Raw genomic sequence first — 121,699 nt, forward strand, 5'->3', positions numbered from 1 at the left:
ATTAAGGAAACAATCCCATACACTATTGCAAACAAAAATAATAAAATACCTAGGAATAAACCTACCTAAGGAGGTAAAAGACCAGTACTCAGCAAACTATAAGACACTGATGAAAGAAATCAAAGATGACACAGACAGATGGAGAGATATACCATGTTCTCAGATTGGAAGAATCAATATTGTGAAAATGACTATACTACCCAAAGCAATCTACAGATTCAATACAATCCCTATCATATTACCAATGGCATTTTTTACAAAACTAGAACAAAAAAATCCTAAAATTTGTATGGAGACACGAAAGACCCCAAATAGCCAAAGCAATCTTTTTTTTTTAACATCTTTATTGGAGTATAATTGCTTTACATTGTTGTGTTAGTTTCTGCCGTATATCAAAGTGAATCAGCAATATGTATACATATATCCCCATATCCCCTCCCTCTTGCGTCTCCCTCCCACCTTCCCTATCCCACCCCTCTAGGTGGTCACAAAGCACTGAGCTCTGTGTGCTATGCTAGCCAAGCAATCTTGAGGGGAAAAAAATGGAGCTGGAGGAATCAGACTCTCTGACTTCAGACTATACTACAAAGCTACAGTAATCAAGACAATATGGGACTGGCAGAAAAACCGAAATATAGATCAATGGAACAGGATAGAAAGCCCAGAGATAAACCCACGCACATATGGTCACCTTACTTCTGATAAAGGAGGCAAGAATATACAATGGAGAAGAGACAGCCTCTTCAATAAGTGGTGCTCGGAAAACTGGACAGCTACACGTAAAAGAATGAAATTAGAACACTCCCTAACACCATACACAAAAATAAACTCAAAATGGATTAAAGACCTAAATGTTAAGACTGGACACTATAAAACTCTTAGAGGAAAACATAGGAAGAACACTCTTTGACATAAATCACAGCAAGATCTTTTTGGACCCACCTCCTAGCATAATGGAAATAAAAACAAAAATAAAGGGGACCTAATGAAACTTAAAAGCTTTTGCACAGCCAAGGAAACTATAAACAACACGGAATACCAACCCTCAGAATGGGAGAAAATATTTGCAAACGAATCAACAAAGGATTAATCTCCAAAATATATAAACAGCTCACGCAGCTCAATATTAAATAAAACAAACAACCCAATCCAAAAATGGGGCAGAAGACCTAAATAGACATTTCTCCAAAGAAGACATACAGATGGCCAAGAGGCACATGAAAAGCTGCTCAACATCACTAATTATTAGAGAAATGCAAATCAAAACTACAATGAGGTATCACCTCACACCAGTTAGAATGGGCATCATCAGAAAATCTACAAACAACAAATGCTGGAGAGGGTGTGGAGAAAAGGGAAGCCTCTTGCACTGTTGGTGGGAATATAAATTGATAAGAGCCACTATGGAGAATAGTATGGAGGTTCCTTAAAAAACTAAAGATAGAATACCATATGACCCAGCAATCCCACTACTGGGCAGACACCCAGAGAAAACCATAATTCAAAAAGATACACGCACCCCAATGTTCATTGCAGCACTGTTTACAATAGCTAGGTCATAGAAGCAACCTAAATGCCCATCGACAGACGAATGGATAAAGAAGATGTGGTACATATGTACAATGGAATATTCCTTGGCCATAAAAAGGAACAAAGTTGGGTCATTTGTAGAGACGTGGATGGACCTAGAGACTGCGATAGTGAAGTTAAGTCAGAAAGAGAAAAACAAATATCATATATTAACACATGTATGTGGTATCTAGAAAAATGGTACAGATGAACCGGTTTGCAAGGCACAGAGACACAGATGTAGAGACCAAACATATGGACACCAAGGGGGGAAGTAGAGGGTGGGTGGTGGTGGGATGAATTGGGAGATTGGGATTGACATATATACACTAATGTGTATGTATAAAATGTATTTTTTTATATCTAATATGTATAAAATAGATAACTAGTAAGAACCTGCTGTATAAAAAAATAAAATTCAGGGGCTTCCCTGGCGGCTCAGTGGTTGAGAGTCTGCCTGCCGATGCAGGGGACATGCGTTCGTGCCCCGGTCCGGGAAGATCCCACATGCCGCGGAGCGGCTGGGCTCATGAGCCATGGCTACTGAGCCTGCGCGTCTGAAGCCTGTGCTCCGCAACGGGAGAGGCCACAGCAGTGAGACGCCCACATACCGCAAGGAAAAAAAAAATTCAAAGATAAAAAAATTTTTAAAAAGCCTGTTGAGTTGTCCTCTGGTTGTACCTCTGAGCACAGATATCTCCCCTGGTACTTGGTGCTAACATTCTTGCCTGCTGGCTCCTCTGTTAGTCTGCAGGTACACTGTGATCTGGTTTGTCAGGGTTTACATTCTGGCATCATAAAGATCTCTCATAGTTCCATAAATATCTGCTAGACTGATACATTAGTTCAAATCTGTAAACCAATTCCACTTTGGCTAGCTTTTCATTTTCTTTCATCAAAGCATCTAATTTTTCACATACGTGGCTTCAATGTTAATGGTGGCACAGAACCCTTTTGTTTTAGCAGGACGTAGAGTTAGGGTTATGGCATAAGAGCAAAATATGGCCTGCTGTTCATAAATAAAGTTTTTTTGAAACACAACCATGCTCACTTATTTCTGTATTATCTATACCTGCTTTCATGTCACAATGGCAGAGTTGAGTTGTGACAGACTGTATGGCCTAAAAAGCCTGAAGCAGGGGTCCCTAACCCCCAGGCCGTGGACGCATACCAGTCCTCAGCCTGTTAGGAACCAGGCCCCCCAGGAGGTGAGCAGTGGGCAAGCTTGCAAAGCTTCAACTGCTGCTCTCAATTGCTCGCGTTACCACCTGAACTATCCCCGCCCCGTCCGTGGAAAAACCGTCTTCCATGAAACCAGTCCCTGGTGCCAAAAAGGTTGGGGACCGCTGGCCTAAGGTATTTATTATCTGACCTTTTATGGAAAAGGTTTGCCAATTCCTGCTCCAGAATCAACAGTGTAGTCTGGACTGGATCATGTTTCCATTCTCAGAAAGACAATTTGCCTCAAAAATGTCATGTGGCTCCGTACCTGCAGTAGATAGAATAATGGTCCCCAAAGATGTCCATGTCTGAATCCTCAAAACCCTGGGGATTTACCTTACATGGCAAAAGGGACTTCGCAGATGTGATTAAGGATATTGAGATGGGAGATTATGCAAAGTGGGCCCAGTGTAATTACAAGGATCCTTAATAAGAGTCAGGAGGGTCAGAGTTAAAATGAAGATGATGTGATGACAGAAACAGAGACATCTGAAGATGCTATGCTGCTGGCTTTGAAGATGGAGGAAGGGAACACAAGCCAAGAAACATAGGCAGCTTCTAGAAGTTGGAAAAGGCAAGGAGACAGATTCTCCCCTGAAGTCTCTGTAAATAACCAGCCCTACCAACCTTGACTTTAGCCCAGTGAGACTGATTTCAAACTGCTGACCTCCAGAACCGTAAGACAATAAATTTCTGTTGTTTTAGGCTACTAAATTAGCAGTAATTTGTTAAAGCAGCAATAGCCAACTAATACAATACCATAAGCCCAAGCAGCTCTGATTAAAATTGCCAATATTCTCCAACTGAAGTCAGTTTAGCAATTCATTGATCTTCACTGAATCCCACTGCAGTGTGAATTTGTAGAGGATTATGTTATCTTTAAAGCCCAGCTAGAAATGGTCTCAGTGCTCATGGCTATCACCCCTTCTATCAAATTGCAAAGATCTTATTCAGCTTAATCCTATTTGGAGGCAATCTTTTGATCTCACCTGAGAGGCTGCAGGAAGGTCCTTTGTTCAAATTAGTCACAGTGATTCTGACGACAGGAGGCGGCCATGACAGATCGGTAATCTTTCACTCTCAGCTTCCCTGATCCTGGAGCTGGGGAAGGGCTGCCACGGGGAAGGATTAGAGCTTGACTCCTCTTGAAGTCCCAGGGGACACCCAGGTGGGTGGTGCACAGGCAGTGCCTTGTGACATGGTCCTGCTGAGTCTGCAGACCCCCACGGTCTGCTGCTGAGTCCCACACAACTGCCCGCTACCAATAAATGTTCCCGAATGAACACATTGCTCGCTCCTACCACCACATCACAACTTACCTCTGGGAAAGCATTACCTGCTCCTTCAGGGTCACCTCTGAGTGGTACTAAGGAATAGATATTCCTATGCAGCTTGCAAAGCCTGCAATTTGTTGTAGAAAACTCCCTTATTGATACTCACAAAACACTACTATCGATCTTCACTAACAATCACAGTGGGCTGGATGAAACAAAGCAGCACAAACTGGAGATTGGAGATGATCATCCCTGCTCTGTGGCACTGAATGTCTGCCACACCCAGCCCAGGTGAAACAGTACAAACTTCATCAATATGATGTACTAATAGATGGGAGAGTTTAAAATCCTGAGTTGTGTGTAGCGACCAGAGAGAGAATTTAGAATTAAGTATATGATGCTCAAGGTTTCTCGGTCCTCAGGCCTAAGGTTCTGCAAATGAAACACAATTCAGAGCACACTACTCCTGACCCTGAAACAAAATGCAGAGTTCCAGCTTCACAACTAAGTAAAAGGCTGACATAAAATCCAATCTTTACTAAAACCATGTATTTCTAGAATTCACAGTTCACAAAAAGTTGCAGAATCATCTTATTTGTTCTCACAACAATCTTGAGAGAGAGGTCAGAAATCTACATGTTTCAGATGATGATAGACTCCCACCACCACTCCCTGTTCTCCGAGGACACTTGGGAGAAAGCATAACTGAAGAGCTACTTCCAGGCAGGAAAGGGAGCAAATTCATGACAGGAAGTAAGCAGGCAAACCGGATTTGGAAATTTTCTTCAACATTTCCTTCTGTTGTGCAGGAAACATCTGACACCCTTTCCTTCCTTGGTTTTTGTAATTCCTACTTTTCCAACAGTAGAAAGTTCTACTAAAAATAACTGCCTACACAGGTACTTCTCAAATTTAACACGCACACAAATCACCTGGTAACTTGATGCCGTTGGCCTGGGGTGGGGCCTGCATTTCCAGTAAGCTCCCAGGGTACACGGATGGTGATGCTGCTGGTCTGAAGACCACACTTATAAAATCACCTAGGGACTTCCCTGGTGGTCCAGTGGGTAAGACTCCATGCTCCCAATGCAGGGGGCCTGGGTTCGATCCCTGATCGGGGAACTAGATCCCACATGCATGCCACAACTAGGGAGTCCGCATGCCGCAACTAAGGAGTCCATATGCCGCAACTAAGAGCCCACATGCCACAACTAAACACGTCGCAACAAAGATCCCACGTGCTGCAATTAAGAGCTGGCGCAGCCTAAATAAACAAATATTTTTTAAAAAAAGCATCTAGCAACCACTGTGGAGAACAGTATGGAGAGTTCCTTAAAAAAACTAAAAATAAAGCTACCATATGATCCGGCAATCCCACTCCTGGGCACATATCTGGAAAAGACAAAAACTCTAATTAGAAAAGATACAGGCACCCCAATGTTCACAGCTGCACTATTTACAATAGCCAAGACACAGAAGCAACCTAAGTGTCCACCAACAGATGAATGCATAAAGAAGATGTGGTACAGATATACAATGGAATACTACTCAGCCATAATAAAAAGAATGAAATAATGCCATTTGCAGCAACATGGATGCAACTAGAGATTATCATACTAAGTGAAGTCAAAGACAATTATTGTATGATATCACTTATGTGTGGAATCTTAAAAAATGATACAAATGAACTTATTTACAAAACAGAAATAGACTCAAAGACATAGAAAACAACTTATGGTATACGAAAGGGGAAAATGGAGGAGGGATAAATTGGGAATTTGGAATTAACAGATACACATCACTATATATAAAATAAACAACAGGGACCTACTGTATAGCACAGGGAACTAGAGTCAATATCTTGTAATAACCTATAATGGAAAAGAATCTGAAAAAGAACATATATGTATAACTGAATCACTTTTCTGTATAACCTGAAACACTGTAAATTATACTTCAATAAAAAATAAATTAAAAATAAAGAAAAAGCAAGACCTAGCAGACATCTAGTGTTTACAACAATACTCATCTTTTCATAAACTTGCTACCATCCCAATGACCTCCCCTTTGTTAGGGATTCATCATTTCTTCAATTTCATAATCTTTATAGGATGTTGCTGCTTTTTTCCATTCTCAAGCAATCTTAAGCCTCATCAGTTAACTCTTTCTTAATTAGATTTTTCCGGCCTTCGATCTGTCCTCCCTCCAAATCATCCTGCTATCATTTAGCTTTCCTACAACAAGGAATCCACCTAGGTAAGGAGTTTCTCATGAAATCTAAATTCCTTGACTTGGACCTCGGGGCTCTCCAGTTTATTGTTCACTATGTGCCAGCGTTCTAGCACTGTCCACGTATTAACTCATTCCATCCGTACCACAACCCTGTAAGGCGGACAGTAGTATTTTCTCTACTTTAGATGAGGAAGCTGAAGCACAGGTTAGGTAAGTTGCCAAGGTCACAAAGCTCTTAAGTGTCTGAAGTCAGTCTGGCTCCAGAGCAAGGTGGAAAGGCTCAGCCTGAGGCATAAGTTTAAATTCAGGATCCATCAAAAATTGATGCGACACTTGGGCAAGTCACAATATCACTGGACCCCATCTTCCTACCTCATAAAATGAAAGAGTTGGCCTCACTGGCCTGTTTCTTTCCCACGGAGTCTATTCACCTACGTTTCCTATTCCTTAACAGTATCAGGTGATACTTCTGTCACCCACTGTCTTCAGTGCCACCTCCGCTAGTGCTCCTGCCACTTCTCCCCCTCCCACCCCCTATCTGGCTTGAACTACTGTGTGGACTTGTTAGTTCATCACTAGTGCATCAGTTTCCACATCTGTCATGGCTGGGAAATACTTACCTCTTCAAGATCCCAGCTTTTGTGTTTTGCTAGGATTTTGTCATAGGAAATGGCTTAATGACGAGGCCTGCAACATAGACATATTTTGAGTATACAGTGATTCTGCTGAAATTATATTTGACAAAATGAATTTTTAAAAAATAATTATTTATCTCTGGCTGCGTCTTCATTGCTGCACGCAGGCTCTCTCTAGTTGCGGCGAGCGGGGGCTACTCTTTGTTGTGGTGTGCGGGCTTCTCATTGTGGTGGCTTCTCGTTGCAGAGCACAGGCTCTAGGCGTGCAGGCTTCAGTAGTTGTGGCACACGTGCTCAGTAGTTGTGGCTTGCGGGCTCTAGAGTTCAGGCTCAGTAGTTGTGGCACACGGGCTTAATTGTTCCACTGCATGTGGGATCTCCTGGACCAGGGCTCGAACCCGTATTCTCTGCATTGGCAGGCGGATTCTTAACCACTGCGCCACCTGGGAAGTCCCGACAAAATGAATTTTTGACCTGAGTTTCTTCAGTTAGTCTCTCCCATCTCTTGGGATCTGAGCGTTACTGGATTGTCAAGAAGTTACCCCCAGAAATGTGAGAAGGTTCAGGCTAAACGTGGAGGGAAATCAAGAAAACATACTCATGGCCCTTAGAAATGCTTTTATTTATAAAATAACTACTTAAATATAAACATCTCTAGATACAAACACTATTCACAAGAGACTCTTGCCTTGCTTCCTTCTGACCAACCAGCAGACTCAGGGGGGCCAAGGAGTTCACAGGTGTCTCCCAATTCATCATAACTTTAAGGCAAAGGTGCATTTGGAGGAGCAAGGGCTGTAAGGCTGTTCTTAATTCCCTTTCTTAAAAGACAAAATTCATGGTTTCCTGTTCCAAGGTAGGCTTTCTTGTCTGGGGCAGACCTTAAGAATCAGAGCCCTGCTCAAATAGAAACTTCAGAGAGAGATTCTTAGTGTTAGGATTAGTAAATATCTTCCTGAGGTGGAGGGAGGCACAATCAGGCACTTTAGATTCTGTTTGGCTTAGACCGCGGTCTCTGAAGCACGGGGGCTGATGAAACAGGAAATGCTTATTTCCAAGTCTAGGATAAGCTACTTCTGGGACTGCTTATCCGAATTCAAATAAGACACACGCGTTATGTTTTCTGCATCTGTGGACAGTAGTGTGCTTGGATGAAGAGGAGAGGCATCCAGTCTCCCAGCAGGCTAGACTGGCTTCAGCCCATCGCAGAATGAGTCCCTCTAATGAAATGGCGGGAGCTCTGATCCTGTTCTCCTAGGAGAGTCTATCAGATATTGAGCTTCAGGAGAGAGACCAGGAGACATTATCACGCACAGACCATATAAAGTAGGATGACTGTCAGCAAGGTGTGGAGGATAGCACCTAACGGGAAGAGAACCTCTCAGATGAAGGTTCAAGGAAAAGAAAGACCCTAAGCATTTTTTAAAAGGAGAAAGAAAGTAGTTGAATTTTGCCCAAGCAATCTGGAAGTGCAGTGAAATAAATAAGAAAAGATTACAGGTGGTAGCGTTTTAGGGACCTTTAGAAATAAGGGGTGTGTGTGTGAATGTGTGCCAGACACTGAGGTTTTAAAACACCAGATTTGGTACAAGGTCGACAAACTCCTTGCCACATGCAGAGGCGCAGCCTGAAAGGGCTCCCAGAGAATTCTTTTCATCCAAGTCGGTTTCCAGTCAGTCGATCATGGCGCATGGGGCCACCCCAAACTCAGTATGGCACAACCAACACCAACTTCTTCTAATGCTATAGCACAGCTTCCAGCATATATTGGATACTGGTCTTCTGACTGGAAATTTCTCGTTTCCAAAAGCTGACCCCAGTATTGGCCTCTCTTCTCACGGTCACTGAATCACTTGCAAGCCCCAGGGTCCATTTCAAATTCTAGAAATTCTAGCAAGCATCAAGGTTGACAGCCCAATCAAAGAGAGCAAGACTTATCTTGTGCCCTACTGTGCCATGGTTAAGCCATGCAGGCAGGGCCAGTGTCTCAAGAGCAGGCGCCCTCTCAGTGGACAACAGGACCCTTCAGCAGAAGGAAGCAAAGGCAGCAAGGTTGAATGGGACGCAGAACAGGTTCAGGTGTACTCAGTTTTGCAGATATAATTGGATGGAACATAGCCCTTCTTCCCATTAACTTCGGCTAACCACCATTCTGTATTTCCTGTAACATCTTTAAACTCCAGGATCTTGAGTCTCTGATTGGCTGACACACTCAGCTCATTTGGGTTCCGTGCCTTGAAGGTATAGACAGCAAAATAGACCTGTGTGAGGAAGAGAAAGTGAGTTAGGAAATGGGAAACAGCTTAGAGCAAAGCTGCCCAACAGAACTTCCTGTGGTGATGGGGACCATCTGTATCTGCACCATGCAATATGGCAGCCCTTAGCCACATGGGCCATTGAACACTTGAAATATGCCTAGTGAAATGAAAGAACTTAATTTTAAATTTTGTTTAATTTTACCTAACTTAAATAGCTACATACGGCTTGTGGCTACCCTAATGAACAGGTCAGATTTAAAGAAAACCAAAATTCACATATTTTTACTTTCAGAGTTGCCTTAAAGAGTGAAAGAAGCTGCAGTCAGCATGGAAGATGGATGAGACACAAGGATGCCCTTCCATACCCCTAACACAGAAATTCTGAATTTAAAAAACTTAAAAAAAAACCCAAAACACAACTAACCTCAAAGTGAGAAAGGATGCTCTCTAGGTGCCCATAACAAAGCTATCATGCAAAGCAAGGGTGGTATTCAGTGATCAAAAGGAGAAGTCAGGAGGCCCGCAGGGGCACAGGGATGAATACACACCCGAAGGCTGGGGTTTAGGACCTGCTCAGGAACTGGAGCTTATGACGCTAGAAGTGAGCTCCTTGCACAAAGTCAGAATCTAAGAAAGGGCCATTTCCTCCCTTATCACATCTAGAAAAACTGCCTGCTGGTGGGTCCAGAGCTGGGATGTGCGTCCTGGGCTGTGGTTTGTAACAGAACCACAGAGAGCTCACAGACGATGGTAAGACACACACAGAGACTCACTGCTGCAAGTGAGCAAAGGCAAGAGGCAGGTGGCCAGGGATTCCTCAGCTGTGGATGTGAAAGTGGCTTTAAAATATGTAGGTTTAAAATGTTTAAGATACAAAGACAAGAGCAGGCCATTATGAAAAGAACAGGAAAAACTGAAACAGAGCCAGATTTTTATTTCTGAATTCTAGAAATAAACATATAGTTATTTGAATAAAAAACTAAGTGGACGAGTTAAACAGCAGACTTTATACAATGGAAAAATCAGCACACTGGAAGAGTGGGAAAAGCTTCATGGTACAACCCTGTAAATGCCCCAAGACACAACAGCCTGTGAAGTCAGCCAGGGAAGGGCCCAGAAGGGGTGGAGCTGCCCACTCTTACAGCAGCGAGTTTCCACAAACGCTTTAAGGATTTGTCTGCGAGCCCATCTCCAGGTCACCCCCAGGCCCTGGGAAAGCCTCTGACTCACCCACTCCTGGGAGGGCATCACCTGCATCTGCTCAGGTGCAGTAACCACAGTACCCAGGCCGCACTCACCTGGTTGCCTTCCGCCTCGCTGTTTTCCAGCTGTCCGTTTCTGTCATCCAGAGACAGGGCTGTTCTTGCACATCCTTTTACGAGGTCTCTACCCTGCCCATTTCGCCCTGGCACGGAGTAAGCAGCCATTTCTGGATGCCTGGGGTTTCGGGAGCTCCTCAGAGTGGGAGCAGGCTGCTGAAGGTCTCTGGCAGCGTCTACCGAATCCCAGGGCCCGTGCTGGGAGGGGGAGTCTGGGTCCGAGGGGCATCTGGAAGGGCTGCTCTCTGAGTTCAAGGATGCGCTGAGAGTTCCTTGGTCAAATTCCGTCAGTGAAGATGTGTCTGGAGGCTGTTTCTGGGAAGGCCCTGAGCTAAAGGACACGGCCACACTGCTGGGGTTGAAGGTCAAGGTGCCGCCGCTGTTCTGCCGCCGGGGGAACCTGGGGGAGGAGCTGCTGTGCTCCGACTCGGTGGAGGAGTGGCTGCCCACGGAGGCGTCGGAGTGGCTGCGGCGTGCATTGTAGGGCTTCAGGAAGGAGCTGTACACAAAGCCTTTGGTGACTGCGGGCAGGAAAAACAAACATGAAGAGCTTTTCGTGGGAGGAGGAGGGTGGAGGAAATCAGGAGAGAAGAAACTATGGTTTAAGGTCAATAGTGAGACAAAATAAGATTCCTAGAGACAAACAGAACAGACACCATCCCAGGGCACAATGTGGGTGGTAGAGACAAGATGCTGTGGCCTCCTGCCAGTTCACACCTATTACAACCGCACCACAGGTGAGTGACAAGGGGCTTTGCTGAGAATTAAGAGACAGTAACATAAACAACCACAGACCACATGTCTGAGTGAGCATGAGTAGATGAAGAAAACAGAAGGGCCAGACCATGGGAACAAAGGCTAAGGGGAAGACTTAACTAAGGATGTGTTCAATTGTCCATCGAGTGTGGTAAAAAGGGATTTTAAAAACCATCCTCAGCATGACAGAGGCCCTCGGATATGCCTCCCTGCCCTCTCCAACCACACACTTGAATCTGTCCCTGGTTTAGGAATGAGGTGGGAATCCTGTGGGAACTAGCTGCTTACATTAGTTAGAATACACATCGAACACATGTTCATATCAATAAACTGCCTAAGATGAGGACAGAGAGGGCCCTCAGCTAAAACTTTTAAGCATAGATTAGGGATTGAGATCCCTAATCCATAGGAAAAATTGTTATATTTATTAGGAAAGAATTATCTGTTAAGGCAGGGACCCAGAGTATGTAACCTCGACTTGAGCAAGGGCCATCTCTGTCTTGATCTTCAGAGTGTTTCCTGGACCTAAAAAAAAGGCCAGCCTGCACTTGTTCTATCTGCTGGGCAATGGGGAGGAGTCCCCTGAGCAGATGCCAAGGGGTGGAGGGTCTAAGAGCTGATGCTATGAGCTTCTGGCTACCACTTTACTCACCAGGATTTAGCAGATAAGGAAGAACCCCAAGGACAGGGGGGGCTCAAACATCCTGGATCTTCACTAGGAGTTCATCTGTCTATCAGTGGCTCTCACCTGTCATCACCCTGGGGGCCCCATCCTTCGTCCTTCCTTTCCCACTTCAATCTTTACTATTTTGGGTAGGCAGAGCAGGGGGCTGAGGGAGGAGAAAAAAATCCACACAACACTTTTAAAGAAACTGAGAAATGTTAAAATTTTCAGTTCTTGTGGTATGAACATAGATGTTTATTATAGAGGCCCACAATCCTTTTCTAAAACACTCGGGGCCAGATGTGTTTTGGAATTCAGATTTGGGGATTTAGGAAAGGTAATTAAGTATACTATAGATTTCATGATATACCCAGCAGGGTCTGGGTCAACACCCCATAGTCAAACCCATTCATGTTTCTGTAGCAAAACGTATGCGACTAGTCACACCAAAAGGGAAGAGTAATGATCATAAACAGCCTCACATCATTTGTTCAGGTTTTGTCACCAAATGAGTTCAGATCAGGGCAGGTTTTGGCAAATTAGTTCTGAAAAAAAAACCTCTGATATTTCAAAGCTTTTCAGATTTTGGAATTGTTATTCATTATTCTTCTTTGTACGTTGAAAAAAAAATTCTGTATGCCTTCCCCACCCCCACTCCCAACAGAAAAAAAAGCTGTAAGCTGTTTTTAAAGTCATTCCCTAAATAGTCATGAAGTAAAATTGTTTGTTGGTTGGGGGCAGGGGTAACTCAAAAAGCAAACAACCCCTTCTTAAAGGTTTTAAATCCATATGCTCACAAAACACACCTACAGAACTTGTGGTTCACTCAGGTTAGAATCGAGAGGGCAAAGGACCCTTCAGGCAGGATTCACTGTCTGTAAAGGTAAAGCAAGGCAAGATCTTGCAAGGTAAGTAATGGAGTCTCCTCTGGAATTTTTAAAAAAAACAAAAACAAAATCAAAGACTGGTTTTGTTTCAGTAATGACTTGAGCATTACACTCTCTCGAGATGGAGACAACTTTTAAGGTTGCTTTTCCCTTTAACCGAACACTCTCATATTTTTCTCTGGCCTACCCAGGATTCAGGCACAGCCCAAATCACTCTTTCCTCATTCAGAGTTACAGTAATCTGTCGCCTACTGTTCTTACCTCCATTGTCAATCAGCCAGCGGTTCTGGCTGCCCATGGGGTCCTTTTTCTTAATCACGCCCACCAGGTCACCTTCCAGAAGTGAGACGTCCAGGTCCTGGGCAGCATTGAAGTTCCGTTCTGCTTGGAAGAGCTTTTCAGGGGGATACCTTACCAAGAGGGAGGCCCGGAGTTCTTCCGACTGAAGCATGTAACTTGGCTGAAAGGCAATATAAGAAATACAATCATCAGGCTTCCCTGGTGGCGCAGTGGTTGAGAGTCTGCCTGCCGATGCAGGGGACACAGGTTCGTGCCCCGGTCCCGGAAGATCCCACATGCCGCGGAGCGGCTGGGCCCGTGAGCCGTGGCCACTGAGCCTGCGCGTCCGGAGCCTATGCTCCACAACGGGAGAGGCCACAACAGTGAGAGGCCCGCATAACGCAAAAAAAAAACAAAAAAAGAAATATAATCATCAAAACCCCTTCCTGGCCGTTATCCCAGCAGCTCTATTTAATCCCGTATGCTGTCAGTCTCAGAAGTGGAGGCAATGACAGCCAGCTCCCTACTCCCATCAGATGCCTTTGCGCCTGAGTCAGTCCATGTGGCTACAGGTAAAAACTGTAATCTCTTGGGTCACGTTTTGGTGCCTTTGTAGTAAGAAAATTTAACACACCCTTAGTTTTATATCTGTTATCCTGTAACAAAAATATGTGATTAAAGTGCCACCTAAAGAATCAAAATATCTAAGTAATATGAGTAGGTCTTCTTGTATTTTACTGTATGAATCTAAACAACTGAGACTTTCCTTATCTAGACTTCATATCTATAAAAACAATATTCATAAAAATAAAAAGTAAACGTGATTAAAAAATCTGATTTCCTCTTTTAGATCACATAAATTAATGTCTATGGGATTACATGGGGCAAAAATATTGTAAGCACAGATAAATCAGCAGTCTTTTAGGTTTTTACCCCATATAATCTGGTATATCTTACCGTACTTTTCAGAATATGCAAGAATCGAGTTCAAAAAGAAAATAACTCCAGGTTAAAAAGTGGTCAGCCATTAACTGTTCGGCAGTGTATCAGATAACCACCTTTTCCAATACATGATCAAAAATACGGAGCCTGGCAGAATTAACATACCCTTAAGCCAGTTCCTTTCACTGATCAAAGTACTAATATTAATCCTTTACTAACTCCTTTCATTGTATAGGATAGGATCCAAGAATGCTTTTCAGAGGGCATTTTGAAGTCTGTACCAGGAGGCACACTAGTGGTGCCTAGTGATAGTGAGTGAAGGAATGAATGAGAGCATGATAGATTTGAACTCAATAACCTTTATTCTCCAATTATAATAAAATATTTAAACTCCTATTAAATTGCTCATCTGTAGAGACAGAGCTGAGTCCATCAATATTAATAATGATGATGATAATAGCTTACTTGAATAATGCTAACTAATAATGGTGTCAGGCAACGTCCAAGTGTTTTACATATTTTAACTCATTTGAATCTCAAAACAACTCTATGATGTAGGTATAACTATTATCTGTGCTTTAGACATGAGGAAACCAATGAAGCACTTGCTCAAGGACACAGAGTGAGTCATTGTCAGAATTGGGATCTGAACCCAGGCGGTCTCACTCAGGAGTTCACACCTTAACCACCAGGCCATATGAGCCTCTCCAGTTCCACTCACCAGGCCCAGGAGTGGCTTTCGGGTGGACTGGCGCTCCATAGTTTTCCTCTCAAATGACCTCTTGGTGGCAGGAAGAGACTCTGGGAAGAAGGTGAAAACCTGGAGTTGCTGCAGGACCCTGCTGTGCTCCTCATGGAAGACGGCAATCAGGTTCCCTTCCCTGCTGGTGACTTTGAGTAACTGGAGTCCATGCACAGGGAGACCAGAGACAGAGGAAAGAAGAGAACACACGTGAACGATCCCAAGACTGGCACAGTCTCCTTAAAACTCCTCAAGTGTAAGCCACCAACACCGCAGCCCAGTGCCCACAGCCCAAGCTGGCTGGCTCCTCCGGGATCTCTCAGGGTGGAAAGAGAGCCATTTAAAGGCCACAGGTTCCCCGGCTCCATCAAGGGATCAAGAATTCTGATTCCCGACAGGCCTGACCCAGTGACATACTTAATCTACCTAGTTTAATAATGTCTCTGACAACCTGGCTGTGTATTCCCAGAAAAACTCCAGGAGAACTTGGGATTCTACCTCTCCATGGGGAGGGCGGGCCTCACCGAGAGCAACGGCTTCAGCTGCTCCAGCGCCTGGCGCACGAAGTCACAGTGGGCCTCGGCGTAGCCATGCACACAGTTGCTGAAGAGGCCCTGCGCATACTGATGGAACTTGGGCAGCTCGTCCAGCAGCTGGGCGTTCAGGGCCTCGTAGTTGTTCCGGGCCGACTGCAGCTCCTCCAGGGTCTTCTTGTCCTTCAGCTTCTCTGCCCGTTCTGTACAGTTATAGAAGTCCAGAAGCTTGTCAAAGCGTTTCTGCACCAGCTTGTGGGGCCCCGTGAACATGTTCAGTAACTGATTCAGGGGAGAGATGACCAGCCGCTCTGTCCTCTCCTTCTGTGGGGACGAGAAAGGCATGGCGTTCAGTGTCCCGAATTTGTTATGCTCAAAACTATCTTCAGGTGGATTTTGTTATGTCCTGTACCACCTGCTTTGCTCCTAGTGCACAAGCTAAACCCATGCAGATCCGACACCAGATGTACGCACATATCCTACAAAGCTTCTCAGCTTGTAACTCTTCACCCAACTATTTGCTCACGCCAAACAGTGTGCAAAATAGCTGCATAGTTGATAAATGCTAAACTACATACATGAACATGATGTTTGCATTACAACCCATTTGTGACCATCTGTCTGGTATCACTTGCGTGTATGTGTCTATATATAACTTGAATTTAACTTAATATTTAGTTGTTAAAAATAGAATTACCATATGACCCAACAATCCCACTCCTGGGCATATACCCAAACAAAACCATAATTCAAAAAGATACATGCACCTCTATGTTCACAGCAGCACTATTCACCATAGCCAAGACATGGAAACAACCTAAATGTCTGTTGACAGGTGAATCGATAAAGAAGATGTGGTACATATATACAATGGAATACTACTCAGCCATAAAAAGAACAAAATAATGCCATCTGCAACAACACGGATGCAACCAGAGATTATCATACTAAGTGAAGTAAGTCAGAAAGAAAAAGCAAATAACACATGATACCACTTATACGTGGAATCTAAAATATGACACAGGACTTCCCTGGTGGCGTAGTGGTTAAACAATCTGCCTGCCAATGCAGGGGACATGGGTTCGAGCCCTGGTCTGGGAAGATCCCACATGCCGCGGAGCAACTAAGCCTGCGTGCCACAACTACTGAAGCCCATGCACCTAGAGTCTGTGCTCCACAACAAGAGAAGCCACCCAATGAGAAGCCCATGAACTGCAACAAAGGGTAGCCCCCACTCTCTGCAACTACAGAAAGCACGCGTGCAGCAACAAAGACCCAATGCAGCCAAGAATAAATAAATAAATAAAATATGACACAAATGAACCTATCTATGAAACAGAAACAAAATCAGTGACATAGAGAATACACTGGTGGCTGCCAAGGGGGAAGGAGGTGGGAGAGGCTTGGATTGGGATTGGGGATTAGCAGATGCAAACTGGTATACAGAGAATGGACAAACAATAAGGTCCCTCTGTGTAGCACAGGGAACTATATTCAATATCCTGCAATAAACCATAATGGAGGAGATGCCGCCGTTAGCCCTGCAGCCACCGCGGAGCTGATACTGCTCTGAGCCAGCCAGCCGCCGGGAGTGGGGTGGCGGCGCAAACATGAATGTTGGAGCTGCCCAGAGTGAGGTGAATCCAAATACCCATGTAATGAACAGCCGGGATATGTGGCTGACATATGCTTTGGGAGTTGGCTTGCTTCATATCGTTTTACTCAGTATTCCCTTCTTCAGTGTTCCTGTTGCTTGGACCTTAACAAATGTTATACATAATCTGGGCATGTATGTATTTCTGCATGCAGTAAAAGGAACACCATTTGAAACTCCTGACCAGGGTAAAGCGAGGCTCCTAACTCATTGGGAACAACTGGACTATGGAGTACAGTTTACATCTTCAAGGAAGTTTTTCACAATTTCTCCAATAATTCTATATTTTCTGACAAGTTTCTATATGAAGTATGATCCAACTCACTTCATCTTAAACACAGCTTCTCTCCTGAGTGTGCTAATTCCCAAAATGCCACAGCTACATGGTGTTCGGATCTTTGGAATTAATAAGTATTGAAATGTGTTCTGAAATGAACAAAAATTTTTTACAGCTACTGAGTCTTCCGTAAGGAAGGAGTGGTTAGTAAACTGCACCGTTTCTGTGATAATGTGAAATGAGAGGTAGCTACATTGGAGAGCCAGCTGCTGGTTCTTCAGAGGCTGTTTTGAAGTGCAGATTCTTACAAGAAGATGCCTCTGTTTAATGAATCTGGTATCCTTCTGACGAGGGGCTTTAGTTAAATGGCTATAAAGTAAGGGTGTAGTAGATAAATCCAAGGAAATAAGAGATTTATAAGAAACCAAGTCCAGCTTAGCTTATAATGAATGGGCATTATGTTAGGAGAAGAAAATGTTTAATCATTCAGTCATGGTCAGTTTAAGCAGAGTTACATGTAAACCAGAATCATTTCTTTACAAGTTTATTATAGATTGTTTTTATTACCATGCATATTCCTCTTGTGTTATCTAAGAGGATATATCCCTCTTGTTTTATACAAACCAATTCCTACCTTACGAATGTACTTTTTTGGTTTTGCAGGCTCAACACTGTGTTGATGGATTTATTAAGTTACTGAGTTCAGGAAGGTCCACCTTCACGACTCATGGATGATAGAAGGTAGTCAGGCACCTTAGACGCAGCCTCTGAGGCGGCCTTCTAATTTTGGAACAAAGTGGGTTTTGCTGCCTTTCCAGGTACAAGGCTGCTAAACCAATTAAGAAAATAATTTATTTCTCATAATTAAAGTATATGGTAACTTAGAGTTCTGCTTATTTGGTTGAGCAATCTAATTGTTGAAGTCTGCCATTCTTTAGCGTTGGAAATTTAAAATGGACAACTACATAGCCAACCTGTGATCTGGCAGAAACTGCTTCTCTAGCAATACTATCAGAGTAAATAATGGAGTCTTTTTTTAGCAGGTCTGCAGTAAAAGGTATCTTTCCTTAGTCCTCCTGCTCTCAATCTCCATACTTTGCCCATTAATATTTTGCCTGTCAATGCACGAGTCTTAGTATAGATAACTCAGAATGGTAACTATTTCCAAAGCAGCAACCATATTGAATCCTTGTGACTTAAGAGAAGCTTTCTATAGTTGCTGACATTAATTGCAAGAAATAACTATATTCCACTTTGAGAAGTAAACATGTCAAAAAAAAGTTCTGATATGTGATGAAACTGAAAAACCTAGAACATTTGTAAGCAAAACTGAGTGAAAAGAATTATAATACCAACTTAAAAGTCAATTTGTTTCAAACTGACTTTTGGAGGTAATGATCATTGTTTTGTATTTCAAAAGTATTGAGTTTAGGAATCTAAACTTAGGAATTGAGTTTAGTTGTATGATAATGCCTTTGTATGTTTGTCTTTTCTCATGTATTTTTAAATAACCAGTAATCTATACTTTAATAAATTTTTCTTTGGTGTAAAAAAAAACCATAATGGAAAAGAATATAAAAAAGAATGCATATATATGTGTAACTGAGTCACTCTGCTGTACAGAAGTTAATTAACATAACACTGTAATTTAACTATACATCAATAAGAAATAAATTTTAAAAAGATTTAGTTGTTACATAATCTGGGGTAGAGAAACTTTCACACACCCATCATACCTCTTCTACTCATAACTACTTAGTAATAATCTGTTTTCACTTTTCAAAAGTTTTTGTCTAATTCTTTCTAGAGGGATAGACATAGAGGGCACAATATTGACACAAAAGAACATAAACAGGTGCTTAGTAAATTACTTTTAATAAGATGCTACTGTTAGAATAACCGTATGTTCCCCCAAGTTCCCCCAATGTTTTCTAAAGATGCTTCAAGCATCCAGAGATCTCCAAGAAACTATCAAAGCCCACCCACTTCTACTCAGGAGATATATATAGAATATATATTTAGAATTTCCCAAGCAATTTGGCATTTAGTAGTCTTTACAAAATAGTTTGTGCCATTTCAAAAATCTGTTTGTTACTCTCTTAACTATGCAAAAATATTCCGTTTTAAGTTATTAGTTCTTTAGTTATTTTCTTTTGATCAGTTATCAGTAGTGATACCAGATTAAATTTCCTGGTTTTCCTTTATCCCCTGAAACTGGGCTGATCACAATTATAAAAAAATCTATTTGCAGGGCTTCCCTGGTGGCGCAGCGGTTGAGAGTCCGCCTGCCGATGCAGGGGACATGGGTTCGTGCCCCGGTCCGGGAAGATCCCACATGCTGCGGAGCAGCTCGGCCCGTGAGCCATGGCCCTGAGCCTGTGCATCCGGAGCCTGTGCTCCGCAGCGGGAGAGGCCACAACAGTGAAAGTCCCGCATACCACAAAAAAAAAAAAAATCTGTTTGCATACATGCAGGTCCTATCTGTCCTTTCAGCTGATTGAAAGTCAGGTTCTGAATATAAAATTCTGATATGAACTTAGCTAAAGAACACTAGGATTCCTGGTCCATGGAAGCGTGTCTCTATGGAATTAACTTTTCCATGAGCTGGATGTTAGAGAGAACCCTGGGAAGAGACCCAGCCTGAAAAAAGTGGGCTGAAGAGTCACTTACAAAATTTGTGAAGAGCTGGTCACTGATGTAGCGATGCACCTTCTCGAACTGTTCCAAGTCTCTGTGTCCCTTCTCCATGCACACATCCCACATGCTCACGGCAGCCACCACCTTCACACATGCCGATTCCTGCAGCCAGTTACAAACACAGGTAAGACCAGACAGAACTTCTAGCCTCCATCATTCATCCTAGATAGCAGTTAGCAGTCAGAACCAAACCGACCTGCCCGTCCAAGGGCTGTCACCCATTGCTAGGGAGACAAGCCTTTTAAGAGTTGGGTGCTCAGGTGTATACTTGCTACACATTTAGATAACATGGGGAGAAAATAGCCAATAGGGAGATATCAAAATTAGAGGAATTGTAGGGTAAAGTCCTAAGGCAAGGGAACCATACTTGGTCAAATCTCTCACTTTAAGCCAATGTGTTCCTGGAAAGTCTTATAAGCCCTCAATTTTACTTGATCACATTTTCAAAACATGAATGGAGAGAGTTTGCTATTTAAAAGAAGTGTCGGAAGCACTTCAAATCAGTGGGTATTACTCAATAAATGATAATGACAGGTAACTAGATAAAAAACAAAAAGTTGGATTCCTATATACTAATATAAATTCCAGCTAGATTGACTAATATAAAAAAATAGAATGATAAAAGTACTGGAACATAGGACATCTTTTTAAAATTATCTTGGAATGGAAAAGACCTTTTAAAGTATGACACAGAACTAAGAAACCATAAAAGTTTAGTTAGACTACACAAAAATAAAACTCTTCTACACAGAGAAAACATTTTAAGCAAATTCAAAAGTCAACAAACTGGGGCAGGGGGTATTTGTAAGCCAGCAACTCAGAAGAAGGGCTATTTTCTCCAACATATACAAAGGTATTACCAGTCAATAAGAAAAAGAACAATAAATCAATAAATAAGTGCCCCCAAATATAGACAAATCACAGAAAAAGAAATATAATGATTCAAACATACAAAAATATCCTCAACTTCATTCATAATATAAGAAATGTAAATTCAAACTATATTAAAATAGCAATTTTTACCTTTCTTGCCAGCAAAGATAAGACATTTTGATTTTGATAACACTGTATGTTAGCAAGGGGTGGGGAAACTGTTTCATACATTGCTGGTGGGGAGTTTTCACTGGTATGATATCTATGAAATTTGCATTGCTTTATGATTTGGCTCAGAAAATCTAGTACTCTGGCCTTCAGATATACTCACATAGATCAGAAAAATGATCTACATGCAAGGATATTTCTCGTGCCAATGTTTCTAACTTTTTGCAACAACTTAAACATCCATCGATGGGGACTAGTTAAATTTATTATGGCATGTCCATAACAATTAAATACTATGCAGTTGTAAAAAAGAACAAGGCAGCTCTGTGTGTGCAAATATGGAACGATTTCCAAAATGCAAAACCCAAGGTGCTCAACAGTGCGTGTGTGTGTGTGTCTCTCTCTCCCTCACACACATATCTCTGACAGAAGAATCTGATAGATGTGTCCGCCTCTATAGATGACTAGGAGACAGGGGAGGGGGAGGAGTTATTTTTACTTTATACTTATCCCTTTGGTAGTTTTTGAATTTTGTACCATTTTACTTAAAAAAAAAATAACAATAATGATTTTTAAAAAGCAAAGGATCTCTTTTAAAGGAAATTATTTGTTTCATGGGATGAGATTTTCCTGTGTGAGGGACAGGGGTACATGGTATACTTATATAAACACTATTCTATTAAATCAACAGAGAAATTACGGGTTTTAAGAGAAAGGATTCTAGTCCTGGTTCTGATTTCATGAAGGAAGCACTGCCTGAGGGAAGGAAGACCAGGGCCTGCCTGATCTCCCAAGTTCTTGCAACTCTCTAGGACCTATTCGTGGCTCTAACAACCTTAGAGGCCTATGTACAGTTGTAAATAAATATTATTATTAGGAAGCACACCCCACAGGAACCATTCTCTTACTATTTGATCTTCAAAATGATTTTGACAAAATGAACTGTCACAAGTGCTTCTTCTATAACTGGGTACAGGAGACAGGGGGAAAAGAGGGTGATGAAGCTCGAAAGAGAGGAAGGAAAGAGCTAGGTCCCTTTACTATGAATACAACAGTGCTGATCTTCTGACATTGTTTAACTTTTAAATAACCTGTAAGAGGGCCTTCCCTGGTGGCACAGGGGGGTTAAGACTCCACGCTCCCAACGCACAGGGCCCAGGTTTGATCCCTGGTCAGGGAACTAGATCCCACACTCATGCCACAACTAAGAGTTCGTGAGCCACAACTAAGGAGCCCACGTGTCGCAACTAAGGAGCTGACGAGCCAAAACTTGCTCACCTGCCGCACCTAAGACCTGCTGCAACCAAATAAATAAATAAAACAATAACAGGAGGATATTCGTTCAGTAGTTATATCTGTAAGAATCCCAATAAAAAGTCTGTCATGGCATACTGGTCATTTGAGTCCAGGTTATTCCACATTCATTAAGCAATATGCGGATGAACAGGAGAGCGGATGGAATTATACCATATGTGATTCCTTTTTTTTTTTGGCTGGGATCTTAGTTCCCTGACCAGGGATTGAACCCAGGCCCATAGCAGTGAAAGCACCGAGTCCTAACCACTGAACCACCAGGGAATTCCCCACTGTACATGATTCTAATGAGAGTGATGTCTTTACTCACCCGGATATGCTGGAGGTAGAGAGACAGGTCTCGGATAAAAGATTTGATCAATCTTTCTTGCATTCGGAAGTTTTTCTCTGTTTCTTCAAATACTTCATCTTTAATCTGTTCAAAATAAAAAAGTGCTGTTAGCAAATTGGGACTCTCCCTCAATAGATCTTATTGGCAAAATAAGAACTTTCTTAAAGCATCTTTTGTTTAAATTTTGAGCCTTTGATGTTTCCCTGAATCATACTGAATTGGATTTGACAGAGCTCCTAAGTACACACAGGCCCTCCTGGCTCTAACTGACCCCCTCTGTTCCTGATGGAAACCCTTTGCTGGTCAGGCTGTTTGCTTCACCAGTATTGTTGCCTTGCCTGGTTTGCCCTCCTCTCTCCCTCTGCCAAACCTGCCCCTCTCCTTTAAGACTCAGATTAAATCTCTTGCCAACATGAAACACACTCTCACGGAGCTCCAGTTTTTTTAAGTACCACAGCGTGTAGAGAACAAACTACAAAGCTTAGCAACTGATTCTTTAGCTGGTATTTTCCACCGACTGTATCACATACACATGGTTCAGTGCATGAAGTCTGGAGACTGGATCTACTCTGTTGATAACTGTTTTACAAATCACTCAAACCTCAGACTTTACATTTCCTCATGTGTGACAATATGGTGTTGAACAAGGTGATCTCTGAAATCCCTTCTAGCTTAACATGTCTACAATTTTAATTTTGTCTCCCCAAATAGATTATAGCTCCTTAGGGGTGTCTAAAACCATGATAACTATTACATGGTGACCGATTTGGCCTCCTGATTTGCCTTTATACACACTGTAAGCAGCTCACCAAGGCTCGGATGGAGGGTTGGGTGGATGGATTTAAACGAACAGTAGCTGCAGGGTCCTGTATCCACCAGCTAGCAAACACCAGGGGAGGTACTAAGAGGGGAATCTTGCCAATTCACACCATGCAGGCTGCCCCGTGGAGCCCTGAAAAGCAGCCAAAGACAGGCTGAACCTTCAAGCGCAGGAACCTCACCTGTGGGGCAAAGCCAGTGAGGTGCTTCAGGTGACTGCTAACCCGGTTGGATTTCTTGATGATGGAGTGGATGTTCAGTTTAGAAATTTTCTCCATGAGGCTATCTTCATCACCCTTTCGGTACTTGAGGACTGGGGAGTGAGTCAAATTGGTGAGTGAAGAAAGCCCTCTTCTGAGCATGGACAGACTACAAATGAGACTAACAACCCAAACTAGAGCTAGTGCTTGTTTTCAATGAGCTTATAACTGAGTACGCAAAACGTTAATCCAAATCACCATTTATGGACAGATCAGATACCTGGAGAACAGCAGAGACTGTGCGCAGACTGGAGAAGGTTAGAGACAAGGAAGGAAGGTCGCAGAGGTGTAAGGAACAGAGCCTAAGATTTGGAGTCAAGGAAACCTGAGTTCAGTGCCTGGGTCTGTCATTTCTTCAAGGTGTGGCCTTAGGGAATTCCCTGGTGGTACAGTGGTTAGGACTCTGCACTTGCACTGCCAGGGCCTGGGTTCAATTCCTGGTCAGGGAACTAAAGTCCTGCAAGCCATGGGGTACGGCCAAAAAAAGGTGTGGCCTTAAATAAGCCACTTAACTCCTCTGAGCCCCATTTTCCTTTCCAATAAGATGTAGAAAGTAACAGTACCTGACTTACAAGACCACCTTAAATGGTCTCATATACAAACAAGATATTTATATACAATCGTCTCATAGTGAAATGCTATGCAGGAGTTTTTAATTCATCTATGTGTCATGCATCAGGCACAGTTTGCAGAAAAGCCTGGAAATAAGAGTAAAAGGGTAGCAAGGGAAGGCTGGGTGGTAGCAAAAAGGCACACTTTACTGTTGTAGGAGATTAAGATGACATTACATGAGGAGATATGAACCAAGACAAAGGGCCAGATGGCCAGAGAGCTTTAACATCCACAGCCAACATTAAACACGGGTGTCATGGCTGAAGCGGAAGGGAAAAATGATTTTAGATAAATATGGAGATTAGTGGAGAGACAGGCAAAGAGGCTATATTATAGATTCTTTGAGGATATGAATAATAAATCAGTTTAGCATGGTCACCATGCTATACTCATTGAGTGTTCAAAATCAAAGCCTCAACAAGAGATTTGATGAGACAAAAGAAATGGTTCAGTTTGTTCTATATTATAAAGAAAGAGAGGGTGTCTGGCAACTGACTGCACAGTTCTGTGGGGGAGGGGAGGGGCACAGACCAGAGGCAGGACTGATGGGACCAGGGAGGTGGGCAAACCCGGGTCTTCTGAAAGAACACAACAAAGTTCTAGCTTAAGTGGAAACACTGAAATATCCAACCAGACGTGCGGAGCAAACACACATAAGCATGGACTGAAGAGGACTGCCTTCAATGAGTTGAGAAGGCAATCACTCATGCTTGAAGGAACTCTCCTGATCAGCCATTCTCTAATAGGTCTTTATATCTCTTAGGAAAGACTCATTGCTATAAGCTTTATCACAGGTGCCTTATTTCCAACATGCATGGTTGTGCTTTTATTATGATCACTGTTTTTTTTTCTTTCATTATCTCATTTTCCCCAAATTCTATTACCATTTTTTCATCACAGCCCTATTACCTACCATCTGCTTGTCCACCTCTGGTGAAGTAATTAATTCTTTTGAGAAGGAGAACATTCTCAAGGGTATACCTCCTTTTCAGCAAGTATGCTTTTCTTACCCAGGTCCTTTCGACGTTTATATTCATTAATGTTAACGTTGATTTCCTTGACTGCAAGGACTGCATTGGTTAAAGGCACTTTATCTGGGTGGGACTCGGGGGTGGAATTCAGCAACTCCATCAGCAGCAGTGGGTAGCGCATTACTCTCTGCACTGGTTTGATGAGGAAGGAGCCCAGGTTAATATAATTTGTGCATCCCCTTCAGGAAAAGGAAAAACAGAGACTTCAGTCAACTGTCAGTAACACAGGGCCTACAGGTAGTATTTGTTATTTTCCTAATATAGCTCCGTTCTTTCACCCTACTTCCCAACTTAATTCATTCACATTTACTGGGCACCTAATAAACACCAGGCAGTGTTCTAGATGCTGCGGATTTAGTAGTGACCCAAAAAAGTCCCTGCCCTAGTGGAAAGAGGCAGACAATAATCAAACAAACATTATATGAAGTGTCATTTGGTGGTAAGTGCTACGGAGGAAAATACAGCAAGGCAGGTCTACTTCTAGGTTTCTGTCTATAAAGGAAGAAAATAATGAAACGAGCTTCTGCATCAAGTGGCAAGAACTTACCATTCATTGTACAGGCTCCTACAGGGCAGTGAGCATGAAAAGAAGAAACAACTGATTAAAGAGAATACTGATGCTGATTTTCACATTCCTCTCAGAACACGTTAGTCCAACTAATGCCTATTAGCTGGGCAGACAAAAACCACATGGGACAGAAGGGGAATTGTGAATGTCTATGGTGGCATATCTAGTCTATTAAAAAAAGTCAATAAGCCCTTAACTTCACTTTGACCTACTTAGACATATATTATATCCTTATAGCCTGCCTCCCTAAGACAGGAGACTCTCACCTGATGGTCAAGAACAACTGACTTTATCTTCTTACCTTTTCTCTCATTTGGACCAAACTATCTTCCTGGCAGCTTCTTACCTGAAAATGCTAACTTAATACTTTGTGTGTATAGATAAAAGTGATTTTAATGGATAAAACTACAAGCAGGAAGCTACTTAAGATTTCCATGATACAGAATGGGAAAAGGCAAGTTACATAATAGGACCTACGATAATGTATCACTTATGTTTAAAATATGATAGATCCATAACATAGACATGGGAGTGACTTCCAAAAGGCAGAGCTGAAGAGCTATGATGGAATGAAGTGCTCAAAACTCCTACTTAAGATCTGCCAAGGAGTCCTGAAGATGCTTCTGGATCTTCTCATCCTTCTCATATATTTCCAGCAATGAGATGGCCTCATCATGATTCTGGCAATAAACCTTGTATGTTCCTTCAAGCTCATCTCGGTGATCAAGAAACACCGGTCCTTTGGAATATACACAAACATACAGTGTTTTTTAGTAACTTTCTTCTCAGCATACTAAATGGAAGGTATATAACCAAACTTTAATACCAGATAATCCTATCACAAGAAATGAGAATAAGACTATCCTTCAAATTAATATGATATTTCCATGTAACCGCTTAAAATTCTACTTATTTAAAGCAAAATTTAAGAGAACTATCTCATCCATGTATTTATTTTTCAGAACGCATACACATGCACACGTGCATGCACACACACACAGCTGGTCCCTGAAACAGAGTCCAGTCCCTTTTCTGTCAGGCAGAGTAAGGCATTTGCAAGTACTCTCCGTATAGGCATGTGATCAGAACCTGTAAAGACCCCTCAGCTCTCTAAGCCCCAAATCTCCAGAGGGGTGAAGAGATCCTTCTACGGCAGCAGCTTCCAACCTTTTCTTTGCACATAAATACACAAGACTATGAAGTTTATCATATTAATAAATACATTAATTTATAATATAAATTATATATAAATATATTAATACTATATTATATAAATATAAACCCTCTGAATCTATGATATAATAATATATGTACTTCTTTATAAAGCACTGAATAGCAAAACATAGCGATGAATCTAATAATCACCATAATTTCAAAGTATGATGAGTGACACAAGAGACTGGTATAACGTGTTGTTTCTGGTCATTGCTGGAATTTCGAGATACTGCAACAACTTAATGTGATACGAGCAGGTGACTTCAGTTGGTGACAAAGTCACTGTTCCCTACAGTCATACCTTAAATCAATGCTAAATTTCTGTTATAAATAAAGAAACTTCTATACAAGTTGGTGGAGTACTTGAAATCTACTCATGGACCCCTGGTCTACGCCATTTGGGCATAGGAATAATTCCTAAGCAAACTTCCCCGGAGCAAGTTCATTTAGATCAGCTGCCTGAATGTGCCCATTCCCTGAACTGTTAAAACTGCTCTTCCTCTTGCCCCTCTTCCCTCTGTGTACCTGGTCCTTCCTTCTTCAGCTTGCACTGCTCCCCAAAAGACAACGTCCTCTCATCCTTGAGCTCCTCCCTCAAATTATGACCCTACTTACTGCTTCCCCTATAACTATTTCTCCCAGCCGCTGTGGGCATAAACCCCTTCCCTCAGGGAACCCCATCCGTTTCTCTACAAGGTCACCTCTGTTCCCTCCATGTTGTGTCCTATGGAATTCCCTATTCTCGTGCAGAGCACTTTCTATTTAAATGAAATGTATTTCCTTGATTATAGCTCCTTCCAAAAGAGAGCCTTGACTATGTCCATACAAACCACACTCATGCTGCCGTCCAACTGGCAGCCTTTCTTTGTCTAATCCTGTGACTCAACAGGCACAGGAGTTAAGAGTGGGGCTGCTTCCTTTTGACGTTCAGGGCCACTTTGGAATCCCTGAGCCACCAATGTCTTTATCCAGTTTCACCATCCAGTATTTGCCTGTCTTCGCCCCTTCGTATCCATTCCCCACCAGCACTCCCAGAACCTTCACTCTCACACCGGTTACACTGTACCTCCTCCATTCATGGGTTTTACCCTCCCTAATGGTGACTCTTCTACATCAACTACAAACTAACAAAGCTACAACTTAATTTACAGTGTCTTTCAAATTTGGGTCAAAACCCATGAATGGGTCATGGAATCTACTTTATGGGTATGATCAACACATTTTTGAGGAAATAAAATGGAATAGAAAAGAACAGAAAACATTGAACACAGTAAAAGTAAGCACAGACACACACACACAAACATGTATCCTGGTCATTAGGTAAAATGTATTTCTTTCTGTGGGACATGCTTAAAATAATAAAAAAAAGCCAGTTCCTTAGATATTACTACATATCCAGAGTCTCCTTGTACTTCTTCCTCATCTCAACCTCCTCGTCTTCTAAATCATCCAAGCCCTGAACACCTACCATTCTCTCCTTCCCTGTGGACCCTGTCCTGGCTGTAACTAGAATCCTTCTCCAATCAGGCTTATAAGTTAATTCAATGATGCTTTTTCCAGCATCCTGGATTACCCTGGATTTTCACCAAGTTATCCCCTCACTGTATACTTTTCCATTTTTATTCCTGGATCATAAAAACTGCTTGGAAGGCATACTTTTATTAAAAGGGGAGTTAAGGTGTAGTGCAGAACAGTTTGAATAGTATGCTACTGTTTATATAAATTTTTAAAATGGGGATGGGGGACCAGGGTAGAGAAATATATATGTAATTGCTGTTATGATAAACTATCTCTGGAAGGAGATATAAGAAAACTGGTATCATTAGTTGCTTCTGGTTGAGAAGAGCTGGGTGGCAGGGGACAGATAGAAGAGTTTTCATTAAGCAGTTCTTGGTACCTTTCAAATTTTGTGCCATGTGAATGCATTAAAAATAAGTTACATTTAAAATATACTCAGGGTTTCCCTGGTGGCGCAGTGGTTGAGAGTCCGCCTGCCGATGCAGGGGACATGGGTTCGTGCCCTGGTCCGGGAAGATCCCACATGCCGCGGAGCGGCTGGGCCCGTGAGCCATGGCCGCTGAGCCTGCGCGTCCGGAGCCTGTGCTCCGCAACAGGAGAGGCCACAACAGTGAGAGGCCCGTGTACCGCAAAAACAAACAAACAAACAAACAAAAAACAAATATATATATATAATAATATGTATTATATATGAAAATAAATTAAACGTAAGCAAAATAAAACATTGCTTATGCAATTCATGTCAATCTGCCCTTTGCTAGTGGCTCAGCGAAGCTTTAATTTGCCTTCCCTGACTTCTCAGAACCTTCCCTTATCAGACACTCAAAACCTTGTCCTTTATTAATTCCCCACTGAATGCACTGCTTGGCCTCCTGGTGGACCAAGACTGGAGCCCCCAGGCTGGTGCTCTCATCCAACCTCGGCTTCGCCTATTGCATACCACGGTCACTGCACACTGTCCCTCCTTGTAAAGCTCTGAGCCGGACGGTTCCTAGGCCCTCTCCTCCCCCATCCTCCGCATGCCTTCAGCTCATCTCAGTCGGCTACCTAAATCCTCGGTTGTCTTGGGACAAGAAGGGGAAGGGAAAAACAAAAATAAACAGCTGATATTGTATGGGGGTGAGATTATGGATATTCTGTTTTCATTTCCTCTTTTTACTGTTGTCATAATACACAGGTAATAAAATAAATTGAAAAAATGTTTGATTAATAATTAATTCCTTTCAGATACCAGTTTCTCTCATTTCTTTCATAATTCAAATTAATAACCTACAGATACTTATTTCAAGTGCCTTATGAAATCCTATAAATTGGCTTTTATGCTTTATAGGGTGACCCCTATAAAAATGAGGTCACCATGGCTACCTCTAATCAATGTGTGCTTCTTCTTCCTCAACCTCCCTGACTTCTGACCTCCCCAATTAAACTGAGAGCAGGACCCCAGGCTTCAGTTTCTCTTGCAGCTGTTCTGTACAGGATTTAACAGCCTATGCAGAGATGACAGAAAAGACCTGAGTCTGAATGTTAGTCCCATCAAGTACTAGCCATGTGACCCTGAGCAAATTACTTCCTGCTGTAAGTCTCAGTTTCCAATCTGTAAAGTAAGATTAATAGCAGCTAAACCTCATAGGGTTGTTATAGGCAACAAGTGTGATAAAGCTTGACATACCTTGAAAGGGTGTGTGGAGTACAATAAATACCAGAGAAATGTTAACAAAGTTGCACTATCACCTAACATCCCACAGCCATTCCTGCAGGAGGGCAGAGCCGTGACTGTTCTTATGTCCATTTCTCTCCCAGGTGAGTCAGGTCAACACCACCTAGCCTAAGTCAACATAATGAGCCTACTCCCCTCTCTAGTGATCTGTGTAGGCATACGCATGTGACCCAGCTCTGGCCAATGAGAAACAAAGAGAATTCTGGTGAGGGGGCTCTGGAAAGGCTGCTTACTATTAAACGACACAGGGTCAATTTTTCCTTCTACTAGATGTTGTGATGTGTGTAGTGGAATGGCTAGAACTGTGGTAGCATCTTGTCACTATGATTACAATAACATAGCAAAGTGATAAGATGTCCCCCTCCCACAAGGCACCAGAGCTGGTCTGTATGACCAACAGAATATGGCAGAAGTGATGGTATGTAGTATCTGAGATCAGGTTATAGAAGACACTGGGGGGACTTCCCTGGTGGCACAGTGGTTAAAAATCCTCCTGCCGGGCTTCCCTGGTGGCGCAGTGGTTGAGAGTCTGCCTGCTGATGCAGAGGACACGGGTTCGTGCCCCGGTCCGGGAAGATCCCACATGTCGCAGAGTGGCTGGGCCCGTGAGCCATGGCCGTTGAGCCTGCGCGTCCGGAGCCTGTGCTCCGCAATGGGAGAGGCCACAACAGTGAGAGGCCCGCGTACTGCAAAAAAAAAAAAAAAAAAAATCCTCCTGCCAATGCAGGGGACACGGGTTCAAGCCCTGGTCCAGGAAGATCCCACATGCTGGGGAGCAACTAAGCCTGTGCACCACAACTACTGAGCCTGCGCTCTAGAGCCCGCGAGCCACAACTACTGAAGCCCATAAGCCTAGAGCCCGTGCTCTGCAACAAGAGAAGACACTGCAATGAGAAGCACCCCAACGAAGAGTAGCCCCCGCTCGCCACAACTAGAGAAAGCCCGCACACAGCAATGAAGACTCAACGCAGCCAAAAATAAAGATAAATTAAAAAAAAAAAAAGAAGACACTGGCTCCCATCTTGAGCTTCCTCTTCCTCTTGGATCACTCACTTTGAGGAAAGCCAGCTGCCATGTCCTGAGGTCATGAAGATGGTGAAGAGGCTCACATGACAAGGAACAGAGGCTTGATGAGCTGAGTGAGCTTTTGGAACTGGATCACTGATTGAGCCCCAGATGACAGCAGCCCAGGTAACAGCTTGACTCCAACCTCATGAGAGACCCTGAGCCAGAATCACCTAGCTAAGCCACTCCCAGATTGCTGAACCACAGGAAAGTGACCTAACGGGTTTCTAGTTTTAAGGCACTAAATTTTAGTATAGTTTGTTACACAGCAATAGATAACTAACACAATTCCCTTGTTTATAAGAAATAATTGTTTTTCAAACATTTTGACAATGACCCACATGAATAAATTAAAATCATGACTCAGGGCTTCCCTGGTGGCACAGTGGTTGAGAATCTGCCTGCCAATGTGGGGGACACAGGTTCGAGCCATGGTCCAGGAAGATCCCACATGTCACGGAGCAACTAAGCCCGTGTGCCACAACTACAGAGCCTGCGCTCTAGAGCCTGCAAGCCACAACTGCTGAGCCCACATGCCACAGCTAGTGACACTCACGAGCCTAGAGCCTGTGCTCCACAACAAGAGAAGCCACCGCAATGAGAAGCCTCCGCACCGCAACGAAGAGTAGCCCCTGCTCGCAGCAAGTAGAGAAAGCCCGTGTGCAGCAATGAAGACTCAATGCAGCCAAAAATAAAATAAATTAAAAAAAAAAAATTGTGACTCAGTATACATATACAAAAAATTGGAAAAATGTTTCAAAAAACTATAGTTATTATTTACAGTACATTCTGATATTTTCTATTTTATTTTATTGGAAAAATATATATTGGGTGCTAATCTTTTTTAGAGACCATTCAGTAGTTGTTTTTTTTTATTAATAAGACTATAAATAAAGAAAGGCATCCTTTTTTTTTTTGGCCACATGGCTTGTGGGATTCTTAGTTCCCTGACCAGAGATCGAACCCAGGTGCCCTGAAGTGGAAGCTCAGAGTCCTAACCACTGGACTGCCAGGGAATTCCCAAGAAAGGCAACTTTTTTTTTTTTTTTTTTGCGGTACGCGGGCCTCTCACTGTTGTGGCCTCTCCCGTTGCGGAGCACAGGCTCTGGACACACAGGCTCAGTGGCCATGGCTCACGGGCCCAGCCACTCCACAGCATGTGGGATCTTCCCGGACCGGGGCACGAACCCGTGTCCCCTGCATCGGCAGGCGGACTCTCAACAACTGCGCCACCAGGGAAGCCTGAAAGGCAACTTTTTGAAGATCAATTCTCCACGGCATTTCTACATGACTTGGGACAGCTCTTGTCCCAGATTATATTTCCAAGGATGTTTATATAAACAGAAAGCCTTGGAAGATAGAGATAGATTCTCCTTCCTGGACAGACGGCAGGTTTGTTCCTGACCAGAATAACAATGTCTTCTTCCTGTACAAAGTTGGATGAATCTGCCAGAAGCCTGCTATAATACTGCAGTTTATCTAAGTGTGATTGGTTCCTTAGCTGTAAGATAAACCCACTGTGTTACTGGGTTCTAAACTGATCTCATGACCCACTAACAGGCTGCAGCTGTTGGTCTGAAAAACATCATATCATGTGACAACAAAAATTTCTTCTATTGCAAGCATCCTCTGTCACCTCAAGGTATATAAAAGGAGAAGCAGGGGCCAAATAACCTTCGAACTAAGTAATTAACACTTAATTTTCCTAACAAAACTACTCAGTACCAGCTGGGCCCTTCTTCCCCTGCCTCCTACCTATGAAATTAAAAAAACAAACAAACAAAAAAACCTGCTTCTGAAACAATGGCAGGGGCTCATACCTACGGCATCGCTGATTTCCAGATCAGCCAATAATTGCTTTGAGACCTTAATCACCATCTGCATATTTCCAAAAAGTCCCTCAAAATCAATGTTTGGTATCTGAGAAAGGAAAACAAAACAAAGATGCATAGAAACAAAATTAATGGCATATCATTCACATTAGGAACATCTCTTCAAAGGATGATACAAAAGCTGCTCAAGGTTATCTTCACTCACTCTCACGAAGTTTCCAGAATGGGAACATCTAACATCGCCTTTAGTGTCACCATCTGTCCTTGATCCAACTACTTTCTGCTCCCCCCTCCCCTACTACCATAGTAAAATGACCGTAGAACCAATTTCTATAATTGTACTGGGACACAAATTCCACCCAGTACCCAAAATCAGATGGCATCGTCCACTTCCTAGAGAAGTTCTGTGAGTGACTGCACCAGAAGTCCACACTCAAGCTGAGCCCAAGTGGTCAAGTAACAAGCAATAGGATTGTAAATCCCTGGGATACCAATAACGTTTTTTCCCTATTTTCGGCATCTAAGAGAGTGTCTAGCATACACATATTAGTAAGACTTTCTGGAATAAACCTTATACAATCAGGTGCTACAGCCAGGTAACCCACCATCCCCAGACTTCATTATATTATTGCACAGCCTCCCAGTAAAGTGACAATCCCAGACTCACTGGAACTGTTTTCAGGAGCCACAGAAACAGGAAATGTCCTAGGAATTATTGCAGTAGCTTAATAAGTTAATAATGGACTTGATAAGTGACAGGATGGTGAACGCTTAAGTTGATGACAAATGTAAACTGGGGCCCTTGAATTAAGAGCAGCAAACCCAATACATTTTATTTCAAACCCAATAAATCTTTGTGGTGAAAGCTCCCGTACCCTAATGCATCAGGCTTGGAGAACCACGTTCAAGGCAAAGCTAACTTTCTCCCACAGTTCCCACCTGTGCCTGCTGCAGGGGTACCATGATCCGCTCCATACACATTTCCAGATCCCGAATGTAGTCTCTCTCCGTCTGAAGAAGTTCCTCTATCACCTTGGCTCTCTTCTCCAGCATCCTCTGCTCTGGGCTTTCAGTGGACACAGACCCAGAAGGGGCCACTAGTGCTGAAGACTGGGAGGAGAGGAGTGTCATTTCTAGAAAGGAAAAGAGAACTGGTCAGTAGCTCTGGGTGTAAAAGCAGGCCTCTGCAATAGTTTCAGTTGAAAAGAACACATTCTTTGAGAACCAAAGGTCTCGCAATTGTCAATCATCAGGAAACCTGATCCTCAAGTCAGTTCTAATCACGAAGATGAAGAGCTTAGAAAGCCATCCCTGCAGAAAGAACTTCTCCCATCTGCGATACCATTTCTAGAATCTGTCCTAAAAACAAGTAGCTGGCCCATTTTATGAGGACAAATCAGCGTCTACAACCTCCTTGGGAAAGAGGTTGAAAGAGGTGCTGTTCTTAAAAAGAACTGCTTGGTTAAGAATCTGCCAGCCAATGCAGAGGACATGGGTTCGAGCCCTGGTCCAGGAAGATCCCACATGCTGTGGAGCAACTAAGCCCGTGCACCACAACTACTGAGCCTGTGCTCTAAAGCCTGCAAGCCACAACTACTGAGCCCGCGCGCCACAACTACTGAAGCCTGCGCGCTGCAACAAGAGAAGCCACCACAGTGAGAAGCCCGCACACTGCAATGAAGAGTAGCCCCTTGCCACAACTAGAGAAAGCCCGCGTGCAGCAACCAAGACGCAATGCAGCCATAAATAAATAAATAAATAAAAAGAACTGCTTTCACTTAGTTAGGTATAAAACCCGTTTCATGAACTTAGCAGCAGAAATACCAAGCTGGAAGTTACAAATACTGATACAGCACATTAAAAATAATATTATGGGGAACATAATAATGCCAACTAAGGGAAAGACAAAAATTAGGTAGGAATTATCTGTCTGAGATCTGGGTGACTGTAGGGCCCACCTTATTCCAGTTACTGTGGTGGTGGATTAATATTAGCATGTAATAAAATATGTAAAAACTGTTTAGATTCTCCCTATCATAACATTAATGAAGGGGACTTCCTTGGTGGCTCAGTGGTTAAGAATCCACCTGCCAATGCAGGGGACACGGGTTTGAGCCCTGGTCCGAGAAGATCCCACATGCCGCGGAGCAACTAAGCCTATGGGTCACAACTACTGAGCCTGCGCTCTAGAGCCTGCAAGCCACAACTACTGAGCCCACGTGCCTAGAGCCTGTGCTCCCTAACAAGAGAAGCCACCGCAATGAGAAGCCCGCGCACCGCAACAAAGACCCAACGCAGCCAAAAATAAAAAAATAAAATAAATTTATAAAACAACAACAACAACCAAAAAAACATTAATGAAGACTCACAAGCAAGTTTTGCTACTTCAAATGTCCTGGAAGATACAAATGTCCTATAAGTACGAAGTTCTTTAATAGTATTTTCAATAAAAAAAACCTCTATAGAACCATACCACATGATCTAAGAATGAAAACAAATATGTATTTTGTCATTAGCTTTTACAAATACCTGTTACTTAGATACATATGAGGAGAGAACTATTATCTTATGCATGAGATGGCATTTGTTCATTTAAAATGAATGTTAAATGCTAAAATAAACTGAGAAAATTTCAACAGTGAAGCAATCTCTGCTGTTTACTTCAAATTCCTTAAGATCCACTTTAAAAAATGACAAATTTGGTAAGTAAACATACTAGCAAGTCTGAGTTTGATTACAAGAATATTTTTACCCAGATCTAAGAAGCAAAAACACAAGTGTTCAAACTACTTACGGAAAACTAGGCTTTCACAGCAGATTTTAGTCTCCAAAAACCTTCCCCACTGCTCCTTCTCTAAGAATTTAGGAATTCCAATGTTTAAAAAGTGTAACCCAGATTCTGGCTTCTAAAGACTACTCTTCAGTAAAAGGAACCAGAATTCTTCATGTGGAAAGGGCATGGAGCCAACTTGAAGGAGCTCCCACTGGCCAAATCTGTACAATTTGAGTATCAAAATAACTAAGCACAGCAAAGCATTGTAATCCATTGACTAAAGTAAGAATCCACGAGCTCTTATTGATAGTATATAAGTATATAAATAAATGGGGGAGAAGAGAAAGCTCTTTCTTATGGTAGAATGTCAGCTAATAAATATAGAACAATGGAATTAGAAAAATCAGTATTTTGCAATCATCGGAATAAAATTTGGTTCAGGAACAAACCATCAGTGAATGATTCTGGTGTTGGTGGTAGGGTTTTGATGATGATCGGGATATCTACATAGTTTTGAATTAGTTATTAAAAATTATTTATTACAAAAATGAAAAAGTGACTCTAGAGTGGAGAAGTGGGTTACACCATAACCTAGTAATCAAAATTAACACGACCAATTAGGGACAAATAGACATCATGTGCTACCAAATGTCAGGTCTAGAAGTAACACAATAACCCTATATAGAAAGACAGTCGAAGATGCATAATCTGAAATGAATCTTGAGGAAACGTCAGACAAACCTAGGGGTTTGCATCCTTCAAAATGTCATGTCATAAAAGAGGAAGCCTGAGGAGCAATTCCCAATTAAAGGTAACTGAAGGACTTCCCTGGTAGTCCAGTGGTTAAGACTCCAAGCTTTCACTGCAGGGGGTGTGGATTCCATCCCTGGTTGGGGAACTAAGATCCCACGTGCACATGGTGCAGCCAGGAAAAAAAAAAAAAAAAAGGAAGAAAGAAAGAAGGAAGAAAAGATAACTGAAGAGACGACAAATAAATGCAATGTGTGATCCTGAACTGAATCCTGATCTGGGGAAAAAATTGCTACAAAGGACATTAATAGGACAAGCTGATGAAACTGGAATATAGACTATAGATTGGGTGTATGATTAAACCAATTAAAAATTTCCTGAAATGGACAGCTACACGTAGAAGAATGAAATTTGAACATTCTCTAACACCATATACAAAAATAACTCAAAATGGATTAAAGACCTAAATGTAAGACCAGGTATTATAAAACTCTTAGAGGAAAACACAGGCAGAACACTCTTTGACATAAATTGCAGCAAAATATTTTGGATCCATCTCCTAAAGTAAAGGAAATAAAAGCAAAAATAAATGGGACCTAATTAAACTTAAAAGCTTTCTCACAGCAAAGGAAATCACTGACAAAATGAAAAGACAACCTACTGAAAGGAGAAAATATTTGCAAATGATATGACCGATAAGGGATTAATGTCCAACATATATAAACAGTTCATACAACTTAACATCAAAAAAACAAACAACGCAGGACTTCCCTGGTGATGCAGTGGAGAAGACTCTGCACTCCCAATGCAGGGAGCCTGGGTTCGATCCCTGGTCAGGGAACTAGATCCCACATGCATGCCGCAACAAAGAGTTTGCATGCCACAGCTAAGGAGCCTGCTGGTGCAACCAAATAAATTAATAAATATTAAAAAAACGCTATTTCAAAATGGGCAGAAGAACTGAATAGACATTTTTCCAAAGAGGAAATGTAGATGGCATATGAAAAGATGCTTAACATCACTAATTACAGGGAAATGCAAATCAAAACCACAATGAGATATTAACTCATACTTGTCAGAATGGCTATGATCAAAAAGAACACAAATAACAAATGTTGGCAAAGATGTGGAGAAAAGGGAACCCTCCTACACTGTTGGTGGGAATGTAAACTGGTATAGCCACTGTGTAAAACGGTATGGAGGTTTCTCAAAAAACTAAAAACAGAACTACCATATGACCCACCAATTCCACTCCTGGGTATATATCTGAAAAAAAAAAAAAACACTAATTCAAAAAGATATATGCACCCCAGTGCTCATAGCAGCATTATTTACAATAGCCAAGACATGGAAGCAACCTAAGTGTCCATCAACAGATGAATGGATAAAGAAGATGTGGTGTGTATACATATACACACACACAATGGAATACTACTCAGCCATAAAAAAAGAACAAACCTTTGCCATTTGCAGTAACGCTGATAGACTTGGAGGGAATCACGCAAAGTGAAATAAATCAGACAAAGACAAATACTGTATAATATCATTTATATGTGGAATCTTTTTCTTTGGCCACTCCATGCAGCACATGGGAGCTTAGCTCCCTGACGAGGGATTGAACCTGCGCTCCCTACATTGGAATCTCCAAGTCTTAACCACTGGACTGCCAGGGAAGTCCCTTATATGTGGAATCTAAACAATACAACAAACTAGTGAATATAACAAAAAAGAAGCAGACTCACAGATATAGAGAACAAACTAGTGGTTACCAGTGTGGGCGGGGAGGGGCAATAAGAGGGTGGGGGAGTGGGAGGCACAAACTGCTGGGTATAGCATAGGCTCAAGGATGTACTGTACAACACGGAGTATACAGCCAATATTTTCGAATTACTGTAAATAGAAAGTAACCTTTAAAAATTGTATTAAAAATATTTTTTAAATAAAAAAAATTCCTGAAATGGCACATCTATTGTGGTCATGTATGAAAATATCCATATTACACACTGGCACTTACTAAGGGGCATGATATATGCAACCTAGTCTCAAACAGTAAAGAAAAAAAAGTGTGTGTGTGTGTGTGTGTGTGTAGAGAGAGAGGGGGAGAAAGTAAGCGAGAGAGAAAATGAAAACAAAAATATGGCATAATGTTAAATACTGGCAAATGTGAATAAAGGAGGATCTGTGTACCACTGCAATTTTCTATAAATTTGATATTATTCAAAATAAAACTTAAAGACATAATTAGAAAATTTCTCTTTTTTTGGTAGAATGACAAAATTTCAAGCATAACTCTTATTTCATCAGAAATTAAGTAAATTATGATTAAATTAATTGTAGTGTACAAAAAATTGATTTTCAATGGCCTTATTTTAAATTTTCTTCGTGATTTCAAAGCTACAGAATTTCAGTCTCAAATATGGTTTCAGAAGCTGTAAGTTGAGAAGAGAAATTCACCTTAAACACAGGACTAAAAAGCTCTGGAAAGGGAGAACACTCACTGAATTCCTACCACGTGCTAGGCGCTTTACGTGTTATGGCCCTGAACTCATTTAATATTCACATCAAAACTCTAAAGTAGTATTATTATTCCCATTTAACAGATAAGAAAACCTAGCCTTTGAGAGACTGACCAACTTGTCCCAGCCTATGTAGTGAGTAAATGGCAAGTCTGGAATTTGAATCTAAATATATTTAAATCCAAATCCTGTATTTAAATCCACTTAATCCTGCACTATTCTGCCTCTCTAGCCTGGAATCTCAATTTTAAAAGGTCAGGGCCTATTTGCTTCAAATCTTAAAAATTCCCTGGAAACTATTATCTCTCAAGAATCAAAGTTCTATTAATTATAATACTTGAAAGCATAAAATACCAGCAAGCACTCATCAATTAGAAGTCAGCAACTTACAACCTAAGAGACACAATTAGATTTTTATTTATATTTAAGAAGAGAAAAAGAAATGGTAACAATTCTTCTAAAATATCAGCATGCTATTTTTTCCCTGCAGGTGGATTTATAAATTCTGGAACAGACTTTAAAAAACAAAAAGGAAAACAGTTTAGCTCAATCAAAAATCCCTGTGGGGTGTTTTTGCTAAATTGTAGTTTCCTGGGCACCACCCCTGAGATTGATTCAGCAAATCTGGGTGGATCTGCAGTTTTAACAAAATGCTAGGTGCTTCTGAAGATGCAGGTGACCTCCAGGCTCCACACACACATGAATTAATACTCAAGGATTAAATCAAACTAGGAATACCTGGCTTGAAATAGCTGCAAATGTAAAACTGTTTTTCCATTATTCCAAATATACCCTAGGGGGAAAAAAATGATCAACAATTTTACTATCTGGGACACCAAAGTGAGAGAGCGGGCCCCTCACTCACCCTGAAAGCCTTTGAATCGCGCACTCCCCCACTCTTTAACTGGGGGAACCCTGAGAAAGTCCATTTTCACCTCTGGGCCTCAACGTCCTCATACGTACAATGAGGATAATAATACCTGTTTTGCAGAACTGTTGAGCAAATTAAACAAGGTAATTACTCAACACAAGTTAGTTCTCCCACAACGGGCCAGAAAATGCTACCTGTACCAGGTTAAGGTAAAATGCACCGAGGAGAAATGGTTCAGATACCATAAAGTTCCACTTTTCTATAAGAACAATAAAATCTGGGGATGCGGAAGCACATGGAGGAAACTGAGGCCCAGTACCAGCCTAACAATAAAAGTTGCAGACTAGCCCCACTTTCTTCCTAGGGCGGCCCGGGAGGCGTTAGGAGCTGGGGCTGACTGCACAAACTTACTACTGTGATAAAGCAATTAGGGATGGGTTGTTTTTTTTCTTTTGTCCCACCCCATCCCCTCCCCCGCAAAGTCCCCATTCCACTCCTTCTCAAGATATCCTCACCCCCTCAGGTTAGTGCATGGTCCCAGGCTCATACCTCAGTGTTCCTAGGAAGCGATTCAGTTAACCTGCAGCTTCCCACAACTCTACCAACCACATTCCAAAGCAGAGTTAAAGAGAAAAGCCAAAAGCCGCTCACTCTTCCCTTGCCTCTGAAAGCTGGCTCCGTCTTTGCTGGGGAAAATTTTTGAACCCCAGCGAGGTCCCAAGCGGCACTTGAATGAGGCGGCTAACTGTTCTACCTGCTTTTGTGAGGCTCCAGCAACCCTGGGACGTACCTGCAGCGCCAAAATTCTGGTGCAAATGTTCCCACGGGTGGAAGGGCTGGCAGGCAGAGCAGAATCTTCCCAGAGCTCTGGAATGCTCCACAACCCCCTAAAATCCTTTGAATAGGGTAGGCATTTCCCCCAGGCTTTCCCGTATTTACATATGAATCGTCCCGAGTCCTCCAGGCTATCACAACAGGGCCTGTTCTAAAGGACGGAGCTGGAATCCTCCACTTCCTGGACTGAGATGCAGAAGAGCGGGCCCAGCTCTGCTCAGAGTCAATGCCTTTTCCCTATTAGCTTTCCTTTCCTAGTCCTAAAACAGCCACAACTCCACTTCAGGAATTGTTTTTTTTTAATGTATTTATTTTTGGCTGCGTTGGGTCTTTGTTGCTGCGTGCGGGCTTTCTCTAGTGGCAGTGAGCAGGGGCTCACTCTTCCTTGCACGTGGGATCTTCCCAGACCAGGGCTTGAACCCGTGTCCCGTGCATTGGCAGGTGGATTCTTAACCACTGCGCCACCATGGAAGCCCACTTCAGGAGCTTTTAATCACGAGTTTTATCTCTTTTTCCTACCCCTTGCTACATATTGTGTTTTTTTGGGTACTCTTTTCAGGGAAGCAGTCTTATAAGAGGCAAGGATGTAAAGGGGGCAGCATTTGTCTACTTTTCTGCCCTTAGGACCTCTCATTCGGCAGGCAGTCCCTCTCCCTGGCCAGGCACAGGCCTCACTTTCCGCGCCCCCTCCGCGCTCCCCCCCCACACCCCCCACCCCCCGCACCGGGTCTTGGTACTCTAGGTACCTTACCCTAAAGCCATCAGAATGCATATCTTACCAGGCTGGTCCCAGGACAGCAAGAACAGCACAGAGTAATTCACTGGAATTGGGAGCCATGCTCACAGCTCACAAACATTTACATTTTAAAAGAAAGTGAGGAAAAGAAAGTTGCCGAACAACATGTCATTTTTGTTTAAAAAAAGAAGGTGGAAGAAGAGGAGGAGAGAGAAAAAAAGGAGAGAAAACATGCAAAAACCTCTACATATTTCCATATACACACATATAATATGTAAGTGCACAGAAAAAGGTCTGGGAAGAGAATACACTACACTTCTCAGCGAGTTTTGCCTCAGAGAGGGAACTGGGATTTGGGATAGAAGGATCAATGGGGACTTGAGCTGAATCAGTACTTTTTAATCCCACAAGAATCTATTAATGTATTGCCAGTAATTTAAGACAAACTGTCATGCTAGCCAAGATTCATCTCTACTAGTGAAATTTTAAGCAATCTGAGAGAAGAACTTTTGGTAAAGAGCCATCCCACTGCTACTAGGATGGCACCATTGACTCCTGAGGCTTTACTGGATGGTGCCTAACTCCCGGGTTGTTGCCTCCCTCCACCATCGAATGCAACTCTTTTTAACTTTAAATTTTACCACATATTTATATGGTACTTACTCTATGTGTCAAGCATTGTTCAGGCACTTTACAAATACTGGCTTATTTAACCCTCATCACAATCCTACTATCGTCCCCATCTCACTACTGATGAATGAAGAGAAATTCAATAACTGGCCAAGTATGTGGACGATGTGAGCCCACACTGGCTCCAGAGCCTGCAATTGCTACTCTGCCTCTAGTGCTTTTTCCAGGCAGGCAAATCTTGGGAACTGTGACCTGGAAATCTACTTGTGGGTTTTGGTGACCACCTGGTAGCTAATGATAAAATGATGTGATTTTAAAGCACACTTAACCTCTGTATAGCCACAGGTCACCCACCATTAAGACTGTGAACAATTATGTATTTAATCACATATACATATGTTCACATCATTATAGCTGTAAAACCCTACTCAGTATAACGTAAATAATCCCCCAGACAGAATCAAATCTAGCAGTGTCATACACAGTAAATATTCAATAGTATTCCAGACAATTTATGGCAGAAATTATGTGCAAGTGAAGGGATGTTTATCAGTGCATAAAGAAAATTTAGAAACCACCAAAATTTCTCCCAAAAGGGGCCTGTTAAATAAATTGCTGTGTATCTGCATAACAGAATACTATTACAGCCACTGAGATACAGATTTATATTCATTAATACAGAACACTGTCCCATGTGTGTTGTTAAATGGAAAAAGATTACAAAAGAGTTTGTGAGAGAACTGCAATTTTGTTAAAAAGGGAAAAATATTTTCAATGCACATATTTGAAAATGAAAAAGTCTTGGTGACAAAATTCTGATTTTTTTCTTTTCTTTTCAACTTACTGTATTTTCTAGTTTTCCTCTAGTGAACATATAATATTGACATGACAAATAATGAGGTGGAAAAAAGAACATGTGCTATACAACAAGAATACTCTACTACTCAGTCCTCTCTCAATTACCCTGTTAAATCCCTTTCAAATTCTTTCCTCACTTTTTTATAATCTGAGATTTCTTTCCTGACCTAATCCCTTCAAATTGCTGAAGAAAATGGGTAATAAAACACTTGAAATAACAATCTGCTAGTCTAATAAGAAAAGCAAAAAAAACCCCACCTGCTTAGCAATCTGTCTAGAAAACTCTGAGAGGAAGCGATCTTTGTAAATTTGTTCATATTCCCACCAGGCCAAGCAGGGGATCATTAAGTCCTGGTTTTCCATGTGACCACATCACTCCAGCCAGCCCACCTAGCCCCACCACTTCTTTTCCTTCAGCACCTATGTTACTTGTATTTGGAGAAAGTTTATCCTGCTCAATGTTAAACTTTCAGCACTGTGGTCCCTGACTTTTCTGTAGGACTCATAGCAGACTCTTCCCGGATCACCAGACTTCAGGGAAGGATCTATTATATTTTGGTCCTAAATCTCAACAGTAACTGAAAAAACTTTCCCTGTGCCTTTTGCTCAGTGACTGCCTTGCCTATTGTGGCAAGTAGCCTCCATCCAGCACAATCCCTGCTGGCAGGGTTTCCACCTCGGGAAACCCATTTCCCCCTTCTTCTACCAGACCCTGGCCTCTAAAAGAAGAGCAAACAAGAGTCAAGTGCCCAGAGTACAAGAGTCTGCAACTTCTTATGCTGCCAGGATAGCGAAATTAACACTAGATCCTCTGAAACACCATTTTTGAACACTCACCAAATCCTAGAAAGGTGTGCTGTTAGGGTGCTTAAAACTATGAGGTTATTATTATTGTTGAATCTTTAGGCAGCAGAAGTGAAATAACCAAGAAGGCAAAGATAGTTTTTGTAAAATAATAATTAGAAATAAACCATCACTGTTTAATAAGCAAATTTTGATTACAATCAGCCAATAAAACTTTAGATGAAAACTTTATTTTCAGACACACATCTGATGTTTTATTTACCAGGTCTCTTGAAGGAAGGTATTATTGCTCTCATTTTTCAAATGAGAGCAAAAAGCAATGAAATGATTTGCCTGAGACCACGCAGCTAATAACTATTCGAAACTAGCATCTCAAGCCGGTGCTTTCCATCAAATGTCAAGGCCTGTTCTGGGTTGCATGGCTTTTTGATATGAGTGTGGCTGTTTCCTGCGCTGTATTTCCATTTTTGATAATAACATTACAGTGATGTCTCAAATTTTGCTCATGAACAGGACCCTCTGGTTATTTTTCTGTCCTACTCTAGAAAACCAGATTTTCTTCAGCTTCTATTAGTTTACTTTTTTTTTTATTATTAGTTTACTTTTATTCCTTCCACTTGTTCTCACATGTTATGTATCTTTTAGAACTGTGTACAAAACAAAACAAAAACCAGTTGACCTGAGTTATAATCCCGTTCAAAGTTTTAATTACAAAAATATATGAAAATATTGAATAGAGAGCTACCATGCAGACTGCTAGGAGATGGGGCAAAGTACAGAAAGCTGAAAAGCCCTCTAAAGCTTTCTTCCATCTCAGGCAAGTCATTTCATCTGTCTGGTCCTCAGGAATAGCAAAGCAAGTGGGGTGAAACTAGGTGGTCTCAGACATAAATTCATGAAACAAAACAATAATACAAAATAGAATGAACTTAAGCATTACATATTTTGGTTACATTAATTTAAAAGGGTGAACCCAGGGCTTCCCTGGTGGCGCAGTGCTTAAGAATCCGCCTGCCAATGCAGGGGACACGGGTTCGAGCCCTGGTCTGGGAAGATCCCACATGCCGCGGAGCAACTAAGTCCGTGTGCCACGTCTACTGAGCCTGTGCTCTAGAGCCCGCGTGCCCCAACTACTGAAGCCCACGCACCTAGAGCCTGTGCTCCGCAGCAAGAGAAGCCACCGCAATGATAAGCCCGCACACTACAACAAAGAGTAGCCCCCGCTCATCGCAACTAAAGAAAGACCACGCGCAGCAATTAGGACCCAACACAACCAAAAATAAATAAATAAAATTAAAAAAAAAAAAAAAAAAAAAAGGGTGAACCCAGTCTTTCAAAATAAGGATTCTTTCCAAGTGTGATCCAATATTTTTATGGTAAAATCTGATTAAGCCTAGGATATCAGTTAGTACTATCTTATTTTCTAGCTGAAACCTGGGGAAAAAAACAAAACCTCAATATGAGGGAACATAAATTGGGTTTTCCCCGGGACCCCAGTCATTCATGCTGTACAGGCTTCAACGAGCTCTCAGCATCGCAATAGTCACTCTGTTCCCCTATATCTCCCCTGGCTTCCACTTCTAGGGACATATGTGGAGCTGCTTCTAGATCTTGAGAGGGCAGCAGGCTCAGTGAATTAAGGTACTCAGACTACAAGTCAGAAGATCTGGGGGTCTAGCCCTGCCCCCACCTTACCTGAAATGTTACACAGCCTCTCTGGGCTGTTGTTTCCAGGTGTGTATAACAGAGCAGTTGAGCCTCTTTGGTTACTTCCAGGCTCTAAAATCTTATGTACTTTCCTACTCTGTTACTTCACTTACTCCTCTTGGTTTGGTATAACTACACTAGTCTCTAACTAGCTCCACAAGGAGTGTCACTTAGTGTGTCACTTAGTGACTAACCTGGGCAGTTAGTCACTTCCCCTCCCCGAGGTCTGTGCTATTACGGAATATAGCACAACATATTTTAAGTATTTGTTTCCTTATTATTCCATGAACATAACAAGCTCAGCTTGTCTCTGAGCTTTTCTGCTTACCTACTGTCCTTTTAGCCCAGTTAGATGAAGGCTTCTCTAGTCTTTGGATTACTCTTTTCTCTAAACTTTACTTCTTGGGTAACAACACAAAATAATACTATTTATCTTTTGATGTACATGTTCTGTGCCCTCAAATAGAATATTTCACTAGATAACAAATATTCATTGAGTACCTACTGTATGCTATGTAAGGGTCTGGAAACACCACCTTCACTGCCATCATGGAGATTAGAGTCTACTGAACTTTTCTGCATACCTAATCTGTACCTAATTTACAGTAGGTAGCACAGCAACCAGCACTTAAGAGAAGGCACCAATTATTATTATTATTTAGAGTGCCCTACACATTGTTCTGCATGATTGTAATGAAAAACACTATGCAAAGATTTTAAAAAATCATTAAATATCCTAATTTTTGTTTGTCTTAAGTACTTGGCTGCCATACCTATGACACTGGGGTAAATAAGGTTTCAATCTTCCCCTGAGGGGCAGAGGGTAGAGAGCAGAGGAAACTGAATTCCATATCTCCAAATCACTGAGGAAAGGACTAGAGGAATTCTACAATAATTTTTGTCTAAGTATTGCTGTGAGGTCAATGGTAAGTGGAAGCATCTCCATATTTCAGTAGATGCTAAGATGCACACTTTTTCATATTTTAACATTCCAGAAATGGAAATGTCTTTTCCAATCAATAGCATGTTAATTAAAGTCTTCTAGGGACTTCCCTGGTGGTTCAGTGGATAAGACTCCACGCTCCCAATGCAGAGGGCCAGGGTTCGATCCCTGTTTGGGGAACTAGATCCTGCACGCATGCCACAACTAAGAGTCCACATGACGCAACTAAGGGCCCACATGCTGCAAGTAAAAATCCTGCATGCCACAACAAAGATCCCGTGTGCCACAACTAAGAAGCCCACGTGCTGCAACTAAGACCTGGGGCAGCCAAAATTAAAAATTAAATAATTAATTAATTTTTAAAAGGAACTAGTTTTAAAAAAGGCTTCTAATTAGAAGTCTTTCTTTCTTAAATTTTTTTAAAATTTATTTATTTTTATTTAAAAAAATTTTTTTTTTTCATTTTTGGCCATGCCACTCTGCTTGTGGGATCTTAGTTCCCCAACCACGGACCAGGGATTGAACCCGGGCCCTTGGCAGGGAGAGCACTGAGTCCTAACCACTGGACCACTGGGGAATTATCTCTTCTTTCTTTCTAATGCTACATAAATTATTCAGTGTCTTATAATAGATGGTATTTTAGATTCAACGAAATGCAATATATTTCATCTGTTTGCCTCCTCTCAGCTTATGATTTGAAGGGGTTTCTTGACACCATGGAATGAGGTCCGTGATCTAGAATCTAGCCCTGCTCCCTGCTGTGCGGCCATGTACACAAATGTGTATCTTCCCACCAGAAATGACTTGCATTGCACTGTCACACCCCTGTGACTTTGACAGCCTGATGTTTACACAGTTCGGGCACTTTCTGGTTTCTCAGGAAATATCAAATTGGAAAACTCTGTGTTAGGGTGGGAGTGTCAAGTTTCTGAGCTCCCAGCCCAACATTCCTTTGAAGGCTGGGCCTGCCGTTGCACTGCAAGTCAGCTGCTTGAATTCACCCCCCTCCCACTGCCCCCCCTTCAACATCCTCAGGTCCACAGGAATGACAATGCCCTAGAATACTGCCTCTTCCTATCCTACCTCAATTTCTTGCCTTTCCTGGTTATCTTGTTGCTTTTACAGAGACCTGGGATCTTCCCAGAGCAATATTCCATTATCAATGATGAAACATTACATAAAAATAATGTAGGTAACAGCTTGTGGAGAAAGCAGACAGTCTAGCTTACTGAGACTACCACACATGATCCCAGTAGGCAGGACTGCCTTACTTTCTCTAAAGCTTCGATTATCTCCCAACTCTTGACAAAATAGGGCCCTTCATTTATTTCCTTTTGCCTCCACATATTTTCTCATTCCCTCTTCTTTGCTTCCTACCTACTCATCTATCTTCAAACAAGCACTGACATCTGATTTTAAAAAGTAAATACACGAAAACTTTGTTCAACTCTGTGCCCCCCTCAGCCAGTCACACCTCTTTGATGCTTTCTATGCAAGGTCTTGAAAGAGTGGTCTTCATGCCCTCCCTCTATGACCTCCCTCCCCCATCTAAATCCTTTGCAATTAATTCTGTGTCATCACTATATGCCAGTAATATTGCCTTTTTAGTCAGCCGATAACCTCAACAAAACCACGGCATCATGCTTGACTTCCCTGCAGCATCTGAAAGTGTTGGCCATTCTCTCCTACTCTATGCCCTCCGGTTTTCTTCTGCCCTCCCCTAGTGTTCCTGCCATCTCTCCTCCTCCTGTCCCACGCTGTGGGCGTCCCCTAAGCCTAGTTCTCAGATGCTTGTGCTTTCCCCAGTCATTCCCATCCTCAGAGAAGTTATCCACTCACAGTGTCAGTGATCACATCTCAGAGGGTGAATCACCACGTGCAGGTCCAGCTCTGACTCCTTCCTCAGGTTCTGGTCCAAACTCCCATCTGGTTTGTAAGATTTCAATACGCTAGTTCTTCCCCACACCGTGTTCCTCTTTGTCACCACAACTCTGCATCTTTGCTCATAGGCTTTCCCCAGCTGGGAATTTTCTCCTTGCTTCTCTCTTCCTATCTCAACCCCACTACTCCTTTAAGCTTTAGCTCAAATTCAAACATCTTCCTAAAGTCTTTTCCATTAACTCAAGTAAAAACTGAGCTATTCCTCTTCTGATTGTCCATAGCATTAACTGTCTATGCTAGATACTTCTCTACTTTATTTAATTATTCATATTTTTACATTTTGTCTCTTCAACTGATCTATAAACTCCCGTGATGGGGAGGGGTCGGGGGGGAGGTATCCTTCCCTGGATACCCCAATGCTTGGTACAGTGCTAAGTACAAACACTAGTTAATAAACGCCTGTTGAACTGCATTCAAAGGGGATATGGGATCTATGTGCTGGTATAGTATGATTGATGATGATGATGATGATAGCAGCTCATGTTTATTTAGCATTTACTATGTGCCAGGCTGTGTTGCACTATTCTGAATATTTGCCCATCTATAAACTCACCTATTCCTCATAATACTATCATGTACGTACATTATTTGGTTTTGTTGATGAGGAAACTGCAGCATAGAGACAATAAATAATTTATACAAAGTTACACAGGTAGCAGGGCCAAGGTGGGGGAAGGTACCTAATAGTTCTTCTTATTGCAGTTATAAAATTGTATTTGAATCATTTGCTTATATGCTGCTTTCTGTTTAAAACTGTGAGTTCCTGAAGGCAGGCACAAGTCTTACTCATCTTATCCAATGTCTCATTAGGGACACGGCTTGCATTTGGGGCAGAACAGTTCTTCACTGTGTAGGATGGTCCTACACCCTGAAGACATTTAGTGTCCCTGGTCCTTGCCTCATAAATGCAAGTAGTCCCCTGCACCCTGCCATTGTAACAACCAAAAGATATCTCCACCCATTTCCAAATGCTGGGGCTGAGCTCGCCAAGCCTCAGAAAGCCTGCCGCCTCCAGAGACCTCTACATACCAAATCGACACCTCAACAGTCCCTAGAGCTCTGATTTAAGCTAGGTGATTCCCCATCCCAGCCTTCACTACTGCCATTTGGACCACGGATGGATACCTAATCAATGAACGGTTAATTCATATGATGAGGCCTAACTAAAAAACTCAAGCTGAGTCAATTATACTCTCTCCTGGGAATCTGAATTAAGAACTACCAGGCAGGGCTTCCCTGGTGGCGCAGTGGTTGAGAGTCCGCCTGCCAATGCAGGGGACATGGGTTCGCGCCCCGGTCCGGGAAGATCCCACATGCCGCGGAGTGGCTAGGCCCGTGAGCCATGGCCGCTGAGCCTGTGCGTCCGGAGCCTGTGCTCCGCAACGGGAGAGGCCAAAACAGTGAGAGGTCCACGTACCACAAAAAAAAAAAAAAAAAAAAAAAGAACTACCAGGCAGATTAGATAGAACAGAGGCAGAAGCTGCAAGAATGCCCCAGAGAGTGTTGGGACAACTATGGTTATGTGCAATCTAGTAAAGGAGTAGAAAATATAAGTGGAAGGTGTTGGTCTGTGGTTAGAGAAGACCAAGGCAGAGGCTCAGAGAACAGCAAAAACATCTTGAGGAAAGATGGCCTGTGAGAAGAGGGATACAGAGAAAGCGAACAGCTGGTCCATGGGGTACCTGGCGTCAGTCCACTTGTACTACAACAACAGCCTTAGCCCTCCTCAGGGTCTTAAGGTCGTTTCTGTCTAACCAGAACATAGTACAGTGTTTGGTACTCAGTAAATTTGTTAGATAAAGATACGTGAATGGCTCATGTTTGTTAAAACAGAACCAAATTAGAATAAAAGCTGCAAAAAGGGCTCTGAAAACTGTAAAGCATGTAAAGTAAAATGGTACCACTATTACTACTACTGATGATGAAATGCCACAGTTCATTCTGCTGAACTTTTGTTACTGCCCAGTTAATTCCTAGAAGCAGGCCCCTGGTCTCTGGAGGGGCAGAGACCTCTTGGCACCTGCTATACTCATGGCTTGTAAGCAGCCTATGAAATTAAGGATACAAAGCTAATGCCTTGGGGACTTCCCTTGTGGACCGGTGGTTAAGAATCTGCCTTCCAATGCAGGGGATGTGGTTCAATCCCTGGTCAGGGAACTAAGATCCCACATGCTGTGAGGCAACTAAGCCCCAGTGCTCTGGAGCCCACATGCCACAACTAGAGAGAAGCCTGTGTGCCACAATGAAAGATCCCGCATGCCACAATGAAGACCCCGTGTGCCACATGTAAGACCCAATGCAACCAAATAAATAGTAAATAAATATTAAAAGAAAAAAAAGCTAATGTCTTGGATTGACTGGCAGATATTTTATTCCAATAGTCTGAATACAGACTGTAGCTATAGAGATATATTCACATACTCGCAATGAAAAGAAACCTTGACTCTGAGAGTCTTAAAAACTTTGAACTATCTGTGTAACACTGGGAAAAGTGCCTTCAAATCTGTGCAGGTTTTTATCTTGGGAGAAAAACAAAACAAGATTTTCTTGCTCCACTGCAATTACTGTCCAACCTTTTAAGGAACCGCTTTTACAGTAGGCCCTCTGTATCCACAGGCTCTGCATCTGCCGATTCAACCAGCTGCAGAGCGAAAATATTTTTAAAATCCAGAAAGTTCCAAAGCAAAACTTGAATTTGCTACACTGGCAACTGTTTAAACAGCATTTACACTGCATTTACAACCATTTACAGAGTATTAGGTATTATAAGTAATTGAGATGATTTAAAGTATATGGGAGGATGTGCATTAGGTTACCTGCAAATACTATGCCATCTTATCGAAGGGACTTGAGCATCTGTGGATTTTGGTATCTGCAAGGGTGTGAAGGTGGGGGTAGGGTGTTGGTCTTGGAACCAACCCCTCGCAGATACAGATACCAAGAGATGACTATATATCCCTCATCACCACTTCCCTCCTAAAATCCCTGTAATATGCCTTGTGTCTCTGTTGCTCCTATTCCTCACCTCATGTCCCAAATGGTCTTTACTTAGAACACGTCCTCTCATAGCTTTGCCGCATGTAACACAGTTGAACCCACTCCATTCGAAGCCCTTCTCTGGCTCCCATAACACAATACTTTTCTGTTCTTCTACGTTCATTTATTTGAAATGAACCTAAACCTGCACTTCTGGCTTTAACTGTGGTGTTGTAGTAAAAGCACTGGTCTGGGCATCAAGAGACCCAGTTTCTATTCCTGGTCTAAGGATCGACCAGTTACCTTGGCCACACGGTTCAACTTCTCTGAGCTCTGTCTCTTCATTTATAAACTGAGTGAGTTGGATTTAAGTACTTTTTCACACTGTGACTCACATTTTACATTGTGGTTCAGTAGATACATACATACATTTATCTAATCCATGTATGTATGTGTATATACACACACTAAGAGGTATTACATGCTTACTTTTACTACATGAGATGTACTTGAAACTTTCTATTCATTTCTATTTTATTTTTCAAAAAATGCTAGTTGTAACCCACTAAATAGACTTCAAAACCCAATCACGGGTGATTACCCACATGTATAAAATACTAGACTTGTTGAAATGTCACGTTCCTTCTAGTAATAATATAAGAGGATTTTGTGTTGTAGCCTTCCAACCTTGAACCATTAGCCTTAACTCACATCTGAATTCCAGCTTCCTATTTCTCTCTGTAAGAGTTCTTCATTTAGATATCATAATATATCACTTAAATTAACCTAGTTAACATGGAATTTGAAGCACCAGGTCCCCTTCCCATCAAAACTATTTATGTTATTAGCAAGTGTAAAATCCTAGTGTTGACTTTTGGTCTAGTAATGGTAACCTACATTGTACTAACCTCCCTACTGAAAATTATTAGCAACTCTGGACAAGATTTTTTTTTTTTTTTTTTTTTTTTTGTGATACGCGGGCCTCTCACTGTTGTGGCCTCTCCCGTTGCGGAGCACAGGCTCCGCGGCCATGGCTCACCGGCCCAGCCGCTCCACGGCATGTGGGAATCTTCCCGGACTGGGGCACAAACCCGTGTCCCCTGCATCAGCAGGCGGACTCTCAACCACTGCGCCACCAGGGAAGCCCCCTGGACAAGATTTTTTTAAAAAAAATAACTGTGTGAAGACACTAGAAAGCCACCAAAAGCAGCCAGAAACTGGAGGGGATACGACTTGAAACATGGCTGGAAAACTAGGTAAGATCCCTATTTACCTGATACCTCCTCCCCCTACCCCAAGGCAATCCCTAGTCTTTCAGCATGCTGGAGAATAAAGCAAAAACTGAGAGCCAGCAAGTGGTAATCTTACTGGGCTGCAGAGTCAAAAAGGTTCTGGGGCTCTGAAGTGGCTTGATGTTAAGGGAGAAATCCTGCAAAAGAGTATGCTGCAGAGAGGACAGCCCCAAAATCTATGCAGAAATTCCCTTCAAATCCTTGAACTGTACATGCAGTGATGAGACTCCAGGGAACCCAGCAGAAAGCGATAACAGCTGGAGGCTAAAGAGCCCGGCAGATATTCACAACTCTCTGCAGCTGGGAAGACAGTTTGAAATCTGAGTCCCTTCAAATCAGGAAGTTCAATACATATGTCCAGTGTTCCACTTAGAAACCTCTGCAGAGCCGCACCTTAGGAGTAAGGCCCACCTCCCAGGAGCCATACCCTAGGACTAAGGGCAAAACCATAACAAACCTGCCCTAACAAGAATCTAAGCTTGAGGCCTTCACAGGAGAAACTGATAAGAAAGGTGAGGGGAAGGAAAAACCCTGGCAGAACAACTTGGTTTCTAGCCTGGGAGATGGTCAAGGAGCAGGCACTGAACAGCGCTTTGTCTCTCAGATGCAGCAGGTGGAGGGTGGGGAAGAGTGGGGGAGAGGAAGGCACGGGCATTCCACTTGGGTAATTACACCTGCAAACACAGGGTGTGAGGGCAGATGTCTGTCCAGTTGGGGGAGGGGGGTCAGTCTGGATCTCAGCAGGGCGGGGACCATGCAGTGACAGTCGGGGTAGGGGAAGGATTTGTAAGGAGGATGAGAGATGGGTAGATAAAAGATGAAGAAATCATAACTTATGAGCACCTACTATGTCCCAGACATGTGATTAAGTGTTTTATTTATATTATCTCACTATGAGACAGGTATGATCATCTTCAGTTTACAAATAAGAAATCCAAAGCTCAGAGAAGCTAAGTAATTCGTCTAAAGTTACACTATTAGTAAATGGTGGAGCTGAGATGTGCATTCAAGGCAGAAGACCAACTCCAAAGCTTGTTTCCTTTTTGTTATCAACTGCTGTAACTGTAACTTTCAGGAAGGGCAGTGGCACATGTGCTGTAAAACAGCTAGCAAAGAACATTAGAAAACAAAAAGATCTCTGGGACAGACTAAGATTTTGTTACAAGTCAAGGAGGATATTAGCGGTATAAAAAGGGGTGTCAATATGAATATACTATGCGGTATAAAAAGAGGTGTCAATATGAATATACTATCAAAAGTTAAGTCCTCAAGTAGAGAGAGAGTTGTAAAAATGGAAATGGTATAAAATGGAACTGAGCTGATTTCAGAGAGCTCATAGGGCATATTACAACACTCCAGAGAGAAGGGTTTGACTCCTAAGTCAAACAGAATAAACACAATTAGGAGGCTTAATACAATAAGGAACTAAAGATAGGAAACAAAGTTCATCTAAGGAACGGCTGTGGGGGAAGGGAAAAGGAACGATGTAAAAACTAACCTAAGGAATCACAGAATCAGATTTTTTTTTGAGCTGGAAGGAATTTAGAAGTCATCCAATCCCTATCATTTCAGAGCAAAAATGCACCTAGGAAAAAACACCTAGCTGCTAAATATCTCAGCCTCCCAACTAAAGCCGGGTTTCATTTTTATCTTTATAAATACAGGTAGAAAGCCTGCTTTGTCCAAAATGGTGCCCTGGAAATTCAAGTTAAGTCAAGCCTGTGTTGAAAGACCACTGGATAAATTCCAGGATCACACCAGGGACTTATGTTTTCAGTGGCCCCCACCACAAATCTAACCGGTGGGCCTATTCTGAAGGAGACCTGGATGAGAAAGCTTCACTTGGGAGGAAAGTGTGACATGGATTTTCCAGATTGTTCACATTTTCTGACTCTAATCCTTCTCCTCTCATCATATGCTGGACTCCCCCCAAATTGGCCAAAACCAGAAAGTCTGTTTGGCATGAGTAGAACAGATATTTAAAAAAAAAAAAAAATCAAGACTTAACAGGAACAACAACAAAATAAAATAAACATAGTTCATTTGAGACCTGGAGAAGAGATGACAAACTGGCAAGAAAGAAAGAACCTCTAATGATAAAAGACTCTTAATATCCCCATTTTACAGATACCTTAGTTAAAGCTCAGTGAGATGAAGCCATCTGAATATTTAACATGTACAAAGCACCATGAAGAATATAAATAATCTTCTCACTTCCACAAGGGTTTTAGTGCTCACCATTCACTTAAGATTCCTGAATGTCAAGGAATGAACAAAGTATAAAACAAGTTAAGTCTTCTTTCCCCCTAATGTCTAAAGTGTAGGGATTGAGAGAAAGAACACGCCAGGAAAATAAATTTTCACTTGGCGCCCTGGTAAAGGACTTGCCGTCTCCATAAGACAAACAAAAGATATTAAAGTAAAAAGGGAAAGATACCTGGGATTAGAGACCCTGACAAAAACCAAGAAAGGTAAAGGAGAGTTCCCATGACAACAGTCTGATTTTCAAAGCCATGTCACAAATTTACAGCACTATGCACGCTCTCGCTCTGTGATGTGCCACCCAGAAGAATTAAATCTCTAAGGCTGTTCTCACTCAAGATACACTTAATAAGAATTTTGGGGGCCAGGTTCCTTAAGTATACAAATGTACCTGGTACCTGGTAGAACCATCACCCCTTTTATCTATTTCCAGGTCTTATCCTCTAAGAAGGCTGGCTGAGTTCATACCTTGGGCTCTCTTCCTGTTTTGCACAAATTCTGAGCATCTCAGGGTGCTGGGTGCTGTGCTGCGGAAGCGGCTATTCCTTTTCCAAGTCTCTGGGCCATTTAATTTTCTATCTTCCTCTAAATGCCAGCTATTCTTCTCTAATGAATTGCCCCAAGGAATGCCACGATGATGTTCTCCTTGGTTCCCCCCGGTCCACTGATTCCGCAGACCCTCCGGGATGACCCCTCTGCTCCCAGGTGCCATCATTCCTTGTCTGTCAATGCCATTACACTCCAAAGTCTTCATTTGGTGGAGAGAATCTGTTCCTCTGTAATTCTGAAATTTATATTCACAGTTTGCAAATAGAGTATCAGAGCCTCTATTCTCCATATCAAAATTACTCTGATCCCCGGCATGAGTCTTCACTTTGAGATCGATTTTATCATTTTGATAAACATTCCTGTCCCTGTCACAGTATTTGACAAATTCATTACCTTCACTGACACCATTCAAGTCTGGGAAGTCCACAGACTGACCATTAGTATAATTCCCAGGAACATGATATAAATCATTGAGGTCTCTATAATAAAAATTAGTTTCTTTACAATCCTCAAGATTGTAATTAAAATTCCTGCGGTCTATATGCCGGTTTTGAGGCTGACCAAAATTCTCCACAGAATCATCCAAACCCCTGTAGCCAGTCCATTGTCCAGTTTCTTTAGAGTCCTCAGGATTATGATTCAGATTCTTACGATTTACGCAGCCATTCGTCTCCCCACATCCTCCAGCTTTCCAGGTTACATCTGGGCTTCCTGCAAACCAATCATCCTTAGTCGCAGGGTTCGGATTCCCATAATCTACGTTTTCTGAATTCTTATAATCATTTCTGCCTGGAGTCACGCTTCCGTGGTGCATACAGTCCTTTCTACTTTCCTTTGATTCCTCATTGTCCATATAGCTTGGTTCACTCTGCTCAAAATCCCAGTATCCACAATGCCTTTTTCTGTAAGGTCGATTCTGCCCTGTGGCCTGGTATCTGGAATCCAAGTCACCTTCTCTGTAAAGTCCATCTAGCGCTGTAAGGTCCCTTTTCTGTAGACTTCTGCAATCTTCATACTCCCAGCTGGAGCTCCAGTGCCCTTTCTCCTCCAGTTCTCTTTCTTTCCTCATCTCATGGGTTTCACACATATTCACTGTGCTCAAAGACACACGCTTTATCGCTCTCTTCCATGGACCTGGGTTGAACGGAGATGTGGACAGGTGCGGTGTAGCCTAAGCCTGAATCTGTCCTTCTTAAAGTGTCTTAAAATGTCTCCCAAAGCACTGTAAACGTTCTTCTTCCTACTCCAGTTGGAGCACTGGGAGATGTGAGGTTATTTCGACCTCAGGATCCAATCAGTGGACTGCTCTATCTTTCCCCAGGGAGCCCAGAAGGTAATTAGTAACTAGCGTTCATGTGATTGGAGTTGGCAGCTTTGTTTGGTGTTTCCCTCAAGCTGGTCAAACTGGCTTGGCTGCTTTATGAGCTGAAGGTAAGAAGCATTTTTTTTTGCAGAAAAAGCAGAGTGAAAGAGAAAGAGCCCCCTTTAAAAGCCCGAGGTAAGATCATGTAACAGTCTCATCTGCCTCTTTAATCCTTTAGTAATCAATCGGGGTAAGAATAAATGCTTTCATGTGCAGCTCAAACAGGACCTCCACTACCTGTCCTCCGAGTTTGGCTTTCTACTCTCCTTGGACATCTGAAACTCTTCGGGATTCCCCTTCCCTTTAGTCAGCGGCAGGACTCTTCCGCCTTTGAGAGCTTTGCTTTTATGGGATTCAGGTTACCCATTAGTGTATACTCAAATCACAAGCTGTTCCAGCTCCTGTCTGCAGACACACTGGCTTATCCCACTCAGGAAAGAAAAAGTACATCTTTTATTCTGATCTGGTGTATGGAATTTTATAGTGTAAAAACTCTTTCCCAAAGGAATAGTTATATATGCTTTCACACTTTCCTTGATACTTGTCATGCCAGAGAAGCATCAAAACCATTCATCTCCTAAATCTCTTTTCTAATTCATACAGCATATTTAGGAACTGGAGAATGAGGCTGGAAATCAGAAAGGTGGGTATAAAAATACCATTTTGAATTCATCAAACATTAGATTATTTTATGTGAAGCACTGTGGAAGAGAAAAGGATGAAGTTGGTCTCCGTCTCTTACCCTGCAGGAGCAACACACTATAAAGTAAGATTGCATGTGAAAAGTCCTTTGACAAACACAAATGGCAATGGCAACAAAGCAGAAGTCCCTGGTAGGACAATTGGAGGTTTCATGGAAGTGGTAGCATTTGAGCTGTGCCTTCAAGCATAAGCAGGGTTTCCAAAGACTTTCCACATATGGAGAACTAGGTAATGGGGAACACTCTGAAGAATAAGTAACAGGGATCATGCTGGAGGGGTAGGTTGCAGCAGATCCCAAGGGACTCGAATGCCACTTATTTTATTCAATGGATAATAAAGAGTCACTGAAGGTTTCTGAATAGGGGAGTGACATGCTAAGAGAGTCTTTAGTAAGATTACTCTTTTAGCTATCTGGTCATCTATCAAGTATCCTTGAACTTTTATCTAATCCCTATTTGTGAAACAATGTAAGTACCCTAAGGAGACCAGGGTTATATGCTTTATCAATAATGAGATGTTGGAATAGAATTACCATATGACCCAGCAATCCCACTACTGGGCATATACCCTGAGAAAACCAAAATTCAAAAAGAGTCATGTACCAAAATGTTCATTGCAGCTCTATTTACAATAGCCCGGAGATGGAAAGAACCTAAGCGCCCATCATCGGACGAATGGATAAAGAAGATGTGGCACATATACACAATGGAATATTACTCAGCCTTAAAAAGAAATGAAATTGAGTTATTTGTAATGAGATGGATAGACCTAGAGTCTGTCATACAGAGTGAAGTAAGTCAGAAAGAGAAAGACAAATACCGTATGCTAACACATATATATGGAATTTAAGGGGAAAAAATGTCATGAAGAACCTAGGGATAAGACAGGAATAGAGGCGCAGACCTACTGGAGAACGGACTTGAGGATATGGGGAGGGGGAAGGGTGAGTTTTGACAGGGCGAGAGAGAGTCATGGACATATACACACTAACAAACGTAGTAAGGTAGATAGCTAGGGGGAAGCAGCCGCAAGGCACAGGGATATTAGCTCGGGGCTTTGGGACAGCCTGGAGGGGTGGGGGGGGGGAGAGTGGGAGGGAGGGAGATGCAAGAGGGAAGACACATGGGAGCACATGTATATGTATGGCTGATTCACTTTGTTATAAATCAGAAACTAACACACCATTGTAAAGCAATTATACCCCAATAAAGATGTTAAAAAAAAAAAAAAAAAAAAAAAATGAGATGTTGGTCTTCCCTGGTGGCGCAGTGGTTGGGAGTCTGCCTGCCAATGCGGGGGGGGGGGGGGGGGACGACGCGGGTTCGAGCTTCCACATGCCGCGGAGCGACTAGGCCGTGTGCCACAACTGCTGAGCCTGCGTGCCACAACTAATGAAGCCCGCGCAGCTGGAGCCCGTGCTCCGCAACGGGAGAGGCCACCGCAGTGAGAGGCCCGCACGCTGTAGCGAGGAGTAGCCCCTGCTCTCTGCAACTAGAGAAAACCCGTGCACAGCAACGAAGACCCAATGCAGCCAAAAAATAATAATAATAATGAGATGTTTACTCTTGGGTAAACCACTTATTCTCTCTGGGACTCAACCGACCCATCTATAAAATGAGGCAGCTGGCCTCAATGACATCGTTGATTCCTCCAGTTTTAAAAATCCATGCTTCTATTTTCCTCGCAACTCCTTTTTCCTTTCCTCAAATACCTAATGTGCTGTTACACACCTTTTAGGTTCTACACTAATAGTTACTGAATGAACCTCTAGATTGTTAAATCTGATTTTCATGCAAAGGTTTTTGTTCCATAGTTCTGTTGCAGTAGTAGCAACAGCCCTGGCAGCTGCCGTGTTGTCAAGTATGTATTAAGTGCCAGGATCAGGATGAGGGGCAAGAAAGTTGATATAAATGCTTTTTGATCTTCACTAACTGTAAGGAGGATATTATGTTATCTTTATTTTACCACAGATAAAGAATCTCTGAGACTTTGAAAAACCTGTCCAAGATCACATAAACTAGTACAAGAAGGGGCCATAATTTGAACCCAGATCTGTCTGACTTCACGGCACTAGACTCAGAGGAGTATCTCAAAAACGTAGGAAAGCCTTAATTTCCCTCAAACCAAGTAAACAAACAAGTACACTCTATCATGGTCTAATTCAGGGGTGGACCACCGCCGAGGCAAGTGTGCACACACCTCGCCCCACACTGCCATTCCCTCTTTGTCTCCAGTCCTGGCCTACTTCCATCCTGCCCCAGTGCTGAACCTCACCACCCAACTGCGATGAGCACTTGTACCAGCACATTACAGAAAGACTGTCCAGTATCGACCGGCTCAATAATCTAAAACCTACTGCCTAAACCCAATAAAGACTGTGGTTTGGTTCACAAACCAACAGGATGACAACATAATTTGGGAGGACAGCTTTGACTATGACTTATACAGAGGAACAGTGTAAAAGAGGGCACATGGGAGGAGGAATTAGGACAGCTAGCTTCTAGAAGTTCAATTTCTGCTAATAACCAGTTTGTAGCTATGCTTAACCTCTGGCTGTCAGTTTTCTTAGTGTAAAATGAAGAAGTTAATAGTTTCTCTGCCACTTTAAATCTAAAATTCTATGATCTTACTTATTTCTAAGTTAAAAGTAAAGATTTATCTTTCCCTAACTGTTATGGAAAACAGAGTTTCCTTTGGCAACTTAAAGTCTTTGATAAAGCTAGCATGATAAGAAACACACCTAGTAAATCGACCAAGAGAACAGATAAAAAGAGGATAAATTACAGGTAAGAAGGATACTAGTTATAAAAATAATCCAGTAGTAAAGGTTACACAAAGGTAAAAAGAAATGATCTTTGGATGAGTGGAGAGTGAAGAGCTGGTTATAATATGGAGCTCCTCTCTCCCCACCTCACCCCCTTTTCTCTTTTTCTAAGCCCTACTGCCTGCAGGACTTTAAAGATATAGTCTGTATAAAAATGTAAACCGCCTCAGGTTTGCCTCATTACTGAGACCCAGAACTAATCAAAAGCTGTGAATGGGTTGCACTTTTCATGTGATAAATCTGTGTGCAAAGAAATGTGGCCCAAGGGAATGAGGAGCATAACGGAGAAATAACTTTCTTATTTTTCTCAGTCCTAGTCCTACTAGTGAAATACAACTTTGTAGATAGTTATCTTCCCTTTCACTTGAAACAACAGTCACATCCCACAGGCCCTCTTCAAAAGCCCTGAGCAGTACTCTGCCATGATGTTTGTTACTGTTACTATAGGGTGGCTGATCAGCTACAATGACCATCCCTGGATAGAAATTCTCCGAACATAATGCTAGAAGTGAAGGTGGGGCAGCAGGATTTGAAGGATGAGAGAAAAGAGGCAGAAAGTAGAGGAAAGGTAAAGGAACAAAAGGGAGGAGACAGTAAAAAAAAAAATAAACAAATCTAGTAAGAACAGGTAATTACCTAAACTTTTCACAGTATCTCTGTAACTGCCCATGTGGTTCCTCCGGCCTGATGATCAATTCCTCCTCACTTTCTAAGACTCTGCCCCAGTGACGCTCTCTGATTCCCATAGTTCTTGCTATTTTCCAGAGCACCATGCGAATATCCCTCTCATCTTACCTGTTACTTTATTATACTTGTTTACCTCCTTTTATTACACTGAAAGCTTGAGGGCAATGACCAAGTCCAATCTCCAGCACAGCTCTGTACGTGGGGCACAAGAGGTACTCCCATGTTTAATGAGTTGATGGTGGTCATATTTATTGGGCACATGCTAGATGCAAGGCAGAGGGCAGGAGAGCTTACAAGTTAAAAGCACAGGGTGTGCTTTTTTTTGAATCCTGACTCTGCCACTAACTAGCTGTATAATCTTGGGAAAGTTACTTAAGCTCTCTAAGCCTGTTTCTTCATCTTTTCACCATCAAATCTACCATCCTACCTGCATCTGTACCCATCTGCTCTGCTTTCCCTCTTGTTAGAATGGAAGAACTGTCTCTCCTCTGATAACAGGCCAATCTCTCTCTCTCTGTTGGTTCACTGATCCACTCCCTCCTGACCCCTCAAAGACTTTGTTTCGGCAATTAGGCCCTCCCTCTCCTGCACTTCAGTGTGCCCCCTCTAACTATCAGTCTCATGAGCCTATGAATGTTTCCTATCTTTTTAAAAATTTTATTTATTTATTTATTTATGGCTGCATTGGGTCTTCGTTGCTACACACAGGCTTTCTCTAGTTGCGGTGAGCGGGGGCTACTCTTTGTTGCGGTGCGCAGGCTTCTCATTGTGGTGGCTTCTCTTGCTGTGGAGCACGGGCTCTAGGAACGCGGGCTTCAGTAGTTGTGGCACGCGGGCTCAGAAGTTGTGGTTTGCGGGCTCTAGAGCACAGGCTCAGTAGTTGTGGCGCACGGGTTTAGTTGTTCCGCGGCACGTGGGATCTTCCCAGACCAGGGCTCAAACCCGTGTCCCCTACAATGGCAGGCGGATTCTTCACCACTGTGCCACCAGGGAAGTCCTGTTTCCCATCTTACAAAGAACTTCTGCTTTGAAAGACTTGAGCAAGCCAAATACTCAATGCCTCTATTTCCTTACCTCTCACTCTATCTTTAATCCATTCCAATAAGGCTTTTATCCCTTTGTTATCACTTTACTGAAACTGCCCTTGACAAGGTCATCCAATCCAATGTCATTTCTGAGACTTCATCTTACTTGGCTTCTCAGTAGCTTTTGGACAGAGTCACTTCCTCTTTCTTGAAGCTTTTCCTTCACTTGACTGGCTGCTCCTTTTCCTTTGCTAGTTCATCTCCCTTGTCTTCCACATTCCCAACATTGGCTGCCCCAGGTCTTTTCCTTTGTACCCAGTCACCGAGCACACAGAAGGAATTCAAGAAATTCCTTGACTAGGAATGTGGTTTCCACTCTTAATGCAGCTGCCTCTCAGCCTAAGGGTTAATTAGGAGGAGCTGTAAAGAAGACCCTATCATTAAGGTTAAAGTAACTTGAGGGATCTCAATACAGCAACAGCCTCCAGCTAAGTGGGAAGAGGTTCTGGAAATGAGGGAGAAGACAGATACTTAAGATCAAAAAGTAAGTTCCCCAGTAAAGGAAGAGACTATGGACTAATGAAAAGACAACTGACTGGGATAGGGGAAGGCAGAAACAGAGAAAAGAGTGTGAGAGCACTGTAAAAAGAAAAATAAAGACTGCAATACAGGAAAATAAGAGGTGTTGGGGGTATCTGATATACTTTGAAGGATGTTCTAAATGGACAGGGCTGTGAGAAGCATTCAAGATGTTTTAGAGTTTAAACCTTATGATGCACTTAAAGGTGAGTTAGGTGAGGGTTCAAATAGAGAAACTGGAAACCGTGAGCAGCTTGGGGATGTTACTAGTATGAATGAGTAAACACTTTGGAAACTTAAGTAACTTCGTGATAAGCCAACAGTCAAAAGTATATCTGGGGCTTCCCTGGTGGTGCAGTGGTTGAGAGTCCACCTGCCGATGCAGGCGACACAGGTTCGTGCCCCGGTCCGGGAAGATCCCACATGCCATGGAGCGGCTGGGCCTGTGAGCCATGGCTGCTGAGCCTGCGCGTCCGGAGCCTGTGCTCGGCAACAGGAGAGGCCACAACAGTGAGAGGGGCCCACGTACCACAAATAAAGTATATCTGTGAGGAAGGATTAAATATTTTAAAAATATATATGTCAATACATACATATATGCTCTTAAATCCACAGATATATGTAATTTAGCAAATAGTTTTCAACCAATCAGAGTACTAAAAATGTCACTGTTGGCATAAATTATTTTGGAAGTAAGTTGGCAAGAGTCAGTTGGGATCCTTCCACCTTGAGCACTTGTAGATTTGAGTTTTCCAACTGTTGCTTCCTACCACCCACTCTCAGAGGTCAAGCAATCCCTCAAGTCAAAACACGCTGCCACTTCTCTGTGGCACAGTGAGAATGTACATAAAGCTGTGCAGTGAAACCCACCTGAATCTGAATCCTGGCTCTCCCACTTACCAACTGTGAGACTTTGGGCAAACCTCAGTTTTCTCATCTGTCAGATGTGGACAATTTGGGGAACTGGAAAAAGTGTCTAAAAGCACCTAGCACATTGTTTGACAAAGTATAAGCGCTCAATTATTTATAATTGCTGTCATCATCCTACTCTTTCCGTTCCTATCTTCCAGACAGCTCACTCCCTGGGCCTCTTCTCTTTTTCCCTATCTATACTTTTTCTGTTTTTTTAAGTAATCTCATTAAATGTCATGACTTTAAATAATGTCTATGTGCTCAAAGAATTTATGTCTATGTGCTGTCAAAATTCATTCGTCCCAAATTTATGTCTCCAGGCCTAACTCCTCTGAACTCTGGCCTGTGTATCAAATTGTGCAGTTGACCTCTGCCTTGTCCCACCTCCCCCACCAACCAACGTCTCCTGCACTCTTCACCATTAATTGAGAAATTACTGGCAACTCCAGTCCTTCCAGTTGCTCAATCTCAGGGTCATCCTCATCTATTTCACCTCACATCCAATCCACCAGCAAGTCCTACTGGCTCCAACTCCAATATACCTTATATATGATGTTCAAAATAACTGAGCACTTCTCCTCAACCCCACTCTGCCATCCTGGTGCAAGCTACCATCACCTCTTGCCTGGATCATTACAGTAGCCTCCTAACTGGTCTCTCTGCCTCTGCACCTCTGTCTTTTCTCAACGCCACAGAGTGACTCTGTAAAGTTCTAAGATCATGTTGCTCCCCTGCTCAGAAGCTTCCTGGGGCTTCTCGTCTTACTCCGAATGATGGGCTACAAAGCCCATGCCTTTGCTCTAGTTGAACTGGCCTCCTTGCTATTCCTCAAACAACAGGCACACTCTTATACTTGCTGTTCTAGCTGCCTGAAATAATCTCCCCCACCCCCCAAAATGGTTTGGCTGGCTTCCTACAATCATTCAGATCTTCACTCAAAAGTCACTTCCCTGATTCCATAGGTTCTTTTGCCTCCTAATAATATGCATATTTTTACTTATTGTTTGTCTCTCCCCATGGGGGCAGAGATCGCTGCTATAACTCTAGAACGCTGCCTGGAATATAGCAGGAGCTCAACGGTATTTATTGAATAAATGACTGCCCCAGAGTTTTTCATCTTTGGGGTCTTGCTACATCTGGTAAAGTGAACAGTAGTAGTCAACACGCTCAGGTAGCCAGTGGCAGCAGGAATGCCTGTGGCTGAGGCAGGAGGCTAGCTAGAGGCAGGTCCTCTCACTAAGTGCTGCAAAGCCTGGGTGAAATCTGAAACCCATACTTGCAGTCCCTGGAGCTATTCCAGTTTCTCCACCCCTCTGCCTGGAGCTGAGGTGAAGAAATGTTCACAAAGCCACACTACAAACTGCAAAGACTAGTGAGTCACGGGCTAATTATAAGTTAACCATTCCTAGCTACGGTTCTTGACATACATTAAACCCTGTCTCCTAAAAGGAAAACTAGCTTCTGTCCTGAAACAACATGGACTCTGAATGGCTTCTGACTATGGTTGCTGTTTTATGGATTTATATACCAAGATAAAATCCATTACAAGTAACTGAGCTAATTTTTACTGAGCCAACACCCTGAACTAGATGTTACAAAAGCCGAGGATATTGGGTTTTTTCTTATATACTGACAAACTAGAAAGAAAAACCATTATTTCTTTTACATGAACTTTTATATCTTAAAAGACCACAAAACGTTTTACCTTTTAAACTCTATTACCTTTTACTAGTTTGGGAAAGAATTCTTATACCTGAGGCATTCCAAGGAGTCTTCAGAACAATAAATTGCTTCTGTATGTAGAAAAACCATACTTTCAATTTTTAAAAATCTGTCTGGAATATTATGTATCACTTCAGTGTAAAGATGTTATTATTCCATATCAGTCATTCTCCAACTGGTTAACCTAATGGCTCTCTTTAGTGGACCTTAGATCTCACCCAATATCTTGGTGAAAATGTTACTTTCCTGAAAAACATATTCTGATTTGATATGCAACAGTCATTTAAAATTCAAATTAAAAATTACCCCGAGTGTCTCTGGCCAACCTTCTTCCTGGCATTACCTTAAGGGGAGACGTTTAGGAGCAAGGTTCCTGATGTGGAAGAGGCTGACTCTACAATTTACCAACCACTGCACTGATTTAGAACAACAGGGTCTTGGCCCACACAGAAATTAACTATGGCCATAATTCAAAGGCAGCAAGACAGAGAGACAGTGTGATTAAATACAGAGGTCAATATCAGTATGATCACTAGAGTTTCAAAGATACACAAATACGAATGATACTATGACTATATCCTTTTTATTAATCAGTGTATAGCCAGTGCCTGGGTCATACTATGTGCTGAAGAAATGTTTGCTGAGTAAAGAAATGAATGTACAACCCTGACTGTCCAATTCAGGCATGTGAACCTCTCCTCGAGGTAGAAAAGGACTATGATATGCTAAAATGAGATTCTCTCAGGGCCACAGGATGTAGTTCTAATAAGGGCTTCTAAAAGTAACTTGTACTGGTAAATCTGAAAAGTCTGTGGACTAATGCTGAATATTTCTACTGTTTCAGAAGCCAAACTATTTATCAGATTTGAAGGTACCATTTTTGGTTTTGTTTTGTCCATGCCCCGCAGCTTGCGGGATCTCAGTTCCCCGACCAGGGATTAAACCCAGGCCACGGCGGTGAAAGCCCGGAATCCTAACCGCTAGGCCACCAGGGAACTCAATTATTATTATATGCTTAAATTATTAAGCAATTTATTATTCTGAAGACTCCTTGGAATGCCTCAGGTATAAGAATTCTTTCCCAAACTAGTAAGGTACTGTGTTTTAGATATGGACTTCTACTTGTTAATTAGCAACTCATCTGACCAGAAGCTCCTGGAAGGCAGACAACACATCTATGTTTATTACTATATACCCTGCCCTTAACACAGTGCCTGCCACATGGTAAAAACTTAACCAACATTTGCTGGATGAATGAGTGATTGACTCGATATCATCCTGAAGCCTACAATGACATATCATTCCCCAACACACTATACTCACAAATGCCTCCTAGTATTCTACCCTGACTCTACATGATAATTCCAGACTTAAAACTCCTAATTCTCAGACATAGCCAAACACTAGCTTATCTAAAACTACTAATAAAGGACTTTCTATTTCCAATAATTGAAGTTTAGGCCAACCATCTCACAGAAAGAAAGCTTAAAAAGTTAGACGAACTATTTAAAAATCTTAAAACTATCATCAATGACAAGATGGTAGAGTACAGGCCAAAACCAAAAGGAAAACTAGAATCCAGAGAGGTAAATAACCACAGAAACTACAATGCCCTGGGGCATCTACCAGTCCCAGAAAACTCAGCTTTTGTTTCAATGGCCCTCTGAGGAGAAGAGGTCGATAACCCAAAGCCCAAGGCAAGGTAAGGAGTCTAAAAGGAGACCTTTTCTATAAATAAGCTAAGATTCCAGAGACTCCTGAGAGAGAATCAGAACTGGACCAGCCCTCCTGAAAAATTACATCTCGGGCTCTAATACCTTCACCGTCCAAGGTACTTTAAGCCTTGAAATTAGTTTAAGGTGGAGGTGGACTGAGAATGATATCGTTTCCATGTGGGAATTCCTCCTTAGCGTTCCTTAAGGAATTTATATTACGATAATATTTATATAATTTATATTACGATCTTAACGATTTCTGAATCGTAAGAAAAAATCAGCCGAGAAATCTGGAAAAAAAAGGAGAAAATACTATAATTCTCTGTGAGAATAAAGCTTAACAATAAATGTAGAGACATTACTGGTTTGAAAGAATCTACCAGTGTCAAGTTGAAAGCAAGAGCAGAAAATACTGACCCACAGAGTAACGATTAAGGTTGACCGGGACAAAAGTACATAGGAGAAAAGTGACTAGGATCTAATCAGTTAGTATTGCTTGTAACTGTTGCTATGTTATGAATGTGTTTATAAAGCACGTGCGTTCATGGCCCTGTGCGCTAACAGTGAGTCACTCTTGCAAATAAAATAAATACTAATAAGGGGCTTCCCTGGCGGTGCAGTGGTTGAGAGTCCGCCTACCGATGCAGGGGACACGGGTTCATGGCCCGGTCTGGGAAGATCCCACATGCCGTGGAGCGGCTGGGCCCGTGAGCCATGGCCACTGAGCCTGCGCATCCGGAGCAACGGCCTGCGCATCCGGAGCAACGGGAGAGGCCACACAGTGAGAGGCCCGCGTACTGCAAAAATAAATAAAAATAAATACTAATAAGCTTATTTGCACAGTGTATTTTATATAAACCTTGTAAGTGATGGTCCAAGAAATATCAAATTTTAGAAGTAAAATAAGTCCTTAAATTGGCAATTCTGACACATGATTCTGTGTAGCATTGAATCTTGCTCAGAGGCAAATGTTCCATTATTTTAATACTACTCAAAAATGTTTGCTCAGTGTTTTCCAGTGTTCGTATTTGCTATAGGTTATAGTTCTTTGTAAGTATTTTAACAAGAGAAATGCAGAGAAGATGTGAATATTAAATATTGAATCATTATGTTGTATTACCTGAAATTAACATCATATTGTATGTTAATTATTTCAGTTAAAAAATTTTTCAAAGATGTGAATATTGTCACAAATTTATTGTCTAAAATTTGAATTAGCAAAACAATATTGATTCCAATGGCAAAGTCAAAATCAGAGCAAGTAGACAAAATATTTTCACTGTTAAAAAAGAATATAAGCACACATATGTATAACTGAATCACTTTGCTGTATGGCAGAAATTAACACAACATTGTAAATCACCTATACTTCATTAAAATTTAAAAACAGAAATATTCAATGCAAATAGTTGCTAGAAAATAAAAAAAGAAAACCTGTCTGTAAAAAAAAAAAAAAAGAAAGATTATGAGCTTATGCAAAGCAACATGTACCCTAATGGCCCCATCTGAAGATGTTTTTGGATACATTCTTAACACTCAACCAACATCAAAGGAAACTTTTTTCTATGTCTGGAATATTAGTCACAAAATAAAGATCAACTAATACTTTGTGTATTTAAAATTTTGTTTTAAAAATCACTTTAAATACTAAATATTTGTGGTATGATTTTACAGTTTTTAAATTATTTTTATTTAACATTTATTTTGTGTTAATATTCCCTTATTTTAATGTTTTATATTATCAGATGTCTAGTATCATGTTATTTTTCTAATTTTGATAAATATTTTTGAGTTATGTAAGATATTAGGGTTAAGGGAACTCTACTATTTCTGCAACTTCTCTATAAATCCAAAATTATTTTAAAGTAAAAAGTAAAAAATAGGGACTTCCCTGGAGGTGCAGTGGTTAAGAATTCGCCTGCCAATGCAGGGGATGCGGGTTCGAGCCCTGGGCAGGGAAGATCCCATGTGCCACAGAGCAACTAAGCCTGTGCGCCACAACTACTGAGCCTGCGCTCTGGAGCCCACGAGCCACAACTACTGAAGCCTGCAGCGCCTAGAGCCCATGCTCCGCAACTAGAGAAGCCACTGCAATGAGAAGCCCGCGCACTGCAACCAAGAGTAGTCCCCACTTGCTGCAACTATAGAAAGCCCTCGCGCAGCAACGAAGACCCAACGCAGCCAAAAACAAATAAATAAAATTTTTTTTAAAAAAGTAGAAAATATTTCAAAGTTAATTATCAGGTAGAGAATTTTACATGTCATTAAAATATATAATCTCATAATATTTTGGTTCATAATAATAAAAACTTATGCATTTATTTCATATATATGTGTATATATACATAAAATCTCTGACACTTTTAGTATAATCCTAACACAGGAAAATTGTTCACTGTTGATTATTACAGTCATTACTGTTATTACTTAAGAACATGTAAATAAAAGTTTTTTTTTAAATACAGAATAATTTATAATTTCAGGAATTCCAATTTCTTGTTCCTGAATCTCAAAGATTACTATCCTTCAGGAATTGGGAAACATTAGCTGACCAGAAGCAGCTGACAGAAAGAAGTGCAAATCCTCTCTGGAGACAGGTGCCTTCATCTCCGGTCTTAATGTTTTCCAAATACTATGACTAGCACACAGTAAAAGGTAACCAGACACACAAGGAGTCTAGACCACATGAATAAGAACCATGTGACACCAAAAACAGTCCCACTAAGACTTAATATCTTGGAATTATCATATGCAGACTATAAAATAACTATTCTTACCATAAGTAAAGAAAATAAAAAACAAGCTGAAAGATACCTACAGGAAATAGAAAACTATAAAAGGTAACATCAGATTTGAAAAAAAATACAGCTTCTAGGAAATGAGTCCTCATGATGTAATAATTCCAGAGTTTTAAGGAGCAATATGAAGAACAGTATAAAGGCTATATATATTTAAGTGTGAGCTATATGTAAATCTATATACCATCCTATACTTAAATTGAATCCATTCAATGTATTCCCTGTTGATCTAACTAGATTCACACTTATATGCATAAGGTGGAGCTGAATGTAAACCAAACCGTCACGTGTATCCTGCTCTAAAACCACCAAGCACAAACCAGAGCCCTCAGTTGACTACAGTTCAAATAAATAAAGCCATACCCTTTCTTCTTATACTTAAGTCTTGCAATTAGAAGTGCTTCTTAATTATATTTCTTCTAATTTCTCAAACCCCTATTAAATGCCTACCACATGATAAGCATAGCTAGGCATTTGTCCATACATTTTCTTATTTAAAAAAAGAAGAAGAATAAAAAGAAGAGGAAGGAGGAGCAATAGCTACAATAAAGAACCTAATTTTGGGTCTGGCACAGCACTGGACTATTTTGCTACCACTGACTGTGTCTGACAAGGGGACCAGCATCTCAGCACTGACAGTCCTTAGCTCTCCAGTAGTCCAAGTTCAAAGTAACAATGGAGGAAGGAGATCTTTGAAAGTTCTGGAAGGTAGAGCAGAAACTTCAACTTCATTCAGTTAAACTAAATTCACCAAGTATTTACTGAGTCTACTACCTGTTGGATACTATACCAGGTGTGTGGGAAATGACAAACCAACTAATGTACAGTATCTGTCTTTTCATTAGGCTTAAAATTTTCATTGAGAGGCATATAAACAACTAAATATAATGTCAATCAGGATTAGATAAATACTGTATCAAAGTTCTTTAAATCTTATGCCTTAAATTTCAAGGTTAGAGATTGTATGGGATTGGATTGGAGGGGTAAAGCCTGGTGCTCAAACTGATTAATTCTGCCTCTTTCAAGGGACTTCTTGTATTGCTGGATATACTTTTTATGAAGACAGAAAAAGATGACCTTAAGAGGAACTGTCAGTGATTGCAAGAAATAAGTAATTTCATCATACTAGCAATTGATACAAATAATACACCTATTGAAAAGCAATCAAGTCAATATTAATACAGCCAATGCTGTATTTGGTGAATGCAAATAAAGGACAGTTTCCTGATTAAGACTATACACACCTACTGCAGGTCTTTCACAGCATTAAACTTTTAGAACTTAAAAAAAAACATAGTAAGAACACGAGCTGAATTATTAGTCCTGAAAAAGAAGGTCAATTGAACAAAAAAGAATACCAGTTTCATCCCTCAGTACCAGTCCATTACTCCACATAGTCCTTTAAAAACACTGCACACTGCTTTTATGCATAGAAGACATAATATTTCTCTGGAACACTACTAATTCTAATAAGTATCATTATTGAGAAATTTTTGCTACCTGGAATTTGGGAGAGTTTTGTTCTCTGTCACCTGTATATCTAATGCAAGAACAGTTTACAAGTATATCTCAAAACTTGTATGTATGGAAGGTGACGGAGAATCTGGGGCTTGCTATGGCTTTGAGGATGTAGCGCTGAGCCAAAGTTCCCTCAGGATTCCATTTCAGGCACTCTGAAATCGTCAAGGTATCTGGCATTCCCCAAGAGTTCAGATACTCATATTAAATGAACACCCTCTTGAGGACATGTCTAGGTGCTCACCCTCGTGCTTTACCTTGAGAGCAAATGTCACCACTGCCCTGTTGAGCACAAATGACCCAGGGGCCCAGTGATCTGGCTGGTCCCTAATTCATCATCCTGCATGTGCTCCAGGACACCCTCCCGGGCCACGCCTCTGAGTTTGGAGTTCCCGCAGAACTGTGCCCACTTGCACAGCAATTCTTGCCTGAGCATATTTTAGACAGAGGTTTCCTCTCTTTCTGTAATCCGTCTGCTCTCCAACTTCCAGAAAATTACTCGCCTTCTGGCCTTCTGATAATACTCTTTCTTCTTGGAATTTTTTATTATTATTTTTTCATTCACTTTTAGAGATCTAAAGGACAAGGGAAAGTTGGTATGTGTACTTGGTCTGCCATCTTGATTTAGTCTCTCTGGGTCACCATTACCTTGTTTTCATTTATTAGGATCCTGCAACTCCTAGACCCACAGAGTGCTTTTTATTATTGACTTTCCTAAGGACATGTAGGTTCAGAGCTCTCTGGCACGCATGCAAAGGCATGCAGTCATGCTCTCCTCAGGCCCTAGACCAGTTGCTATTATCTCACTCTTTTCTTCTTCCTACTTTATAAATTATTTCTCTTGATAGGCTGGTGAATACAAATGAAGTCTCCAGAGCCTGGTCACCCCCAAGTTAAGAGACAGCATTTCAATTTTTGAATGTGCAAGGTGGGAAACAGTAAACCATAGTAGTTAAAGACATGGGCTCGATTCCCGGTTCCCTTAGCAAGCTACTTAATATTTGCAAGTCTCGGTTTCCTCATCTATAAAGTAGCCATATGAATTAACCCAGTACCTTCAAGGTAACTGTGAAGATTCTTTGTGACAAATGCTTATTAATACATTATAAATGTTTGTTATTATTATTGAAACTTAGTCCCTGGACCACAAAGATACAACATACTGTTTTCTCATGAGTCTTAGCCTGGAAGTCTTTAGTCCTGAGCAGAGTCTGGTTAAAGTTAGTTATATCTGGGGACTTCCATCTGCACAACTGCTATGGATGTCACTGAGGTCTGAGCTTTTTTACCTGAGCAGCAAATGGAGTTAGGAGGCTATAGTGGTCATAGGATACATTCAGACAGAGCCATCTAATTGTGGTGACAGAGCGAGAAATTAGGTAATAAAAAGCAAACCATTCCTTAACTGTCCATCATAGATGGTAACATATCCCTAAAAGCCTGGGTAGGCTGTTACTTGGACTTGAGGGTGTCAAGAAACAAGTATATACTATCTCCTCATCACTTACCTCTAAGCTGCTGGAGTTCCATGTTCAAACTCTCAATGTTACTCTCGTAGAACTCAAGATTCTCAGGGGCCTCTGCCCTTAGTGATTCCTCTTGCTTCTCCTCTAGCAGTAAGTTCAGCTCTTCTTGAGCCCTGCAGCACATATCCAAGTCCTGTTCCATCTCCTGAATCCTCACCAAGACTAAGGGACACTGGGAAGTCTGGTCCAAAGTTTTCTCCATGTTCTCAGGGCCCTCCTTTTCTAGGCTCTCCCAGCTAGGACGGTTACAGGTTAGGAGCTTGGGGGGTACTGCATTCGTTCTTTGCTGGGCCGAGGGAGGCAGGGGAGCGGGGCGAGAGGGTCGCATTGCCAAGGGTGGTTCCGGTCTCAGGCTCTGGTCCACTGGCAAATGGGGAGGAGTGGATGCTGGAGTACAGGGACGGGGTGGCGGTGGCCTTAGAGCCTTTCTCCTCTCAGGCAGCTCCTGCTGGATGATTAGCTTCGAGGAACCTCGGAAAATATCCTTTTCGGAGTTAAAGTCCATGATTGAAAAGTGGCGCAAAATTTTATCTGGTTCTGTGCCGGGCCCTGACAAGCTCTTCTCAAACTCTATCAGTTGTTGTGTCAACTTAGAATCCAGGTCCGTGTTGCCGTCTCCCTGTGAAAGTGCCACTGCTTCCACAGCAGGTGTCTTGTCTTGCAGACCAGGCTTCATCTCTGATCTCTCTGATGCAGAGCAAAAGCTGGAAGCATTTTCTTTGGGTGTGAGGTGCTTTTTCACACACCTCGCCATGCCCTGGAGCTGAGGGCTCAACTGGCTGGGTCTGACTGCCCTGGAGGCTAAACGGGAAAAGGTGCTATGAAGAGGTGGCACTGGCTTCTGAAGGGTTTTCGGCTGGGAGTATGTTCTTCTGGGAGGTAGGCTGGAGTAGTCTCTAGTCCTTGCTTCTAGAGGAAGAGGGTCAGAGTACTGGTTGGGGCAGGGGTTGCTTCCTCCTCCTATAGAATAATACTGGTTTTTCTGCAATTCGGGATGAAAAGGTACTGGAGTTTGGGACGTAACACCATTTACCACCTCTGAAGGATCCTTTGTGGAAGAGTATTTGGTAAGAAGCTGTTCGTGCCCTGAACCTGTGCTTCTTGGGGGCCCCTCTGAGGTGCCCACATCCCAGTGAGAGTTTTTGTCTTCTTCATACTCAGAAGTCAGATGCTCCAGTGGGGAAGTGGATGTTTCAGAAATAACTGAGTTGGACTTCTCTGCTTTATACTCATGAGATTCATGTCTTTTTCCTTCCACTTCTAAGAAGTCCTCTGAACAATCCAAAGATGTGTCAGGGATGTTGGTGAGGCTGCTTTCCTGTGGCAGATCCACGGTTTCCTCCACCCTTGTTTGAGGACATAACTTTACAAAGCGGTAAGGAAAGATGCCTGTCCTGCCCTTCAGTGATCCTTCTAGCCAGCCATCTTCCAGGGTCCCCAGGATTCGGATTTTATCGCCTACTTCGAAATCCAACTCATTTGGCTCCAGGGCTTGGAATCTGTAGAGGGCAATCCCATAGGTGCCTGGCTGCTCGCCTTCCTCTTCTGGCTGTCTCTCTTCTCCTGTGTTGGTACCTACTTCACCGTTAGTAATGCAGTCATCGCAATTTCCAGAACTTACTGACTCATCCACAGTCCTCAGGGGCCCCAAAAGCTCTACAAAACCTTCCGGAAAAATGCCTCTTCGACCCTCTAACTCCCCTTCAAACCAGCCTGGTTCAGGAACTCCAATAATGGTAATCACATCCCCTTCTCTGAAGTCCAGCTCCTCATCCAGCTGGGCAGAGAGCCCCATCAGTGCCCGGGCCTGTCCCATTGAATACTCGGGAATCTGGAGAAGGGCACTCTGTGAGTGCCACTGCCGACTCTGTGAGGAGAGGCAGAGCTCCCTAACACATGAGGATGGGAAGAAGCCCCGGGCACCCCAGCAGCTCCGGCCCTGCAGCCACCCGGCAGTGGGAGTGCCATCGAGAACCACTAGGTCACCTGAAGAAAGAGAAGAGAAGCAAAGATAATGACCTCGGTTATCACCTCAGCAGGATACTGGTATAACCAACTAACAGTGCAACTCACCATCTTAAATAGCTACCACATTCATGGGAATATAAACCTAGAGTTTTAAGTGCATGAACACTTTTTGACAATTTAGTGACAATATAGTGAACATTCCTGTAAACCCATGGTTTTCAAAATGTGGTCTGCTGAACCCTGGGGGTGGATCCTTAAGATCCTTTCAGAGGGTCTGTGAGGTCAAAACTATCATATTTTCTTCATACACTTCATATACTTCAGTCAAAACAATGTAACGTGGCAAACTGAATATAGATTCAAGTAAAAGAATCTAGATTTCTTCTATTAAACCAAGTATTAAAGACATCTGCAAAAACTGCAAACCAATGTTACTCTTCTCACTAAATTTTTTTTTGTTTAGGAAACTAGTTATTTTTCATAAACTTATTTATGTTATTAATGCTAATATGAGTTTTTAAAAATAAATTGATAATTTAAAAGATTTCTCAGCTTTAACAGCTAATATGGTAAATATCAATAGACTCACACAAGCAAGTGCTCTTTAGGGTCTCAAAAACTTCTAAGAATGTAAAGGCATCCTAAGATCAAAAAGTTAGAGAAATGCTACTACCAGCAATAGTCTGTACCACTGGATTCATTTATAAATGATGAAGAATATAGTCATGGCCACTATAGTCCTTTGAATAGATGGATCTAATTTCTCACACTAAATTATATTCAATATCAAAAATCGAACAAAGAAAGAATCTTCAGGAATGGGTTGGAAGTGTAGGGTGTGGACAACAAACTGTTCATTTATTTTCTCCAGAGCCCTTCTTTTTTTTTTTAAACATCTTTATTGGAGTATAATTGCTTTACAATGGTGTGTTAGTTTCTGCTTTATAACAAAGTGAATTAGTTATACATATACATATATCCCCATATCTCTTCCCTCTTGCCTCTCCCTCCCTCCCACCCTCCCTATCCCACCCCTCTAGGTGGTCACAAAGCACCAAGCTGATCTCCCTGTGCTATGCAGCCGCTTCCCACTAGCTCAGTTTTACATTTGGTAGTGTATATATGCCCATGCCACTCTCTCACTTTGTTAGAGCCCTTCTTGAACTATCCTTATCCTGAAAATACATCATAATGAAATCTTAGAGGAACGTTCTCGTAATCGGCAGTTTGTTTTTGAAAATAACCAGTAGTTCCAATATTGCTGTTTCAGGCTATCTTCACAAAATATAAGCTAAACAGTTAGCATCTGCCTTATTATTGAAGAAGGTGAGGAAAGGATTTGCCCCAGTTAAAAAATTACCCTATAGTTTTGCAGCAAACTGTTTTGCAGCAAACTTTTAATTATCTGATTATGAACTATTCATTTTGTAGATCATCAGTTTTAACTTTTTTAACTAGCTCCACGCTTCTAACTTCCTTTCGTCCTCTAATTTCTTCTCTCAAAATATTTATTCCATTCGTCACTTACTCTTTGCTACCTCATCCAACTCCCATCATATCTCTCTTAAACCTCGCCCCAGACACTGTCTCTTCCAGTCTACCAAATCATTCATGCCAAACTAAGATTACAAATGTACCCATTTTATCATATCCCTCCCCTGCTCAAAAGTTTACCATGAGGCATGAAGGCTTCTTCCTACCGCCTAAGGCTTCTACTCTAATAATCCTATTATTACTACGGGAAATATATTTTAAAAAATAAGTTTGCTGTGGACACTCTCCAGAGAGGTTTAGTTAACTAAGCTACCAAAAGGCTACTCTTATGTTTTCACCTCAGTGCAAACTGGTATTCACATCCAGTCACAACCACCCCTTGCCCCATCCCCAGCTATCCAATATTATCTCACCTCTGAGACCCTATTCCACACAAGGGGACTTTCATTGTCTCCTATAGAAGCCTCTCCATCTGAAACCTTAGCATGCTTCCCTGAGAAACCTTAGAAGCCTACACACATCTTGGCCATCTGTAGCCTACTAAAGAAATGATCACTTATATCAACAATTTTGACACTTGTATTTTTATGTACTACACAACTTCTAATGTAAGATTTTGCATTTACTGGTAGGCACCCAATACATTTTCACTGATTTCATGCTGTTTCGCTTAGAAGTCCCTGAAAATAGGGTCTTGGTCCTATATTTCTATTTTCCTTTAATTCCTGATTCAATATCCATTGGTCAGAGCTTGGGGTCCTGAGAATTACAAGTGACTTTTTCCCCCACTAGTTCTAAGGCCACTCCATCAGGACCACAGAGGGAATTCACTGGAGACATGGCTACTGTTCAGACACAGTAGGTCTTTTGGTGATTAAGAATAAAAGTGTGGGCTTCCCTGGTGGCACAGTGGTTAAGAATTTGCCTGCCAGTGCAGGAGACATGGGTTTGAGCCCTGGTCTGGGAATATCCCACATGCCGCAGAGCAACTAAGCCCATGTGCCACAACTACTGAGCCTACGCTCTAAAGCCCACGCGACACAACTACTGAGCCCGCGTGATACAACTACTGAAGCCCGCGTGCCTAGAGCCCGTGTTCCGCAACAAGAGAAGCCACCGCAATGAGAAGCCCGCATACCACAACAAAGAGTAGTCCCCACTTGCCAAAACTAGAGGAAGCCAGCGTGCAGCAATGAAGACCCAACGCAGCCAAAAATTAAAAAAAAAAAAAAAAAGAATAAAAGCGTGCCAAAACTCCCACTCTCCTGGCTTTGAAATGAACTGGCTTTCTTTCCTTCCTTCTGTCCTTCTTTCCTTCCTTCCTTCCCTCCTCCCTCCCTCCCTTCCCTCCTTTCGGCTGTATTGGGTCTTCGTTGCTGCGCGTGGGCTTTCTCTAGTTGCGGCGAGCAGGGGCTACTCTTCGTTGCGGTGTGCGGGCTTCTCATTGCGGTGGTTTCTCTTGTTGTGGAGCACGGGCTCTAGGCATGCAGGCTCGGTAGCTGTGGCTCGCGGGCTCCAGAGTGCAGGCTCAGCAGTTGTGGCACACACGCTTAGTTGCTCCATGGCATGTGGGATCTTCCCAGACCAGAGATCGAACCCTTGTCCCCTGCATTGGCAGGTGGAGTCTTAACCACTGTGCCACCAGGGAGGTCCCTGAACTGGCTTTTTGCTTGTTCGTTTGTTTTGTTTTGGTTTTGGTTTTTTTTGCGGTACATGGGCCTCTCACTGTCGTGGCCTCTCCCGTTGCGGAGCACAGGCTCTGGATGTGCAGGCTCAGCGGCCATGGCCCATTGGCCCAGCCGCTCTGCGGCATGTGGGATCCTCCTGGACCGGGGCACGAACCCGCGTCCCCTGCATCGGCAGGCAGACTGCCAACCACTGCGCCACCAGGGAAGCCCTGAACTGGCTTTTTTAAACCTGCAGAATTAGAATATTTTCTTGTTTTACCAAATCTTCATGAAACCCATATAACAGGGTTTGTTTTCTTATTTTCAGTTGTTTTTTTTCAGACTGTTTTTTCCCTTTCCTTCTTTCTTTTTTTTTCTTTTGGCCATGTGGCACAACTTAGTTCCCTGACCAGGAATCAAACCCATGTCCCCTGCACTGGAAGCACAGAGTCTTAACCACTGGACTGCCAGGGAAGTCCGAAAACAATGTTGTTTGTTTTTATTTTGGCCGTGCCATGCGGCTTGCAGGATCTCAGTTCCTCAACCAGGGATCGAACCAGATCCATGGCAATGAAAGGCTGGAACCCTAACCACTAGGCCACCAGGGAACTCCCTGGGTGACTGTTTTGATAAGCTTTATTACCTGGCAGATTGTCATTCTGTTGATTATTTCTATATAATAAAGGTTTTGTTTGTTTTTTTTAAGTCACAATTTAGGCCCTGAAAAGCACTTTAGAGATAATTTTGGTGAACACTTTTATTTTACAGCCTGCCCTGTTACTGAGCTTTTTGCATTCCTATGCCTTAGGAATAGAGGCTTCTTAGTGATCATTTCTAAATTTCAAAAACAACAATAAGAGGAACTCCTGGAATAGAGTGAACAAAAAAATAGGAAGTGGGGTGACTCTTAGGGTCAGCCTGAGCCTTTTGCTTATGCACGATTAATCCTAGCCACCACGTTGCTTGTTTCTTCTGGTTAGATTTTTTTATTCGAACAAGAAATGCATTAAGAATAAGATGATAAGAAAGAATGAATGTCCTAGAATCTGAATATAAGTAGTTTGACCCTGCAGTATAAAGTCCCTCACTGAAATCTACTGCCCAGGGACTCTGTACTCTATGCAGACCTACCACTCTTTACCTGGGTTTCCACACGAGCCATATCAGAACCTTAATCCTGATCTCTCACACACATGGCACCACAGATTTATGACACAAGTGCTTTAACTGATAATTATCATTTATCTATCTATTTATTTGTAAATAAGTTTATCAATTTAATTTTCATTGGTCTTTTCTGGGGGTTGAGAGGTGGCCTAGAAGCATGAGCTTATAGACAAGGGATAAGCATTCTGTGTTGTGTCAGGCAATTAAATATTTCATTGCTCTCACTAATTTTTTTTCTCTCCTCTTTCTCTGTCTTTTCCTTGTTGTTTTGTTTTTGTTTTTTGTTTTTTCTCTCTTTTCCCCCTCTTTATTTTCTAGGACAGCACCTACATTGATCTAAGAGACAAACTTGTTTCTGAATTTAAATATAACTCAAAATACAGGGAACAGACCAAAACAAATGGAAAGCTTCGGGAAAAGGAGAAAGGGTGACACCTGCTGGAAGAACCACTGGTGGTCTGGATTCGAAATAGAATCTCCCAGGGAAAATGTACATACACACAAAACTTCACATAATTATCAGGAAATAAGGTCCCCCGAAGCACATCCATGAACCCCAAGAATCCCAGGTTGAGAATAATAAAATAGGTAATCTTTATTGGGTGCTTACCCTCTGCCAGATGCGTTACATGTATAACCTCATTTAATCCTCACAACTACCCTGATGTATGTATTATTATTTGCAGACAAGGAAACTGACGCCAAGAGAACTTAAGTAATTAGTACAGAATCACAGTTATTGAGTTGTGAAATTGGATTTAAATCTAGGGCCATCAGAATTCTTATCCCCTAAACTATACTGCCTGCCCTAAATACATATATATTTTTAATAATATAATTTTATAGTTAAAATATATAATTTTTTCTCTTATAACTCTCAATATTTCTGAAAGATAAGTAAATAACAACTAAAGGCAGCATGGTAAAACAAAACAGATCTCAAACATTATCCCACATGCTCTTAAAGGTTTCCAAATCCCTCCTGACATATATTAAATCACAGAAGAGGAGAAGCTTCACTGCTACACTGAAGGACCAAAGGAAAGGCAAAGAAACAGGGAACTGGATTAATAGTACTAGAGGACAGGGATAAAGGAATGTATATACTCATGAGCGGAGACACTGATCTAATGGAAAAAGCAGAAGGGCCATTTTCAGTCTAAGAAGTAGAAGGGCCATTCCAAGCAGTAGACTTAGATTCAAGTCATAAACTGTATATAGTATAAAACAATACTTTCATTTTTTTTAGTGATTTTGTTTCTAACTAGTAAAATATGTTACATATATAGAAAACAAGAGGAATTAAAATCATTTGTGTCTCAAGCTAAACTTCCCAGAAAAAGACAAATTGTATAGATACACCTACTTTCCCCATCCTCAGAGGCTATTATGTTCAAATCGGAAGACATACAGAGCTAAAATATGTGAACAGCATAGAAGGAAAGAGAGCTGAATAGTCAATGTGTTTACTGGCAGCACAGTATCACAGAAGACAAAACCACTAATAATTAGTACATCTCTTTCTACTCTCTCTTTTCCTATGTATCCCCCCTTGCCCTGCATCCTCTTCTTTTGAGCTCTGCTTATGTTTTTCAGCTCCACAGCCTTAACTTGTTAAAAGATAGTCAAGATAAGATCTACAGACTCCAGGACCCAGCCTGACCTTGAGTCAGTCTTGGTAGAGGTGACTTGTGGCTGAAAGGTCCACACCAGGGTTTTCCTGAGAATCTCAGGTGGCTCTGGGATTCCTGAGGTGGATTTTAACCTCAAATCAAGTTCAGAACATATCAGTCCAGTCTTCCCAGGAGAGGCATTCAGCAGAAAATCTGTTTAGTACCTAAGACTTGACTATGCAAGATATATTATGAAGCAAAAAAACTAATTCCAGAAGCCACTTCCTCAAATTCCTCAAATGTTGTAGACACACTGTATATTCCCACATAGTACATTGTTATACACAGTATTTGCTCCAGGAACCAGGTGTAGGAAAAAACAATGCCAGGCCACCCACATCCTCTGCACAGCTCTGGTGGAAGCCACTGTGCCTTTGCTTCCACCAGACCCTCTGAATGGTCTGATGTGGACTCAGCCCTCCTATGGGAGAGCTGTGAGTAGGGACAGACGAGGCTCCCTCCTATAACATCTTCATCTATTTCTGTCTGTCTTCCCAACGCGGATTAGCAAAAAAGCACACAGAACAGAGGTAGAGGCTTAGTGTAAAGTGAAGGCAAGAAACTCTGAAAGCTGATTTTGAGGATTAAGGTCAAAGCTCAATATTCCTTTCTTCTCACTGACTAAGGGTTAGGGACTTTGCTAGGTCTCTCTCCCCACCTCTGCACTCTGCCATATGTGTACACAGTTTAAGAAATTAAGCCTATCCCTTTAGTGCCATACTCAAAAGAGTGACAACAGTAATAACATACCTAATAAATTACACAATTTTGATGACTGTTGTGAGTCATCATAAAACTGCACTGATCATAAGCTTCAGTTTGTGGAACACTACTGGCTTCTGTGCTTAGGCAGAAGTGTATGGACTTAATCAAGTACATGTGCCGAAACGGTTTAGTCACTCTTTAGACGTTCATATGTCTATCAGAGTGTAAGAAGTGAGAAATACTTGGAATATCGCTGAGACATGGCTATGACCATCCGTTTTAAACCACTTCCCTTTAAACTGGTTCTGATGAGAACTTTAATAACATTACCTAATAGTTAAATAGCAATGGGGCTGTTTTGCATCTCTCTCTTAATTTGCATACCATAATTCCTGCTCTACTATTATGCATTAATAAATAGTATGTTGTTAGCAAAGTCATATCAATTTTTACGGGAAAAAAAGATAACTGTAGTCTGAAGTGTAGCTACAACCTGGGGCAGTAGAAAGAGAATACTGGACTTACAAATAATCAGGTGATGTAACTTCACATTCTGAGGCCAAAACTTCTCAACTGCAGGTAACATTCTTTGAATCTCATTCGCATTATTATTATCACTTTTTTTAATGGTAAGTGGAGGAAGTCATTATTTTTTAAATGCAGTTAATAATACCCACTTTGCTACCTGCCAGGTCTGTGCTGAGAATGAAATGAGAATGTATTTGTGAGAAAAAAATGCTGTGGAAATTATGAAATGCTACTCAAATATAAGGCATTATTATTGTCAGCACTATCTTGGTATTACTGAAGACTCTCTAGAGGTTAGTCACATAAAAATTCAAAAAAAAGATCTAGTTGTCAAAATGGACTGACTCCACCAATCTTATTTTAAACAGTCTACTCTTGGATGATCAACTTACCTCGATGGAGGGAAAGGCTGTTCAATTCTAGGGATGTAAATTCACAGATACAGACAAACAGTCTCTCGCCCTCTTTTAGACTGGGAATGGTAACAACTTCCACAAAACTGCTGGGGAACTGTCCTGAAAATAAAAGCAAACATTTCCAATATTAAAATTCCTTTTTTCTGTCTGTGTACCAGGACAAAAAACTTTTTTCTGAGCCCATTTATAAACCCTGAATTGAAAACTCACTGAGTACTCATCACTGGAGAATATAGTATAGAAAACATGCAGTGCACAAAATCAGGTGCATGCAGAACAGAGAGTGCAATTCAATTCAATGAGCATTTACTGGGTGTCACTCTGTCAAAGGCACACTGCAGAGGGGAAAATGAGTAAGACAGTCTTGGCCCTGAAAGATCTTAAAATTTGATTCAGACATAAAATCTAATTCAGACATAAACAATAATTCAGTTTGAAATCCAGTGTCACATCCTAGGTACACAAATTGCTATGGAAGTTCAGAGAAGGTAGGAAATGGGTCAGGAAGAAAATGAAAATTTTTATGAAAAAGACTAGAGTTGAATCTGAAGACTGGCAGGGTTTTAACAAGTAATAATAGACAAACAGGGCCTGTCAGTTGGAACACATTGGAAAGTTTAGTTGATTCCACCTTCTAACTATCTCTTGCATCTGTTCACTTATCTCCAGATTCACCACCTCGGTCCAAGCCATCAGCACCTCTCACCTGGATTACTGCATCCACTTCCCATCCCACCTCCCTGTCTTTGGCTTTGCCCTTTCCTACCATTCTTCAATCTGCAGCATCAAGCCTTCTAAAAGACAAATCTGATTGTGCTTAAAGCACGTTTACAGTATCCTGTTTCCACAACTCCTTTCCATGGCATGCGCTGTCCTCCATGATCTAGCTTCCGCTCATCTCCCCATGCCATCTCCCCCTGCTCAACCATTCACACTCCATATGCCAGACTGAACTTTCTCAGTCCTTCCATGTTCTTTCTCTCTCATTCCAGGGCCTCTGAATAAGCAATTCTCTCTGCCTACCCTCTTTGCCTTGCTAACTCCTACTCACCATTTTTATCTCAGCTGAGATGTCACTTCTACTGGGAAATAATCTATCACCTCCCAAATGTGGCTTAAGTAATAATAAGAGTCTGTTCTAAGGATTGTATGATATACTCCAGCCCAGACTTCCATAAATATATATAAGTTAAAGATTGGATTTAACATAGATGCATAGTGTGGGGGAAAACCTTCCAGCCTTCCCTTGGCAAATTCATAAAAGAAACTGGTGCTAACATGTTTTCAAGAATAGAAAAAAGGAAGCCAGGTGCATGGAAAGTGGGAGTTAAGTGCATCTAGGGTAGAGGGCAGATTTAATAAATTTAGGACACCCACGAATCTAGGAGGGCAGCTGGTACCTAACCATGTCAACCTTTTAAAGGAACCAGTAAGGAGAGATGCAGTGATAACAGACATTCTCTCCTTGCTGGTAGAAACCACAGTAAACACACACAGAAAACACAAAAGGATCTGAAGTGTATTTATTGGGCTTCCCCTTAAACCTTTATTTTTAATATGGAAAGAAGGGAGGGTCTGTGGTCTATTTTGTACGTGAGGAATTATGAACCTCTTACCTGTCACATCCTCTTTCTTTCCTAGAAGCCAAAATTCATCCACCACTGCCAACACCTCAATAACATCTCCCACAAAGAGCGGCAGTTCTTCTGATACGCTAGGGCAGAAGTCAAAGATGGCTCGAACCACTGAGCCAGCCTCCATCTTTTATAACCTGGAAAGAAAGGTCAATAGAAATGGGAAAGCATAAGTATTTAAGACACTGTAATATACATTGGTATCTTGAGAATTATCATTAAGATATAAAGTATCTTATTAATAATAAATTATTACTAAGATATAAAGTATATATAAGACTACTTATAATGAAGTCAAAGCTAAGCAAATAAGAAGTTTGTACTTTTAAAAAATCAAAATACTGTCTCATTTCTTTAAAAACAATAATTTCCTCATATGTTTTCATTTAATTCTCCAAGTCATTCTGGAATTGAAAAAAAAAGTGACTTATAGCTATGTGGAATAGAAAACATGCAACTTGGAAATGCAGACTTTCCAATATGCTTTAAGAAGGCAATATGGAAATTAACATTTTTAAGGTACCAGGCAAGAGGGTACTCTTAAAATATGGTATTTAAAAAGTAGGGATTTTAAATATGGCATTTCATCTATTCCCCATAACTATCTTTTTTGCTTATCTTTTTCCCTTTGTATTTCCACATGTATTTTATTTTTTCTTCAAGTTTTATTGAGATATAATTGGCATACAACTCTGCCTAAGTTTAAGGTACAAAGCATAATGATGTGACTTACATACAACATGAAGTGATGATCACAATAAGTGTAGTGAATGTCCATCATCTCATACAGATACAAAATGAAAGAAAAAGAAAAAAATGTATTTTTCCTTATGACGATGGCTCTTAGGATTTACTCTCTTAACAACTTTCATACATAACACATAGCTGTGTTAATTATATTGATCATGTTGTACATGATATCCCTAGTACTTATTTACCTTATAACTGGGAGTTTATACCTTTTGACTGTCTTTGACCAATTCCCACCCCTCCGCCCGCCCAGCCTCTGGTCCCCACAAATCTGATCTTTTTTTCCATGAGTTTATTTTTGAAGTATAGTTGACCTACAACACTGTCAGTTCCTGTTACACAACTTAGCGATTCAATATTTCTATGCATTTCAAAATGATCACCACGATAAGTCTAGTCATATGTCACCATACAAAGATATTAGTTATTAACTATATTCCCCACGCTATACCATGACTCATTTATTTTACAACTGGAGGTTACTTCTTAAACTCTCTCACCTATTTCTTTCCTCCCCTCACCCCCCTTCCTTCTGGAAACCACCTGTTTGTTCTTTGAATCTATGACTTTTTTTGTTTTATGTTTGTTTTTTAGATTCCACATATAAGTGAAAACATACAGTATTTGTCTTCCTCTGACTTATTCATTTAGCAGAATACCCTCTAGGTCCATCCATGTTATTGAAAATGACAAGATTGCATTCTTTTTTATGAATAATATTCCATTGGCATGGAATATTCCATTCCATCTTCTTCATCCATTCATCTATTAATGGGCACTAAGCTTGCTTCCATAGCTTTTGTAAATAATGCTGCAATGAACACAGGCGTACATATATCTTTCTGAATTAGCTTTCTTCAGATAAATACCCAGGAGTGGAGTTGCTGGATCATACAGTAGTCCGATTTTTAATTTTTTGAGGAAACTCCATACTGTTTTCCATAGTGTTTGTACCAATTTACATTCCCACCAACACTGCATAAGGTTTCCCTTTTCTCCACATCCTCGCCCACACTTGTTATTCATTATCTTTAACAGCCAATCTGACAGGTGTGAGATGACATCTCATTGTAGTTTTTCTTTGCATTTCCTTCATGTGCCTGTTGGCCACCTGTATGCCTTCTTTGGAAAAATGTCTAGATCCTCTGCCTGTTTTTTAATTGGGTTGCTTGTTTTTTTGATGTTGAGTTGGATGTATCATTTGCAAATATCTTCTCCCATTCAGTACGTGGCGTTTTCGTTTTGCTGATAGTTTCCTTTGCTGTACAAAAGCTTTTTTTTAATATAAATTTATTTTATTTTTGGCTGCATTGGGTCTTGTTGCTGTGCATGGGCTTTCTCTAGTTGCAGCGAGTGGAGGCTGCTCTTTGCTGCAGTGCACGGGCTTCTCAGTGCAGTGGCTTCTCTTGTTGCAGAGCATGGGCTCTAGGCGTGCGGGCTTCAGTAGCTGTGGCACACAGGCTCAGTAGTTGTGGCTCGTGGGCTCTAGAGCGCAGGCTCAGTCGTTGTGGCGCACAGGCTTAGTTGCTCCACGGCATGTAGGATCCTCCTGGACCAGGGCTCGAACCCGTGTCCCCTGCATTGGCAGATGGACTCTCAACCACTGGGGGAAGTGACTGAGAGCTTTTTAATTTGGTGTAGTCCCTCCCCACAGCTATCTTAAAGATGAGGGTACTGAGGCTCAGCAAGTTAGAATATTTGTTCAAGATCACAGAGCTTACAGCAGCAGGGCCAGGATTCAGACTGAGTGCATTCCGGCCTCTACCTACTGAGACTGTGCCTGTAAAAAAACCGATTTGACCTGAAGAACAGCAGCAGGACCATACCTCAGTGGCCCAGATTTAAAATGCATTGAAAAAGACAAATCCATAAGAAGAATAAGAAAGGGCTATGTAGATGGCGCCTCCAGACAAGCTTTAGTACACTATACCAGATCAAGAATGTGTTTTCGGTTCAAGGACGCCTACGGCCCAAACTTGCATACTATCTTATGGTGTCTGTGCTGTAATAAGACAATGTGTCTGTTACTTTGTGTCAAGAGAGCCTAAGGACATGTTAAGCAATAGAAAGGGAGGCAATAAATAGAGGGCATTGCCATCAGCCATGATTACCTCACACTTCTCCAAGGTCTTTTGTAAGGAGTGGCAGAAGATCCCCAGAGTATCCAGGTCCCAAGCCTGTTTTTCTTTATTTGCCTCAAGTATCATTTGGTGTTGGCAGAGATGAGGATTCTAACTTTCATCTCACATATAACAATAAACAACATCAGAAAGCACTAAGTGCCTAATTACAAAAAAGGATAGTTATAGCTCTAAGTTGACAGTCTACAAATGATGTGGACAAACATTTAGGCACATAAGAAACTGTTCAGTCCATTAATGTGAAGGGCCTATAAGATTTTAATGGCACATGCAACACACATATTACATATTTAATTTGAACTGTTGAGTAAAAAGAGCTTATCTTTGAGTTACTGAAACTTTTTTTCCTATAATGAGATGATTTGGGTACACAATGGAGAAGAGAAGTAGCTAGTACCATTCCCCACATCCTCTCCCACCACATATTTTCTTTAAGTATTAAAAAAATATAGAATTAAAATCACACACTGAGGAGGCAGCATAATGTGAATGCAAAGTACAAGGCTCCTTGAGTCAGAGAAATCAAGGTTCAAATCTCAGCTCCACTAGTTATTAGCTTTTTCACCTTGGATATATTACTTAAACTCTTTGGGCTTCAGCTTCCTTTTTCAGAAAAATGGAGATAATCATACTTTCAAAATAATCAAGAGGATGATAATGATAAAAATAATTATACTAATGCCTAACACTTATTGAGCACTTACTATGTGCCATGCATTGTACTATGAATTCCCTCACTGAGTTCTCACAACAACCTTATTGTATATAATTGATTCCCATTTTGCTAGTGAGGATACAAGGTCAGAGAGCCTATATAACCTGTCCAGGTCACAAAGTCAGTCAGACATGGAATAGGAACCCAGATCTGCCTGTCTCCAAAGCCTTAACCAGTATGCTAATAGTGTGAAAGGACCTAAGCCAGCACCTAGGTGCTCAATAAATGTTAGCAGTTATTACTAAACATCATTCCCATAATGAGCTACAAGGTCAAATGTGTACCACCAATACAGCATCACCAGAATGTGATATTTCAAGTATATAAACTCTACAGAATTTACCATTTCAACACGTCAAAACGTGGTTAACTTTGACCATGTTTTTAAAATAGGCACATTATATACACCCTTGCCTTCTTCAGTAGAAGAAAAGACACTGAACATGAACTTAGTAAGTTCATTATTAAGACCATACCTTACTGTACTCTGCTGTAATACAAAATACCAGTACTATGTAACTTTTAGGTCTTTCTCTTTTAATGTCAGCTTTCCCTTTGCTATCACTTTATTTCCTCTGTCAACTTTTCTACCTCTTTCTAGATTGTTGTTTATAATCTGTTAGGGGGTTGGAGGACCACACACACCCCACCAAAATTATTTAAAGTTTCCAGATAAATAAAAAGTAAACATGCGCCAAATGAGAGGCTAACAAACTCTTCTGCAGTGGTAAAGTACATGTGGTAGTGCTAAAGTCCTTCAACAGTTATTTTTTGTGTGCTCTGAGGCCCCTTTCTTATTTTCTGGCTGTCTTCCAGACAGCTGAAGTTGCCAGATGTCAAATTTCCACATAAGGGTGGTGCCATAAATATTTGTTCCCTAAAACAAACAATATTTTTCAAAACCCTTAGCCATCTATAAGTTATTAAAACAATTCCTCAAGGTTGAGCCAAGTAGATATTATTTTCCTTCTACTACTATATTTTCTCAAATTCCATCTCACTGTCAGACTAAATATATACCTCATTATCTAAAGTATCAAGTAAAGAATTAGCATAAGCCCCACAGGATAACTTAGAGACCTACCCTGTTACATGGAGGAGTAACCTTTGTTATTTTAAAGAGTTAAAGCTTCTCCCTGAGAACCTTCCTGCTTTACCAGAATATGACTCAGAAGCAGAGGAGGGTCTGGCTCAATAAATACTTTTACTGACTGACCTCCCACCCTATTGGAAGGAGTGTGTAATCACTGAGGAATACACATCCTGGAAGGGTGATGAAATCAGAGCCTGGCTAAACTACATGATTTGTGGGTGAGACCAGAGAGGAGATCTTTATGTCCTCTGTTTTATGTGGAATATCGTGAATTTCATGTCTTCCCTGTATACACTATAAAAAGCAACAATTATTGTTTTTGTCTGGGCCATTTTAGAAGCCTGGACTGGGAATTCCCTGGCAGTCCAGTGGTTAGGAGTCAGTGCTTTCACTGCCGTGATCCGGGTTCAATCCCTGGTCAGGGAACTAAGATCCTGCAAGCCACACAGTGCAGCCAAAACAAAAAACCAAAAAAAAAAAAAGAAAAAACAAAACAAAACAAAAAAATACCCCAGAACATATGTTTTGAAACTCAGTCATAACTAGCTTATATATGAACTGTTCCACCAACTTCAGATGGAAGTAAAAAGAACTACATTGGAAATCAGAAAGCAGATGGCCTTGAGAGAAAGCAGAGGAAATAAATGCCTGTATGGCACAAAGTCTGGGACATCAGAAAGTTTGCTATGAAAACAACGCTTCTTCTCTTGCTGGTGAATGCCAGCCCTTCCACCTTTGCAGAGTCACTGCATTTGAGGTGTAAAGATCCTTCATTCTTCAAACGCTTACAGGACGTAAAACTCTATGAGGGAGGAGATTTTTGTCTGTTTTGTTCACTGGTCTGGAGTAATGCTCAATGAGTAATTGTTGGTGAGCAAATGATTTATTGAACTTTAGGAAAATACACGGAACTGTTCATATCAAAATCTCTACTTCCACTTACCTGAAACTAAAGTAACCATCTCTCCTCCACAGTTTTACCTTCCAGCTTCAGTAACAGTGTCATATAAATCTTTCAGATCAAACATTAAAATCTTGTACTTCTTCATCCTCTACAGACCACAGACAGTAGGCTCAGCTCTCTGGCAAAGAGCTAAACCAGAACCAGGGTTCAGGTCTGTTTGACTCCAATGTCCATGTTCTTTTTACTATAAATGTTACTTCTCTTAAATCTCACTGGTTCTTCCTCCAAAATCTCTAGATTTCCTTTTTCCTCTCCTTAGTCCTCCGATATTGTATTATGAAAATCTTCAAACAGCCAAGTTGAAAGAATTTTACACCCACCACCTAGAGTCTACCATTAACAGGTTACTGCAGCCACTTTATCACATACTATCTCTCTCTCTATCCATTTATCAGTCCATGTTATTTTTTGATGCATTTCAAATATATTTTATCTTTGATGCATTTCAAAATAAAGCACAGACATTTCCCCCAGTACTTCAGCATATGTCTTAACTAGAGTTTATTATTTGTTTACAGTTTGTCTGTTTTCTTTTTGGGAAGTACCATTTTCCTCTCTTCTTGGCTAAAGATACAATTCTTTTCTCCCTACTCATCTGTCAGTGAACCTGGTTAATCTTTTAAATTGTCAATCTTTACATATTACACAGTTGCTAAGAATTTACAAGGTTTTCCTACTCTCTATAATTCATGCACATATTCAACAAATATTAATCAAGCCAAACAGAGTCAATTAAATTCCCACGCAGACTAAAAATTTGGCTCTGCTGGGTAGACTAATCATTGGATGACCCTTTAACCCCATATTCTTTAAATATTTATTCTCTAATTCTGTTGGTGACTGACAGGAGCATTTAAACTCTCCTCTATTGTCCTAAGCAACTCAACTCCTATCCCAAGGTATCCACCCTACACAGGACAAAATAAGACCCTGCAGATAACCTGACCACTCTCTTAGAAGGAGATACTCAGGCTTATCTTTCAATGAGGGAGAGATCTAAAGAGCAGACAACTGTTTGGTTTTTCGTTTTTGTTTTTTTTTTTTTGCTGTGTTTGGTCTTTATTGCTGCTTGCGGGCTTTCTCTAGTTGCAGCAAGCAGGGGCTACTCTTCTTTGCGGTGTGTGGGCTTCTCATTGCAGTGGCTTCTCTTGCTGCAGAGCATGTGCTCTAGGTGCACAGGCTTCAGTAGCTGTGGCTCATGGGCTCTAGAGCGCAGGCTCAGTAGTTGTGGCGTGTGGACTTAGTTGCTCGGCAGCATGTGGGGTCTTCCTGGACCAGGAATCGAATCCGTGTCCCCTGCATTGGCAGGCGGATTCTTTTTTTTTTTTTTTAACATCTTTATTGGAGTATAACTGCTTTACATTGGTGTGTTAGTTTCTGCTTTATAACAAAGTGAATCAGCTATACATATACATATATCCCCATTATCTCTTCCCCTTTGCCTCTCCCTCCCTCCCACCCTCCCTATCCCACCCCTCTAGGTGGTCACAAAGCACCAAGCTGATCTCCCTGTGCTATGCGGCTGCTTCCCACTAGCTAGCGGTTCTACATTTGGTAGTGTATATATGTCCATGCCACTCTCTCACTTTGCCCCAGCTTTCCTTTCCCCCTCCCCATGTCCTCAAGTCCATTCTCTACGTCTGCGTCTTTATTCCTGTCCTGCCCCTAGGTTCTTCATGACCGTTTTTTTTTTTTTAGATTCCACATATATGTGTTAGCATACGGTATTTGTTTTTCTCTTTCTGACTTACTTCACTCTGTATGACAGACTCTAGGTCCAACCACCTCACTACAAATAACTCAATTTCGTTTCTTTTTATGGCTGAGTAATATTCCATTGTATATATGTGCCACATCTTCTTTATCCATTCATCTGCTGATGGACAGTTAGGTTGCTTCCATGTCCTGCCTATTGTAAATAGAGCTGCAGTGAACACTGTGGTACATGACTCTTTTTTTTTTTTTTTTTTTACATGACTCTTTTTGAATTACGGTGTTCTCAGGGTATATGCCCAGTAGTGGGATTGCTGGGTCATATGGTAGTTCTATTTTTAGTTTTTTAAGGAACCTCCATACTGTTCTCCATAGTGGCTGTATCAATTTACATTCCCACCAGCAGTGCAAGAGGGTTCCCTTTTCTCCACACCCTCTCCAGCATTTATTGTTTCTAGATTTTTTGATGATGGCCATTCTGATTGGTGTGAGGTGATATCTCATTGCAGTTTTGATTTGCATTTCTCTAATGATTAATGATGTTGAGCATTCTTTCATGTGTTTGTTAGCAATCTGTATATCTTCTTTGAAGAAATGTCTATTTAGGTCTTTTGCCTATTTTTGGATTGGGTTGTTTGTTTTTTTGATATTGAGCTGCATGAGCTGCTTGTAAGTTTTGGAGATTAATCTTTTGTCAGTTGCTTCATTTGCCAATATTTTCTCCCATTCTGAGGGTTGTCTTTTCGTCTTGTTTATGGTTTCCTTTGCTATGCAAAAACTTTTAAGTTTCATTAGGTCCCATTTGTTTATTTTTGTTTTTATTTCCATTTCTCTAGGAGGTGGGTCAGAAAGGATCTTGCTGTGATTTATGTCATGGAGTGTTCAGCAGGCAGATTCTTAATCACTGCACCACCAGGGAAGTCCCCTGATTCTTAAATCTGCAGTGATTTTTTTTTTTTTAGTGCCGCAAGGATACTTTAACACTTTCTATGGACTGAAGACCTTGGCAGCTACCTTTTAATCCATTTTTGCTCCCCTGATGTACCAAGGAATACTCAAGATGATATGAGATAAGCTGTAGTTCCTGCCCCCAAGAAGCTTAGCTTAGTCCCCACCATTTCCCCAAAATATGTTCTGAGGACACTTATCATATTGCACCCAAATACAAGAGCTCTATGGTCATTATAAACCTGGGAAAGGCTATAAGCCATATTTCTCTCTTGGAGGGGCATAAAAAATAAAGACTGAGTCAATCCAGGCAAGAATCACTTTTTAATCCAGCTTTCCTAAATTTTCTGGCAAAGCACACTTTTTTCAGGTCAACCTTCAAATTTTTAAAATTGTTTCTCACCCCACTTATTCATAAATAGTCCTTGTGCAGTCCTAGCCAATCAAAATGCTCTCTGCTCCCATAAAGCACTTTCTGTCCAGAACTTGTTCTTTCTTTACATGCTGTTTCTTTTTTCCATGGGGGGTTCCACTGTCTGTCCACACATTTAAACTCTCCCCACTCTCTACTGCTTCCAGATGATGCCCTTCTCTCTTGCTCAAGCCCACCTCCACCTTTCATGTCTCAGCTCCCTTGCTCTTATTCACCTTGTAGATTTGTGAGACATCAGACTGGACATGTAAAAGTTACAGCCATGAGAGAGAATGTATTAATGAAAACATACTCAGAAATTGGGCTTCCCTGGTGGCGCAGTGGTTGAGAATCTGCCTGCTGGTGCAGGGGACACGGCTTCGAGCCCTGGTCTGGGAGGATCCCACATGCTGCAGAGCAACTGGGCCTGTGAGCCACAACTGCTGAGCCTGCGCATCTGGAGCCCGTGCTCCACAACAAGAGAGCCTGTGATAGTGAGAGGCCCGTGCACCGCGATGAAGAGTGGCCCCCGCTTGCCACAACTAGAGAAAGCCCTTGTACAGAAACGAAGACCCAACACAGCAAAAATAAATAATAAATTAATAAACTCCTACCCCCAACATCTTAAAAAAAAAGAAAACATACTCAGAAATAAAAATAACACTTAAAAAAGTATATCATGCAACCCAAGTGTCCATCAAAAGATGAATAGGTAAACAAAATGTGGCATATACATACAATGGAATATTATTCCGCCTTAAAAAGGAAGGGCATTCTGACACATACCACAACATGGATGAACCTTGAGCATATTATGCTAAGTCACAAAAAGACAAAAACTGTGTGATTTCACTTATATGATGTATCAAGAGTAGTAAAACCCATAGAAACAGAAAGTAGAAGGGTGGTTACCAGGGGATGATGGAAAGGAAAATGGGTACAGAGTTTCAGTTTGTGACAATGGAAAAGTTCTGAAGATGGATGGTGGTGATTGGTTGCACAAAAATGTGAATGTACTTAATGCCACAGAACTGTACACGTAAAAATGGTAAATTCTATGTTATATATATATATATTTACCAAAAGAAAAAAGATTTAAAAATCTATGTCATAAAATGTGAGAGAATGTGAAAGAAGGCCTGGTAAACTTCAATAATTTTTGATAAGAAACATATCTGCAAGTCTGGACAGACTTTACTAAAAAAATCTCCTGAGATAACAAACTAAACTTTTCCCCTGATAGACACAGATATCAAACCTGGGATAGACTGAGAACACTGAACAATAAGCCAGTGCTGGGTGCCTTCCATTTCCCCTTCCAGGTCTGTCCTCCACCCTTCTGCTCTGCTCTGTGCTCCACAAGGCTGACCCCCAAGAACTGCATCAAGGCGCTCTTTTACCTCTGGCTTCCAGTTGGGTTCAGCCAATGGGTGGCACCAGGAGGAGATCTGAAGGCAGAGGGATGGTGAGGTTGGGTATTTTATTCCCATGTGTCCCTCCCTGCTGGGCTGTGGGTTGGCTATATTGTTCTACTAAAGGCCATAGCCACCATCAGAAAACCCCCTCAAAACAGCTCTTTCTCTTGGGTTAGGTAACCACCCGGTTTCTTGCCCCTGAGGTCTGGGTGGCTCACCTGTTATCCCTGGGGTACAGTACAATTCTCTGTTATTTTCCCTAAACCTGTCCATTCCATTCTAAGTGGGACCTCCTCAAATTATCCAATTTGAGTGTGCCTTCTATATTCTGCTGAGCCCTTGACAAATACATGCCCAAAAGGATTTTCTGAATTTATGAGAACTATGCATAAAAAAAGAGACAGGGCTTCCCTGGTGGTGCAGTGGTTGAGAGTCCGCCTGCCGATGCAGGGGACGCGGGTTCATGCCCCAGTCCAGGAAGATCCCACATACCACGGAGCGGCTGGGCCCGTGAGCCATGGCTGCTGAGCCTGCGCGTCCGAAGCCTGTGCTCCGCAACGGGAAAGGCCACAACAGTGAGAGAGGCCCGCGTACCAAAAAAAAAAAAAAAAAAAAAAAAAGACAGAAAATATAGGAAACTATATAAAGTTAGTTTCCTAAATCTACCATTCTAAATCTAGGTGAGAGATAAGAGGTAGATATATAAATTTTGAAAGCTTAAAACATGTTTAGAAAAATATTGATGCCTGGGGTCCTGTGCACCCACCCTTCAAAAAAATCTCCACTTTTTTGACAGATTTGGTGCACCGGACCCAGACTCTAAATTGTTTTGAAATTCTGAGCAACCTATTTTACTACTAGGAAAGTAGGACACAATGTGTGAGAGCTTTGAAAATTTACTATATTCTTTCAAATAGCACTGATGACACCTTGCACATTCTTCCTAATATTGCCCAATTCATAGTATAAGTCTAAATTCTGGACTTTCAGAAGAAAATTTCTGAAGGAGTTTCTTTAACTAAAAGACAGTTTCTCCTTTCTTGTTTGCTCCTACAAAGTGGGTGTGCTGGAGCAACACAGGTACATCTTTGTCAACCTGAGAAGAGATGCAAGAGGGTCCTCTTCGTAGGGACTCTCCAATATAGGTTCCTTCAAAGGAATATGCTTTCACGAGCATCTGGAAATTTCCTCATGTCTTGAAACTGAACTCTCCATAAAACATTTTGGGGAATGGAAATCCATTTTAAAAATTTCAAGTCCAAGCAATGAAAAGTAATATTTAACTTCAAAAGCAATTGCACAGTTCTCTTATTCTTGGCAATATAGGACTAAAAAGAATGAGCTCTTTCCTCTGGGTGAAAGGATAAGAGGTGTCAGAAAATGAAGTCTAAATCTGTTTCCGGAAGGAAATGAGAGAAGCTAGGAAAACATCATTTCCTCCTCTGGTTTATGTCACTAGAGTTCATTTTGGACAGAAGGTCAGCAGTCACTGCCAGGTGATTACTCAGAAAACTAGCAACAGATGAAGAGGAAAAGTAGAACCCATCTTGATCATGGTGGCCCCCATGAAGCTGAGCAGCATGGCCTGGGCTAGCTGTCCTCCAACAAGTATCTTCTTCCAACCCACTGTGCTCTCCTGATGACAGCAGCACTGACTCGCATGTACTTTGCTAAACAGGTTATGGAATGTTGGACTGTAAGAAAAAATAAAAAGCCTGTTCTGACTTAGGTGGGATGATTGTACATGAGAAATGAGGGTAGAAAAGGAATCTGCTATTGTAAACTGTCTTACAGTTTATATTATATTTTGCTTATTTCAAACTTGTCTCAAGTTGGAAGGCAACAACCTCAGCAAGGGAACAGGACATAGATCAGAGTTTCTGCCAATCATGGAAGGGCCCTTCAGTCCTCTTCAGGATTTAAACGGAACACCTCTCATCTAAAACAACTAATTTTTTTTTTTTTTTTTTTTTACAAAAGACAATTCAAATTAAGAAAGCTTCAGGACTGACTCTTATGGGATAGCTGTTTCAACTAACTTGAAGGATTCCACCCTCCCTCTCTCTCCCCCACATTAAGCTGATATTTTTCTCCCTTTTTAGTTATTTTTTCAATTGCTTATATATCTCTACATCAATTTTGTCTTTTTTGGCAAATTGCACTGGTGGAGGAAGGTCCCAAGACTAATATTTTAGGACTACCAAATTTGAGGACATTTACATTAAAGAAACATTTTCAAATGGGTCAACCTAAGAGTTCCTTAAGTACTTGCTCAGGTTCCCATTTCTTAAATCCTGCATGAATCTCAATTATGAAATTTAAGCATCACTGACTCCTAAGTAAATACATTGGACATGTCTGAGCTAAGGAGCTTTATTAAAATTAGCAGCTGTGATACGTTTTGTATACAATAAATGCCCAGATAATACAACTGACAGCAACTGCAGAAGTGCAGATTAACTTGAAACTATAAAGTGAAACTTCAGGGTGAAGCTGCAGTTAACAAGGAACAAAACAAACATGTGATAACAGGCAGTTTTTAGGACAGTTTCCAGGAGATGCCAAGAACATTTATTAACCCAAGCTATGAGGATTAATAGTACAGAGATCTGCAAGGTAAGCATCTTTTTTCTTTTCCTTATCTCTTTCAAGCACAGGCTAGTTTTTTGGCTAAAGAAGATTAAAAAGACAAGGAGTTTCTCTACCCTTCAGGTTTTTTACAGTATAAAATATTCTTGATATTTTGTAAGAAAGAATCAGAAAAGGAATTTAGAAAACTAAAGGTTCTGAGAAAGAAAAATAGAGAGGAAATAAACTGTGCAGTTGGAGTTAAAAATAATTGAGACCATTCTCAGGGTGAGTGATTCTAGATCATTCTATGCAGTACCAACTTCCAAAAACCGTGGAAGAGAGGGACCATCAGCTTTATACAAATAAGTAAAAACTAACACTTCTAGTTATAGAAACTAGAGTCACTATACTTGAAAGGGAAATGTATATATGGATCTTCTGGTAATTTCTATCCAAGATGAACCAGAGGGTTATGCCAAGACACAGCAAACTTGGTGAATGGTGGATTCCTTAGATGGTATCAATGAGGATTAAATGTCCTAAGTCAGGATGTTCAAACCTAAAATTCAACAATGGAAAGGTTCACTTGATTTAAAAGAGATCTCTCACAGGAAAGGAAGGGCAATGGTATGATATGTAAAGAAACTAATGTATCTACATGGAAACATGTGAATCTAGGAGTGAAACATTAGGAACTGTAGCTAGGATAAGAAAAAGGGAGAAACAAACAGGTGGGAGACTTATATTACAGGCTGCCATGAGAGATGAAGAACAAAGATGATATATTAATAATAAGATTACAAAATCGATACAGAAACTAACCAAAAGTAGTGTCTGGTAGTTGATATGAACTATAATACTAATTCCTTAACAAATAGCAAATACATACAAATCACAGTCCAATTAATTAGCTACATCCTAGAGATTTCAGAGTCCTTTGCTGGGCTATCTAGGCAGCTAGCATGTCAGATCACCATGATTCCCACCAAGAGGAATGAAGGAAATAGTTCAGGACTTTGCTCTAGTTCTGCATACTATTTTGTTTTGGCTTTTTTTCTCTAAACCATGAATAGGTGTTGAATTTTATCAAATGCTTTTTCTGCATCTACTGAGATGATCATTTTTCCCCTTCTATTCTGTCGATGTGGCAAATTACATTGATTTTCAAATACTAAGTCAACCTGCCATTTCTGGAATAAACCCTACTTGCTCGTGATGTATTACTCTTTTTATATAGTGCAAATTTACTTTGTTGAAGATTTTACACCTATGTTTCCCAAAGGATATTAGACTGTAATATTCTTTTAAGTGTCCTTGTCAGATTTGCCAATAAGGGTTAGGCTAGCCACATAAAGAACTGGAAAATGTTCCTTCATCTTCTAATTTCTGAAAAAGTCTGTGTAAGATTGGTATTATTTCATCCTTAAATATTTAATAGAATTTGTTACTGTAATAATCTGGGCCTGGAGAACTTCAAGGAAAGATTGTTCATTAAAAATTCAATAGCTTTATCACATATGGGGCTACCCAAATTTTTCATTTCTTCTTGTACTGATTTTGTTAAGTTGTATTTTTCCATGAAATTTGTCCATTTAACCCAAGCTGTCAAATTTGCTGCATGAAGTTGTTCAAAATATTCCTATATTAAGATTTTAATATCTGTATGATCCATAATGATATTGGAAATTTTGTTTCCTCTTTTTTTCTTAGTTGTGCTAGGGGTGTATCAATTTTGTTCATCTTTTCAAAGAACCAACTTTTGACTCTGCTAAATGTCTCTATTGTTTGTTTTCTAGTTCATTGATTTCTTCCTCTATTATTGTATCTTTGTTATTTCCCTCTTTCAACTTTAGGTTTACTCTGTTCTTCTCATTCCTGTGAAAACTTAGATAACAGATTTTCAACCCTTCTTCTTTTCTAATATAAGCATCAAAAGCTATGAATTTCCCTTTAAACACTGCTTTAGCTACACAGATTCTGATACAGTGCTTTCACTTTCATTCAGCTAAAAATTTCCTAATTTCCCATTGATTTCTTCTTTTAACTATGGGTTATTTAGAAGGGTAACATTTACTTTCCAAATATTTCAAATATCCAGAGATCTTTCTGTTATTAATTTCCAGTTTAGTTCTGGTGTGGTCAGAAAACATGCTCTATATTATTTTAAATTTATTGAGATACTTTATGGCTTGGCATATGGTCTATCTTAGTGAGCGCTCTATCTGCACTTGAAAAGAATGCAGTTGTTGAGAATGGTGTTCTACTAATGTCAGTTAGGTTGAGAAGATTGATGGTGTTATTTCATCTCATATATACCCTTGCTGATTTTTTATCTACTTACTCTATTAATATTGAGAAAAGAATGTTAAATCGCTAACTCTTATTGGGATTTGTTTTTCTCTTTAATTCTGTCAGTTTTGCTTCATGTAATTTGAAGATCTGTTACTAGGTAAATGCACATTTTGAGTTTTTCTATCATCCTGATAAACTGACCTTGTTATCAGAACAAAATGTCCCTCTTTATCTCCTTACCTTAAAGTCTACTTTCTCTGACATTAATATAGCCATGCCAGCTTTTCATGCTTACTGTTTACTTGGTATACCTTTTTCTTTTTATTTATTTTATTTTTATTATTTTTTACTTTCAACATGCCTATGCCTTTATATTTAAGGTACATCTCTCTTTCCTCCCAGCTTTATGGAGACACAATTGACATATAATATTGTGCAAATTTAACATGTACAATGTGATGATTTGATACACATATATATTGTAAAATGATTACCACAATAAGGTTAGTTAACACATCACGCACCTCAAATAATTACAATTTCTTTTCTTGTGGTGAGAATATTTAAAATCTACTCTCTTAGCAATTTTCAAGTATATAATACAGTATTGTTAATTATAGTTACCATGCTGTATATTAGATCCCCAGAACTTATTCATTTTATAAGTGGAAGTTTGTTCTCTTTGACCAACATTTCCCCATTTCCCCCACCCCCCAGCCCCAGAAACTACCACTCTACTCTCTTTTTTTATGCATTTGGCTTTTTTTTTAGATTCCACATACAAGTGACATCACATAGTTATTTGTCTTTCTCTGAATTTCTAAAGTGCATCTCTTTTAGACAGTTGTTAAGTCTGATCATTTATACTTTTAAATTAAAACATGTGGACCATTTAATGTAATTACTGATCTTGCATTTGTTTCTATTTGTCCTATTTTTTAATTCCTTCTTTACTGCCTTCTTTGGGTTAATCAAATATTTTTTAGTATTTCATTTTAGTTCCTCTAGTGGCTTTTATTTATACCACTGGATTTTTCAAGTGGTTGTTTTAGGGATTGCAATATGCATCATTAACTTATCACAGTCTACTTACATTTAATATTATACCATTGTACATACAATGTATGAGATACATAACTGTATAATTCCATTTACCACACCATCCTGTCCATTGTGTTATTGTTGCCATATATATTATTTCTACATATTTGTGGTAGCTTTAAAGTAGATGCAAAATTTTTTTGATACTACTCCCTATCTCCTCTCCTCCTGAGTGTGGGCCATACTAGTGACTCATTTCTAACCTACAGAATGAGGTGGTAGTGACAGTGTGTGATTTCCAAGACTAGGCTGTGAGGACACTCAGGCAGTCTTATGGAGAAGCCCACATGGTAAAAAAAAAAACAAAAACTGAGGCCTCCTGCCAACAAGCATGTGAGCAAGCATCTTGCAAGGAGATTCTAGGGTCCCAGACAAGCCTTCAGATGAATGCAGCCCCCACCAACATTTTGATGGCAACTTGTGACACACCCTGAGCCAGAACCACCCAGCTAAGCCACTCCTGAATTCCCAACCCACGGAAACTGTAAGATAATAAATATTTAGTGTTTTAAGCCATTAATTTTGGAGAAAATTTGTTATATAGTAATAGATAATTAATGCAATATATTATAAATCCCATAATACAATCCCATTTTTGTTATAAACAATCAGTTGTCCTTTAAATAAATTAAGAAAAGAAAAAAAGTCTTTCACTTTTGCCTGTACAATTACCATTTCTAGTGCTCTTCATTCCTTTCTATAGATCTGAGTTTCCTCCCGGTATCATTTCCTCTCAGCCTAAAGAACATCCTTCGGCATTTCTTGCAGTATAAGTCTGCTGACAACAAATCTGCTCAAATTTGAAAATATTTTAATTTTACTCTCATTTTGCAAGGATTTTTTGCTTAGTATAGTATTTTGAATTGATGGTTTTATTTTTCTTCTTTCAAACTTTAGAGATGTTGTCCTATTGTCTTCTGCCTATTTCAAATGAGATGTCAGCTGTCATTCTTTGTTGTATGTAATATCTTTTTTTCTCTGGCTACTTTTAAGAATTTTCTTTCTATCTTTGGTTTTCAGCAGCTGACTACAAAGTGTTTAGGTGTAGTTTTCTTCATGTTTACCATATTTGAGGTTCACTAAGAGTTTTGGATCTATGGGTTGATGTTTTTGACTAAATTTGGGGAAATTTTGGTCATTATTTCTTCAAATATTTCTTCCTCATCTTTCCTCCTCTGTTTAAATGATTCCAACTAGACATGTTAAATTACTTGATACTGTCTCACTGTCACTACAGCTCTATTCTCCCCATCCCCAATCTTTCTTCTTTTCAGCTTGTATAACTTCTATTTATCTGTCTTATAGTTCATTGGCCCCTTTCTTCTGCAGTATCCTTCCTGCTCTCTTAAGTCTATCCAGTTAATCTTTATTTCAGCTGTTGTACTTTTCAATTCCAGAATTTCCATTTGGCTCTTTTTAATAGTTCCATTTCTCTGGTGATGGTCCCTACCTATTCAATCATTACGGCCATCTCTTCTTTTAAATATCTGAACATACTTACATTAGCTGTTTTAAATTCCTCATGAGCTAAATCCATCATCTCAGTCATCACACAATGAGTTATACTTTTTCCTCTACAGTATGTGTCACATTTTTGCTTGTCATATTTTCACTTCTTTGTATTCTAGTAATTTTTATTGTATGATATACATTGTGTATGATATGTTATAGATGGTCTGGATTATACTGTTCCTTTAATGTGTGTTGAATTTTGTTTTGACATTCAGTTAAACTACAGGAAGATCCTCTTGATCCTTTTAGGCTTGGTTTTATATCATGTAGGTTGGGTTTTGTCCTGAGTCTTAAGGTACGGCATTTATTGTAGGTATTATTCTTACTCCTAAAGTTGTCCTAGCTGGGGTCTCAAAGGAATGCCTGTAGTGCTCATCAAGGTCTCTCTACTCTGGCCGGACTATAAATCCAATACTTCTGAGCACTGTGCACCCTCAGGTATCTCTGCTTAGCTCTCGGCCCCACAGAAGCCACTCTGACTCAGGCCTCACAGAAGCTTGCCCTGTGCATGCCCAGCCCAGCCCTTGGCCAAAGACCTGGGATAAATCCCCAAGAAGATTCCTGCCCCTATATCCATTTGCTGCTGTCTATCCTCCTTTACTCTGACCTACAAATCTCAGCCCTCTCAGACCTATGAAAACGAAAGCAGATGGTTGTTGTAATAAGCCATTAAGATTTTGAAGTTATCTGCTGCACAGCCAAAAAAAAAAAAAAAAGGACACAGTGTGATATTAGCTGTTTTGACTGGATCAGCTGAGCACTTCACTTTTCCATCAAACACGCATAACTCTCATTATCTGGGTAAACTATTATCTTCTAAGACCCAACTCATGATACCTCCTCTATGAAGCCTACAAAATTAACCCCTATCTCCTACATGCTCTATAGGGCAGGGATTCTTTTCGTCTATTTTATGTACCGATGTATATCAAGCACCGAGAGCACTGCTTGGTATGTAGCAGGCCCTCCATAAATAGTTGAAGAATTAATGATTTAACACACTGAACTACTTTAAGTTATATATCAAAATATATATTCATATTCCCAATGATCATGCTCCTCTTTCACACAGAGCTACACAGGACCTCACAGGACTCATTTCCACATTAGGAAGGTTGGGCTTTGATTTTAGGTACTTGGGAGCACCTGAAATATTCAAATAAGCAAGTATATTTGTTAGAATTAGAACTGGTTCTAAGTAACTGAGCACCCGCAAATACAAGGGGGAAAAGTGTGTTTGTGTGTGTGTGTGTGTATACACACAATTTTTTTTCCAGATGAAGACAAAAAGGTATTCCAAGGTAAATCATCCTGGTCACTTATCTTCATATCATTTTTTTTTTTGGAGGGGGGTGCGTTGGGTCTTCGCTGCTGCACACAGGCTTTCTCTAGTTGCAGTGAGCGGGGGCTACTCTTCGTTGCAGCACATGGGCTTCTCATTGTGGTGGCTTCTTTTGTTGCAGAGCACGGGCTCTAGAGTGCAGGCCCAGTAGTTGTGGCGCACAGGCTTAGTTGCTCCACGGCAAGTGGGATCTTCCCGGACAAGGGCTTGAATCCGTGTCCCCTGCATTGGCAGGTGGATTCTTAACCACTGTGCCACCAGGGAAGTCCTTCATATCATTTTTGAAAAACAGGTTTATTGAGTTATAATTGACATACTATATAATTAATCCATTCAAAGTGTACAATCCAATAGGTTTTAGTAAAGTCCCAGAGTTGTGCAACCTGCACCACTATCAATTCTAAAACATTTTCATCATTTCAAAAATAAACTCAATACCCATTAGCAGTCACTTCCCATTTCGCTCCATAAAATCTCCCCATCCATCCCATCCCTAGACAACCAGTAATCTACTTTCTGTCTCTATAGACAGAAAGATTTGCCTATTCCATATAAATGGAATCATACAATATGTGGTCTTCTGTGACAGGCTTCTTTCACTTAGCATGGTATTTTCAAGGTCTTCATATAATTTTCAAATACAAATATAATCAGCTTAAAACACAAAGACTAATTAAGAGCACAGATTACAAAGCCAGACTATCTGGATTTATCTCCTATCTCCACCCCATATTAAAGTTATGTGGGCTTCCCTGGTGGCGCAGTGGTTAAGAATCCACCTGCCAATGCAGCGTACATGGGGTCAAGCCCTGGTCTGGGAAGATCCCACATGCCATGGAACAACTAAGCCTGTGCACCACAACTACTGAGCCTGTGCTCTAGAGCCCACATGCCACAACTACTGAGCCCGTGTGCCACAACTACTGAAGCCAGCATACCTAGAGCCTGTGCTCCACAACAAGAGAAGCCATCACAGTGAAAAGCCCGTGCACCACAATGAAGAGTAGCCCCCGCTCGCCTCAACTAGAGAAAGCCCACACGCAGAAACGAAGACCCAATTCAGCCAAAAAAAAAAAAAAAAAGGAATAAATAAAATAAATTATTTTTTTTTAAATTACATGATTTGGCTTCCCTGGTGGCACAGTGGTTAAGAATCTGCCTGCCAATGCAGGGGACATGGGTTTGAGCCCTGGTCCAGGAAGATCCCACATGCCGCGGAGCAACTAAGCCCGTGCGCCACGACTACTGAGCCTGCTCTCTAGAGCCCGCGAGCCACAACCACTGAGCCCGCACGCCTAGAGCCCGTGCTCCACAACAAGAGAAGCCACCTCAATGAGAAGCCCACATGCAGCAATGAAGACCCAGCACAGCCAAAAATAAAATAAATAATTTTTTTAAAAAATTACGTGATTTGAGGCAAGTTACTTAACTTCTCTGTGCCTTAATTTCCTCACCTATAAAATGGGTTTAGTAATAGAACCTGCCTCACAGGATCAGAGTGAAATTTAAATTTGTTAGTATACATAAAGCACTTAGAATAGTACCTTACATATAGTAAGCACTACACAGGGGTTAGCTGTTATTATTATTACTGTTGTTATCATCATCATCTGTGTTAAAGAGGAGATTATGGATAGATAGTCTCAAAATCTTTTTCATAGGTGGGGAATGACTGCTAATGAATACAAGGTTCTTTTTCAGGGTGATGAAAATGTTCTGGAACTAGACAGTGGTGATGATTGCACACCTTTGTAACGTACCCAAAAAACCCCACTCAATCGCATACTTCAAAAGGGTGAATTTCATGGTTTGCGAATTATATCTCAATTTTAAAAACTGAGTGGCTCTCTTGTTTCAGAAACTGCTGTACTTCAAGCAAAAAATAGTGAAGGCATACATGGATATCCTGCCTTGAAAAAAGCTAGAAATTTAAATAGCCTCCCTATTTGTGTCCCACCCCATCCCCAAGTTTTTCCTGTACTTATGTTTTAAAAATGTGTCCTTGCTATTAGCTGCAAATGGAGGGTAGGTAATACAGTGTTTGATTATGTGCCCTTTCACTGGGCATGGCTACATAAAGGAGTAAATTTAAGATGAGAAATCATTTTTGCTACTAAATTGTATTAAGTAATAACTACATTCATAACAGTTAAGAGCTCAGACTTAAGTCAGAGAGAATTAGGTTCAGTTTTTGGCTCTGCCGGTTGTCAAGCTATGTGACCTTGGGCAAGTCACTTAAACCATTCTGAACTTTTGTTTCCTCATCTGTAAACTGAAGATAACAACAGTAATTTATTTCATGGTGTGTTATGAGGATTAAGTTTGATCATATAGGTAAAACATTTAATACACTTCCTGGTAAATAGTAAGCACTCAGGTATTTTGTAAATGTCACCTATGAGGACTGTGGTGGTGATGATGGTGATGGTGATGGTGATGATGATGATGATGATGATGATGATGATGATGATGATGATGAAGGGGGAGGAGAAGGAGAACTGTCATCGTCCCACAGACTGATTGTAACAATAATACAGATGAGGCAGCAACTTCTGGGTGGGGTTAACTGCTCAAAACTGTTACTGTCTTTTTGAGAGGAAGGGGGAGTAATGTGACTCTTTGTTGTTACTGGTCACAAGGACACAGCAATTGACATCCCCTTCTACCCTAAGCTCTAAATGAACTGTGTATTCCCACAAGGATTTGGCAGCAGTTTCACTTACAAGATCCTTGCCTATGGGTCTAAGAAAACCTTTGCCAAATGCCTTCCAGGGATAGAAGAGGAATATGAAATTAATTTATTTACTCTTCTAAAAAAACCCTCTACTTCTAGGAAAAACATTAACACTATTTTTCAGTTCTTCAAACTCATCTACCTTTGAAAAATTGTTCTTCGGCTTGACATTTACAATTTAAGATTGCCACTGCCCTACTTTAGACTCTCACCATCTTTTCTTTGGGACCATGGCAATAGCTTCCTAATTAGTTACCTACCAGTCTTATCTCCCTCTGTTCTATTTTCCACACTGCAACTAGGATTACTGTTTTTTAATACAAAATCTCATAATTCTTTACTGCTTGAAGTTCACAAGAGCTTCCCATCCATCACTGGTAGAAGTATCTAAAACTCCTGTGCAGATCGTACAAAGCTCTTCATGATCTGGTCCCCATGCATAAGTTTGGCCTCATTTCTGGACATTCTCCACCCACCATACACCCTAAACTCTAGCCTCATCAAAATACTGGCAGTTCTCTGCAAGGCAGTACAGCTTTGTAACACTTATTATTAGAACACAATACATCTACAGACTGCTTTTCAAACATACTACTATCTCATGTGTGTGTTCTTGCTTCCTGTGATCAGGGTGAATATGAAGTGCTTATTTTTGTTAACTGATCACTGCAAGGAAGAGCAATCAATAACTAGCAAATCACTGACATTTTTGCCAGTGTCTGACTGACACTTTTATTGTGAATAATAATTATATTTTACTTTTTAAGTATTTGGAGTAACCAGAAGAGAATGTTGACCAAGCCTGATTCCTACCTATGGAATATAAGAACAAAGTTTGAGGGACTTCCCCAGTGGTCCAGTGGCTAAGGCTCCACGCTCTCAATGCAGGGGGCCCAGGTTTGATCCCTAGTCAGGGAATTAGATCCCACATGCTACAACTAAGAGTTCGCATGCTGCAACTAAAGATTCTGCATGCAGCAGTGAAGATCCTGCGTGCCCCAACTAAGAGCCAGTGCAGCCAAACAAATAAATATTAAAAAAAAAAAAAAAAAGAATAAAGTTTGAACATACTGGTAAAATTCAACACAAAGATTTCCAGTAATTTACTGTTATTAATTAAAGCAAACCTCTTAAGATAACCAGTTAATCTCAAAATAAAAGTATAAGCAGGGCTGTAACAAATGTATTAAATGTCCTTCTCGTTCTATGTTAGATTTTTAGCCTTGGTTTATTAACTGTTCAGCTTTAAAACTAGATGAAAATACTGACATTGAGATACTTTATTCTTACAATCATCAAGTCACTAAATAAAGCCAAATATAGCGTCACACTTCAACAACTTTCATTCTTTTTACTTTAATATTGACTGATTACCCGGCAGAATCATCACAGTTGACTAGCAGGTCAAGGCAGCAAGACTACAAGAGAAACAAAACAAAACTGGACTTCTTCATGTCTACAGTGGTCCAGATATTATAATTACTGAACAACATCTAGACAGTGGCAGCAAAAAGACCAGGTAATGTACACTATAGATTTGAAGACCATATGTATTAATATTATGCTCCACAGTCTGGCTACATGCTCAAGAATACAATATAGGACCCCTAACAGGAACTAACAAAGGTCTGGTTTTAATGTAAACTCACTCTCCTCTTACCTGATCCTCCAGGGGTTCTGTTTCCTGATAAGCAGATCTAAACTGTAAGACGATAATATCCCAAGGAGGTTCTGGCACTGAGCTCCAGAAATCCTTAAAGCAACATACACGTCTAAAAGAAGAAAACCAGACCACTCACTCGCTTCTCTATTCTCTTCTCTGACTCTAGGGAACACGAAAATGCCTTGCCAAAGAGAAGATATAAAATTCCTTCTGAGGCAAAATGTTTTTAAATAGAGATGGTCTGCTGTTGATTATGTCATTCCCTGTCACCTGGAACATTTTGGAAGACTCCTTGGAAATGACTTCTGGGCCAGACCAAGCTATATGTGGGCTGGTGAATCCTTTCTATTTATGGAGGCTGAATAACTTGGAACCTCCTAGAGTGACTAACAAAAATGTAAATTAACTCACGACAATAAGGTTGCATCACAAACCATTTTTAAAAATCCAGAATGTGGGAAACTATATGACAAAATTCTTTAATAAAATAAACTATAATCAAAAATTAAAATGAAGGGCTTCCCTGGTGGCGAAGCGGTTAAGAATCCACCTGCCAATGCAGGGGACAGAGGTTTGAGCCCTGGTCCGGGAAGATCCCACATGCCGAGAAGCAACTAAGCCCGTGCGCCACAACTACTGAGCCTGCGCTCTAGAGCCTGTGAGCCACAACTACTGAAGCCCTTGCACCTAGAGCCCGTGCTCCACAACGAGAAGCCTGCGCACCGCAATGAAGAGCAGCCCCCGCTCGCCGCAACTAGAAAAAGCCCACAGGCAGCAACAAAGACCCAACACAGCCAAAAATAAATAAATTAATTTTTAAAAATTCAAATGGAAATGGAAGGAAAGGGAACTTATCAATTAAAAGCTACTTAAGAAACATATTAGCTGAATGCAATGGGTGCCACTTCTTGGATCCTGATTCAAACAAATCAATTGTTTAAGAAATTGAGACAAATGGCAGAAATTTTGAACACTGACTAGTTTCTTGATTATATTAAGGAATTACTGCTGCTTTTTTTTAGGTGACACTAATGGTACTGTTGTCATATATAAATAAAATGGAATCCTTTTCATTTTCTAAGTCGCTAGAACCAGAGGATCTACAAAACGGCAAAGGGAGGTGGAACGCAGGAACCAACTCAGCTTTCTACATCTTTTTTTTTTTACCTTTATTTATTTTTGGCTGTACTGGGTCTCCGTTGAGGTGCGCGGGCTTCTCATTGCTGTGGCTTCTCTTGTTGCGGTGCGCGGGCTTTCAGTAGTTGTGGCATACGAGCTCAGTAGTTGTGGCTCGCAGGCTCAGTAGTTGTGGCCCACGGGCTTAGTTGCTCCGCGGCATGTGGGATCTTCCCGGACCAGGGCTCGAACCCGTGTCCCCTGCACTGGCAGGCAGATTCTTAACCACTGCGCCACCAGAGAAGCCCAGCTTTCTACATCTTAAATTGAGTGTTGGATACGTGGACATTTATTGTATTGTTCTTTATTCATTTTGCAAATCTTAAATACATTATTAGGAAAAGGTCAAAAAGCCAAAGAATGCTATCTGGATTTGTAGTTTCAGAGCCTTTCCCTTTTTGAGGTGCCACCCATTTCTGACTGTAGAGTCGACGACATAGGGTCTGGGGAGGAGCTCCCTGAGCAGTCCCAGCTGCAGACAAAATCCTCCCAGCCCCTTCACATCTCACAGAGCACTGGTGAGTAGTGCGGTGAACATGAAAAAAGCACAACTGTCAATAACCATGTGACCATATAAGTCACTCCTGTTCTTCAGTCACCTGCTTACCTGAGGCCTGCTATGGCACACTGACTAGCAGGTCAAGAGGGTGGGCTTTGGAGAAAAATAGATGTGAGTTTGATTTCCTGTTCTATCACTTAACAGCAACATAAACTTTAGGGCAAGTTTCTTAACCAGTTTGTACCTTAGTTTCTCCATATGCAAAATGAGGATTACAACAGCACCTTCTTTACAAAATTGTTCTGAAGATTAAACAGGAATGCATTTAGTACTATGACTGGCCAAAATATTAGCTTCTGTTATTATATTATTGTTGTTGTTTTATATTCCTTTCCCTTCATTTGAATTCAGACTGCTAGTGAAACCAAAGACATATTCATAATTATAATTAATAGTATACTTATTGCTATCATCATTGTTGTAGGAAAGAAAAAGAGACATATCTGATTAGAGTAGAAAATAGGGACATGGAAGTAAATTAGAATGTATATGGACAGTCTGGATCAGATTCGAGGGCCAGGTAACAAGTGTCAAGCAGTAGAATAATAGTAAGCAAAATAATAGTAAAGTAGTATTTCAGGGCCATGACTCAGACAATGGTCTACACAAGATAGACTGGGTCTATGGCACTGGGCTCCAGGACAGCATCTTGGTGCATTTGTGGCAACCCAGTTTTTTTTTTTCTTTAGCACCCTACAGAGTGCTATTTCATATGACTGAGCCTTGCTTTACAATAAAGTGACCAGGTATATGCAGCATGACTATTCATCATGACAATTCTGAACCAGATCCAGAAATGAGACAGAAATGCCAAAGGTTTCTACATGGCTGGGGATGGGAGGAAAGAATAAACTAGAAAGCGGGAGGACACGGGGTGTGAGGCTGGGAGTTCAGCACAACTCGGCACATTCACTGCAACTTTTTCTGCTGATGGGACAGATCATTTATCGTAAGAGAATCAAACACCTCATGAAAACAATGCAGAGTGTGTGCTGGGCCCAGAACCCATGGCTAGAGCGTCAGCAGTGACTATTCTCTCTGGGGCCCTACTCCCACCATGTGCTTGTCAGCAACACAGACACTCACACTCCACTTTCAGAAACCACAGACCCCACAGGAGCAGCTAAAACAGATGTAGAGAAATTAGCTCTGTGGCTGGGTTGATAGTTACGCTGACAAGGTCAAGGAAGAAATGGGGACTCTACTAGTTTATTGAACCCATGCATTTAAAGGAGGCCAAGAGAACTTTCTTCCCTTATCCCTCCCTTAAGAGTTCCCCTCTCTGTATCACAGAGCTGCCTCCTTACAGACTGACTCATTTTGTGGGTTCCATCTGTTGAGGGCATGCTATGTACCAGGCAAGGCTAAAAGGTGCTTGGGATTTATCAGTGAATGAAACAAAGGTTCCTGCCCTTGAAGAACTTCCTCCGTGAGGGATGGGGAAGGCAGACAACAGCATTTTAGGAAGTGACAGGTGTTTTGGCAAAATGAAAAAGCAGGGTGAAGGGATGAGGAGTGAGGAGGAGAGGGCAGTTGGATATTGAATCTACCAGCTGATAAGAATGTTAACTTAAAAATTCTGTCACTTCCTGCAATTTATTACGACACTCCCTCACCAGTCATCACACTAGCAGAAGGTGATTAGGGAAACAAGACAACAGCATTGGGTTTATTTCAGGGTCAAAAGAAAATAAATACAACTATTTTCTTCATACTTTTTATTTTCTGAAAGATGAATGCAAATGTGGTCTAAAGAAGGAAGGTGCTAACTGAACTGAAGCAAAGTGACATCAAATAGACTTCTCCCCTTCCTCTCCTCTGAGCTAGTCTTCGGTCTGCTGGCATGTGGCCTATGACCTCTGCATACTCTGAGGCTGGGCTGCCTGTGCACTCCCACACAGCCTGTTCGAAATGTCCAAGACATCAGCAAACTGTAACCCCAGCCCTATAAGCTAATCATATCTTTCTTATTGCTTGTTTTTGGAAGATCAATCAAAGGAAGACAAACAAGAGTTGATGGCCTATGGCTGAAAAAGGAGGGGTGATACACAATTATATAGCCCAATGTTAGGTGCATTCTCCTCCACAAAGTAGCCCCTCTATTCCCACCCCCCAAAAAAAAGATCAGAGAGAGAGAAATAAACACTTTAACAGGGGTTGATGCTAAAAGGCAGGATTAAAGATTTGCATTTCTACTTGCAAATTTTCTACAATTAAGAGGTATAATTTATATAATTAGGGGAAAATAGTTAAAAACAAAAACAAAAAATCCCAATCATGAACCAAAAGAGATAGTCCTGAGACTCTACTGCACAACACCCTAGCAGTTATGGCTGCTAAAGAGCTACCTGCTGAACCATGTCAATATTTTGTGAGATATACTTAGGTGAGATTTATACCCGGAGCAGAGAGTGATCCACAGAGTAAGGAAACTATAATTTTACATATCTTATATTTACAATCATGCTGACGACTACAGTTATTCTGAATATGGCGCTCTCATTCTTCACAACAGCTTTTTAAATTCTGACTCAAAGCAGGAGGAAAAAGCTGATCTAACGGTGAAATAAGCTTATATTGGAATTGTGAGATGTTTACCATAAATTTATATACATAGGGTTCAGAAATATTGAAGACTTTTATTAATCTTCTTATGCTTAAAGCTTAAGCTTAGCTTAGGATTTTGGGTTGCAGCCTCCTGATGCCATCTTATTTCTTTGGAAACAAATCCTGAAAGAGTATTTGACAAGGCTTAATACCCATTTATGATGAAAATGCTCAGTAAACTAGGAATACATAGAGGAGAACACCTTAACCTGACAAAGGTACACCTAAAACCTAAAACAAACATTATATGAAATGGGGAAACTTTAGACTCATTCTCTTTAAGACTGAGAACAAGACAAAGATGTTCACTAGCATAGCAACTGTTTTGACACTGTCCTGGAAGTTCTGGTCAATGCTGTAAAGGAAAGATAAATAAGAAGTATAAGGATGAGAAAGGAACAACAAAACTATCACTATTTTCAAAGGATATGATTAACTATGGGGGAAAAGAAACAACAGAAAACAGGAGACTATTTGAATAAGACAGTGAAGCCAGGCTGTGAAATACAAGATCAGCTTACAATAATCAATACCTTTTCTCTTAAACTACCAATAGCTAACTAGAAAACAATAGTAATACAAATAGACATGATTCACAATAGCAACAAAACTATCAAGTATTAGAAATTAATTCAACCAAGAATATACTCTTAGACCTTTATGGAGAAAATTTTGAAGTTCTAATAAAGGACTTAGAAATGAACTGATGAAGTATTTAGGGGTAAAGGGTCATGATGTCTGCAACTAATAACTCAAATGAGTCAGAAAAATGCATAGAACTGAAGAGAGGGAGTAATAAAGCAAATATGGCAAGATGCTAACATCTGGTGAATCTAGGTAAGGGATATACAGGAGCTCTTTGTACTAATCTTAGAACTCTTCTGTTAGTCTTAAAGTATTTCCAAATAAAACAAAAATTCTGAAAAAAATAAGCTGAGTAAATGAAGAAACACATTACATACTCTTGAACGAAGTAAGTTAATATCAAAAAGATGTCAAGCCTCTCCCAAATAATTGATAAATTCAATGTAATCCCAATAAAAATTCCTCAAAAAATTTGAGGAACTTGATAAACATATTCCAAATGTTATATGGAAAAATAATGGCACAGAAGTAGCTAAGAAAATTTAAAAATGAAGAACAGAGATGGGGCACTTGTGCCAGTCATGAGGATGTATTACCAAATCACTGTAATAAAATCAGAGCAATAAAAAACAGAGCAAAGGGCTTCCCTGGTGGCGCAGTGGTTGAGACTCCGCCTGCCGATGCAGGGGACACGGGTTCGTGCCCCGGTGCGGGAAGATCCCACATGCCACGGAGCGGCTGGGCCCGTGAGCCATGGCTGCTGAGCCTGCGCCTCCGGAGCCTGTGCTCCGCAACGGGAGAGGCCACAGCAGTGAGAGGTCCGCATACCGCAAAAAACAAAAACAAAAAAAAAAAAACAAAAAACAGAGCAAGAACTGACAAACTAATGTAACAGAATAGAGGCTTAGAGATAGACTGGTGTATCCATGGGAACCATATAGGAGAAAGAGGGTACCACAATGTAATGGAGAAAAGCATGGGGTTTTTGGATATGTTATTGGAAAAACCTGCTCATTAAATGGAGAATAATAGGGCTGGATTCCTATCTAACACCACATGCAATGTGGGCTCTAGATGAATTAAAGAAATGACTTACGGACTGGGAGGGCCTTCTTAAACAAAACTTGAAAAACTCTAAGCCAAAGAATTTATTTACCTGATTACATTGAAATTAAGAATTTTTCTTGATGAAAGGACAACAAAGACAAAATTAACATATGAGAAGATATCTGCAAAGTTACGATAAGTGAACATCTATAAACTGTCTTCCACAAGTCAACAGCAGCACAGATAGTAACTCTAATAGAAAACAGGCTAAGACAGGAATAAGTAATTTACAGATGAAACTATATGCATAAGAGATGCTCACAATCATCAGTAACCAAAGAAATACAAATATAAATGACAAGGTATCACTTTGCACCTATGAAATTATAAAAGGTGGAGAGCTAGAGAAAGCTGAGTGCTGGTTGGGACATGAGGATACAGGACCCCTCGAACACTTCTGGCAGGAGAGAGAGTGGTGCAGCCATTGTGGGGAGGAATCTGGCAGTTTGATCAAATTCAGGACATGTAAGCCTATGACACAGTGATTCCCTTCGAAGTGTATATCCCACAAGTATATTACACAGCTTTATAAGTGGACAGGTATGAAGATGCTCACTGCAGCAATGTTTGTGGTGGTAGGAAGTAGAGACAACCTGAGTATCTATCACACAGAGAGGAGATAAGTAAAACTGTGGTTCACACACACAGCACGGAATATAATGCAGCATTTGGAAGCAAAGAATTAGATGTACATGTAGAAACACAGGTGTATCTTAAAAACAGTACTCAGAGAAAAAAGAAGCAAAATGAAATACATTACAAATTAAAATACATATAAAACAAATATCCCCACTTTGCAAGATCCTATACAGACAAAAAGAAACGTTATATGTGTTCAAATGAGCACCTGTGAAGCATGAGGTGAATGGGAGAAGGGAATTAAAAACAAAAGAAATCTTTTAGGCTCCTTGCATGTTAAAAAAGAATTCAAATGACCTATGATAAAAATAAAATTAGAATTGTTTCCTTCCCCTAAGTTTCCAACTTTCCTAACAACAAAAGCAACTTTGGTTGCCAGCTCTGTTGATGAGTAACAGCTTTTCATCCTTTTTCAAGCAGGAAGGGAAAAATTCAGGGATCAGCAGAGTACTAAAGGGATCAGTGGAAAATAGTCACGAATCAGTGTTTTTGTTCTCATGACCTGACAACCTGACTGAAAAGACCCCATTACCTCTTGATTAGGAGTGATTCAGCTCAAGACACGTGGCTGGCGTCAAGTTTTCATGTCCTTTGAAACTATTTACTTTCAGAACCTCTTCATATACAATCCTTTGGCCTCCTCACAGTGATTCCACACTATTTAAAATCTAAAAATTCTAGAGCTAGAGAGCACCTGGTTATTCTACAGATGAGGAAACACAGGCCAGAGGAGGAAACACAGGCCAGAGGAGGATTGCGGTTTAGGCTCACACAGCTGGTATGAAAGGGAAGCTCTTACTGACTGTGCCCTTGTCCCCCTTCTGTCTCTCTGGCCCAGCAGCCAGAGTGATCCTGTTAAAACATAAGTCATCAGAAGCTTCTCTGTTCAAAACCCTCTACTGGCTCCCCCCTCACTCGGAGGAAAGGCCAAAATCCTTACAAAACGGCCTACATTGCTGTGCCCCTCCCCACTCCCACCGCCTCTCATCTGCTGCACTTTCCCCTCGCCCACATGGGGACCGCCTGGCCACTGTGACCTCATCATCCCTCACACATGCCAAACATGCTCCTACATCAGCGCTTGGAACTTGCTCATCCCTCCGCCTCCTGCTCACTGTCTCATTGCTCTCAAGTCTTAGATCAAAAGTGATTACAGTAGAGGCCTTCTCTGACCACTGTGCACTTTGTGTGTACTTCCCCCGCCCCACTTTTTTTCTCACTTACGCCTCCTTCAGGTTCTCCACAGCACTTACAATCGTGTGACCATGATCCATTCACATATTTATTTCCTGTTTGCTTCCACACCACCAGAATACCTACTGCATGAGGGCAGGGCTTTGTCTGCTTTGTTCACAGCTGTATCCCCAGCACCAAGAACAGATACAGGTGCTCCATGACTATTTGTTGAGCCGTGGTTTAACAGCTCTTTCATCACAGAGCTGATCTGTGATCTGATTTCATGACTGCTACTTTAGACCTTTCTGCCTTTCCAGGCAAGAGACTGATATCTTATAATTAGCTCCTGGCCAACGAGACTAAACGAGACTAAGTTATCCAATCTTGAAGATTAGTTTATTCAGATGTTTTCCTAAGCAAGGCACAATAAGAAACTATTTAATATTAATTGAATTTATGTTTAAAACTTTTCATAAGTATTCTGAATGAATTTTAAGGATGCTTTAGCTGAAGATCAAGAACAACTGAGAATTTCAAAGCAGATAATCTTGTAATAAGGCTGTGGGGTAGGTAATACATTAACCTACTTCAGAAACGACAGAATAATAAACCCAGAAAAAATTCAAACCTTATACCTGGCAGTGGGTATGCAAGCCTCCATTTGCATTGTAGTTTCATTGCTTTTATCATTTAAAAAAGTTCCCCAAATTTAAAAAGTACCTGTAAGCTGAACAATCACTTAAGTGTCTGAAATTTGAGAAATCACTTTTTGCTTATTTAGCCCAACCTTGATAAAGTGAATGGGAGGGTTGAGAAGAATAACGCATTTGAAGATTCACTATGCATTCTGCAGAAAGGGTTTCCTTCTGAGGCAGAGAGAAATGAGTTTACTGGCTCTGGAGGCTTCTTAAATTGCAGTCTCCAAGTTTAGGGAAAATAAAACTCTAAACACATTCCATTTAACCCTTTTTCAGAACGAGAGCCTCATGGAGTCTTGCACTATGTTCTAAAAACGAACACCCACTCTTAGTTTTTAGGAGATCTAAATGACAATTCAAGAATTATGATTTATCATGTGCTTTAAGAGGAGAAAAAGTAGTGTAAGTTCAATCAGTGCTTGAGAGAGGCTCTGAATTGCCTCCTTCATGTGGATGAAAAAGGAATGTGAAAGGGTCTCTCGAGGTAAGAGGGACCCTAAGAAGAAAGGACCCAGAAAAGAAGAAACAAGAGATGGGAAAGGCTCTGCTTTGGGGCTGCAAGACAAAATAACTTGAACATATTTGGACAGATTGTCTATGAAGATTATTATCATATCTCAGTTGAAAATTCACACAATATGAACACTGTATAAAAAACATCTTATCACATTTTCTGAGGCAGAATGTTCTCCGCTTATTGCAAAAGTTATCTGTGTGCTGCACAGACGCCATCCCCAGGCCAAATTTTAGCTATTCTCCACCATACACAAAGCACTCTATTCCAGTTTCTGACTTTAGTGAATTTAACACTGAGGTAATTTGAAAAATCTCTTTTCACTTATGTTAGCTCAATAATGATAAAGTGACTGGGAGTGTTGAGAACAACAGTGAATTTGAAGATTCACTATGCATCACGCAGAATTTTTTAAAAACATGTTTTCTCAAAACTTTGTGTCGTTGACACAATGAGTGACATATGTTTCAAATTAACACGTAAAAATCAGGGAACTTTGGAGATGGAAGGTAGTCTTAGAGATCCTTTGATTCAATAATTTAGAGAAAAACAGGTGCTGGGGATAAACTAACTTGCTCATCACCTGGAATCTATTCTATGCTACGAAAGTAATAAACGCAGCACCAACTCTAAGAAACCACACCTGTATGCTGGCAGGTACTTCACTTTTCGGTATACAACTACAGATTAATCAGTTCTGTAACTTCAGCTATACAAACACGTGAAGCTAAACTTATGTTCAAACGCTAAATATTAGTGCTACCACTGGCTTGCCACATACCACAGCATCAGTGATTATGAAAGTGTTTAAACACAAGACGCTCACATTACTATAAAAGAATTACTGTAAAAATAGACCTAAAGGCAAGTTATCAATTACAGAATAATGCTGTGAGTGCCCTTCATTATTATATCAATATAAATGACATAGACAATAAAGGATAATGAGATTCCATTTAAAGTGGGGTTTTTTTCATTTAAAATTTAACTCTATACACCAAGCATTCCCCACAGCACCTAATTTGCAGCAGACCTGGCCTGTTTGTAACCCCAATATTCCTTTATTCAACTGACAGCACTGACATCCTTTTCAAGGTTAAATACTCTGAGAAATTGATGCCTGGTGGACATTAGTACCTGCGGCAGGAATGCAGGTGTACAAAACTCCACCATAACCAAACTTGCATCTCTAGCCAAACAGGTCTTACTCTTGCTTCGGTAAGCCATTCCCCCCTTGTCTCCCTGACACAGAATCACGGACTCCTATTCCGACTGAATGTGACTCTGTGCAAGCCAGAAGAATCTCTTCATCTGTTAAATAAGGGGGCTGGACTAACGCTGGATTCTTTTCCAGCTTTCAAATTCCGCCTCATTGCCGGAGTAGCAGGGTGGTGCAGTGAAAAGAGCCCTGGGCTTGCCTGACACCATTTAAAAAGCCCACGTCTGCATCCCTCTGACTGCCGGCCCCCCGGCCTCCAACTCCCCGGCACCTCCCTGGGCCCGACTGACCTGGACCGGAGAACTCCGACGAGGGCCCGGCGCCCTGCTGCCCCTCGGGGGCTCCCGGCCGGGGCAGCGGCCGTGGCGGGGCAGGGGCGGCGCAGGCCTGGCCGCCCGGCGCGTTCCTCGGGGCGCGGGTCCCTTCCGCCCGCCGTCCCCGGACAGCGACCCGGGCTCCCCGCCCGGCCTCGCCCGGCCCCTGACCAGCTCTCCGCCGCCTGGCGGTCCCTTGGCGCAGCGGGCAGCTACGACCGCCTCTCCCAGGCCCGCTGTCACCTCCGCCCCTGGAAGCGGCGGGCGGGTCAATCCTGCGTGACTCAGCGTGGCGGCCCCGCCTCCGGCCTCCCGCCCAAGCTTCCGCCTCGCGCGGCCCGCGCGGCCCGGGGGCGCCACGCTCCTTACCCGCGCGCCCACCCCCTCAGACGCCCGCCCCGCTCTCGCACTCCTTGACGGCCCGCCTTGGATGCGCCCGCCCCATTACGTCAGAGGGGGCGGTGCCCCAGGACCTCCATTCTGGGAAACTGAGGCACCTGGCGGTGCGGCGCCGACCCTGCTGGGGCAGCTCGAGCGTTGGCTGCTCGCGGAGCGTTCAATTCTACGTGCAGCTCCCGCTGATCGAAAGCTCCTTTCCTTCCTTGCCAATCCCTCAACCGCCACACTCCCGCTCCAACCTAGAAAAGGGTTAAATCCCATTTAGAGAAGCCGCATGCAGTTCCTGCCTGTGGTGCGGTCCTCTGTGCTGCCCGGAGGCAGTTTCCTTTATCACCTCACAAATACTCGGCGTTCACTTCGGTCTGTTCATTTTTTTCTGAGGAAAGTCTCTCAGGACACCTTTGAGAATTTAAGAGCAACGAACAGCAGAATGCAAGAACTAGGCAAGGCTGAGAGCACGCTTTTAACTCGTTCGTGAATCCTCTCGGGATTCCTTTTGTGTATTAATGGCCTCAAAGTCACACTGCTTGGTTTGTTGCTTGAATTTCTGTGCCTAGTTTCTGGGATCTACCTGGGGGATGCTGAAGAAGATGCAACAAGTCTGTCACTGTGAACGTATAACAGATAAACCTCTACAGATGGTCCCCACCTAAAACTGTTGGACTTAAGATTTTTCCACTTTACAATGCTGAGAAAATCGTAGGCATTCAGGAGGAACCACAGCAGAATTTTGAATTTCAATCTTTTTCCGGGCTGGCGATATGCTCTAGGATACTCTCTCCTGATGCTGGGCAGGGACAGTGAGGTAGCTCCCGGTCAGCCACAGGATCAGGAGGGCAAACCACCGATACACTTACAGCTGTTCTGTACTCATTCAACCATTCTGGGTTTCACTTTCAGTACAGTACTCAATAAATTACATGAGATAACCAATGCATTATTGTAGAATAGGCTTTGTGTTAGATGATTTTGCCCAACTGTAGGTTAATGTGAGTGTTCCGAGCACGTTTAAGGTAGGCTAGGCTATGATGTTGGGTAGGTTAGGTGTATTAAATGTATTTTCGACTTAGGATATTTTCAAATTACCATGGGCTTAACCCCACTGGACATAACCCCACTGTAAGTGGAGGAAGATCTGTATTTCAAATTTTTCATCAGCTATTTCTCCTTTCTAGTGTTGTGTGTGTGTGTCTTAAAATACATGTAACATAAAGTTTATCATTTTTAACGTTTTTAAGTGTATGGTTCTATGGCATTAAGTACATTCACATTACATCACCACCATCCATCTCCAGAACTTTTGCATCTTCCCAAACTGAAACTGTAATCATTAAATGTTAACTCCTCATTCCTCTCTCCTGCCAGTCCCTGACAACCACCATTCTGCTTTCTGTCTCTATTAATTTGACTACTCCAGGTACCTCTTGTAAGTGGAATCATACAGTGTTTGTCTTTTCTGTTTGTTTGTTTGTTTGTTAGTTTTTGCCGCACAGCACGGCTTGGGGGATCTTAGTTCCCTGACCAGGGATCGAACCCCCGGCCCTTGGCAGTGAAAGACTGGAGTCCTAACCACTGGACTGCCAGGGAATTTGCAGTGTTTGTCTTTCGTGATTGGCTTATTTCACTTTGCATAGGTCCACAAGTTTCATCCATGTTATAGCATGTGTCAGAATTTCCTTCCTTTTTAAGGTAGAATAATATTACCTTGTATGCATATACCACGTTTTGTTTATACATTCATCTGTCAATGGATGTTTTCCATCCAACGTTTGCTTCTACCTTCTGGCCATCATGAATAATGCTTCTGTGAACATGGGTGTACAAAAATCTGTCTGAATCCCTGCGTTCAGTTCTTTTGTGTATATACCCAGAAATGGACTGGCTGGGTCACGTGATAATTCTATGCTTCATTTTTTGAGGAACTGCCATACTGTTTTCCTCCTTTGCTTTTTTTTTTTTTTTTTTTTTTTTTTCGGTACGCGGGCCTCTCACTGTTGTGGCCTCTCCCGTTGCGGAGCACAGGCTCCAGACGCACAGGCTCAGCGGCCGTGGCTCACGGGCCCAGCCGCTCCGTGGCATGTGGGATCTTCCCGGACCGGGGCACGAACCCGTGTCCCCTGCATCAGCAGGCGGACTCTCAACCACTGTGCCACCAGGGAAGCCCCCTCCTTTGCTTTTTGATGCATGTGCACATTGTGGGCAGAAAACTTTCTGGTAAAATATCAATATTCTGGATTTCCACAAAACTGCCAGCAAATGCTTCATTTACCTGTAAGATAGTGACTTTTCTTCTCTCAGTAGTAAGTAATTCACGTTACAAATCCATTGCCTTTATTTTTGAAGATACTGTTCCTATTCAGTTAGCCACAATTTTGTTTGTGTTCTGGGGATATATTTTTCAATGGTTTTTGGACAGAGTCAAGTATGCCACATGAGCGAAGAGGGGTAAATTGGGTGATTGGGATTGACATATACACACTGCTATATATAAAATAGATAACTAATAAGGACCTGCTGTATAGCACAGGGAAATCTACTCAGTACTCTGTAATGGCCTATATGGGAAAAGAATCTAAAAAAGAGTGAATAAATGTATATGTATAACTGATTCACTTTGCTGTACACCTGAAACTAACACAACATTGTAAATCAACTATACTCCAATAAAAATTTTTGTAAAAAGTATGCCACATGAAAGCAAAATGAAATTAAAATCAAGCATTTCATTTAAAAAAGAAAACAACTGGGAATTCCCTGATGGTCCAGTGGTTAGGACTCCACACTTCCACTGCCGGGAGTCCGGGTTCGATCCCTGGTCAGGGAACCAAGATCCTGCAAGCCGTGCAGCATGGCCACAAAAAAAGAAAAGGAAACAACTTTGGATGTCTTAATGTACACCCAGCGCGACTGGGACCTGTTTCTTTTACCTAAAAGAGTCAGTTTCAGAATGATCTGATTACTGAATCTAAATCTTTGGAAGTGGGTTCTTTGGTGGGTACACTAAAGTTTAAGA

At 41.2% G+C, this 121,699-nt stretch overlaps 2 protein-coding genes across 4 annotated transcripts; one reads left to right on the forward strand and one right to left on the reverse strand.

Moving 5' to 3' along the window:
* Positions 1–7,534: 7,534 nt before the first annotated feature.
* DNMBP (dynamin binding protein) lies at positions 7,535–118,504 on the reverse strand. 3 transcript variants are annotated; one of them, XM_032609027.1, is made up of 17 exons: positions 118,264–118,504; positions 84,310–84,464; positions 82,670–82,792; positions 73,058–75,061; positions 34,202–34,395; positions 33,251–33,350; positions 26,507–26,654; positions 25,895–25,912; positions 25,327–25,526; positions 23,627–23,757; positions 22,605–22,709; positions 19,913–20,041; positions 15,303–15,635; positions 14,758–14,937; positions 13,077–13,275; positions 10,488–11,029; positions 7,535–9,192 (listed from the first exon to the last, which is right to left on the reverse strand). In XM_032609027.1, exons 2-17 carry the CDS (start codon positions 84,452–84,454, stop codon positions 9,007–9,009), a joined length of 4,737 nt encoding a protein of 1,578 aa, XP_032464918.1. In that variant the 5' UTR covers positions 84,455–84,464; positions 118,264–118,504; the 3' UTR covers positions 7,535–9,006. The 3 variants fall into 3 exon arrangements, with proteins under 3 accessions (XP_032464918.1, XP_032464920.1, XP_032464919.1); XM_032609029.1 differs by lacking the exon at positions 73,058–75,061; XM_032609028.1 differs by lacking the exons at positions 73,058–75,061; positions 82,670–82,792; positions 84,310–84,464; positions 118,264–118,504 and adding an exon at positions 55,624–56,880.
* LOC116741869 (ORM1-like protein 1) lies at positions 16,907–17,383 on the forward strand. Its single transcript, XM_032609031.1, has one exon. The coding sequence runs from the start codon at positions 16,922–16,924 to the stop codon at positions 17,381–17,383; it is 462 nt and encodes a 153-aa protein (XP_032464922.1). The 5' UTR covers positions 16,907–16,921.
* Positions 118,505–121,699: the final 3,195 nt, after the last annotated feature.

Source organism: Phocoena sinus, chromosome 16 (assembly GCF_008692025.1).
Source record: "Phocoena sinus isolate mPhoSin1 chromosome 16, mPhoSin1.pri, whole genome shotgun sequence".
Taxonomy (NCBI): Eukaryota; Metazoa; Chordata; class Mammalia; order Artiodactyla; family Phocoenidae; genus Phocoena; species Phocoena sinus.

What these genes read in the sequence shown, in the direction of transcription:
- LOC116741869 (XM_032609031.1), top strand. Translation starts at nt 16,922, where the DNA reads ATGAATGTTGGAGCTGCCCAGAGTGAGGTGAATCCAAATACCCATGTA.
- DNMBP (XM_032609027.1), bottom strand. Translation starts at nt 84,454, where the DNA reads ATGGAGGCTGGCTCAGTGGTTCGAGCCATCTTTGACTTCTGCCCTAGC. An exon ending in TCTACCTCCAGCATATCCGG is followed by an intron (nt 20,042 to 22,604) that starts GTGAGTAAAGAC and finishes AACTGGCTGCAG; the next exon opens with GAATCGGCATGTGTGAAGGT. An exon ending in GAAAGCCACTCCTGGGCCTG is followed by an intron (nt 13,276 to 14,757) that starts GTGAGTGGAACT and finishes ATTGCCTTTCAG; the next exon opens with CCAAGTTACATGCTTCAGTC.